The 144,179-nt window shown below is 36.8% G+C and overlaps 2 long non-coding RNA genes and 1 other non-coding gene across 3 annotated transcripts; 2 read left to right on the forward strand and 1 right to left on the reverse strand.

Annotated features, from left to right (window-relative positions):
• The first annotated feature begins 5,513 nt into the window (after positions 1-5,513).
• LOC150060754 (uncharacterized) lies at positions 5,514-63,203 on the forward strand. The gene is made up of 3 exons (XR_016536153.1): positions 5,514-5,707; positions 60,058-60,177; positions 63,138-63,203. It is a non-coding gene; the product is annotated as an uncharacterized LOC150060754 (long non-coding RNA).
• On the reverse strand, positions 20,315-20,480 carry LOC150060755 (U1 spliceosomal RNA). Its single transcript, XR_016536336.1, has one exon. It is a non-coding gene; the product is annotated as a U1 spliceosomal RNA (small nuclear RNA).
• Positions 63,204-63,213: 10 nt separating the features above from the next.
• Positions 63,214-66,177, forward strand: LOC150060756 (uncharacterized). Its single transcript, XR_016536154.1, has 3 exons — positions 63,214-63,371; positions 64,389-64,453; positions 65,497-66,177. It is a non-coding gene; the product is annotated as an uncharacterized LOC150060756 (long non-coding RNA).
• Positions 66,178-144,179: the final 78,002 nt, after the last annotated feature.

The following is a 144,179-nucleotide window of genomic DNA, read 5'->3' on the forward strand; positions in this document are numbered from 1 at the left end:
ATTGGGTGCCAGATGATATGTAGCTGTGAGAGTTTGCATTTTTCAGTTGGTGAAAATGATGACATCTACAAGATAGAATCAATACTCCCATTAAAAGTAGTCAATATTAAAGAATTTGTAATATGATGTTAACATCAAATGCATTGAAAAGCAAGGAAGAAAAATATTTCCAGTAGAACAGTATTTAATTAGCATGTAAGCTTTCCTCCTTGCATGAAAAAACTTATTTATAAGGCAATGCTACAATAATATAATTTTTATTGTCTGATATATAGTTGCAAAGATCTCTATGTTCATAAGCTTTATTAAATTACAAAAGTCTCTGCTCTTTATTAGGTATGCAAATGCACAGTTATTTCTTATCAGATGTGGGTTATGGAACTATAAAATCCACTCTTCGTGTTTTAAAGTGGAGCTTGAACTCTGAGCCTGAGTGCTGTCCCTGAGCTCTTCAGATCAAGGCTAGCACTGTGACACTTTGAGCCACAGTGCCAGTTTTGGTTTTCTGGTGGTTAATTGGAGGTAAAGAGTATCAAAGACTTTTGTGCCTGGGCTGGCTTTGTACCATGATGCTCAACTCTCAGCCTCCTGAGTAGCTAGGATTACAGGTGTGAGACACCATTACCTGCTTCCCGTGTGTGTGTGTACATGTGTATGTGTGCTTGTGTACCAGCACTAGCATTCCTGGTCTTGAATCCAAGGTCAGGGTACCATCCTTAAGCTTTTTCTGCTCAAGCCCAGCATTCTACCACTGAGTCACAGATCCACTTTAAGAATTACCTACTTAAGAATTTTGTCGTAGTTAGTTGGAAACAAAAATCTCACAAACTTTCCTACCTGGCTAACTTTTTACTGAGATCCTCAGATCTTAGTCTCTAGCATAGCTAGGGTTACAGATATAAGCCACCGACACCCTGCTATGTTTATAACTATTTAAAGCTAAGCTCTTATGTTTCTGCTAGGGCTAGCCTCACATGGTGATCCTCCTCCTCCCTCTCCCCCCTCAGCATACCTAGGGTTATAGGCAGGATGCACCTAGTCCAAACTCACACCCACTTTTTGTTAGTAGTGATTCTTCACTTACATATTTCTGAAAGGTGGGGCTCCTGATCATTCATTTTCTCCTTTTTCTCACTTCTCTATGCCCAATCCATCAGTGGTTATGGTTACAACACTTCCTTAAACATCTTTAAACAAGGGGTGTGATGGGTTGCTTAAGAGGAAATGAAAATTCCTCTAAGAGATTTTACCTATTAAAACTCCTATCTTTAAATAACAGTAAATCAATATGTCTTTTAAAGAAGGTCAAGAGAAAATTTGGCAACATTGAGTTAATTTGCTCAGCTATCTTCACTTAGAAAACTAGAAGAGGAGGAGAACCCACAACAGAAATGGCATCAGCTTGTGGATTGTGGTTGGGTTTTGAGATCATAATCTTGTACAGACTCTTTAACCCTTTCACAAGAAATGTGCAGGTCAGTGGAGTGACTTCAAATACATTCTCTTTGTTTCTGAGGACTCTAGGTTTAACAGAAATCTTCGGTTTCTTCACTTTCCCCAGATCTATAAACTTCCTTCTGATTTCTTCTGGTTTCCATGGCTGTGGCTTGTTTTCTACAGTGTCTGCAGCTAACAGGCTCTAGTGTGTGAGTCTGTAGTTTGTCTCAAGCAATTTGCTTTTGCTTAGAGATTTAAAGCTCTCATGCTTTTGCTGTTATCTTTGAGCAGTGCAAATTTAAAGCAATTTCTTTAAAATAGGAACCTTGTATCGTTCTGGTTTTTCATATATTCAGGGTATAATTTTGGATGGCGTCATTGGTTTGATTTTAAGCAATCAAAACATACTTATACTTGTTGGCAAATAGCTTCTGTCTTGCCACTGCCCACTGGTAAACTTCCTACCACAGTCCTAGTAGGATCCTACCAGGCTCTCCTCCTCTCTGCCTACCTGGCCAGAGCTAACTAATAATACATGATCCCTGGTATCAGTGCCCCGACTGGGTGCTGCCTCTCGCCATTCTGGGGATGAACTGTTTTGAGCATGAATCCTGCATGAAAGGAAACTAACTTCAGTTGGAATTGCCTTGGGCTGAGCCAAATCAGTAATGCGTGCAGAAAGACACAGATCTATGAAAGAGCCGACTATCACAGGAGTGATATGACTTAGATATATACTCCGAAGGAATGAAACAATAGCATCAAACTGCATTGCAATCTGCAAAGAGGTCTTTATTATGTGACAACAGACTAGATGGACAAAACAATATACCTCAGCTACAGGGTATTTTCTTTATACATAAATAAGGTATAGTATCTCACTTTGTTATCTGATTTATTGAATTTATTTGTATTTGGATATTTGAAATTTGATAGGGAAGGGGGGAAAACCAAGACGGGTGGGGGGTGTGGGGGGGGAGGGATACGGGTGAAAGGGTATCAATGTATGTGAATTAATGCACCTTCTATCTGGCAAATATCATGTAACCCTTTTACTAATTACAATAAAAAAATAAGCTACAAGTATTACAAGTGGTATTTTTTCTAAAGGTACTCTGATCCAGGCTTCTGGTAAGTGTAGACAACTGCATCGACTCAGTTATACAACCGCCTTTTGCAAACTACTGGTTCTAAGAGGATCTCTGTAGCAGTGCTAACACAGAGGTCAGCATTGCCAGGTGTTCATTAGCCCCTTAATCACAGATGTGGCTGGAACCACACTCCGTGGTCTACATAATGGATATTAGCAACAAGTTCTGTATGCATCGCTGTAGCTGACCTCTTAGAGAAATCTGTCTTTGGGAGGCTCCTCTTTTCATTTTCTCTGGGGTATCGATCACTCTCCAAGATAACAGCTCTGCTAAGCTCTCATTTTTAATGCAATGACTTAAGGTTTAATTATAAGTATTGGAAACCACCACCCCAGTCTTACAAATTATTTAAATGAGACTTGAAAAGGTGATGCAATCTTCAGAATTTACATGGGCTTTGCCCATTTCTACTTACTCTACTCTCAGCTAGCTACCTTTTTCATTGGTCAGGAGATAGCTCATTCCCACACCCCTCTCTCTCATCCCCTTCTTCCCCCTCTCAGTCTGCCCACTACTCCCATCTTTTCCTCCCCGATCCTTTCTCCTTCCCAAATTAAAAACATGTTTGCATATAGTAAGCATGTTGGTAAGGCCACTCAATATATCCTGCTTATTAGTAGAGTTCCAAGTATAAAATACAATATTGTTGCTTATATGTGCAATGCTTCCCAGGTTTCTAGATTTAGCTTGTATAGTTGAACTTTTGTAATTTCTGATGACCAGCTCTTTACTCCCTGCACCCACACAGTCCCCAGCAAACAAGTATTTTATGCTTTGCCTCTGTGAGCTCACTATATTAGTCCCTTTGCATAAGTGCACATGTGCAGTACTTTACTGGCTTATTTTATCTAGGAAAGCCCAAATTTCACAACCATTCAAAGTGGGCTAAGAGCTTGAATAGATATTTCTCCCAATATTAAAATCTCCAGGACAGACTAATCACAAAGAAAATACTAATTAAAGCCACAATGAGATATAACCTGCCAGCCTGCTCAGATGGTTATTATAAAAATGAGAAATGGTGTTTGTGAAGATGTGGAACAAAGAAAATACTTTTATTCTGTTGGTGGGAATGCAGAATGGTTCAACTGCTATGGAAAAGCAGTATAGAGGCTCATCAAAAAGTTAAAATTACCAGGTGATCCAGCAATCCTACTCCCTGGATTATTTATCCAAAAGATTGCAATTAGTATGTAGAGAAGGTGCTAGCCCTCCTGCGCCTTAATAAGTACTATTTACAGTAAAGCAAAATGTGAAGCTAAATGAAATTCTATTGACACCAATGAGGAAAACATAGTACTTAAATACAATGGAATATTATATAGGAAATCATGTAAAAAGCAGTAACAAAGACATGTGCTGAACAATTGGTATACTTTCTCTTTTAAAAGAGTTATACATTCGGTCTGAGAAAGGTCCATGAACTTGTTGTGATGTGAGCTATATCCATACATGCATGAGGGAAGAAAGAAAAGGTCAAGTGGAACTCATTCCTTATTTGAAATACTTCTTTCTCCCTAAAAAATTGAAATTCAGGAGTTTTAACATTTCTACAGAGTATTCTCAGTGATTTTCTGTACCAATAGCATTTATCTATCTATATTTCCTCGAGTTAGCTCTGTGAGTTTCCTTCTGCTTCATTTGTTGAGTATGGAATTGGTGAGAAGAGCTGGAAAGATTTCACAGCTTCAGGGTTAAGGAAAATGGAAAGTCTGTCCTTCTCCAAGGAAGTGTCAGCTACTCCAACACATCTGCTATCTTATTAGTTAAATGTGAAATTGTGGTCAGTAAACTGCATAACCTGAGTTTTGTAGAGATAGCATAGGCCTTGTTAGCAATGTGTAATGAGGTGCAATAGAACTGGCTCAAGGATAAAGGTTATGAGATGCTTTGTCCACAAAAGATATCAGAGTTATTGTTTGGACTCTGCATAAAACAAAACAAAGAAAGCCACTTCTTTATCTCTTCTATGAGTTCTGCTAACAGATTTTTAGTAACTATGTAGGCTGTGAGTTTTGTGCAAGCCTGGAGCTTAAATTTGAAGGCAATGCCTACAAAAAAGGAGTTCTAAAAGTAAGAGGTGAAAGCCCAGCATATTTACTTTTGCATGAAGCAAGTGAACCAACTTTTTTTGCATGCAAAAACCCAGGGAGTAAACACAGAAGCATGTTTTGCTTAGGATTATCTTTGATGATTTAATGAGTCTTCATGAAATTTCAGGTGTATTCCCAATTCTCAGCTTGGCCCATAACTGCATATTTAATTACTCTGGAGCATAGAGGGAGATTTTGTTAATCCTTAGCCATAAAATGCTCCAGCTATTTGCATACTTCAGACTCTGACCAGTAGTTTGGTTATTTTGTATGGAAATTACGTTAACAATGCAAGGGACCAAATGAAGACCTGTGAGAATGGTTTTTAAAATGTGGTCTCAAAAAAATAAAAATAAAATATGGTATCAGCATCAGGATATTATTATTATTAACTCAAAACAACTCCAGAATGCCCATCTAAGATGTAACCTTCTCTAACCTTGAAGTCAATATTTATGGAAAGGTCTCTCATTAAATAGAACTACTAATAAGTTTGTGAGTATAGTTTTTATGAAGTTTATTTTATTAACAAATTAAAGAACTCAACAAACAATTCGCTGTAAGGTAGAAAAGCCCTCCTCTGCAGTATTTTTTTGTGAAAGTTCAGTTTACATCCTGAATCTAAACAAAAGCTCTTTCTTGGGATACCAAATTCTACTATAGAAATTTATTTAAGAATTATGGAGAGTCCTTCCAAACAAAGGGTGGTTCTTAGAACTGGAGGCATCTTTGAATAGTATGCCATCACAATATAGTTCATTCCTCTTTTCTGACTCTCCATTATGGCCGTTAGTCACTTATGAAGACTTGATTATCAATGAGATTTGAGTAACCTGTGGTGATGGGCCACAGAGAAGTCTCTGGCCACAGATATCTTGGAAAAAAAGGACAAACTATGACTAAGAAACTTATTAGCCAGAAACATTTCTCTGATTTGCCATGTGAAAAAGCCTTAGTGAAGTGAACAGTTGAGTCTCATAGAGACATGATTTCTGGGCCTTCTGTCTGCTGTCTATCCTGATCAAGGTACTATGAATTAGTCTTATTATTTATTTTTCAATTGTTTCTTCCCCAAACCAGTGATGTCTTTTATCTTGCTCCCTCCCTTTGAGATCACTCTACTAGTCTTCATTTATTTAAAGTTACAATTTGCTGTGTAGCTTTGCTTATCAATCTCTGTTTTTCACATTATGATAATATTATAATTGAAGTGAAGAGGAGGATTGACTTGGTAAAGATGAAGCATATTTGTACAATCATTTGCTGCTACAGAATTCACCTACTTGGAGAGTTAAGATTTAGCTGAGGCTTTGAGTCTGCAATGACCCTGGAGAAGTTCCTCAAACCAGAAATGCTCTCCTCATTCCTGAAATAATCTTGTAACTGAGGAAGAGAAGCAATTGATTATAGCTTACCTAACAGAAAACCAACTTTCCTACTGCTTTCTAGGACTTACAGAACTTCCTGCTTAATCTCATCACTGTATTTCTCTCTGTGGAATACTGGTAATTCTCATTTGCACTTCCCATGTCTTACTTCTGAGAGAAATTCTTATCTTGTATATTTTTTAACCTTTCAAAATGCTCAGATTTGTTTATAATATACACAAATGTGCTTTATATTTTGTATATAATATATATAAATCAATAAATTGCTTCTAACATGTTGGGCTACATATTGTTTACTATACTCAGCATTCACTTCTAGTCACTTATATCACAACTAATCCACGTGATAGAGACTAGAAGACAATAAGTTATCTTTGTTAAATAAGTGTTTAGCTTGGATGATGACTCAGGGAACTGTGTATCTGTAGGATTGGAAGGAGAGAGTGGATATTTTTCTACTAAAATGTCAGCTGGCAAGCCAAGTCCTAAAAATGAAGTTATCTTCAGTATTCAGGTGGCACATCACACACTCACACACTCTGGCAATTAGTTTGGGAGAGTGGAATTGCAGTCAGTACACAATAGTACTAAGTAGCCTAAGGATGATAGCTTAGGAGGAGTGACTTTGAAGCCAAAAACATCCCCTAGGTAACAACAATACAAAATACTTAATTATTCTGGGCATTGGTGGCTTATGCCTAGAATCCTCACTACTCAGGAGGCTGAGATCTAAGGATCTGGGTCCAAATCCATCCTGAGAATAAAAGTCTAGAGACTCTTATCTCCCATAAACCACTGGAAGACAGGACTCAAAGTGCTAGAGTCTTAACAAAAGATGCCAGGGGCAGTACCCAGGCTCTGGATTCAAGCTCCACTACCAACCAACCACCCAACCAACCAACAAGCAAACAAAAAGCCCTAGTTATTAGTATCGCCTGACTAACTTTTCTAGCTCTTTTAATAATTTCACATGTACTGAATTTTTGTTAAATTACCTTCTCATTGAAACATGGCTGTTACCTAGTTGCTCTGTAATTTGTTGATACAATATAAATATTTGGAAGTGGTAATGTGGCTGTAAGTGCTAGAGCATTAGCAAAAAACTGTTCAGGGACCGTGCCTGGGTTCTGAGTTTAAGCCCCAAGACTGACAGAAAAACATAAAAATAAAAATATTTTTATGTTTATATCAGATTGTGCAAAAAAACCCCCTCTGTTTTGTGTCATAATTCTGCTTTTTTTTCTTTTCTCATCAGTGTGGGTTGTCAAACTCAGGATCTTGCCACATAAGCCACATACTTAGTTCTTGTTTTTAGATTGTTTTTCAGATAGATAGGATCTCAAAGTTTTACTCAGACTCCTGCCTCCACCATTGAAGAAACTGGAATTATAGGTATGGCCTATGACACTCAGCCTTCTGCTTATTTTTATATTTCTAATTTTGACAGGCTCACAAAAGTGTTACTGATGTTAACGAAGTGTTTATACAGTACTCTTTTAATCACTTCAACGGTGCAATGAATTTCTAGACTCTTTAAGCTCCAACTTCTTCAGTTGGTTAGGAACAAAAACTACATAAAGGATCCTACAGATTCTAGAATTTTGAACTAAAATAATCTGAAAAATTTAATGGTAGCTGAATTTTTTCAAGAAGATCTAAAATTATTAACTCATTAACTCATTATCCAATTTAACAGTGAACAATGTGTTTATTTAAATTGGGTCTCCTCTGAATACTTTTGATCTTGTGGCACAAATCCACATTCTGGGTCTGAATATTGTGGACTCTTTGATTTTGTCAATGTAACTTTAGAGAAATGATATCTTTTTTTTAAACAAATAGTTGACTTGTCATAGGAAGAGCTCAAAACAAATGACTAATGAGGCATGAACCATAAATCATTTGGTTTTCCTCAAATAGCTCTCTCAATTATGGAGGTCAGACAGCATCCCAGTTATGTTGATTCTGTTCCACTGTGCTCTCCACTGTGGTCTTGTGCTGTGGTCTTTGAGGTCAGTGATTAACGGAGATTTGTACAATCCTTTCTCATGCACATCTTCCCTGCAGGTCTCTAAATGAGAATTGCATCCATTAGCTTTGAAATCTTGGCTTTCCTGAGTATAATCACTGCTACTAATGTTAACAAGGTACTTTGCTATTTATAATTATCTTTCACAAATTTTAATTATTTGTGCTCCTCACAACCTTGGGAGGTAAGTAAGATGAGCAGTTAACCATTCACAGTCTAGAAAAAGATTCACAAGGCAAAATAATATGGAGATTCCTCAAAAAAAAAAAAGAAAACAGAAATGTATGGTTTAACCACCCAATTTCTAGGTATTTATGCAGACACAAGTGTTTATACATGAAGGAAGGAATCAGCTTATATTTTTCAATCTTTAATAGTTGTACGAAGATATTTTAACAAAGCAGTTTCTGAATATAATGCATTTAGATCACTGTCATTCCTTTCAAAATTCTCACCCACTTCTTTTTTTTCTTTTTTTATTGTAATTAATAAAAGGGTTACATGATATTTGCCAGATAGAAGGTGCATTAATTCACATATATTGATACCCTTTCACATGTCTTGGTCCCCATTACCCTCCCTCCACACTCCCCCCCCCTGTCCAATTTCAAATAACCAACTACAAATAAATCCAATATATCAGATAACAAAGTGAGATACTGTAACAATATGAGATAACCAAGGGATAGCAAAAGAGATGAGAGATAACATAGTACATTAAGGACAACAATCATTCATTGTATCCTTTTGTGTCAATATCCTGGAGGTCTTTTCAATTAGCTTCATACTATATGGCCTTATGTATCAAGGTTTTGCTCTATTGCAGATCTCTGCTAGTAGAGCCCAAGGTTTCTACTGATTATGACAAATGAGGGGAACCATTGAACCTAATTTCCTTTGAGTCTGGCTTACTTCACTTAATATGATTTTTTCTAAGACTTTCCATTTCCTAACAAATGGGGCAATGTCGTTTTTTTCTGACAGCAGCATAGAATTCCATTGTGTACAAATACCACAATTTGTTGATCCACTCATCAACTGAGGGACATCTAGGTTGGTTCCATATTTTTGTTATGGTGAATAATGCTGCAATGAACATTGTTGTGCTAGTGGATTGAGTATGCCCTAGTTTCTGGATGGTTGGGTAAATGCCAAGTAGTGGAATTGCTGGGTCATAAGGGAGCTCTATGTTTAGCCTTTTGAGGCACTGCCATATTGCTTTTCATAGTGGTTGAACGAGTTTGCACTCCCACAACTTTCTTAACAAGGACCAAGAATCACAGCAAATAAAAGAAAGGCTGGATAAGTGGGACTTGCATTAAACTGCAGAGCTTTTGTATGGCAAAGGACATAGCTAGTAAATTAATTAGGGAGCCTACAGAGTGGGAGAAGATCTTCACCAACCAAACAACGGACAAAGGCCTCATATCTAAAATATATCAACAGCTCAAAAAATTGAATCAATCCAAAACTAATCCCCAAAGTAACAACCATCACATTAAAAAATGGGCCAAAGACTTAAAGAGAGTCTTCTCTGAAGAAGAAACAAAAATGGCCTATAGATACATGAAGAAATGCTCAACATCTCTGGTCATAAAAGAAATGCAAGTCAAAACAACTCTAAGATTCCACCTCACTCCAGTTAGAATGGCCAGGATCAGGAAAACGAATAACAGCAGATGCTGGAGGGGATGTGGCCAGGAGGGATTACTACTCATCCACTTCTGACACACCCCTTCCTCTACTTTTCTCATTTTTTGTTCATAGTATATACAATAGTAATGGGTGTCTTAGATTACTTTTGCAATTTGACCTAATGTATAAATGGGAGAAGAGATTCCAAAAGGCATTTTTTTCTAGGAGAATTTGTAAATTTTTGCCAAATATTTGTAATATAGATTTTTACCCTAGGATAAAGGGTTAATCTTAGTTTCTTTTGTTTCCTGGGTTGCTGTGGTTCTTTAAATGTAAATTTTTCAAAGGCAAAGGGATTATATTCTTACTTGTAATTCATGTGTAACATGCCAAGAACATGGTCAAACATCCACTAAGCTATACTAGCGACTCTTGTCTAAAAGTCCCTCTGAATTATCTGTGTCTCCCTGCCTGTCTGCCTGCCAGCGTGTGTGTGTGTGTGTGTGTGTGTGTGTGTGTCTGTCTGTCTGTCTGTCTGTCTGTCTGTCTGTCATCTACCTATCTTTTGTGTGGGGAGGGTGATAAGGATAGAACTCAGACCTTTTGCATGGTACTCTATCACTGAGCTACACCCATAGAATAATTCATTATCTTTTGAGACACTGTGTCGAATGCCTAACCTCAAATGCTAATATGTATCTCCAGCCCTTCATTTGGAATTCTCTCCTAGTATAAAAGCAATCAATTTTTTTCCCATGGCATGATGGCTCTTTCTAAAAGCTTGCTGTTTATTGCATCTGTTCCCATTATTCTCTCTCCTTACACATTTAATTCACCCTTATATTTTATTTTCCTTTTGTTAACTGCTATTGGTAAATCATGAAGTACAGGCAGAATACAAGTAGAACATTTTTGTCTGCTTTCTAGACACATGCTCTTCAAACAAAATACTTTAAATGCAAAATTGAGAGGAATAAATGGAATCCTGAGTCATTTTCCAGGATCCCAATAAAAGTTGGTGATAGTTGGTGATAGGTCATAGGCTTTTCTATATGTAGGTCTTTTCTTGGTTGACATTGGGCTGCTCCATCAAATGCAGAGGTCAAGGGATCTTACCTGGTTTGCTGTGGAATGTAGGAATCAGGGTGCTGGCTCTTCTATTGGAGTGGATTAAAAATCCTGTGAGAATATTTAGGATGGAGGGAATCAGTGCTGGACTCTATCATGCTTCCTCTTATTGTTCACTTTAGTACATCCTCTTATTTTCAAAGATAAAATGTGCCTTGTATTTTGATGAGTTCAATTCAGCACAGATTCCTTTTTGGTGTATAAGTTTCAAATATTTAAAAAGAAATATCTCCTACTTCCCATTCCTTCTAAAGTCTAAGGGGAATATTGACTTGATTGTAAGTATGGCATTATTATTAGCTCATCTCCCTTTTTTAGGATACATTTTCAGAATATCCTTTCCTGAGAAATACAAGTTTACAGGAAGTCCTTGTTGCAGAGTGGCTTGCAGATGTGATTTGCAGGTGTTGAGAATGCAATATTTCAAAATAGAACTGGGTAGAAAAGTCAAAGTCAAATTGGTAAGGGGACTTACTGTACATGGGCTTCATTTAACTTTAGACAGATTTTTGACGACTTGTGTCATATGCAAATGTGTACAACAATGCTTGAAATTGGATTTCCATTTCACTTAATTAGATTAGCACAGGACTTGAATAATAATCAACAGTTAGTAGTCTTGTTACTACTGAGGTACAGGATTTCAAAAATGATTATTGGTTTTGAAATTTGGGCTGTCCCAGAGAAATGAGGTCATTTGGCTAATTGGAGGGTAAAGCTAAGGTTAGTGTTGCTTATATTTGCAAGGTTCAACTAAAGGACTTCAGTTTAGTTTAATTCAGTCAGGTGGACATAAAAATAGGACCGTGTTTAAAATATTCTTAATAAGGAAGATAACAAAGGCTACTAAAATAAAATAAGTGTAAGTACTACTTATTTTTCCCCTCTGAGTTTCAAAGAAAATGGGTAATGAAATCTCACTGCGTGTTTTCTCTCCAACATGAATAATAGGAGTTTGAAATCCATTACAATTACAACTAGGGTGTTTTCTCTCCAGGTTTTGGATATCTACTGTGTGTGGCCTGCAAAGAGAACAGCTTTACATAATTACAAAAGACAAGGAAGATTGGTTTCAGAAAAGCCAATCATGGAACAGACGATTACACAGGAAATTCTGGGCAAAAAGACAATGACAATACCAAGAGAGAGAAAGAGAGCGAGGGAGAGGGGTACAGGCTCAAGAGAGCGATACTAAGAACTCATTCAGAAATTAAGAAGATCCAGACAGCATTTATCCAAGCAGTCAGCAGCTCTGAGAGCTTTGTGAGGCAAAAGGAAGCAGACAGCGTACCTTGCCCTTGTTGGGAAGGTTTACAGTCATAGCTGGGTGTTTTTAAAATAAGTGTTTCCTGAGTACTATTTTGTGAAAGAAAATCAACCATCATGATAGGCTAGAGGTCTTAGATCCCTTTGAACATTTTTCAGATGTGCAGTTTCAACTCTGAGCTAAATGCAACATGTAGGCATGGAAAAAAAAAAGTTCAGTGAAAATAGATGAAGTTTAAGACTTAGACTCAATGCCTGCCTTTGACATTACTTTTTACTTTTTGCCTTGAATTCTTCAGTTGGTAAACAGGATTATAGTAACACAGTGTGTTAACCTCTAAATCTCAAGATTTGTAAAATAAGAGTTTTCAATGGCTTCAGAGGATATCTAAGTAAAGGAACTTCATTTGTATGTGTGTCTCCATGTGTGTAAAATAATCCTTAATTACTTTTGCATTTTCATATTCTGGCCCTACTGTTTGTCTTTCATGGTCTTTGAGTATTTGTGATTGAATAAAGTCATATGCAAGTAATTGCTTTTAAAGGTAGAAAGGGATAGCTGGAAAAGAGGATAGGAGCTTAACTGTTAATTCAAACAGATTCCAACTTTTGATCAAAATATCCATAAATCCTATAGCTACTGTGATGTAGAGTCCTAGGAGAAGATTCTGTTACTCAATGGAGATAGCATTTGGGCTCAGTTCAGTCTGGTTATCCCACTCCTAATGGTCATCTATCAACATACTCTCCCGTGTAAATGGCAAGAATGCCCAGGACTCATGCTGGAAGTTGGCAAGTGATGATACTGTAATGGATTTGGCTTCTTTTCCTCTTACCTTTTGGATTCTTTCTCTTCTCCTTCCTTCTGTGTTACCATAGTATCTTTAACATCAGTGGAGAGGTGGTCTGAGTGAAGTACTGCTCTTACAGAGGTGCCATCTGGGTGATAGCTCTGTGTTTCTCTCTCTACATGATCTATGTATTAGGAATATGGATTACATATCAACAGTATCAAAGTGAAAATGTGTCTGAAAAATTACGCACAACTAAAGCTTCCTTAAATTTTGTAGTCTAACCTATTAGTAACATATCTCATAAAGTTTCTAAAAGACTATAGAAATTAACTTTGTAATTAAAAACAAAATGTTTGAAGCAGACTATGAGTTATGATAGTGATGGTGGTAGCAGAGGTATGTGTGTTTGTGTTGATTGGGAAGAGATAGATGTAATAATGGAGGTATTGTATTGATAACAGCTCTGTGGTGCCATCTTTTCTGGGTCAGACTGACAGCAGAGTGTAACATTCTCTTATGAAAGTGGCAGGCACAATGAGGTTAATGACATTGCTGAGACTTCGTGTGTTACAGGCATGCCCGTGCTGAGGATCTTTCTATGTCCATTAAAAGATGAATATTGTTTTGATGCTCACAGATGGGATAATTCCCGGAATGGGTCAGGATTTTCTTAGAGTAAGGCCTATTCTCTTTTTGTTTCATGTGTCATGACATCAGACATGTGTTGGAAATAGTCAGTTCCACAAGATGAGGTGCAATTATAATGAAGCCAAGGACAGTTAACAGTCATTGTCTCTACTGGCTATGTTAGTTCAGCTGATTTGGGGTGTTTTTTTTTCTGTTTTGGTGGTCACATGAAGTCCCACTGTTGATGCATCAGTGTTGTCACTTTATTTTGTGTCTCTTTTTGCCTGTCCTAGTCTAACTTGCCTACCTCGAAAGGAGCCTTATCTGTATTGCAGGCCTCCAGCAGTGGTGGGTGTAGGAAGAGAATAAAGTTTAAGTCAGAAAGATAGTGTTTCAGTTTGGAGCATATTGTTGGTGAGGTGTCTGTGAACTCTCCAACTACAGATGGCAGTAGACTCTTAGAACTGTAGATGCAGGCATGCCTACACAAGATGAGTATATGTACTTGACTGTGGAAGTAGACTCATTAGCTCAGTGTAGATGGGGACCCTTAGGAGAAGAGATGGATACTGGATATGCAATGAGATTCTTGTTGTTTTCTTGTCTTTTTTTGGTGCCAGTCCTGGGGCATGAACTCGGGGCCTTTCTCAAGGCTAGAGCTCCTTGGACTTTGTCAAGACTAGAGCTCTACTACTTGAGCCACAGCATCACTTTGGGTTTTTTTCTATGTATGTGGTACCCAGGAATTGAACCCAGGTCTTTGTGCATGCTAGGCAAGCACACTCCCAGTTGCAATGAGATTCTTTTAAGGGTTGATTTGATACAGAGACCAATATAGAATGAAGAGGAAAAAAATGGTACAAGAAAATAAACTAAGGTACAGTCCTGGCCAACACAACCTCATGCACCGACTTAAAGGCTTCAGCATAAATCATTCTCTCCAGAGGCATGGTTCTTCTCCCATGACTCTGTGTGACTGGATTATCACATCACATTTTTCTGAGTGGCTGAATGGTCATCTTTCCAATGAAGTCTTTAGTGGCTTCCGATGACCGCTGTAGTCTTTCCCATGTCAGCATTTTCTTTCTCCATACTGTTTTATTTATTTATTTTCTGAAGCATACAGCACCATCTGATTTTCTCTAAGTTTAGCTTCAAGGTTTGTTTAAGGTCTTTTTTCATCTACCAGAATCACAAGCTTCACAGGGCTAGGAATCTTTGCAATTGCCTGGCACACAGTAAGAGAGAAAGAATAGGCTCATGGAGACTGACAGATTTCATTTGATTATTAGCCTAGAAATTGCAGAAAGACCTGCTAAGAATTGATAACAGGGAGCTTGAGGCCATGTTTTTGTGACTAGAAAATGTCTAAAGAATACAAATGGTTTTACCATTTGTCTTCCAGAGAGGATAATTTAGAATATTAATGGAGCTGCTGATAAGTTAGTCAAGAAAATGAAGGATGCGCTTGCAGTATTTGTGCAGGTGGAGACTGATGATGAGGGAGCTGGTTGGAGGGTCAGCAGCTTGTCTGCAAGCCAGGCAGGCTGAGCCTTGGAGCACCTGGGCCTGGTATCCTGCTCTTTCTTATTCTTATATACTCAAGATGGTTCTGAAGAGCAGGTCAAGCCTGGCTTGCGAAAATGCCTTTTTGGGTCAGAGGAATTAAGGATTAGACTTGAGAAACTACCTGAGTTGAGAAAACAAAAAGCATTGAAAAAATTTAGGTTTAGAAAGTTTGAGTTTAGTGTTGGGAGGAAAAAGAAATAATACCATTAAAAATAAAAAAATGGAGTAATATCACTAAAATGAAAAAAAAATCTAAGAGTATGTACAAATGCATGGAAAATCCAGTTTCGCTTAAAAATTGTTTTTGTAGGGTTTGTAGAAACTTTGTGGGAAAGATCCAGCAGTGTCCATCTTGTAATCTTGAAATATCCAGATGGTTTTAGACTTTCTATTGGTGCAATTCAACAACCTAGGACGGCTCCTAGGTTTCTAGAAGCCAACTGAAATGGCATTGTCCAAGAACAAGTGCTTTATTTAATTAAACTGTATTCAAATGGTAAACAGACCAAGATGGCTAAAGTGGTAGAATGCTTGACTAGAAAGTACAAGTTTCTGGGTTCAGGGTCGAGTACTGGTAATAAAAGAGCAGAAAAGCAAGAAGCTTATATTTTAGAATACAAATGGTAGCACACTCTACATATATCTAACAACATCTTTGGGAAATTTGGATAACATTTTTCCAGGGTGGAAATACTTATTTTATCTGTCCCTGGGCTGACTATTCTCAGAGATGTTTCAATTTTAGATTTAGTCAGCAAACACAAATTTAGACACTGAAATGAACACAGGATTGGTCCTTTCTTACCTTTTCTCACCCCTGTTTCATTCTTTTTCTCACCCCTATTTTCTTCTCTTAATACTCTTCTCATATTTCCTTCTGATACCGTTTGGTCTTTGGTTGCCAGCAACAGACAGCAGTTCTAGAAACTTTACAGTGACAAAAAGGTGGGAGGGAAGATACAGGATTACAGGAAAAGACCGGATCATTAGACCAAGAGCAGACCAGAATCTGGAATCACCCAACAAGACAAGGCTGATCTGTGTGATATTGGTGGCAGAAGTGGCTAGTCAGTGTCTGTTTTCTCTGAGGGGAGATTTAGGACCATCTGTTTGGATAAGACTCCTAATTAACATTCATACACAACTGAATCATGTGCGGGGGGGAAAAATTCTTCCAAAAGAAATCAAAGGATAAAATGGATGAGTGGTAGAAAAGCAGTCAATATCTCAAATGACTGTATTAAGAGAGTTCTGCTAGTTAAGCAAACTGCTCTCTGCCCCCTCTGGTGGTTATAGTCATTTAATTTCTGTACATTACACATCTTGGGCACCTACAGCTCTTTGATGCTTTCTTTCATAGTTCAGCTGAGTTCAGGGAAACAATTAAGTGGCTCTTGTATTGGTATGCTCTGCAATGAAATTATGGAGCTTTACAGATTCTATCTGCTAGTCTGCAGGTGAGTGAAAGTAGGATTTAAAGCATAGCATTTTTAAATTGTATTATATTATTGGGATAATGCATAGAGGGGTAACAGTTACATTGCTCAGGTAATGGGTACATTACTTCTCGAACCTTGATACCTCTTCTCATGTTTTTGTGGAGCAGAACATTTTAATTCAAAAGTTCTTAAACGATCACCTAGGGTTTCCACTTACAGTATTTTTTATGTTATTGTTGGAATTAAAACAATAATTTGCCTCTCAAAATCTGGGTTCCACTGACCCACATTCATAGAGGATCTTTCGCCAGGAAGGATTTGCTTTCCTGAGATTTGTTTTCTTTGTGAATGCTTGGTTGAGTTTATCTGGGAGTGGCTGGTGGCAGGTTTGGTTTAAATGTGGTCTGAAAATACCTTTTTTCCTGGAACCAGCATCTCCCTAGGGGGTATCTTTCTCATGGTGTATACCAGAAACACAAGGGGGTTGGGTGGTGATTCAGCATGGGACTGGCATGTGCCATTTCTGCAAGTCAAATGGGGTAACCCAATCCTGTTGTCAAGAGAGCCATGGTAAGGTAACAAGGCCAGGGCACAGCAAGGTACTATTTGTCTATGACAAATACTACTTTGTACAACATCTTCCAGGATCATTCATTTCACTGTCCATCTAAACTTACCAGTTTATCAATTAGTAGATACTTAGGTTATTTCTGTATCTTTGTTTTGGGGAAAAATGCTGCAATGAACATGGGAGGGCAGATATCTCTTCATTATACTATTTTTGTTTTCTGCATATATATACACATATGTAATATATGGACATATAAATGAATATATATATCTGAAGGAATATATACTTATATATCTGAAGAAAGTAGTTCTATTTTAAATTGTTTTGGGGATCTTCTACATTGTTTTCTATTATGGCTGTAACTTCAATTATATAATGAATGAAAAAAGTTGAACTCATAGAAGAAGGGAATAAGAGTTTTAAAAAAAAGTAAGAATAGGCAAAAATAAAACTCAACTGGGTTGATCAGACTATATAATTTTTAAGTTAAAAACTCAGTAAGTCTTGGAGGTCTAATGACCAATTTTCTAAGAGAATAGATCTTAAGTGTCCCTCTACACACACAGACACACGGAGAAAGGTGTGATGACAGTTAATATGATTGTGATTATCATCCCATATACACATTTAAATGCATGCATATATAATTACATAAATGTACACATATATATACATGTATAAATACATCATGTTGTATACTTTGAAATGTACAATTTTTATTTGTTGATTGTGCCTCAGTATAATTGGAAAAAGTAAATTAAGTCCAAACAGCTAAAAAGCAAGCAAGGTTCCTTTCATGGGTGTGAGAAATGTATTTATTCATATTTTAACTATTTCATGTCTGTTTGTGTCAAGTGAACCTATCTTTGTCTGAGTTAAAAATCTCTTAGTGAATAGACTCTCCAGAAATTTCATGAACCCTTTGCTGAAATAAAGATGGCTTCCAAAAATATTATGCCCTGGGATGTCAATTATATTTTGTCATTTTGTTCTGTGATGAAATTCAAATGACTAAATAGGTTGAAAGTAGACTAGCTACTGAAATTCTCTCTTTTTTTGCTAGTCCTGGGCTTAAGCTCAGGACCTGAGCACTGTCCTTGGACTTTCTCAAGGCTAGAAGCTCTACCATTTGAGCCTCAGCACCACTTCTGGCTTTTTTTCTTTGTATGTGGTACCGAGGACTCGAACCTGTGTCTTCGTGCATGCTAGGCAACACTCTAACCACTAGGCCAAACTCCAGGCCCCTGAACTTCTCTTTTAAAGGAAAATAAAATTCTATGTGTGACCTCTAGAATATTGAATTTTGTTCATATTAAAAAAGTAATATTTGCATAAGAATTCAATTTAACTTCTTAAAAGCAGGAGTTCAAAATTTGAAGATAAAATTGAAGAGTGGTTTTGGAAAATGTTTCTAGCTATATTATTCCAAATTGATGGTGCTAACATTCTAAAATAATACTGTCATGGTCTATTATTCTTAAAGTATACTTTGACCACTGGAGATGTGCCACTTATGAGTTAGATAGTGCTGTAAAGGAAAGAATCTGAGGAACAAAGGACAAAAATCTAAAAGCTGCTAGATTTCACTTTTGTTTCCAAGTCTGTGCATAATAGTTTTAATTCTTTACTCTCTTCTTCCCACTTCATTGTTAATGTCTCCTTGGTGCTTTTATGAATTTTATTTCTTCAGAGAAACTCATTTTTCAGAGCACATCCTATTTGTGTTACTCAAATTTCCTTTAAAGCCTTTTTTGGGGGTCTTTATTTCTAGATGCATGATTTCACTTTATTTTTTACTGCCGTATGTCATGGTAAAAATCTTCTATGTGTTTTTCTTTTTTTCGGTTCATTTTTTACCCACCAGCTTACTCTTTTCACAAATACTTAATCCATCCTTGGATTCCTCCATTACCTCAAAGCAAACTTAGCCTCTTCTCTTAGATCGCATTGTACCAGTTGTCTATTGCTAAAATATGTTACCACAAACTTAGTGGCTTAGAACTATTCACATTTTTTTTATCTTGCTGTTTCTACTAGTTAGAAATCTGGGTGCCACCAATCAGGGTTCCTTTCTTCAGGGTTTGTCACAAAGCTTGCAAGGAAACCATCTTCTGGGGAAGGAATCTTCCTAAAGTAGGATTTGCTTTATAGTTCACCTGGTTACTGGCAAGATTCACATCATTTAGACTTCTGAGCAGGAACTTAAGTTCCTTAGCTGTCAGCCGAAGGTCAATTTTAGGTAATTGTCAGTAAGATCTCTTCAGAGTCCACTCAAAAGACATCAGGTTGCTTCAAAGCAAGCAAGAGGGAGCTTCTGATTGTAAGTTCAAGTTTGCTGTGTCTTGTGATGTTATTGTGAACATGTGGCTTTATTCCATTAGGTAGAAAGCAGCCCATACTCAATGGAAAGGGATGGAAATGTACAATCCCAGGAGAAAAAGATCAGTGAGGCCATGACAGAGTTTGTTTCACAAGGATGTCTTGAGTACATTTTATCTGATGACGATACCCTTAAAAAAAAAAAGGAATTCTTGCTTATAACTTGGATGTTTTTGATTTCATCTTTTTCTTTGTCTTGTGTTTTTCATCCATTTTTGTATCTGTGTCAGAGTGAAATGAACAGTCAAAAATCTGACATATAGTGCTATCAATTCAGCGTAATATTCAATGTATATATATGAAAATGGAAGTAGGGAGATTGAAGGGCTGAGTAGGGTTGGGAGAGATGGGGAAAATGATGAAGGGCGTGGGACATGGACTAGGATGCGTTGTATTCATAAACTGACATGTGGAATTGAAAACCCTCTACACAACTTTTTCAAGATAGTATAATAAGTCACTTATATTGTTTGGGATGCAGCGTCCCCATCTGTAAATGGGAAGTTTTCCTACGTGAGTGTCCTTCTTGACTTTATCTCCTCTGATAGTACTACCATTTTCATTTTGTCACTTGTCAATGTAAAAATCCCCTAGTAATTTCCACTTGCTATATGGTAAAAGTTAAATATACCTTAGTTACTAGTGCCTTTAACAGTCCGACCCAAATTCTATCTGTACTATTTTATATTTGTGGTTCTACTACTGTACACCTGTATCGGCCAGAATGAATCTTATCTTGACTTTCTTCTAGGGTCTGTTTATCTGAACTCCTTGCCTGCTTGTCATCCACATGTTCTCTTTTTTCCCCCAGGAGAGAGTGTGAACACAGTCTGCCACTACCACAAATTATGCAGTTGAGTTTCTCACATTTGGGGAAATTGCAGAGGACAGCATATCTGGAGTGCAAAGGATAAGCCTCGCCCTGGGAAAACCTCCTTTGTGGTTTTCTACCATCTCCCCTGCCAGATAAGGGTCTTTCTTTTATTTCTAACAATCTATATCTTCCCTTTTACTGGTTTCAACCATGAGGTTTTTTAAAAATGATTTATCCAACAGTTATTTATCAAAAATCCACAATATGCTAGATGTGATGCACTGCCCTGAGGATACATTGATACAAAACCACTGTATTTTCTGACTTGTAGAGCTTAGTCTAGTAGGGAAAAATCGATATTTCTTAGTCACAGAAACAAAGGTGGTTCCATGAGAGAACAGATGTTATCAATCATACAGTGTGATGTGACATGATGAGCTACTATAATAGAGAAATTGGACAGGGATATTTAATACCCGAAAAAGTGAAAACTGAATAGTTTGGATTTAAACTTCTCCTGTAGGACAGTGCTGAAACTGGCAAGAAGAAACCAACTACCATTGTAATCAGTTTCTTCCCTTTCCCTTAATACTATCATCCTTTTGGGCACATGAAGATGTCCCAGTTTAGTTAATCCAGGTAACTAATTGCTAGAAAGGCGAAGGGGTTTCTGTTCAAGAATTATGATTGACCAAATCTATGCCATTATGAACAGAGGGTTACTGGATCTCTACCATGCAATAACTAGCTAATGCTCACCTAATTCCCATGCATCAATAAATCAATATTTGGTATTATCTTTGAAAGTGCTAGTGTCTGTAGTATCTACTTCTAAATATCTTTAATGTCACTTTGGATCAGATTTAACTATAAGTAACAGATAAATTAAAGTCATCATGTTTTATACAAGTTAGAAGAACACCTGTATCTATCTATCTATCTATCTATCTATCTATCTATCTATCTATCTATCTGTCTATCTTTTTCTATAACTAATCTCTGTCATTTGGTATCTATCAATCATCTAGTATCTTAATCATCTATATCTGTCTATACTCTGTCTCCTTCCCATCTGTCTACCTATCTATTCTAACATGGATGCCTCTGGAAAAGATAATCCAGGATTTATTTGATCATTTCAGAATTTTATCTTGTTGCATAGACATTCTTAACTTGCTATCTTATAAGACAGAAGTTTGAACTGTAGTTATCACTAGAAGTATGTGCTGTTCGTCTTTTTAGGATGTGGTTAGAAGTTGTATATAAACCAGTTTCCTTGATGCCCAATTGACCAGCATTTAGTTACCTGGATGAACTAAACTGGGAGGATGTTGGAAACAGCTTTATTTTGGTGGCTCCTGTGCCCAGACTGGCTGTTATTTTCACCCTCCTTAAAATCACTTATACTTTGTCTTTTGATAAATATCCCTCATGAATTTAAGCTCTTAAATGAAAGTTGTTAAAGAAAGCATTCCTGGGACTTAATCAGAAAGGAGGCTTTTGGGGATGAAAAGTCTGAGGAAATCCTGCTCTGCACTGGCCTTCAGATCTGCACCCTCAGGACCTCACTTGGCCCTGGTGACTCAATTCCCTACCCCAGTTCTCATTAACCACCTTCACAGCCAGTGCCGATCTCCCACCAGGATTTATTATTTTACATGTTGGGGAGGCAATTAGAAGTTTATAGTAAGATTTAAATTGAATAAGAATCCAGGGCTCTCTTGTGCATGTTATCTCAATAATTTGACCAAAGGATTCTACCTCCTTCCCAGTTTAACAAACTTGATCAAATATTATTCTAGAAGAGTAAGTTCTATTACTTAAAAAAAGCTCGTTTTCAGTAACAAACTGGGAAGAGATCAAGGCATGTCTCATTGCATCAGAGAGAAATATTCCTGAGGAATGCAAATGATGAAAGCTCACTAAATTCATTCATCACTCATTCAAAATGCAAACTTAGTATATAGTATGTGGCACACAGCAGTAGTTGTTACAGGTATTATTGTTAAGATCACAACTACAGTTTTGACTATGGTAGGCATTATAGTGACCTACACAAATATCCAAATGTAGATCTATGGAACTTATGAAAGTTTTTACATTGTGTAGTAAAAGGAAGCTAAAGACCTAGAGTTTGGGAGGTTATTCTAGATTATCAGTGAGGGTTCTAACTATAATCACATCTTCTTAAGAGAGAGGCAAAAGGTGGGATGTGAGAAGAAAGGGATTTTATGAGTATAGGAGAAAAGAGACATACACAGAGTCAAGGATAAGCTATGAAAAGACTTCCCAATGAGTCCTTCACTCTGAGTGTGAAGACAGGGCACAAGTGTACCTTGGTTTTGGTTTCAGCCCAGTGGAATGATGGCCAACTTCTGGACTCCCAATCATCTTGTTTTCCCCTCTCCCCTTTCCTATTTCAAATTAAAGTATATACAATATACCAGGTAACAAAGTCAGATACAGTAACAATATGAGATTAACCAAAGGGCAACAAAAGAAAAGAGAAATAACATAGTACATTAAGAACAACAATCACACAAGATAAAGCTCTTGTTTCCATATCCTAGAGACCCTTTCATCTAACACTTCTGGTTTTTTTCTATATATGTGGTACTGAGGAATTGAACCCAGGTCTTTGTGCATGCTAGGCAAGCACTCTACCACTCAGCCTTTTTCCTGGCCCCTTCTTTTATCTTAAAGCTGTTCAGTACCTCAATAAATGACAACTTCTTTTTCAATTAGACATTTTGGAGTTGCCCTCACCCCCTATTTTGGCTTGCACTTAGTATGCAATCCATTTAGAAATATGGAACAGGAAACAAATCCAGAGCGTGTCCACTTACTGCCAGCTAATCTGCAATGCCACTTCGTGCCAGCACCACTTAGCTATATTACTCTCCCCTACTCTCAGTTACTAAATCCGATGATGCAACCTTTCCTTCCTCATGATTATTCTCAACATGACAAATAGAACAACCTGTTAACAGGTAACTCGTGGCCCCTCTTTTGTTTAATCCTTTGGTGGTTTCCCTTTTTGTGTCAACGTCAAGCAGGCTTTCTGTCAGAGTTGAAGATTCAGCCTTATGTACCACTGGCCCATCTCTTGTCCGCTCAGATCAGGCATGCCGCCCTTGTATTTGGTCACAGAAAATCTCAGGCACGCTATTTTCCTAGTGTCCTGAAGTTTCCCTCTGCAGTGATCTCCTCCCAGTTATTCATGTGACTGTTTTCCTTATCTTCTTCAAGTCTTAGCTCAAGTATCAATGGCTTAGTAAGGCCTTTCCTGACCACTGTAGTTAAAATTGAACTCTCAGAAGGATGTTGGTGGCTCTTACTTGTAATCCTAACCACTCAGGAGGCTGAGATCTAAGAGTTGTATTTGAAAGCCAGCCCGGGTAGGAAAGTCCAAGGAACCTTATCTCCAATTAACCAACCCAGAATTGGAGCTGTGGTTCAAGTCACAGAGTGCCAGCCTTGAGCAGGTGGTGTGCATGTCTTGAGTTCCAGCCCCATCATGTGCATAATAAAAGACAAAAATGATCTCTTACAACCATCATCCAGTCCAGCACTCTTTGCCACTCTTTCTGTTTTATTCTTTTCTCCCATAACTCATATTGTACCTTATATATTTTTAATGTTGAAATTTATTTGTATTAGTTTTAGTCTAGTAACAAGTTGCATTTGTTAAGAAGCAAACAAACAATGTTGGTGTGCAGAGTGGAAATCCCCCTAAGGTCATATTGTATCTACTGTCTATGTTTATGTTTCCTGTATGTTATTTACAAGCACAATTGACTATGTAAAATTCATACCACATAACACGCAAAAGAAGACATTTGAATCATCTCTGTAGGTCTTAGTCTACTGAGTATTTTCTCCAATCTTTTTGTAATCTTTACAATAAATAATTTCTTTTAAGTAATATTTGTTGTTTTGGGGACTGAACCAGTATGTTTTTGCATGCTAGACAAGCACTCAAACACAGAGCCATATCCTCAGTCTTCTTAAAATTACTTACAAAGGAAACTTTTCCCAAATTAAATTAATAGGTGTTTTTGAAAGTATGCCTTCAGAGGCCCCAATCTATAGGCTTTAATACTATATGATTTATTTTCATTATTAAAAAAATCTTGGGCCAGGAGTTGTAGAGTGCTTTCCTAGCACACACAAAACCTTGGCTTTGATTCCTTGGTATTACATACATAGAAAAAGCTAGAAATGGTACTGTGGCTTAAGTAGTAGAGTGCTAGCCTTGAGAAAGCTCAAGGTCAGTTCCCAGGCCCTGTGTTCATGCCCTAGGACTGGCAAAAAGAATCTCTTCCTCATGACAAGATAAGCTTCATATAGGAAGACATTTTTTTTTTTGCCAGTCCCAGGCTTGAACTCAGGGCTTAGGCACTGTCCTTGGGCTTCCTCCTCAAAGCTAGTGCTCTGCCACTTGAGCCACAGCACCACTTTTGGCTTTTCTATATATGTGGTACCAAGGATTCAAACCCCAGTCTTCGTGCATTCTAGGCAAAGCATCCTACAACTAGGCCAAACTCCTGGCTCTAGGAAGATATTTTTTATGTATTTTTTTTTGTAATTAATAGAAGGGTTACATTACATTTGCCAGATACATGGTGCATTACTTCACATACATTGATATCCTTTCTCGGGTCTTGGTCCCCATTTCCCTCCCCCCACCCCAACCCCTCATCTTGTTTTCCTCTCTTCTCTACCCGACTTAGGAAGACATTTTTTAAAATCAATTTTGTTCCTTAACATTATTCTTGATACACAAGAAGCGATGCTTGCATGAATGAGTGAGTGAATATTACATTATGATTACTTTACTTGGAGAGCATTCTGTGTTTCTAAGCCAGATTCAGAAGCTCATTTCCCATTCCCAACCTATTCAGAGCCATTAGATCTGAATGCATTTCATACAGGAGAGGCAAGACAGCGATATTTATCTATAAGCACTGATTGTCAGAATATCTGAATATCTCATGGAATGTTAAACTTGTATGCCATACTTATTCATAATGACTAGATATTGATCCTTTGAGCCCTGAAGAGTGGGGTCATGGAACAGCCAGGCCACTGTCCATGTAGGGAGCAGTCTCCCCTGGGGCTTCTCAGAGGGCATCTGGCACCATATTGCCCATGGTGCTAGGGTTTGTAAGAGTTCTAGTGCTATGATAGTTCTACGTCTTCCCCATCTCCTCCAGTGGCGCATTCTGCTTCCTATTGGGCATAGGAAGTCTGGGCAAAGCTGATGATCTCAGGTATTGTGAAAGGATTGGCGAAGGTGTGGGATAAGGAGATGTTAGAGGAATGGGTCCTTCCAGGACACAGAGAAAGTTCCCCAGGACTCAGCCTCCACACAGGAACTAACAAAGTCTTTCTTGATCAGGAATCAAATACTGTCCATTCTCCATATCTTGGCCTTTTAATTATATCAAAAATGTCTGAAAGGTTTTGTGTTACTAATATATATATACATATATAATATGATATGTATATGTTCTGCAAATCAGCCCCATCATTAATTTGTAATACTTTATATGAAAAGTTCAGTTGGATTTAAAATCTCTTCAGGTTATTGTAAGAAATTGCACTGTGACAATTTGTCAATGGAAGAGCTCTCAAATTGCTTAAATACAATTTTAGCTGTTGTAAATTTTTGAATGGTGGCATAAAAGGGTTTTATTTCTTTTCTTTTTGCCTACTAGTAAGAACAAAGCTTTTCACGGATGGTATCTATCAAAAATTTATAGAGGTCATCATTAAAATGTCTTGAGCAAGAACTGAATAACATCATTTTAATTCTAACGAGGCATTTAACTTTTATTTGGCGCTACTGAAGTTTTTCATATCGACTTTTTTAATGGTTAAAGTGGGTTCATTAAAAACGTTAGAATATTTTAATTAGAAATTTTATAAAGACTCTATATTTAATATGTCCGCTAACGTTTGCTTTTTAAAAAAATAATTGTGCTAGGAAATGAAGGAAGCTTTGTAATCAGGTTCCACACAGAGATCCTTCGGTCTTCATGGTGTTGTACAAATGTTAAAAATTTATTTTCTAAAACTAGTGAGGAAGTATTCATAAAAATGTACACATTAGCTATTTTAAAAAGGATAACTTAACCTTGTACACTATGTTTGGTTGCACTATAACTGTGCAACCAATAATCTAGAACTTTTCATTTGATAAAACTTAAATATTATACCAATTGTATAACCATTTTACTCTCTTCTTCCCCCTCCCCCTTGATACCTGCAATACTTCATTTTGTCTCTATGACTTTTTTTCAGTCTAGGTGCCTTATATTGTAGAATAATACAACTTCAGTCTTTTCTGATTGGCTATTTCACTTAGCACAGGACCTTTACAGTTCATTGTTGAATCTAGTTATATCTATATCTATATCTAGATATATAGATACACATACATATATACATACATAATCATGCATATTTCCTCAGTGCTGGAGATTGAACTTAGGACCTTGAACATGCTAAGCAAACTTTCTAGTACTTCTCTTCAGGCACATTCACAGGTATTTTTGTATATAACACAAATTTTTTCTTCTGTGATTTCGATGATTGTTCACTCATTGATTCCTTTTCACTTACAACTATGGAGATTTCAAAACTGAACTCTCACTTCCTTTTTACCGTGCATAATTCTCATTGTATATTGTATTGGCTAGGCATGCTCACTGGTATCAGGGCTTGAAATCAAAATCTTGTGCTGGTCTTTTGCTGACGGCTGATGCTCTACCACTTTAGACATTCTCTTAGTCTAGCATTTTACTGGTTAATTGGAAATGGAATTGCAAAGGCGTTTCTGCCTGGGCTGGATTTGAACTATAACCCTCTGATCTCAGTCCTTTGAGTAGCTAGGATTACAGGTATGAACCATAGGCACCAGCTTATGTAAAATTTTAAACTCAATGCATTTTCCTTCTCCTAGTAAGTCAGTATTTCCTGTTGATTTGTGCTGCTCAAAAGATGTCTCCCATGAGAGAGAGAGAGAGAGAGAGAGAGAGAGAGAGAGAGAGAGAGAGAGAGAGAGAGAGAGAGAGAGACAGAGACAGAGAGACAGACAGAGGGAGAGAGAGGGAGAGAGAGGAAGAGAGAAGGAGAGAGGAAGAGAGAGGGAGAGAGAGGGACAGAGAGACAGAGAGGGAGAGAGAGAGGGAGAGAGAGTGAGAGAGACAGAGAGGAAGGTAGAGAGTGATTTGATTCCTGGAACTGTTCAATATTCTGGTAAATTCATTATTAGTTTTTATTTCAAAATTGTTCCAATTAAAACAAAATCCAAAGTAGTCACTGAATTTTTTTTTTTGGTCAAATCCAAAGACAATCTCAAGTTTTTCCTTTCAAGTCTACCTCTAGACCTCATTCCTCTAGATCAGCCTGACATTCAGTTTCATACAGTTGCCTGCCTGTAATTACACCTAAGTGCTTGAGTAGCTCAGACTGTGTTCTTACTTCTCATTACCCATGCCTGAAAGGAAAATTCATGTTGTGAAAGGTGTAATTTTATTTTTCTTTTCAGGGAGCAAGTGAAGATTCATTGACATGTGAGTAGTGACAACATTATTTTGTTATGTTACCTAGCCAGCATTTACAGCTAAATTATTTTCTGGATAAGTTTTATTCTCAAAGGAAACCATAGCTTACTTTTTCACTTTTCATAACCCAAAACACACAGATTTTTCTCAAGGCATTGCTAAAGGAGTGACTGCAAAATCCAGAATTCCATGCTAAGAAAATTCTTCTCTGAACACTCTGTCTTATGAGAGAGCACAGACCAGACAGAGCAATTCTCATTCCTAATAGTTTGGTTCTTTTGGAACAGGATTGATTGTGGGAAGCGATTTGATGGGAAGTAGTGCTTTTTAATTTTATATTTTGGGAAGTATTTTTCTAACTGTGGCTTTCTGTCCCATTATTGCTGTCACTGAGTATATTCACCATTCACTCACAGTTACAAGGAAACATTATTAACATGTTAAAACATGGATGTGTCGGAATGACTTCGTTTTCTCCTTAGGATTTAGGGAGATGTTGTCTCCTTGTTTCTAGGCTTTTAAAGGCTATCTTGGTTTACAGTCCCTTCCTTCATCATCAAAGCTAGTAGCACAGCATCTTTAAACCCATTCTCTATCTCTAATTCTTGAATGAACTCACTTTGCATAACGTGGGCTTGTTACACCCCTCTTCAACTCCCCTGTGCTAGCCACTTCTAGATACTATAGAATAATCTGGCCATCTCGCAGTTCCCAATTCAGTCCAATTTGTGAGGCCTTTGTTAGGTAAGGAGATGTTTCCTGGCTTGGAGGATTGGTATGTGGATATCTGGAGGTGGTGGGGGATGGAAATGATAATTATTCTGTTTAATGTCCATTGGCTACCAAGATGGTTCATGTCCATCCTATTACCTAAAGTACATTTATCCCATCCCAACATCCCCTCCAATCTCAGCTTCATTCAAATCATCCATCCAAAGCACAGAATGTCTTCTAAACCATATCAGCTCAACAAGTCCCAAACCTCATGGTCTAAGTCATGTTAATCAGATACCAGAGCTAAAAATTTGATCCATTCTGATTTGATTTGATCCAAAATTCCTCTCTCTAAGGACCTGTGAAGTTAGAAAATGTGTTATCTGTTCCCCACACACAAGGATGAGAAATATATATTACATGAATTGCAGAAATTCCTGTTTAAAAATTAAGAAAGTGGAGGTTTCCAGGAAAGGGTAGAAGAGAAAAAGAAGTTGCCAGCCTCAAGCAATCTTGAAATCCACTACCACAAACACTACTGGGTTGTGTGGGCTGGCACACTCCTGTGAGGCTCTCAAATCTCCAGTAGGGACCAATCATCTCTCCATACATTAATGGTCCAGGATTCCATTTTTACTGGTTTCTTTCCTGTTTAGAGAATATTCTTCTGTCATTCTTTCAGATATGTCTGCTACCAAAAAATGTCTGGTTTTTTCCTTCAAGAGCGTTTTGATTTGCTCTTCATTTTTTTTTTTTTGCCAGTGCTCAGGGCTTGAGCACTGTCCTTGAAAGTTTTTCTCAAGGCCAGAGCTCTACCACTTGAGCCATAGCACCACTACCAGCTTTTTTCTATGCATGTGGGACCGAGGAATCAAACCTGGGCCTTCGTGCATGCTAGGCAAGCACTCTATCACTAGGCCAACTCCTGGTCCCTGCTCTTCATTTCTAAAAGAACCTTTCACTGCATGCAACAGAATGAGCTGACATTTCATTTTTTTAAATTTTATTTTATTGTTGGAGTGATGTACCGAGGGGTTACAGTTACATTCATCAGGTAGTGGGTACATAACTTCTTGAACATTGTTATCCCTTCCCATGTTTTTCTCCCACTTTCCTTCCCCCACCCCTCCCACTCATCTTGTTTTTCCCCTTACCTTCCCATTTTCAAATACACAAATAAGCATACAGGCACCAAAATCAGCTACAGTAACAACATGAGATAAATCTTATGAGGAAATAGCTTCACATAGTACATTAAGAACAACAATCACAAAGATAAACCTCTTGTTTCCATATCCTGGAGTTCATTTCATTTAGCCTCATCCTATATGACCATATGTACATAGCTTTTGAGCTATTATGATCCTGTGTTAAGAGAATCCTAAATGTGTACTAATTGTTAGAAATGAGGGAAACCATGGAGCCTGTGTTTCTTTGGGTCTGGCTTACTTCACTCCGTAGATGAATGGATCATGAAGCTATGCTTTATTTACACCACGGAATTCTATGCTTCCATCAGAAAGAATGACATTACCCCGTTTGTAAAGAAATGGAAAGACTTGAACCTGACATTTCTCTTCTCCCCACACTTGAGAATTATTTTTCCTTCTTGTCTCCATAGTTGTGAATATCAAATCCACTGTTAACCAAATTGTTTTCATTACTTTTATGTAAGAATACATTTATTTCCCCTTTTAAGACTTCTTGGTCTTTGATACTCAAAATAAGCAGTATGATGTGTGCTGTGGATTTCTTTCACCTTTATCCTGTTTGAGGTTCAATTTCACCTTTTAGTGGCAGAGATAACTGATTTGAATCGTCATGTCTGGCTTTTTGATAGGTTAAGATAGGTTCTTATCTTTTTGTTCTTGTAGTGCTGGCCTTTAACCACAATCTTCCTCCTCTGAGTATGTGGATAGTAGTGTGGAGCCACTATGTCTGGCCTTCTTACCATTGGTGTCAAGAAAAATTTTAAGATGACAGTAGTTGGACAGAATTCTTCTAATAGAAATTAATTACCATTCAACCCCCAAATTACTTTCACAATAAGTGAACCTTATTTCTTTCTACCTAGCTGTTACAAGGGTTAGTGGATTGGAATGATTTCTTCTTTTAAAACCAAGAACCCTGTAGTTACAAAAAATTAAACACTGGTGAAATAAAAGTGAAAGTATTGAGAACAACCAACACTGGAGATGTACTTTTGCTTACTTCCATTTACAAAGCTTGGTATGCTTTAGAAGGTGGATTCAGAAGCCTTAATTATTTTGACACAACCCTGGTTGTTTAGTGACCTCAGTTTCAGAGTACGTGATAGAAATCATTGAAATACTGTTTGAAAGTATCTCTCCATATTTTTCTAAGAAAAAAAGTAGCCTGCTTTCATTCTGACTCTAAAGCCAAGGCAGTTTAGTTCTAAGAATTCAAAATTTGTACAAGCCTGTTTTTTATAATTGCCTTCTTTTGGTATATTGTTCCCTGGGATTTGGAGAAGATTTCAGCTCACATTTTGGAGATTTAGAAACTGAATTCACTTTAGTTCTTTATGACCTTCAAATACACTGGTTACCAGCCCAGCTTACTTCTGTGTTCCAGTGCTGCAGAAAACTCTGGATCATTTATGATTCTTTTCATGTGCTTTGCTCAGAAGCCTAGACTGTAAGCCTATCTGTCAATTCCCCAGATTCTGCCAACCTGCTGTTTTTCCTTAAATGAGCCTAAAAGGCCAGGCTCACTGTCAACTGCTTGTAGTTTGATAGTGTGGATGGCACTTAGTTGACTTTATTTTGTCTTCTTAAACTAAAAAGATTCAATTCTAATATATTCCTTTTCTTCAACCACCAGTTAGGATCTTTAGGGCTGCCCCCCCAATTCCCAGGAAGATCTCCATGAGTTTAATTTAAATTGAATTTCAGATCTCCATGAATTTAATTCGAATTAAATAGTTCAGTCCCTCTTCTTATGATGTATGGCATTTCTATCCCTTGCATCTGAGTTCCAGTGTACTGTGTCCCATGGGCTCTAGTTGTAATTTTTACCCATATGTTATTTTTTCTCTAGCCACAACATGTCATGATGTACATGTATACATGCATCTCCTTGATGACACCCATCTGCTGCCTTAGCTCCTGATGATATGGGGCCCCAGAGGCTGCATCTGTGTCCTGTATCCTCCTGTTAGGACCTCTGCCTTTGCTTTGAAACATGGTAGACTCTAAAGTATCTCATATGGAAGCTGGGTTCTCTGCCTTTAGTTTGTTCCCATATTCTCAGTGCTTGAGTATTGTCTTGATCTCATGGTTGTTCCACCTAATGTAGTTTTAAATTTCAGGAAATGGAAGAAACCTTGGAATAAAACTTAACCCAGAGACGACTAAGATGACCAAGTACCAACAATATTCCCTAAGCCAAGATTTTCCGTTTTTATATTTTTAGTGGCTTAACCATGTCAGACTTATTGTAGTTCAGAAACTCTGGTGACCTGTGTAGTCCTGCATCTAAGTTTCTATCACAAATTTTTAGTTCGCATTTTGAATTTCAAATATAAGATTATAATTTTCATTGTTGAGTCACTATGCTATTTGCTAAGGAAACTGTAATGTATGAGCCAACAAAACTTTGGCTCTGGAATATAATTTGCTTCTATTCCTTATTGGTAATATGAACTTGGGAAAGTATATTAATCCTTCTAAGCAAGCTTAATGGTTATAGACTGGGAATTACAGCAGAATGGCATTAACAGCTTAGATTTTATTGAACAATAAAGAAGGTATTGTCCAGAAAGGAAACTCCTTAGCATAGAAATCCCTACCTTATCCTATTGATTGATTGATTGATTGTGTGTGTATGTGTGTTTTGTTTGTTTGTGTATACAGTCCTGGGTCTTGAACTTATGGCCTGGGCACTGTCCCTGATTTTTTTGTTCAAGGCTATTGCTCTGCTACTTAAGCCACAGCTCATCTCCAATTCTGGTGTGAGTGTGTGTGTGTGTGTCTGTGTGTGTGTGTGTGTATGTGTGTGTGTGTGTGCTTAATTAGCAATAAGAGTCTCAAGAACTTTACTCTCCAGGCTGACTTTGAACTACAATCCGTAGATCTCAGTCTCCTGAGTAGTTAGGATTATAGCATGAGCCACCAGCACCCAGCAATAAACTGATTTTTAAGTATGTAGATTCATGCACTTATACACACACACACACACACACACACACACACACACACACACACATATGCCCAGATAAAATTCAGCTGTAGAATTCTGAATAAGCTTAACATTTTCATTTAATCTTATTAGCCCTTAAGATATTATTAACTTTATATTTAGCAAGTAAATTTGTCTATTGATGAACTTTTAGTCACATAAATGAGAGATGTAGCTCTCCCCAAAGAGGGGAACATCTGGCTATACAAGGCCCAGAAAAATCCTATACAAGGCCAGAAAAATCCTTTGTTACATGACAGACTGGACACATATGCTTTGTGTATGCTTACACTGGGCAGCTGCCATCCTGAATTGGTAATTTAATATGGCCTATAGATGATGATATACATATGCAAATGTTCCTTGGCACGACAATTGTTTCCCACCCAGTCAGTCTTCTTACTGGCTTTAAGTTGCACTTGGGGCATTGCTTCTGAGTTGTGTTAGTTGGCTGTTCATGGCTAGAACAACATACCTGAGCAAAACTAGCTTAAGATGGAGAGATCTGTGTTAGCTCATAATTTCATTTCAGCTCATAACTTCAGTCCATGGTCATCCAACTCCATTGTTGTTAGGCCTGTGTGAGGAAGAACATTGTGTCTTAGAATGTGTGGGTATGGAAAACCTGTTCACCATCTACTAATATTTCCACCACTCCCCCTAAGCCTGTTCAGTTATGTCTCCATCAATGGATTTTTTCACTCCTATGAGTAAAATCCTCATGATTCCTTTACCTCCCAAAGGTCTTCCCCTCTGAACGCTGCTGCACTGCCTTTAATGCAAAGACTTTTGGGGCATCATTTTATATGTAAGCCATAACAGATGTGGCTTTTGGAGTGCATCCCCAGAAAAAGCAATAGTGATATACAGATTCTTAATGCCCAAATCCAGACCTGTTGAATGAGGAGAAATCTGTGCTTCAGATCCTGTAGGTCTGTGGGGCAGCTTCAGTTGGACACTCGAGCTTGAGAAGCTCAGTTGAAATGGTGTCTGAATCACTTCATGCATTTCTGCCTCATGGCTGTTGGTTTTATGTCCATTGTCATCTGTCATGTTTATTAGATGCTTTTAGATCATGAGAAATTTGAAAGGCTTAATATGGAATTTGTTTTTAGATTTACAGAAGAAACATTTTCAAAGGCTTTCCTTACAAGAAAGGTCTAAAGGGGATGGAGAGGGGACTCTGGGTAACAGCTGAATCAATAAGGCATATCCCCTTTGACTAATCATTAGAATTGTCTTATTTCATTTGATGATTGGCCTTTCTGTTCATTAGCAATAACCAATATACTAGATCCTTATTTTCATTTATGGGAAATAATTCTGTGGGAAATCCCTATTTGTTAGTGCTCATGACTGCTGTGCAGATCGTCATTTTAAGGAGCCTCTTGATTTAATCCCAGCATAATCCTTCTTTATCTCTTAGGGTTCTGATGCTTATTTCAACCCATGAATAAATCTAGAGTGACAGCTTAAAAGCATTTTGGCTTCCTCAAAGCAGTTTGGATATAGTCTGGGCAGTGGTAAACATAATTTCACTTATTCTGAGCAGATAATTTCTGAATAGACAGTAATTCAGTTGCTAAAAGCTATCTTGGCCATGTTTTTATATTTTTATCAGCATGCAAAGTGAAGCAAAAACATGATACAGAATGAAGGAAAGAAATATTGAGCATTATGTAAATTCAGTATATAAATTCACCAGAAATAGCCTGTTTTTTCTATTCACTCACATGGGAATACTTATATATTTAAATACTCAAGAGGACAATTAACTTTTGAGCAGCTGGAAATACATAAGACTAGTTCTGTAACCTCCTCCTGTTTAAAATTAAGACAATTTCAGAGATTGTTGAGGCATTGATAATATAGATAAAGTATCTGGCATACATTAAGAGAGTTTCAAAAATACTGTCACTACATTTGAGATATTTTGATATTACATTTTGATCTACAGTCATCTTTCTAATTGATAAATTTACGTACATATCTGCATGGGTATCAATGATTATTCCACTGAATTTTTAATTTCTCTGTTATATAAGATCGATTTCTGTATAATTTTTAGATAAGAAAAGAATATTAAGATAGATTTATTGCCAGATCTACCAATTATTCATTAAACTTTAGAATCATATTTAGGTGCAACTAATCTTGGAAGATATCTACTTAAACATTCACTTTAACAAATAAATAATCTGGCCCCAGATAGTGGAAATGACATGTCTAAGGCCTCATAGTTGGCATAATGTCACCTGCCAGGGTAATAGCCAAATTATGTAACTTACTAATACTGCAATTGCTAGTCCAGCCTCAACGTGTTTCTTTTTTCTTTATAAAAAGCTGTAAAATAGCCAGTTGCTGGTGGCTCACACCTGTAATCCTAGCTACTCTGCAGGCTGAGACCTGAGGATCTAGATTCAAAGCCAACCCAGGCATGAAAATCCATGAGACTCTTATCTTCAATTAACCACTAGAAAACTGGAAGTGGTGTGGTGGCTCAAAATGATAGAGCACTAGCCTTGAGCTGAAGAGCTCAGGAACATACCCATGCCTAGATTTCAAGCCCCATGAACAAACAAACAAAACAAAACAAAAGAAAAAAGAAAACAGAGAGAGGATAGACTTGGTAAAGTTCATTTAGACCTTCTGTTTTATTACAAAATAGTTTTTCCTGAACCTTTTTCTTCGACAGAAGAGTAGCTGAATAAAGCATTTCAATGATCTATATGCCCCCGTACACCTCGAACAGTAGTTTTCAGGTATGTGCTACTTTGGGGACTGTTTTCCAGCTTTCAGAAGGTTTCTTTGCTTTTATCAAGTAGATATGTCTTCTAGAAAACTCACCTACTTCATCATTCTTGAGAATTAGACTATAGAGCATTTGGTTGGAAATTTGATCTTCTGAGCAAACCAGCTATCAAGCAAGTTATTTAGTATTATGTTCCAGTGGATTTTCTCAGATGCATCCGAAAGATGCATCTAGAATACTATGTTTCATAAGCAACATAGAGATTTTTTAAAAATCTCTTTCCCTTATAGTTACTCAATTAAACTGTAAAGAGCAGAAACTGGGGTTATTCACTTTTGTGTGATCAGTAGACTGCCTGCAGGAATGTTTGTTGAAAAATCAAATTGGCCCGTTTGGAACTAAATCAAAACGAAACACAAAGCATTAGATATGGCAGCACTTCTTTAAAATTGGCATAAACCTCTAACTCTCCTGGAGTGGGTTGTTTTTCAGCAACATGTCATTTTTCTGTACTGGTGGGATGCCTACCACCACTTATAAGTAGTAGAGGGATTGAATGTCTGAGCCCAGGACAGAGCTAAGAACCTGGCCGTCCTGTTTGCCAGTGTGAATTTTCCAGCAGGAAGGTTAAAACTTTCCTAAATGTTATATTGTAAATTTTAGATTAGTGTTCTCAGCTCCTGTGCTTAGGGCATATTTGAGTTCTATAAAGGATGCATTATATGCAGATTTAGAGAACAGCATCTAAAGAGGTGAACATTTCTTCATAAGTCAAACCCTAAGTTTTTCCTTTTTGTCAAACAAGGTTCAAATTTATAAACAAATTCTCCTTTGACTACACAGACATGTTTCATGCTACCTCATTAAAGATGAATATGTCCACCTTTAAATTTTAAAGATGAGCTGCCAGAAACCTGAAATGTGTTACAGAAGTAGACGTCTTTAAATTCACAGTAAAATAGGAAATGCTTTCCCCTCCCAAGGCTATTATTCAAGATACTATTTATAATTAATTTTTTGTCTTTACTAATGGCAAATAAAATATTTCAGAAAGAATTTGTAAAAAGAAGAAGAAAACAGAGTGTAGGAAGACAGTCAAGTCTGGAGAGCTTCCGACTAATGTTATAAGGCAAAGCAGAGTAGTGAACTGTAAATTTAATAAGAAGTGGTTAGAAGTATTACTTCAAAAGCTACAGCTATTTTCTGTCTTTAAAGGCCCTGGTCAATCTTCAGTGGTTCAATTTAACTTGATTGGAATTGGCCAAGGCATGATTTAAAGGAAATATTAAAGTATTAAAATATGTATAAAGGTTTGTTCATTGTACAATTGCTAAAACCCATTAATTCCAGGATCCTAGAGAGTTAACTCTAGTAGGCTTACTATAAGATGAGGCTGTTTCCCAAAGGATGCATGTTGGAATAGTGTTGTGGTTCCTTAAAGAAGTCATTAAATATTAATCAAAGAGGGGGAAAAAAGTCAATTGCAATGTAAATCTCCATTTCTAAATGGCCCATATGCTTGTGTTCTGGTTTCAGCGATCTGTGACCTTCTAGCTCTTCTTCATGAAATATTTTCATTTCCTAAGTTTAAGAAGAAATTTTAAAGAAAAATTCCTCTCCTGTGTTCATTAAAATAATACTTTTGTTTGAAGAGACAAACTTTCTGAGTGGAAAGAAACTTCTTTAATTGGGACTTATGGTTGATAAAACACTTTCCTCTGATTATTTAATCCTAAAGGATCTTTCTTGAAATTTCTTCTTTAATTTTCATTTCCTGAGGTAGACAGGATTGGATTTCACTCTGGGAAAAAACTGGTTTCAAATGAGAGTCTCCTATGGAAATTCTTATTCAAGTGATTTACATAGACAACAGGTATATTTTAGTGCAATCCCATTGTCAAAGAATTACCACCATTTTGGCTTCCCACTAGATTAGGTGGCTACCCAGGTCAGTATGCCACCTGAAGAGCCAAGTAATCGTCAAGGGCAGAGAAACAAGATTTAATTAATGTAGCCATGCTGGGAAGAACAGATAAAGGGCTTCAGTTATTTGAGTCGATCTTTAAGGTGATAAAAGGAATTTAGAGATTTCTTGGGGAAAGATACCAGAGGAGGGCCCGGGGAAGGGCATATGTAGGGGGAAGGTTGTGTTGGTCAGGCCAGTGGTCTGACATGGTTACCTTAGTTCTTCTGGGAGGGGCTCCGAGGAGCCATTATGGCTATTATCACTGGTTCCTGTGAGTTGGCTACTTCTACTCCAGGGCTTCCATTAAGGATAATTGCTGCTATTGGTGGTGGTGGTGGTATGTGTGTGTGTGTGTGTGTGTGTGTGTGTGTGTGTAACTTGGTAATTTTCCTTGGGAGGGGGTCAGTCCTATAATTCTTAGGGTCCAAGGTAACTGCAGAAGGAAAGTGACTAGGAGGAAAAAGAATTAAAGTGACAAAACAGACAGGGACAAAGTAGAGTATAAGGCTGGCTCATAATAAGTGTTCTTTTCATAAGGAGAAGAAATAATATTCTTAAATTGACATTTGAAGTATGCTTTTTGAGGGAAAGATTGGAATGCTCTGTGTTACTCTGTGACAAGGCATATAGCTTCTTGATGATTCAGACAAAACAGCATATAATGGTTAGAGATATTCCTGTGGGATCATAGAGATCGTCAGCAAAAATTAATAAATCCAGCTGACCATAAATATTTCAGTTGAGTCTCACTGGTACTTTCTGAGTGCTTTCCATCCAAGCATTGAATTAGATACTTTAACCCTAAGTAGTCTGGTTATAGAAAATGAGAAACCACAACAAGGCAAAGCTAGAATGAGAAAAGTACCATGTTTCTCATCTTCCACGTGAACTAATACCACTGTGACTAAAGAATAATTTTAATATAGTCATATCTATGAATATCAACCATCAATCACCTACCTATTATCTATGTCTTTGAGTCTGGTAAAAATGTATATCTGTTTATCATTTCTAACGTCTATCTGTCTATCTCCCTTGAAAATTAATAATATAATGTAAATATAAGATATTTTACTTTTTTTCATATATAGTATTTTTACTTATTAATTGCTAGTGACACTCTTTTCCCTACTTTGTAGTGTGTTGAAGAATATATAGGCTAGGTCTCATTTCAATAAACACTTTGTATAATCAAAAATTTCCAATGGGCAGCTAATGTTCTCTATAACATTATTCTGAATAAATACTGTTTTTGACAGTTTGTGCTGCAAAAGCCAAAGCAAATAGCAAGTTTGAGTTTCAGAGCAAGCAAGTTCCCCTTAGTTCTGAGGGGAAGACTGACATGTTTCCTCAGCTTTGTCTAGCCTTGGCTCATCTATTTCAGGACATTATAAATGTGCTCATGATTTCAGCAGCTTCAGCCTCTCATGCCTTATGTCATTCTCTCTGGCTGCCCTTGTTTTATCAAAGCCATTGCTTAAGTCACCTCTGGTCTACAGCAGGATGAGGTGGTAAAAGTTAGGAAGGCTATTATAAGAAAAGGGTAGAAGAGGTAACCCAATGTGCTTTTTTTATAGCCTAAAGCTAGATGAGTTCTTATTGATCTGATATGAAATAGGATCTGTTTTTCTTTGAATTTCCTCAGTTTTATGAATTTAAACAGCATGGAATTATGCAGAAAATTTTTTTGAAACATGAGATGACTTGGAAAAAGAAATGAAAAATAGCACAGCATGCTCAAGAGCTTCTGTAAATATCCTCTTATGAACAAAAACAAGCCCTTTCACACAGAATAACATAGAATCAAAGCATCCATTCTGATACATTATTTCTAACAACCAAAGATAAAAAATTGCAAAGAAGGGGAAATATATCATGGTCTTAGATGAAAGGGAAGTTAATGTTAGTTTTTGTAATAAAGCCTCTTTTAATCATTATGGATTTCTTTTAAATGGAATTCCAAGATGAATGCTTAAAATGAGTATTGTGAATTCTAGATCCAGAGATTTGAGAAAATTAGAAAGGAAGGCGAGAAGGGAGAACTCTGATTGTTGCAGGCTAATTCACACAAGGCTTTGTTATGGGCCTGCCTTTTTAGTCTTTGTTATAGGCCCCATTAGTAATGAATCCCATTATTTGGAATTCATTTTTTGAACTATAATCATATAGACCAAGCACTCTAGGGTCATAGAATAAACGTGGAAAGCAAATGCATAGCAGTAAGATGGAAGACACAAGGACCTTTGGGAAGATCACGTTTTCAGTATAGTTTTTCCATGTAATTTCAGCTTTAAGTTACTTCGTCTATAAAATGGGAATAAAATACATTTCTTTATTCAGAAGCCTGGATTTGGGGATGTTTTTGGGATAACAGTTTTCATGTTTAAAATATATTCTATGACAAAATCTGAATAAGTGACCACTTTTATTATGTTAAATTAAATGAAGTCTATGAAGACCTTTTTCCTTGATCATAGTCAGTGTAGAAATTCAAGTTAGTACTCTTAACTAGCGTGAAACCTGAGGATTTCTTCAAGATCAGTCATCTGACTTCTGTGGGGGCTGCTGCACAACTTGGATTTATTCTGAACTTAATGAAGGTGATTTTTTTCATTGCTGGGATTTGAACCAAGGGCTTTGTTCTTGCTTAGGAAGTAGTTTGCCACTTGAGCCCTACCTCCAGCCCTTGTTGTTGTTGTTGTTGCTGTGGATGCTGCTTGCTACTGCTCCTGCTGCTGGTCCTCTTACTCCTCCTCCTTCTTCCTTCTTCCTTCCTCCTTCCTCCTTCCTCCCTCCTCTCTCCCCCTCCCCCTCTTCTTCTTCTCCCCCTCCTCCTCCTCCTCCTCCTCTTCCTCCTCCTCCTCTTCCTCCTCCTCCTCTTTCCTCCATCCTCCTTTCTCTTTCTCTTTCTCTTCCTCTTCCTCTTTTCTGGACCTAGGGCTTGAATTCAGGCATGGGTGATGACCCTGAGCTTCTTTGTGCTCAAAGTTAGAGCTTTATCACTTGAGTCAGCTCCACTTCATCTTTTCTTCCTTTCTTTCTTCTTTTTCTTTTGGTAATTTATTGGAGAAAAGAGCCTCACAGACTTTTGTTACTGGACTGGCTTCAAACCTCAATTTTCAGATCTCAGCATCCAGAGTATTGTGGATTGCTGCTCTACTTATCTTTCAGATAGGGTTTTATGCTTAACTTGGGGGCTAGCCTTGAACTGTCATCCTCCAATCTCTTTCTCCCAAGAGAAAGAGATTATAGGCCATCCCTGGCCTTAGAATGTAACTGTAATTATGATTATTTTTGTCAGTCCAGGGGCTTGAGCTTGGGGCCTGGGCGTTGTCTATGAGCTCTTTTTGATCAAAGCTAGCACTCTACTACTTTGATCCACAGCATCACTTCCGATAATATAGGGATAATTTGGAGAAAAGAGTCCCACGTTTCTTGCCTTGGCTGGTTTTGAACCACAGTCTTCAGATTCTGTTCTCTTGAGTTGTTAGGATTATAGGGGAGGTCCATCAGCACTTCAGTGGAATGTGAGAATTTATCGCTTGCCAAATATTGTGCAATTACGACATGTCATATGGCATTGTTTTGAAAATTAACCAGATATTCTTCTTGTTTGTTTATAATTCCTTCACATATCTTCAGCTATTTGAAACTTTAGAAGGATCAGAGTAAATTATTGTGATTAGATGAATGCCATAGCTCACTCTACCAAGATAGTTAGCTTATTTTTAGAATAATTCAAAAATCTCCAAAGGTCTTCAAGATCAGTAATAAAAGGAAATGGTACATCTTTTCACTTTAAACATGTGATGGAATTTGTTTTGGGCAGTGTACTTTTAATTGTAGTACTTTTCTTTTTTATCTACTGTTTGAGTATCATTTACTAGTAAGTAGTGTGTGTGTGTGTGTGTGAGAGAGAGAGAGAGAGAGAGAGAGAGAGAGAGAGAGAGAGAGAGAGAGAGAGAGAGAGAGAGAGAGAGAGAGAGAGAGAGGGAGAGAGGGCAAGAGACAGAGTTATTGAGGTTTGAGGTTTGAATATACATACTAGGCAGACACTCATCTGCTGAACTATGCCTTTAGATACATTTTTCTTTTGTTCAGACAACATATCAAAAATATTTCTTGGGGCTGGGAGCATGGCCTAATGGTAGCATGCTTACCTAGTATGCATGAAGCCCTGGGTTTGATTCCCTGCAACCACATACATAGAAAAAGCTGGAAGTGGCACTATGGCTCAAGTGGCATATTGCTAGCCTGAGCAAAATGTGCCCCAGGGCAGTACCCAGGCCCTGAGTTCATGTCCCAGAACTGGCAAAAAATTCATAAGATTAATGCTGGTACTGTTTTGGGTTCCTATAACATGAATTTGATGCATTGAGTGAGACACAAGAATCACATATTCACAAGAATCACAAGAATCATTATTTCTGGCCTTAGACGTTTCCCTCCTTAATCCAATTCTGCTAAGTAGCATGGACTCCCAGAATCTCCTGCCTCTAAAAATGATTACTAGCTATTGCTCATAAATGAAACTCTTTCTTTGTTACTGCTGTCCTATGTTCTTTTTTCTCTAAGATTATCTTTTAGCTCAACACCAATAAAATTAATATTTATTAAATATGTGTATTCCTTAAAAATTTGTAAGATTAATGCATATAAGTGAATGCAACACAACATAGCTAATCATCTATTAAAAAGTTATTTCTAAATTTTACTGTTGCCGAGTGTTCACTGACATGTTTACAGGCATTTTCTGTTACCAGGTGGAATTATATTTTAGAATATCATACTGCATGTAGAAATAAAAACTCCAGGTTGAGAATATTGTGAATTGTGGTACAAAATTTCTGTGGTTCTAAGGAGAGTGCTCAACTCCCCATAACTCTCTATACTGTTGGATATTTTTAATTACTTTAATTTTTGTCAACATGATAGGATAGAAACTACCTCTCACTGCTGTTTTAATTTGCCTTGTAATATGAAGACCTCTCACTTATTATTTCACCTGTGCATTGCCTTTCCATAACCTGTACTCATCTTTTCTATTTAATTACTTCTCCCTCATGTTTTTAATATTAAAAGCATGTTATGGATTATGTCAATTGCAAACCAAATAGTATGATGTTTGGGCTGTTAGAAAAAAAAGTGTAATTAACACTATCCTTTAGTTCTGCAGAAGAATTATTTCCAGTATCAAGAACAAATGGATACTCCTGTTCTCTTTAAAAATACTCCAGTACCTGCTTAAAAAAAGCCCCAAACCTTCCCCATGTTTTAATTTTCTTCATATATAGACCATTAATTTGTTGTATATCCTTTTGTTTTTCTTGGTGTTTGTGACCATCTCTCATTGGATAGCAGTATAGAAAGGAAGGTCAGCAACAAAATTAAAACAAACTGAACTCTGAAATTTTTTCAATTATTTTAATGCTAATCAGTAAGCCTCTGTTGGTAGACAATAAAGAATCAATTTATTATGACACTGAGGGTTTTAGAACTGAAGGTAGATGTGAGCCAGCGTAGTTAAAAGCAGGCCATGATCTGGGGCTCATCTTGGTCTCATCTCAAAGAAGTTTAACTTGCTAGTGGGTGTCTCACCCACAAACACATCATAAAAAACCCCTGAAACCCAAGGTTCTGGTAGAAACCAAGAAGCCCTCCATTCCCATTGAAAGGTGAGTCCCAAATTGGTTGGGGGGGTCTCACAGAGGTGATGTCTTCCCCCTCCATCAAGAAAGAAAAGGCATTGGGAAATGTTATATCCTCCCAGATAGCAGAGAGAAACAATGAGAAGCTGTAAGAAGAAGCAAAATAAAACATTAAATCTCTCAAAGGGCTTGTTATCAATGCAGCAATGTGACTATTATGTGACACAGAATAATGCACAGTAAGACTTCACAAATCAGACAATTGTCACAGTTAGAGTTATTTTAGGATACTGGAGGCTTCCTTAGATTTCTTTCAATGTAGCATGATTTTAAAAAATGATAAGATTACATGCTTAGAATAAGGACAAGTGGTAAGAAAAATGGGAATGCCAGCCTTAAAGCATAAATTTAGCAAAAATTCTCCTCTGAAAAGATGAAATAAACATTCTGGCTGGGCTCAATTGCTCCAATTTTCTCATGGTTTCTTGTTACTAAATCATCTATTAGCTCTTAGTGCCGTCTGGGCAATGGAGACCCTTACTGGTATTCTTACTAAAAGATCATTGGCTCATCTTATTTACACCTTTCTTTTTTTAAAAAAGAAAAAAATCTAAACCCTAATTTCTAAACCCTACATTTCCTTAGAATGTTGAATATGTCTTGCCATATATCCATATTAGAAATCTATACATTTAACTTTGACATTAATGCCTACTAAGAATAATTAGTAGATATGGATTTTTGGATTAATATCTGGGATATAATTCAGCACAAGTGTTATCAAACTCTATTAGGTAAATATGCATGCCATTCTGAGGGCTCATGTACTTGAACAGCAGTCATAAAAATTACATTTTATGAAGCTAGAGTGGTTATCATGCTAGTCTTAGTTTATGAGCTTAAGTCCTTGACAAGCCACCAATAGCTATGTAGCTCAGTCGTTTGAAGTAACACAAATTTAATAATCTAGAGGAGGAGGAGTGGGTAGATTTGATAATGTACTTTGTTTAATATGTAGTTCATTTTAGCACATCCTTTGAATTTAAATACTTGGGGGTGGTTGTGATTGAAGTTACATAGTAGCAGGAATAAAAACACTTTCTTTGAAAAATGAGTGGCTCAGAACATTAAACTAGTTTTTATGAGAAAAATGTATGTTCTCTTACAAAACCACTACCATATCATTTCAAGAGCACCCTGAATAATATCATGACTTGTCAAATTTTTATGAGTTGACATTTATGAATACTTTTGATTTAAAGGTAACACTAGAAAGGCAATTTAATGTCATGTAGGAAAAACAGAACCTCTAACATTATACTGTACAGGTCTATGGTAATGAATAAACACAATGACTAGAAATTATAGGACAAAGTATGTTTACTTTTAAACATCATCTGAAGAAAATAAGCAAGCATTAGAATGATTGGATTAGAGGACCTGAAATCCAGTTTATAGAAATCCAAGTGACCAATCACCACACATTTTTACATCTAGCATCCACACATGGTATTTATCTTTTCAAGAAGATTAAGCTATGTTCAGGCTTAGCACCGTGTCAGAGTTTGTTTAGCTTCAAATAATTAAGTAGTATTGTAGAAATCTAGAATGTTACAATAGATGTTTATAAAAGATGTAGGCTATTACTGATAGATTTTTGAAATATGAAAGTAAACTAGTTTAATTTAACCTCTGGTACAGATAGTTTATGTTGGTTTGACTTAAAAATATATAACTTCATTGTTATTATAAAGGTGTTGTACAGACAGGTTATCATTTCATAAGTCCGGTAATGAAGACATTTATTTTTTGGATGACGTTACCCCTTCCTTTACTTTCCCCCAGTTTCCCTGTCCCATACCTGTTCATATTTTGCATAGTTAATTTTCCACATAGAGTATATAGAATAGCCTAATTGCATTTGTTCACCTTTCCTCTCTCCCTCCCCCACCCCCTGCATCTCCTAAAAACTAAAAAAAATAAAAGCATGAATACCACTGCATAAACACCACCATCACTAACAACAACAACAAAAATGTATGTCTATTTCATGGAGTTTTTTTTTATTTTTGCATTTGATAAAATGTATTTTGTGTGTTTAGACAAGTTACACCTGTGTTTCTCCATTGATGATATTTTCCTTTAGTCTGATTATATATGAATATCCTATATAGGTTAACATGTCCAGTTGTATTTTTAGATTTAGCTTTTATACATGAAAGGAAACAAACTATTTGTCTCTCTGAACTTGACTTACCTCATTTAGCATGATTTGTTCATCCATTTCCCTGTAAACGGCATAATCTTATTCTTTCTAATGGATGAGTACAATTTCATTGTGTATATATATCATATTTTATTGACCCACCTGTCTGTTGTAGGTCATCTGGACTGTGAATAGTGCAGCAATGAACATGGATGTACAAGTGTCTTTATGGTATCCTGACTTGTAATGATCTGAGTAGCTGCCCAAGTGGTGTGGCCCCTTTCCAAAGTGGTTGTAATAGTTTACATTCCCACCAGCAATGCAATATGACCAGTATTTGTTGTTCAATTTCTAGATATTAGCCAAACTAACTTGCTTGACAAGGAATCTCGAAGCTGTGATTTTCATTTCATTTATGCTTAGAGTTGTTTAGCATTTCCTCATGTGTCTATTTGTCATTTTTACTTCTTCTAAAAAGTCTCCCATAAGCTCTTTTTTCCCATTTAGTGATTGGTTTATTAGGTTGGAGGCATTAATTGGTTGAGTTCCTTGTATATTTTGGATATTTGGCCTTCATCAGATGCAATGATGGTAAAGATTTTTCTTTCAGTCTTTTGGCTAGGTTTCTAGTAACTATGCCTTTTGCTGTGAAGAAATTTTTTATTTTGGTATAATCCCAGTTTTCAAGTCTTTCTTGTATTGCTGTACCCTGGGATGCTTTACAGAAAGTTCCTATGCCTATAAATTCTGATGTTTCTGCTACTCCATCATATAGATGTTTCAAAGTACCTAGTCTGATACTGAGGTCTTTGATCTATCTACTTTGGGTTGATATTGGTACATGGTGACCAACATCACCTCAATAGGGATTTAGTTTTAGTTTTCTACATGTGGATGTCCAGTTTTCCATAGACCAATTATTGAAGTGGCTTTTTGCCATATGGTTTTGGTTCCCTTGTCAAATATCAGATAACTGTAAGGCTACAGTTTTATTTCTGGGTCTTCTCGTCTGTTTCATTGAGCTTCAGGACTGTTTCTGTACCAGTACAAGTTGTTTTTATTTTTATAGTTATGCAGTTGAGTTGAGTTTGATGTCGGGGGTTTTGATACTACCAACATTGTTTTTTGTTGTTGTTGTTTATTTTTTTTCCTAAAATTGCTTGGGCTCTTAAAAGTCTTCTGTGAGTCCACATGAATTTTCGGATTGTTTTCTCTTTCTCAGTGAAGAATGACACTGGGATTGTGTGAACTTTGTAGATAACATTTGGCAGTATGTCCATTTTCACAGTGTTGATTCTACTTATCCTGAAAATGGGAGGTTTTTCCATTTCCAGATGTCTTTGATTTCTTTCTTCAGATATTTATAATTTTCACTAAGGCTACTGATATTTGTGGGTTGACTTTTGTCTCCTGTTATTTTGCCAGAGTTATTGATCAGCTCTAGAAGCTTGAGGATTGAGTCTCCTAGATCCTTTAGATATAAGGTCATGTCATCTGCAAATAGGAATGGCTGGAATTCTTTCTTTATGCCGGATCCTTTTGTCTTTCTCATGCCTTATGATCAGGCTCAGCATTCCAGAATTCTATTGAATAAGAGTGGAAAGTGTGGATGTCATGGCTTGTTTCTGACTTTAGAGGAAATGATTTTAGTTTTTGCCATTTACTAGGATGTTGTCTGTCAGTCATATATAATAAATAGGCTTTATTATGTTGAGGTATGTTCCTTCTATTCCTAGCTTTCCATATCTATTAACATGAATGCATGTTAGACTTTGTTGAAGGGTTTTTCTGTGTCTGTTGAGATGATCATGTGGTTCTTGCCTTTGGCTCTGTTAATGTGATATTGTATGTTCATTGATGTATATCTATTGAACTAGCCTTGCATGTCTGGCATAAAACCCATTCTATCATAGTGTATAATTCTTTTGAATAGTTGTTAAATTCTGTTGGCTAGTGTTTTGTATTAAGGAGTTTTGTACCTATGTTTATTAGTTTGACTATTAACACTGACTAATGCATTCATGGTATGGAAGAAAAGTTATATTTTGAGTCCTGATCTTTCCCTTGGCTAGGTCAGAACAATACTCTCACATGCTGCTGGATAGCTGTAGTCATCTCTGCAAACACAAAGAGGAGCAACCTATACTCTAAAGCCTACTGGAGTATTCACTTAGGATGTTTACTGTATTAAACATGTTCTTAACTTGGGCCGGGAGTTTAGCATAGTGATAAGAGTGCTTGCTTAGCATGCATGAAGACCTGGGTCCAATTCCTTGGGACCACATACACAGATAAAAAGCGAGAAGTGGTGTTGCGGCTCAAGAGGTAGAGCTTTAGTCTCGAGAAAGCCCAAGGACAGGGTTCAGGCCCTGAGCTCAAGCCTCAGGACTGACAAAAAAATGCTTTCAAGTCAAAACATTTTCAGTTTACCACAGGAGCAACAGGAAAGGCTCCTATAAATGCACTATTTCAATATGTTAAAAAATAGGCACCCCAAGTGTCTGGATGGTTAAATCTTTGGAGTACAAGAGCTGTTGTTCAGAAACTCTCAGCTTTCCCGGTGGTAGAAAATGGCCTCTGAGTTAAGGGAAGACAACTTTCAGGGTTTCTTCTGAATCTAGCAAAATTTTATGTTATTTTTAAAAATTTTATTGTATTGCCAGGGTGATGTATAGAGGGGTTACAGTTATACTTGTAAGGTAGTGAGTACTTCTTGAGCATTGTTACCCGTTCCCATGTTATTCTTCCACTTTCCCTCCCTCAACACTCTCTCAAGTTGTAAAGTTCATTTACAATATATTGCCTTGTGAATATCACTGTTATAGTTATACTGTGAAAGAGTGGGTCTAGATTGGAAGGCAGAGGGATTCACTCCAAGATGATTAAAAATTGCTTCTATTATGAATGCTACATGGGAGGAGACAGGACATATTAGTCCTCACATCTAGTTTCTTTTGGGAAGGAAAAAAAATAGTTCTAAATATCTTAATTGTGTCAAACACAATTAAGATTAGGAACAAGAAGACCTTCCTTTGCACACCCACATGTGCCAATTTTTTTAGCATCTATTGTTATGGCCTTTTATTCTTAATTATATTTTATATGTCTAGTTGTCTTGTCAGAAGTTTAGTAGTAAGTAACACATCTTAAAATATGATAATTACTTTTTTATTAAAAATTCTTCATTTAAGACTTTATTGACATTGATTTTTACATCATATTTCAAATGTCATGTTTAACAAACAAGTATTCAAGAAGGGAATCTCTATGTATAATCACTGGCACATAGAATTTAGAACATAATTCAAATTAAACTGACGGTTTGTATGTCATAGATACATATTAATCTATATAATAAAACATTATGTCTATAGAGTATACCGACTATCATAGATTTTTAGGTCTGGGTAGTTATGTTTATATCTCCAAGCCCATCTCCATAAACTTGGGTACCCAAATATCCAGTCATCGCTCTTGTACTGTTTGGATTGAATATCCACATATTAAGGATACCATGCATCTTTTGTTCCTTTGGTCTTGACTTATCTAACTCAACATGATTTTCTCTAGTTTCATTCACTTCCCAGCAAATGCCATTATTTTAACTTGTCTGTTGCTTATGTTGAATTCCATTGTGTATAAATATATATATATATATATATATCACATTTTTTTGTATCCATTCATCTGTTGCGGGGCATCTGGGTTCTTTCTATCACTTGGCTATTGTGAATAGTGTAGAGATGAACATAGCTGAGCAGGTGTCCTTATCATATCCTGGGTTATGATGCTCAAGATAGATGCCCAGGAGTGGTATGGCGGGATCATAGGGAAGGTCTATTTTCAGTTTTTAGGAAACCTCCAAACTGCCTTCCAGTGTGGCTGAACTGTTAGTTTACAATCTCACCAGCAATGCAGTAGGGTTCCTCTTTCTCTACAACCCCGCGAGCATTTGTTGTTGTCTGAGTTCAGAATCTTGGCCATTCTAATTGGGGTAAGGTGGTATCTTAGGGTTGTTTTTATTTGTACTTCCTTTATTACCATAGATGATGAACATTTTCTCACATGTTTTTCTGCCATTTTAACCTCTTCTTTTGATAAGTTTCTCTTTAGTTCCCTTGCCCATTTAGTGATTGGTTTATTGGGTTTGGGGGGATTAGTTTCTTGAGTTCCCCATAGAAACTGGATATTAAGCATTTGTCTGATGTATTATTGGTGAATAATATGATAATTACTTTAATGAAATAAATATATGTCCACTAAAGAAAGATAGCTTGCATGGGTAGCTCATTTTATTTTATTTTATTTTATTTTTTTATTTTTTGTACTTCATTTTTTTATTGTAATTAGTAAAAGGGTTACATGATATTTGTCAGATAGAAGGTGCATTAATTCACATACATTGATACCCTTTCACATGTCTTGGTACCCATTACCCTCCCCCCTACACCCCCCTCCCGTCTTGGTTTTCCCCCCTTCCCTATCAAATTTCAAATATCCAAATACAAATAAATTCAATATATCAGATAACAAAGTGAGATACTATACCAATATGAGATAACCAAGGGATAGCAAAGGAGATGAGAGACAACATAGTACATTAAGGACAACAATTATTCATTATATGGCTTTTGTTTCAATATCCTGGAGGTCCTTTCAATTAGCTTCACATTATATGGCCTTATGTATCAAGATTTTGCTCTATTGCAGAGCTCTGCTAGTAGAGCCCAAGGTTTCTACTGATTATGATGAATGAGGGAAACCATTGAGCCTAAGTTCCTTTGAGTCTGGCTTACTTCACTTAATATGATTTTTTCTAAGTCTTTCCATTTCCTAACAAATGGGGCGATGTCATTCTTTTTGACAGCAGCAAAGAATTCCATTGTGTACAAATACCAAAATTTGTTGATCCACTCATCAACTGAGGGACATCTGGGTTGGTTCCATATCTTTGCTATGGTGAATAGTGCTGCAATGAACATTGTTGTGCTAGTGGATTTAGTATGCCCTTGTTTCTGGATGGTTGGGTAAATGCCAAGTAGTGGAATTGCTGGGTCAAAGGGGAGTTCTATGTTTAGCCTTTTGAGGCACTGCCACACTGCTTTCCATAGTGGTTGAATGAGTTTGCACTCCCACCAACAGTGTAGTAGTGATCCCTCCTGGCCACATCCCCTCCAGCATCTGTTGTCATTCGTTTTCCTGATCCTGGCCATTCTAATTGGACTGAGGTGGAATCTTAGAGTTGTTTTGATTTGCATTTCTTTTATGACCAGAGATGTTGAGCATTTCTTCATGTCTCTATAGGCCATTTTTGTTTCTTCTTCAGAGAAGACTCTAAGTCTTTGGCCCATTTTTTAATGGGATGGTTGTTACTTTGGAGGTTAGTTTTGGAGTGATTCAATTTTTTGAGTTGTTGATATATTTTTGATATGAGGCCTTTGTCCGTTGTTTGGTTGGTGAAGATCTTCTCCCACCCTGTAGGCTTCCTGATTAGTTTACTAGCTATGTCCTTTGCCATACAAAAGCTCTGCAGTTTAATGCAGTCCCACTTATCCAGCCTTTCTCTGATTTGTTGTGATTCTTGGTCCTTATTAAGAAAGTTTCAACCTGTGCCAAGGAGGCCTAGTGTATCTCCTATTCCTTCCTGTAAAGTTTTCAGTGTGTCAGCTTTTACCTCCAGGTCTTTGATCCATTTGGAGTTAATTCTAGTGCAAGGTGACAACGAAGGATCCAGCTTTAGTTTTCTGCAGGTGCTTAACCAGTTCTGCCAGCACAACTTGTTGAAGAGGCTGTCTTTCTTCCATTCTATTTTTTTGGCTCCCTTGTCAAAGATTAGGTGGCCATAGGTCTGTGGTTTAATATCTGGGTCCTCAGTTCTATTCCATTGGTCTTCAGGCCTGTTCCTGTGCCAGTACCAAGCTCTTTTGAGAATTATAGCTCTGTAATAGAGTCTAAAGTTTGGAATTGAAATTCCTCCAGTGCTGTTCTTTCTGCTAAGAAGTGTTTTTGCTATACGGGGTCTTTTATTATTCCATATGAAATTTTGGATTGCCTCTTCAATTTCTTTAAAGAATGACATTGGGATATTGATGGGTATTGCATTGAATTTGTAGATAGCTCTTGGCAAGATTGTCATTTTCACAATGTTGATTCTTCCAATCCAGGAGCATGGGAGGTTTTTCCATTTCCTTAGTTCTGCTTTAATTTCCTTTTTTAGGGTTTTAAAGTTTTCGTCAAAAAGGTCCTTTACATTCTTAGTTAAGCTAATTCCTAGGTACTTTATTTTCTTTGAGGCTATTGTGAAAGGAGTTTCTTTCCTGATTATTGCCTTGTTCCTCTCACTGCTGGCATAAAGGAAGGCAGTTGATTTTTGAGGGTTGATTTTATAGCCTGCTACTCTTCCAAAGCTTTGAATCAGCTCAAGGAGCTTGGGAGTAGAGTCTATAGGATTCTTTAAATACAGAATCATGTCATCTGCAAAGAGGGATAGTTTTATTTCCTCTTTCCCTACTTGGATCCCCTTTATGCTTGCTTCTTGCCTTATTGCACTGGCTAGGAATTCTAGTACTATGTTAAAGAGTAGTGGAGAGAGTGGGCATCCTTGTCTCGTTCCTGATTTTAGAGGGAATGGCTTTAGCTTTTCACCATTAAGTATAATACTAGCAGTAGGTTTCTCATACACAGCCTTTATTACATTGAGGAATGTTCCATGGATTCCTAGTTTCTCCAGAGCTTTTAACATAAAGGGGTGTTGGATCTTGTCAAATGCCTTTTCCGCGTCTATTGAGACAATCATGTGATTTTTGTCCTTGCTCCTGTTGATGTGTTGAATTATATTAATTGATTTGTGTATGTTGAACCAGCTTTGCCTCCCTGTGATGAATCCAGTTTGATCATAGTGTATAATTTTTTTGATGAGTTGTTGTAGACGGTTGGCCAGTATTTTGTTGAGAGTTTTTGCATCGATGTTCATCAAAGATATAGGTCTATAGTTCTCTTTCTTTGATGAATCTCTGTCTGGTTTGGGGATGAGGGTTATACTGGCTTCATAGAATGAGTTTGGTAAGGAACCTTCATTTTCAATTTCGTTGAAGAGCTTGAGGAGTATTGGTGTGAGCTCTGCTTTGAAGACCTTATAGAATTCAGCTGTGAATCCATCTGGCCCTGGGCTTTTCTTGGGTGGAAGTTCTCTAATTGCCATTTCTATTTCAGAGCTTGAAATAGGCCTGTTGAGTTGGCTTAGTTCTTCTTGGTTCAGTGTGGGTATGTTAATATTGGCTAGGAATTCATCCATTTCATCTACATTCTCAAATTTGTTGGCGTAAAGGTTTGAGAAGTATTCCCTCATGATATTCTGGATCTTGGTAATTTCTGTCGTGATATTACCATTTTCATCTGCGATTTTGTTTATTTCGATATGCTCTCTTCTTTTTTTGGTAAGATTTGCTAATGGTTTGTCAATTTTGTTAATTCTTTCAAAGAACCAACTCCTTGTTTTGTTGATTCTTTCTATAGTTTTTTTGGATTCCAAATCATTTAATTCTGCTTTGATTTTTATTATTTGCTTTCTTCTACTGGGATTAGGGTTGGTTTGTTGCTCTTTTTCCAGGAGCTTAAGGTGGGACATTAACTTGTTGGTTTGCAATTTTTCCAAATTGTTGTTGTAGGCACTCAGCGCTATAAATTTTCCTCTGAGTACTGCCTTTGCTGTGTCCCAAAGGAGTTGGTATTTTGTGTGCTCCTTACTGTTAAATTTCATAAACTGTTGGATTTCTGTTCTGATCTCTTCCATGACCCATTGGTGATTCAACAATGTGTTGTTCAGTCTCCATGAGTTACAGGGTTTTCGTTGGTGGAGATGTGTGTTCAGTTCCAATTTGATGCCTTTGTGGTCTGAGAGTGTGCATGGAATAATTTCAGTGTTTCTGAATCTGTCCAGGTTTGTTTTATGGCCTAAGATGTGATCTATTTTGGAAAATGTTCCATGTGCTGCTGAGAAAAACGTATATTGTGTTGTTGCTGGGTGGAATATTCTGCAGATGTCTGTTAGATCTAGTTGGTCTATATAGTTGTTCAGTTCTAAGGTTTCTCTGTTGAGTTTTTGCCTTGTTGATCTGTCCATAGGTGAAAGTGGTGTGTTAAAGTCACCGACAATCACTGTATTTCGATATATGTATGGTTTCAGTGTAAGTAAAGTTTGCTTGATGAAGTTCGGAGCTCCGGGATTGGGTGTGTAAATATTTAGGATCATTATGTCTTCCTGGAGGAAAGATCCCTTTAGTAGTATGTAGTAACCTTCTTTGTCTTTTCTTACTAATTTTGGTTTGAAGTCTATTTTATCTGATATGAGGATGGCAACTCCAGCCTGTTTATGGGGGCCGTTAGCTTGATAGAGTTTATTCCAACCTCTCACTTTCAAAAGATGATTGTTTTTTTGGGTAAGATGTGTCTCTTGAAGACAGCAGAACGATGGCTCTTGCTTTTTGATCCAACTAGACAGCCTATGCTGTTTAATTGGAGAGTTAAGTCCATTGATATTGAGAGTTAGGATTGAGAGATATTTATTAGGTCCTACCATTTTTAAAAGGTTTTATTTGGGCCTGTGTCTTGACAGTTCTTGTGGTCCTTAGATGGTATGCTGTTTTGGTGCCATTTCTTTCCCTATATTGCATTTATTTTGGTTTTCTATGTAAAGAACCTCTTTGAGAACTCTCTGTAGTGTTGGTTTTGTTGCAACATATTGTTGCAGCTTTTCCCTGGAATGGAATGTTTTTATTGTTCCCTCAGTTATGAATGAGAGCTTAGCTGGGAACAGTATTCTTGGTTGGTAGTTATTTGACTTAAGGGCATGACATATATGCTTCCAGTCACTTCTTGCTTGCATGGTCTCTGGTGAGAAGTCTGAGGTTATTCTGATTGGTTTTCCCTTATAGGTTACTGAACCCTTTTCCCTGGCTGCCTTTAGGATCCTTTTTTTGGTTTCTATTGATCCAGTTCGGATTACGATGTGGCGGTGGGATGTTCTTTTCTGGTCAGGTCTGTTTGGGGTTCTAAAAGCTTCTTGTATCTGGATGGGTCTGCCCTTCTGGATATTTGGGAAATTCTCTGAGATGATTCCCTGAAGTATATTTCCAATACCATTGACCTCTTTCTCCATGCCCTCCTCAATACCAATTAGCCTTAAATTAGGCTTCCTAATTGTATCTTGGACCTCCTGAAGCGCTCTCTCATTTTTCCTAGATTTGGATTGACTCATTTTCTGTTCTTTCTCTATAATAACTAAATTATCTTCAGCCCCAGAAATTCTCTCCTCTGCATTGTCTAACCTGCTATCAAAGCTATCTACTTTATTTTTCATCTCCCTTGCTTCTAATTGCTCATTTTTGATGCCTTGCATCTCTTCTTTTAGATCATGTATGGATTTCTTTAGCTCCTTGATTTCCATTTGAGTGGTTAGCTCAGTAGCTTTATTTTCTTTGAACGGCTTGGTCCGGAGCCAGCTGCCGCTTTCCACGGCTTTCCGCCGCTTTTGCGGCTTTCCGCGGCTTTCGAGGCTTGGATCCGGAGGCCAGGTAGCTCATTTTAAAAAGTCACTTTTTTTTTAGTTTCTGGCTTGAACTCCTCCTCTTCAATTCTTATTTTTACCAGTTGTAGTTGTGTAACTCCCAGGAACTGCATATTTCCCCCATGATTTGGGGATCACAATGTCTCTCTTATAAGTCATGGGTATGACTACATTTGGTAAAATGTATAGGATTACACAAAAGTATAGTAAGATGCTTTCTCCATTTGACTCTGTTAATGGGAAGAGTCAAAGTAAAAAGGAGAGCTTATATTCTGAAAGGAGAAGGGGAAGAAGACTGGAAATTATAAAAAAATGACAAGACAGCTGAAACCCACAGAAAAACAGAAAGGCAGCAAAGAAAAGTGGAAAATAGGTTGTGGCTCCAACCCTGGAGCTTCAGGAAAGAAAAGCTAAAGAATGATCCCACACATCCTTCAAGCCTACAGCCATACATCCAGTATGGAGATTTATAATAGTGCATCCTCCTGTATAACAGACTTGCTTTGGAGGGGGAAAAAAAGCAAATTTCTTGCTCCTTATTCCAGAATACTACTGCCAGGCAATATTTTGAGAGGAGTCCTATTGTCTGAGACTGAACTATGATGGGTACCCCTTCAAGAAGGAGTTGGCTCAGGGAGCCTGAGGTGACACAGTGTGCATGGAAGAGAGCCAAGGAAATCAAAGAGTAAGACATGGATTTGCCAAGCAATTTAAGCATTTGAGGAACTGGGGGCAGGGACACAATGGGTGCCTTCTCTTGCAATACAGTCTACAATTCAGTCCTCTGTTTTCTCCCCACATACTACAATGCACTGGGGTCTCTTCTAGGTTTGGATGCTTACTACCCTTTGAGACAAACTGAGGGTCTTCTGGAGCAAGGAAGAGCCTACCAGTTAAAGACTTCCAACTTCCCAGTAAATAAAAAAGGAAAGCTTCTAATGTGAGAAACTCTGAAGCACACAACTGACTCTGGACCAAGTCCATGCTTAACCACATGCACCACCAAGATGTAAGATAGGGCCTTCAGCTACATTCCTCTCTTTGAGTGATGCTGGGTATTGGTCTGGGTGCCCAGAGCATACAGGTAAATGTTTAGCCCCAGTTCATAGATGAGAAACGGCAAATCAACTTGGGCCCAATTCAGTACTGCTTGAAATATCAAAAACTATCCTTAGATGTGCAAACCCCAACACAAATACACAGAAATATGAAACACACACACAGCAACTCGATTTCTCCAAAAGTCAGCGACTCCACTCTAAGATCTAGGAGGGTCCCTGTGAGTGACTTTGCACTTCCCCTTCCTGTTTATGTCTCCACCCAGTACCTGCGTTACCTATGTAAACTGGCACACCTGGAGGCAGCAACCTCCCCTTCTCTGAGGTCACATCCTGGATCGCCCTGGTCATGTCTCCCTGGGACCATGGGAGGTTCCTAGGCTCTGAGGTCACATGGCCTGCAGAAACCTCCCTACCTTGCCACATCTTCCCTCCACCCCTTCCCTAGTTAAACCTGGGCCTGGCAGCTTCTCTCTCCTTTGGCCAAATTCATCTTCGACTGAGGCCCAGCAGTTTGAAATAAATTTCTCTTTCTGCCTGAAGAGGATGTAACAGTCTCTTGTTGGTTAACCTAATTAAAATCTAATGTCCACAATAATGGAATCTATGATAGTAATGTTGGTGAAGTCTCAAAGAATGATTATAAAATTATCAAGTGAAATTGAAGAGGTTGTTGTCGCTGCCCGCCACAACAACATGTCACTTTGGAGGCGGACTGGGAATGATCACAGACTCAAATCGCTGCAAGCAGAGGTCATTTATTTCTCTCTCCTTTCTTCTCTGCCTCTCTTTGCCTTTCTCCTTCTCTCTCCTCCCCTCTCCATCTCTTCTCCCCTCTCCGTCTTTTCTCCCTTCGGAAACCCCACACTATTTATAACCTTAATCAGCCAGTCACAGTAAAGGTCCTCTGCAAAGCAGCAAACAAACTTGGAAGAAATATAGTGATCCACTCTATCCACAAGCACGGAAGAAACAAATCAACAAATGCAAAGAAACTTCCTGGTCAGCAAGTACTGACTCATTAGTGAGCTGCCAGGTGCCATCTGATCATCTTACTTCCTCAGGAGGCTGAAAGCAATGGTCTCCAACAGTTACAAATACTTTAACAAATTCCAACAAAAAGCATGCAAACATCTTAATGAACCAAGGAAGACAAAGAAAGGATATGAGAGGAATTCAAAAAGTATATAGAAATCCTGAGAAAAAGTGAAACTCAAATTCTAGACATGAAAATCTCAATGAATTCAAACTTGTTTGAAATCTCCATCAATAGATTGAATTACTTGAAGACAAACTTCAGAGCTTGAAGACAAGATAGATAAATTTGAACATTTAGATAAAGTGCAGGGAAAGATTTTTTTCTTGCCAAGGCTGTTTGTATATTTATAACATCATTTGTAGTCACATAAATCATCAACTTAAAAATCAACCTGCTATATTTTTTCAAACAACTCACACTTACCATGATGGTTTGAACTACTTCTTTTTGGTGAGGTGTACGTTTTCTAGTACTGATGTTATTTGAAAACGTTCCAGGTTGAATTGATCAGCCTATGGTTCAGTCAACAGTTTGCCATGTTAAGACTGAACAGAACTACTCACAGCGGCAAGTTCGTCCAAACACAGATGCATAGTTCAACCTGTGTCACCTCATTGTGGGAAAATGATCCTGGTTTATGTAACATTTATGAGACTCAATCAGTAGAACTTATTCTTTTCAATGGAATGATTTTGTGTTATGTGTTAGTAGGTCCATCTGTTGGTTCCACATCTAATGAGGTGGCAAAGATGTTCAGTTCCACTTGTTTGCTTTTCACATCTCTGAATTTTTCCTATCACAATTAATTTGCACTTTCACCATCATATTCAAGTGTCATAGAAGGATTTTATTTTTCCAGACTGGAGAAATGCACTATGGTAGTCCTTTTAAGTTGAACTTTCCATAGAATTTATTTAGCTTTAAGTAATTACACATTTAAAAGCCGAATGCTGAGAAGCTGGTTGGGGACCTGCACCTGGACATTCCCCCGACTTGGTGATATTCATCATGAACTCCAGATCCCAGAGCCGGTTACTATCATTGAGTTCCCTGACAGGTTTTCCTTTCATCTCTGTGAACTACTAGGCTTTCTCCCATAGTTTACAAAACTCTACAAGTATATTCCTGTGCTTTAGCCACTGTGCTTTATGGTACTAAACAAGATTATTAAATTCAGAGTCAAGGCAGTTTAGTAATTGCTTTAAAAAAAAACTTGCATTAGCCGGGTGTGGTGGCTCATGCCTGTGCCTGTAATCCTAGCTACTCAGGAGGCTGAGATCTGAGGATAATGGTTCAAAGCCAGCCTGGGCACTAGAGACTTTTATCTCCAATTAAACACTAGAAAATGGGAAGTGGGGCTGTGACTCATGGGTAGAGCAGTAGCCTTGAGCTGAAGAGCTCAGGGACAGTGCCCAGGCCCCAGAGTTCAAGCCCCATCACTCTCAAAAAAAAAAAAGCTTCCATGACGTTACTGTTGATATGACATTGTTGATCCACAGTAACTGTGCAGACACTTCCTTGGCTTATGAGATAGTGGCATATAATTAATCATTTGAGTCAAGACTGGCAAATTTAGTTGTTTTTTCAAGGCAAATTAAATTCACTTTGTTAACCATAGCTAGAGTGCCATCTGTAGTAAGGCCATTTGTCAAATGTTAGCTCAAGGTTTTGCTTTGATATAAACAAGTCTTTACCTCTTGTAGTACGATGTATGACTTCCAGTGACAGCAGTTCCTCTCCCAGTTCAAACTTTCAGCAAATTAGGAGGATACATCAGCATACAAAAATCAGTAGTCGTTCAGCATTTCAATAATGACCAGACTAAGAAAGAAATCAGGCTAATAATCCCACATGCAACAACTTCAGAAATGTCTAGCCATTAACTAAAGCACAAAAAAGAATTGAAGACACTGTAACTTGGAAGGAACTCCTATAGCCAAAGATTGGTGGAGTTACTAATATGAAAATGAGCAAATACTATTAAAAGTTATCTATTGATGCTATGTAATGTCCACCAAAATTTCAATGTTATTCTTCACAGATAACAAAATCAATTCTAATATTCAGGATTGCAAATACAATAACCAAAGCAATACTAAGTTAAGAAAGCAATGCTGGAGGCGTCCCAGTATCTGATTTCAAATATGATACAGAGTCACTGTAATAAAAAAAATTAAAACAGACACATGGAACTGAGCAGAAGACCCAGAGATAAACCTTCAAAGCTATAGACTTCTTTATTGTTGACAGAGGTGCCAGAGGTAAACACTGGACAAAAAGATTGCCTTGTCAATATGTGACATTGAGAAAACTGAATATCCATGAGTAGAAAATTGAAATTAAATTCCTATCTCTTACCCTGTACAAAAATAAATTAAAAAATGGAGCAAAGATTTTAAGACTTGAAATTTGAAGACTACAAGGCTAGGAAACAGCTTTCTGAATATGCTTCTAGTACCTCAGAATTGCAAGAATTGATCGTTGGAATGACATCAAATTAGAAAGTAATGATCAGAATAAGGAAATGGCCTACAGAAAGGTAGAAAGTTATTGCTAGCCATTGTTTGGCAGTGGATTACCAACAAGGATATATTAAGAGTTCAACAATGTAGCACAATATATAAGATGATAGTAAAATTAATCAGTTTGTAAAATGAGGGGAAGGATAGACTGGCATACATAAATATTCATATATGTATGTATAGATTCATATATGCATATTTATACACACATATATGATATGATCACATATATTGGAGTATTTCTTGGGCTTTTGTTCCTGAAGTAGCATTGTAGGTCAAGGGGTGTAAATATTCTTGTAGATTTTGCCATATTTTAGTGAATACTTATATGAATGTGGACTTTGAGTATTTAACACTTTTAATCCAAATTATCTGATGCAAAATTGAAATACAAAATTGAAATAGAAATGCAAAAGAGGATATTTGACTTATTCCAAAAGCTAGACTGATTAGGATGAAATCATAGAAGAAACTGAAAAAATACTTGTTTTTCTAGTTTCATCAGCAACTAAGATACGAATACAGAACAGACCCCAAAACAAAGAGGAATTATGCTGATAGATTTTTTAGAAGATATTTAAAGGGTGCTCCTTCTAGTCATGCCATTGTGAACTGGGTGAGTACATCTCTGGAGTTTTCAATTACACGTCTTCATAGTGACGCTGGGCTTTGTTTTCTGGTAGAAACTTGTAAGTGGCAATGTTTCTAGCTTTTGAATCTCCAAAGTTGTATGTTGGCTTAATTTCTGGAATGATAGCAGTAATCTTGTGACCATGATGAGTTAGACTTGCAGATAAGGTTATTGTGCCAGTAAGTTAAACCACTTAGTCTAGATTCTTGTTATAGAACAAGAACATAAATGCTCTATCCTGGAAGATCACTATAATTGTATGTTTTGTTTATCACTAAAAGCATTGACTAGTCAATATCTTGTCTCTGTGCTTTCCATCTAGTTAGGGTAGTAGATTTCCTACATATAATTAGAACATAGCATTTATTTGTAAGTTGTGGTGCTTAAACTTGAGATCTGGGCACTGTCCCTGAATTCGTTTTGCTTAAGTCTAAGGCTTTATCACTTCGAGCCACAGTGCCACTTCTGCTTTCTGTTTTCTGATGGTTAATTGGATATAAGAGTCTCAGGGACTTTCCTGCCTGGGCTGGCTTCGATTGGAGATTCTCAGACCTCAACCTCCTAAGTAGCTAGACTCACAGGCATGAGCCGCCAATGCCTGGCAGCAAAGCTAATGGTCACTGGCTCACATATTTCTTGTGGAATTCATTTCTATCATTTGCAATGAGAGGTTGGTAGCCCTGGCAGTGCTTGAGAATATGACAGATGAATTTCAAACTTTTGGAGGATATGTTCTAATTTGTTCCTGTCCAGGCAACTTTAGTTCAAATACCATTTTCTTCCATGAGATGTATACCACCCTGTGAGAGCTGGAGGCAAAGATGCACTTGGCATTTCAAAATCTTCCTTGCAACACCCACTAGATGTCACTCCAACTCAAGTGAGGTCAAGAGTTTCTCCCACCTAGTCTTCCCATTGGGCTAGCACTTCATTAACCAGAGCAGCTCAGACTGTGTGTGATGGAAGGTCAAAGACAAACTGGTTTTCTTATTTTCTTCATCCCACCTTATTTTTCAAACAAAATTGTATCTAATAATTTTTTAAGGAGTTTAAGATATTTTAATTTAGTTTTTGACACTGCAGACATTATCAGGGTCTCAGGCTTACTGCTCTAAAGTTGCTATCATACTCTATGGTGAATAAAACCAGTCACTCATTCCTAATGGGAATGAAACCTTTAGGTTTATATAATCATGACAAACACATCTTATTTTAGTTTTGTAATATTTATTATCAATGTCTGAAATTCTGTTCAAATGCATATCTAGTTATTCTACTTAAAAATATATATAGTCTTGGAAACAACCCAGATGCCCTACTGCAGATGAATGGATACAGAAAATGTGGTATATATATATATATATACAGTGGAATTCTACATAGCCAACAGACAAGATAAAATAATGGCATTTGCAGGGAAGTGGACGAATCTAGAGTGAATCACGTTGAGTGAGACAAGTCAAGACCAAAGGAACAAAAGGTTCATGGTATTCTTAATATGTGGCTATTAGATCCAAACAGTACAAGAGCGAGGACTCAATATTTGCATACATAATATTTTATGTCATTGATTAATATGTATCTATGACATACAAACCCTCAGCCTAACTTTAATTATGTTCTAAAATCTAAGTGCCAGTGATTGAATATAGAGATTCCCTTCTTGAATACTTGTTTGTTAAATGTGTCATTTGAAATATGATGTAAAAAATCAATGTTAATAAATTCTTTAATAAAATAATAATGTACTCACAAAAATATATATAGTCTTTATTGTGTTGGATTGAATTACATGTAATAGGCAGGAATAGTAGGTATTCCATATTTATCTCTCATTTATCTCTCTCTTTGTTCTCATATCCGTATTTTCTGTTCCTTCCACTGGGTCTGATTTATCATCTACATAGATGGAGAAAAAATAGTTGATGAAATATAACATCCTTTTTTGATAAAACAAACTTCAGTAAGTTAGGCATAGATAGTAAATTTCTCTGTCTGATTAAGGGTGCCTAGAAAAATCCACAATTAGAATCATCACTAATGTTGGAAATCTGAATGTTTTGTTCCTAAGATCAGGTATAAAGTACAGATATTTGGTCTCATTACTTTTTTTCAATACTTTACTGAGGGTTCTCACTAGGTCAATTTGGCAGCAAAGGAAATAAGGACATGACTAAAAAGGAAGGGGTGAAATTATTTCCATTTGCAAATGTATATTTTTGACCCTTGAATATAAAAATTTCCTGAGAACCTCACTAAAAACTGCTTGAATTAATTAACAAGTTCAGTGAAACTGCAGAATATAAGTGCAACATATGCAAACCAACACTATGAACAGCTAAAAAAATTAAATAACTAATTTCAATTATAACCATATCCCAAAGAATTAAGTACCTAGAAAATATTTGAAAAAATAATGGTAAGCCATATATGCTGAATATATATTGCTGGAAAAATTTAGAAAGACCTAAGTAAATGGAAAGATGTCATTATTCATGGATTGTCGGACATAATGCATTTCACATCTCTTAACGTGCTGGTGATATAAATACATATGATATAAGTATGATATATGATATAAGTATATTTATATCACCAATATATAATATTGTAAATATAACATTATTGCATTTATTATATTATACACTATATAGCACATTATATAATATGTATCTTATATAGCATATAACATATGTAATATTGTAAACATAGTGTTAACTGAAAGCAGCCAGTTAGAAGGCTGATCTTGAAGTTTACATGGCATGCAAGCCTCTTGGGAGAGAAAAACCCTGTGGGAGGATTCTCTGGTTCAAAACCCCAATGACAACCCTGTAGAAATTACAACAATGATACTAGAGCAACATAGAGCACAATTTTCCATACAATAGAACTGAAACTAGAATTGAAATAATGTTTTTGCTTATTGTGGAATACTTTTCTACAAGGATATCAGAACAATTCAATTTGGAAAGAATAATCTGTCCAACAAATGCTGCCGGCCAGCTGGAAGTTCTGATGCTGCCGGCCAGCTGGAAGTTCTGATGCAAGAAGACACGGATCCATCCCTACCTCACATCACAGAAAACTCTCTCCAGTGACTTAACGTGCTACATTTGAAAATGGATCGCGAAAGCTCTCCAAGGGAAACACAAGCAGAAGATGCCATTTTCTTTGATTTGGTAATGGTTTCCGAGAGAACGCTGAAAGCACAAAAAAGTGATAAAAACAAGCATTCACATTGCCAGTCTCTAATCAAAAACTGTTGTGAAATAAGTTATGTCATCAAGAAATTGAAGACAACCCAAAGAATGGGGAAAATAATTGCAGATCACATTTGTAAGAGGCTTATCTGTAGAGTATGTAAAAAAAAACAATCCATAACTCTACTGAAAACATTATAGTTAAAACCTCAGTAAATGACATACAAATGTGTCTCCAGCAACTATACAAGTGGCTTTAAGTTAAGTACACGAAGTGACCAATGCCATTAGGGAAAAGAAAAATCAAAACCACAATAGGACACACTTTATACTCATGAGGATAGCTAAAGTAACAATGATAATAACACTAAGTTGTCCAGGGGAATTCTCTATTTGAGATATAAAATGGAAGATGGTCTGTCAGCACCGGAAAATGATATGACCCAACCATTTTATTCCTGGGTCCATTCTCAAGAGAAAAAAAGGAAGTATTACAAACAGATGTACACAGAATGTTCATAGCATTTTTCACTGTAGTTAAAAAGTGGCATCCACCAACTTATCATTAGATAAATGGCTAAATAAAACCTAGTATACCCATACAATGGAAAATTACTCCCCCATAAAAAGGATGGAATACTGATGCTATAAAATGGATGAACCTTGAAACACAGTGTTAACTGAGAGCAGCCAGTTACAAAGGGCTGCATATCATATGGTGCCATGTTGGAAATTCCAAGGGTAAGCAGATTTTTAGAGATATAAAGTAAATTAGGTTGCTTGGGGAAGTGGAGGAAGTATAAGAGTGACTGTTAATGGTTATGGGATTTCCTTTTGAGGTAATAAAAATGTTCTAAATTTAGAGGGTATACAATTCTGAACACATACTATCAAATCAATGACAGATACACTTTAAGTGGGTAATTTTATTTTAGAGTGTGAATTATATCTCAATAAAATTGCTAAAAATAACACATAACTGTCTCTGTGTTCTAGTACTGTTCGAGTTCAGCAATGGCCATCAGGAGACAGCAATTCCATCCTTACTTTTGAGAGTCCTGGTGAGTCCCAGAGCAATGTGTTGAAAATCATTTTAGTGTAGTGTCAGAAGATTTATCCTTTATGCTTCAAAAATTAGTTCCCAGCAGGAGGAATACTGGCCTTTTCAGTGATAAGCTCATCCTTACTCTGTACATTAGTTGGTAATGCTTTTTCATTCAGTCTTAGACTTCAGAAAATACTACCATTCTTTCCCCCAAATCATAAATTACTTGGTATTTTTCATAACACTTCATTGCATTTTCTTGAAAGCAAATAATCCTAATCACAAAAAGTAAGTTTTTCTGTTTCAAGGTTATATTAAAAATGTAAGTGGCATATTGTGCAAAGTAAGATATAAGTATGTAGATTATTATACTGAATTATTCATTATGACCACTCCTGGACAAAAAAAAAGGAATTCAATGATGTCTAAGAATAACCTGTATCTAATATCGAACATAGGCATTTGATGATGAACAACATAAAAGAAGAAAATACAAGCAATCAATGGATGTTGAGTAACAATTTAAAGATTGAAAGACAACATAAGTACTTTGAATATATAATTTTAAAGGTTATTCTTAAATGGTATTTTATAGCACACAAGAAGTAAATTTTAGTATTTGCTTTATGAAACATTCTAAATATTGAGGGCTTCTTCATGTTGTGTTGGTATTTTACAAACTGTTCATTGTATCTAAAACAAATTGAAGTTGTGTGTTACCCCTGCTTTTATACATGCTCATCTTTATTTGTTAGTAATGAAAATATGTGGCCTGGATTTTCATTTTGCTGTTAGAATTGATACTTTCCTTTCTCTCCTTTCTTTGGTTAGTGTATATTGATTTGGTTAGTATGCATTAATTGCCAGAGGGTTTTATTGTGATATTTCCGTATATGCACAAAATGTACTTTGATAAAGTTTATTCCCCCTTTTGAAATGATTTTAATGAGTTTCATTATTCTATTTTCATATCTGTATGTGAAGTATTTCTATGGTAATTGTACTAGTAGTGGCTTTGGGATCTGATCTGCTGTTCTTTCTCTTATTTTTTACTCACAGGGCCGCCTGATTTCTTCCTAGGTTTTTATACATTTTGACTTGGAGCTTAGTAGTATATTTCTGAGAACTTTAGTTTCTGAGGCTTATTTTCTAGATTGGTTTCTACAAAGAAGAGCTGCAACATTTCCCTACTCTTGTGACTTCAAATGTCTGGAACCCAGGCTACAAAATCACAGAAGACCATTTTGAGAAAAAAAAGAGAGGATTGAATTTCTTTTATGATTTTCTTGCATCCTCTAAAGGAATAGACTAAACTCTACTCAGTACAGCAGGTAGTCATCTATCATCTAGGTCTCTGGAAGCTTTTCCTTTATTTTGCCTTAGGTTTTTATTGTTGACCTGCTGTTTTATTTCTTATTTTTATTTTATTTTACTTTTTAGACTGAACACTCAAATATTCCTAAATTCCTTCTCAGGTTGTGATACATGAAAACAAGACTTTAAAGCTATACTTACCTCACTCCTCCCCCCCTCTTTTGAGTGAAGCTCTTTGGCCTGACCTGCTATCTGATTCCCAGTCCCACACATAGCTCCACATAAGCAAGAATCAGGGTTTTGTTTTTCAGTTAAGCAACAGGACCACTAACTTTGAAACTCTAACCAGGAAATTTCTGAGATTGATAGGCATCATTGACGTAATACAGGTGTATCCTAGAACACATACGAGTCATATTACATATGGTAGAGGTCACCTCATAGGATTATGGGTAAATCAGTTTCTTCACCTATTTAACATAAAGCAGAATTTGAGTTAGTCATTGTGAATATAATGGAAGGTATTCCAGCAGAAGTAAAAGAATACAACAAATTGTAGCATTATATTTGATATAATCTTGGTTTTGCTAGTTTTTTAAAAATATTTTTATTGTAATTAATAGAAGGGTTACATTATATTCACCAGATAGAAGATGCATCACTTAACAATCATTGCTGCCTCTTTTCATGTTTTTGTCCCCAGTTCCCTCCCCCACCTCTCCCCTCCTGTAGTTTTCCCCCCTTCCCTATCTGATTTCAAATAACTAAATATGCATATACACAATATATGAGATAACAAGGTGGAATATTGTAACAATATGAGATAACCAAGGAACAAAAAAAGAAATGAGAAATAACATAGTACATTAAGAAAAACAATCATACCTTATATGGTTCTTGTTTCTATATCCTGGAGGTCCTTTCATTTAGCCTCATCCTGTATGGCCTTATGTACCTAGGTTTTACCCTATTGTAAACCTCTGCTAGGAGAGTCCAAAGTTTATACTAATTATGACAAATGAGGGAAACCATTGAGCATATGTTCCTTTGAGTCTGGCTTACTTCATTCAATATGATTTTTTTTCTAAGTCTTTCCATTTCCTTACAAATGGGGCTATGTCGTTCTGACAGCAGCATAGAATTGCATTGTGTATAAATACCATATCATGTTGATCATCAACTGAGGGGTATCTGGATTGGTTCCATATTTTTGCAATGGTAAATAGTGCTGCTATGAACATGGTTGTGCTAGTGGATTTAGTATTTCCTTGCTTCTGGATGATTGGGTAAATGCCAAGTAGTGGAATTGCTGGGTCCTAGGGGAGTTCTATGTTTAGTCTTTTGAGGAACTGCCATACTGCTTTCCATAGTGTTTGAACGAGTTCGCACTTCCACCAGCAGTGTAGTAGTGACCCTTCCTGGCCCCATCCCCTCCTGTTATTATTAGATTTCTGTTGTTATTAGATTTCTTGATCCTGGCCATTATAACTGGAGTGAGGTGGAATCTTAGAGTTGTTTTGATTTGCATTTCTTTTATGACCAGAGATGTTGAGCATTTCTTTGTCTATAGGCCATTTTTGTTTCTTCTTCAGAGAAGACTCTCTTTAAGTCTTTGGCCCACCTTTTAATGGGATGGTTGTTTCTTTGGAGATTAATTTTGGAGTGATTCAATTTTTTGAGCTCTTGATATATTTTAGATATTAGGCCTTTGTCTGTTGTATGGTTAGTGAAGATCTTCTCCCAATCTGTAGGCTTTTTATTTAGCTTGCTAGCTATGTCTTTTGCCATACAGAAGCTCTGCTATTTATTGCAGTCCCACTTGTCCAGACTTGTTCTGATTTGTTGTGTTTCTGGTTCTTTGTTTCGACCTGTGCCAAGGAGACCTAGTGTACCTCCTATTCCTTGTTGTAAAGTTTTCAGTGTATCCTCTTTTACCTCGAGGTCTTTGATCCATTTGGAGTTAATCCTGGTGCAGGGTGACATATAAGAATCCAACTTTTAGTTTTCTGCACGTGCTTGACCAGCACCTCTTGTGGAAGAGGCTGTCTTTCTACCATTCTATATTTTTTGGCTCTCTTATCAAAGATTAGGTGGCCATAGGTCTGTGGGTTGATTTCTAGGCCTTCAGTTGTATTCCATTGGTCCTCAGGCCTTTTCTTGGGGCAGTACCAAGCTGTTTTGGTTACTATAGCTCTGTAATAGAATCCAAAGCTTGGTATTGAAATTCCTCCTGCGCTGTTCTTTCTGCTAAGAATTGTTTTTGCTATACAGGGTCTTTTATTATTCCATATGAAATTTTGGATTGCCTCTTCTATTTCCTTGAAGAATGACATTTTTAACCTCTGCTTTTGTACATAGATAAATGATCAATTTTTCTGAAGGTTAGTGTTTAGGTACCTAATATACATATAATAGATGGGGGTGATAAGCTATTTCATAGTGTGGTGAAAAGTACGTGCCACGTTTGATAGAGTGCATACACAGTTTCAAAAACTAACTATTGTCATGGAAATTATGAATGGTTTATAATAAAATGGCTTAGGGTAGTCCACATTCACAGTTTCAGTTCTTGAAATTAATTCAGGGCAAAAGATGCAGGAATTGTGAGTGAATTTAGAAAGAAAATATAACAGTAAACAAAGAATTTATGATGAGCACTGTGTTTGGATTAGTTAAGCTACATGGATAGGGGAAAGTATAAACCTTCTTGATTTTTTTTATTATTTTTATTGTGATTAATAGAAGGGTTACATTATATTACCAGATAGAAGGTACATAACTTCACAAACATTGATACCCTTTCTCATGACATGGTCCCCATTTCACTCCCACCCTCCCCCTGCTCATTTGATTTCCCCCCTTCCCTATCAAATTTCAAATAACCAATTAAGCACATATAAAATATATTAGATAACAAGGTGAAATACTGTAACAATATGAGATAACCAAGGGATGGTAAAAGAGATGAGAGATAACATAGTACATTAAGGACAACCATCACTCATTATATGGCTTTTGTTTCCTTCTCCTGGAGGTCCTTACATTTAGTGTCATACTATTTGGCCTTATGTCTCTAGATTTTGTTCTATCGTAAATCTCTGTTAGGAGAGCCCAAGGTTTCTACTGATTATGACACGTTCTTGATTTTTTTGTAATGAAAATTACCCATTTATAAGAAGCCATTTCTTGTAGATTTTTTTTATAAGCTATCACTGTACCTCAGAGGAACATCATAGTTTTAAGGCAGCAAACAGCTATAGTTTAAACAAATGGTTCCCTCATAAAAGTGTTGATCAACTGGGCATGGTGACTCACGCCTGTAATCTTATCTACTCAGGAGGCTGAGATCTGAGGATGGGGATTCAAAGATAGCCTGGACGTCTGTGGACCAACTTTTTTTTTTTTGCCAGTCCTGGGCTTGAGCTCAGGGCCTGAGCACTGTCCTTGGGCTTTCTCAAGGCTAGAGCTCTACCACTTGAGCCTCAGCACCACTTCCGGCTTTTTTCTATGTATGTGGTACCAAGGAATCGAACCCGGGTCTTCATGCATGCTAGGCAAGCACTCTACCACTATGCCAAACTCCCGGCCCTGTGGACCAACTTTTATCTCCAGTTAATCACCAGAAAACTAGAAGTGGCACTGTGGCTCAAGGGGAAGGGCTGTAGCCTTGAGCTGAAGAGGATAGGGGTCAATGCCCAGACCAAGGGGTAGGGTGGTAGCCTTGAGCTGAAGAGCTCAAGGACAGTGCCCAGGCCCAGAGTTCAAGTCCCATGACCGACAATAAATAAATTAAATAAATAAATAAATAGAAGTGTTGATCTAATTTGTAAGATTTACTTTTTTTTTTTTTTGCCAGTCCTGGGCTTGAGCTCAGTGCTTGAGCACTGTCCTTGGACTTTCTCAAGGCTAGTACTCTACCACTTGAACCTCAGCAACACTTCCGGCTTTTTGCTATGTATGTGGGGTACCAAGGAATCGAACCCGGGTCTTTGTGAATGCTAGGCAAGCACTCTACCACTAGGCCAAACTCCCGGCCCCAAGATTTACATGTTTATTTACCAAATCCTTACTTTACAAAGCAGGTTCTTTGAGAAACTCATTATAGCACATGCTTGCAACCTCTAGATTTTCATGATTTGTTTCTTCTGTTTACTTGAGGACTAATAAAAATATGTCAATTACAGAAAAACTTTATCACACTCAATTTTTTGGAGGGGGTTAGGTGGTCAGGCTCTTTGCTCTGCTCTGCAGAGCACAATCCACAAGTCACCCATAGCAGCAATTTGATGCATTAACCAAGAGTCTGCCATAGAGTGTATCATTTAAGTGTGTTAGAGGGTTTATACTGCTATTATTACCTGGCTACTTTTTTTGTAAGTATGTATTACACCAATGGTGTCTCAAATAGAGTAATATAAATTTTAACGTGAGTTTTATACTAATAAATTAGTATAAATTAAAAATTTTAGCCTTTGTCTATTGGTACATGTGATCTTTAGATGATGTAAATTATAGAGGTGATAACATTTTGCTATTTTATTTTATTGTGGGGTGATGTGTAGAGGGGTTACAGTTGCATTCATCAGGCAGTGGGTATATTAGTTCTTAAACATTGTTACCCCTTTCCATGTTTTTCTCCCACTTTTCCTTCCTCCACCATGATGAAAACATTTTAAAATGTATTTTTAGTAACTTTAAGTAGTTATACAAAGCAATTACAAAAAGGTTTTACATAAGTTTATAAGTACAAGATATCTGATTACTATTATCCATTTAATTATCTTCCCCCATAAATTTTATATTTGATTTTTCTCTGTGTAAGAGGAAAATGACCAAGACTGTAGGCAGGTTGGGATAGCTCAAGAATAGAGCACTTAACATGTACCAGGCTTTCTTGGCACTGGGCCACAAGGGAGGTTCCATTTGATCAGGGTTCCTTACACACATGGGTGAAGTGTCACACAAACCCCACTCAATGTGTATAAAATTAACACATAATAATAAAAAACAAAATACTTAAAAAAACATTTCATCCTCACCACTAGAAATATATCAATCCAGGGAAAGTCAGATGTGCAACATGTATTGTGCAACGAGCAGACAAATGATTGGAACTAAGGATCCAACTCAGTTTGATAGTCATTGCTTTAAAATGAAAAGCTGATTCATAAGATCTTGATCAAGTAGTCATGTGATTCCAGGTAACACTAAGGGAGGAGAACTAGCTAGCTTTTTCCATGTAATCTTCTATGCCAGCTGGCAGTGTTTAATGCCACAGGTGTCTATGACAGCTGTATAACGTCTTTAGTTCACCCCATCATTCAATCCTATAGAACAGTGGTTGTTAAAAGGCTTATGACAGCAATAAATATAAAGGAGACAGACAGTAATCTCTATGTAAAAGACTAAAGGCCAAGAAATAATACTCTTTGAGTTAGTAACCAGTTGAGAATATTATATGTAGTTTCTATTCACTCATCTACCTCCTACATCAATAGCATTTCATGTTTATTTACCCTCACAAATATATTATTCAGTTTTTGAACTGGAAGACTGTCCAGTATTTAAGGGATTCTTGCTAAGTTGCTTGAATCAGAAGTGCCCAGTGGATGTTTAAAATGCTTGCATTAATTACTATGCCATGTATAGAATCTTTATTGGCTTTACATTTAATGTCACCTCTTATTCTCATCATACACAAATGACCTGAAAAAAAACTGAATACATTTCTTTTCCATCGTTTTACCTATTGATTTAGTTTATGTCACCCATGATTTAGTCTTCACAAATGAACAACCTAATGTAGATTGTTTTTCATGGAAATCATTTACCATTTTATTTTTTGTAAATGATACACTTTTCTAACCAGTATCTCCAACTACCTAGGAAATTACTCAGAGCCTCAAGCAATACTGATTCTGATGACTAAGTTGGGTTGGCTCAGCAAATGATCTTCTCTTTGTTTTCAGCCTGGTTTGACTCATATGTCTGAGTTCAGCTCTGTGGTTGGTTTGAATGGTTAGGATGAGTGACACTCTAGGCACGTGGCACTCCATTCTCCAGCAAGCTAGACCAGCTTTGTTTTCATGGTACCCAATTTGCAAAAGGGACAGTAGAAAGGGGAGAAAAGAAGCTGGACAGCTTTTTGAGGCTGAAAGGACCTGTATCATCTAAAGATGATTTTAAACCGAAAATATTAAAGATACAGCAAATACTGGAAGATGCTGTTTCTCTGATCTCTCATCTGATTAAAGAGAGCTTGTTGAGAACAAGTGGACTCTCAAGGGAGAGTTCCAGCTAGGATGGAGCTGACCATTATCACTGTGATTAGAAAACTGGGCAAGTTAACTTTATCAGAAGTGGCCATCCTTCCCATTAATTTCTTTGAAAGGTCAAAGAAGCCCTGTTTCCTTTTCCTTTCCCTGTTAGGGAAGGTTAGAAGCCTCTGCCTTAGCCACTCCTAGAATCTCTTTTTATTATATGCTTTACATGCATACAAGTTTAAAACTTATCCTCTACTCATCTGTCTGCTGTTCATTTGGTCACAGGCCTGTAAGCACCCAGGCTCGAATTGATAAAAAGAAAAGTCTCCTTTGCAACCAAGCAAAGAAGTGACCTAGCATTTAACCCATTGCTCCTGGTAGGTCAAAACCTAGCTGGGATGCAAAGGGTGAGGAAATAGATTTCACTTCTGACAGGGAAAGATGTGAAATCTTGCTGTCATTACCATCTAGCATTTCCTTCTTAGGGAAGCTTCTTAGTAGAAGCAAAATTGTTTCTAAAAACAAAGCCAAGTAAAGGTAAGGATGACATTGTTCGAAAAAAGAAATGAACTCATTACCTGACTTATGATATAGTAGTCCCTTTGTACAACACCTTAATAACAGTAAAAAAAAATTTAAAGCCAAACAAAAAGCTACTATACTCCTTCTGCTCAGGATTCTTAATGGCCAATGTGATTGTGTGTTCATTAAGAACCTATCACATTTTTACTTACTTGTAAAATGTAGGATCATGCACATACTTTTAAACCTCTATTTCTACTTAATAATATATGGTAAAAAATATTTTCCTATGCTGGGCACTGTGGCTCACATCTATAATTCTAGCTACTCAGGAGGCTGGGATCTGAGGATCAAGGTTCATAGCCAGCCCGGGAACAAAAGGACCTGAGACTCTTATCTCCAATTAACCTCTAGAAAATGGGAAGTGGGGGTTGGCTCAAGAGTAGGGTGGTAGCCTTGAGCTGAAGAGCTTAGGGACAGTGCCCAGGCCAAGTTCAAGCTCCATGACCCACCAAAAAGAAAGAATATTTTCTATGAAGCCTAGCATCATAATTAGTAGTTATATTTAGTAATGCATACCAGAAATATAGTTTGAGTGAGAATTTTCCTTTCCTGAAGGCCTATGTAGAGACTTGGGGGATACACTCATAGTAACTGAATCTTGATATTCAACATATATATATACACACATACACATATACATATATATACATATACACACATATGTATTCTGGTACAGATCAGTTGAATTCAGAGAGCTTTTCTCTTCCTCTATGTTTGAGAACCCAAGAATATTTACAGTGAGAACTTCATTGGAACAAATAAGGAGAAAGAATACAAGAGAAGGTAACATGGAGAAATCACCATGGCAGCTATAGAAGGAAATTGTGAATACAATCAAGAACACTGTCCATTTAACCAACAGGAGTAACTCAGCTTGTTCCGTACATTCCTACTCACAGTATTCTTGAAAAAAGAGTCACTAGACAAGGTTTTTCTTTCTTTCATATTTCTGTTGTCTATTTTGCACTCAATTGTAAACATTATCTTAATCCTAAAGGATCACTGTACTATGAAAAGGTATCAATCATTTACCAAAGGTGAAGTTCACAGTGTACCTTTTTGTAAGTGCTGGCTTTGTAAGAAGAGATAAGATTCCCATTTAAGCAATGGCAGAGGAGCTTTGGCAAGTGTTTCACTGTCAGTGTTATTCTGTTCACTCATGATGAAAAGAGAGTTCCTGTTCACTGAGTGAAAAGCTGGTGTGAGAACATCTTTTGCTGTAGGATATGAGGGTCCATGTTTCTCAAATGGGGCAGTTTATGGCATATGGGGTATTAGGAAAACTTGGTGTAAACTGCTTCAAAAAGGAGAAAATGAAGCTGGACCTTGGTGGCTCACACCTGTATTCCTAGCTGCTCTGAAGCTAAGATTATAGGATCACAGTTTGAAGATATTTGGAACAGGAAATCCAAGAAAACCATTATCTCCAATTAACTATTGCCTAAAATGACCACAAAACCTCAGTGGACAGTGCCAAAGCATTGAGTTCAAGTCCTAGGATCGGTGTGTGAGCTAGTGAATTAGACTGAGTATCTTAATTGATTTGAGAAAGGAAACTTGGTTTATTAATAGTCAGAGTAAATAATATTATAATAACTTGACAGCATCATGTAACTGTAAAGCCCCTTTTCACTCTCTTAGTTATATACAAATGGTCTATTGGACCTATCATGATTACTTAAAAAATTATTTTGTGCCAAGAGGGATCACTACTACACTATTGGTGGGAGTGCAAACTCATTCAACCACTATGGAAAGCAGTATGGCAGTTCCTCAAAAGACTAAACATAGAGCTCCCCGGTGACTCAGCAATTCCACTACTTGGCATTTACCCAATGGTCCAGAAACAAGGACACACTAAATCCACTAGCACAACAATGTTCATTGCAGCACTATTTACCATAGCAAAGATATGGAACCATCCTAGATGCCCCTCAGTTGATGAGTGGATCAACAAGATGTGGTATTTATACACAATGGAATTCTATGCTGCTGTCAGAAAGAATGACATCGCCCCATTTGTAAGGAAATGGAAAGACTTAGAAAAAATCATATTAAGTGAAGTAAGCCAGACTCAAAGGAACATAGGCTCAATGGTTTCCCTCATTTGTCACAATCAGTGGAAACCTTGGGCTCTCCTAGCAGAGATTTACAATAGAACAAAACCTAGATACATAAGGCCATATAGGATGAGGCTAAATGAAAGGACCTCCAGGATATAGAAACAAAAGCCATATAATGAGTGATTGTCGTCCTTAATGTACTATGTTTTCTCTCATATCTTTTGCTATCCCTTGGTTATCTCATATTGTTACAGTATTCCACCTTGTTATCTGAAATATTGTATATATGTGTATTTGGTTATTTGAAATCAGACAGGGAAGGGGGACAAACAAGATGAGGGGTGAGGGGGGGGAGGGAAATGGGAACCAAGACATGAGAAAGGGTATCAATGTATGTGAAGTAATGCACCTTCTATCTGGCAAATATAATGTAACCCTTCTGGACTTAGAAAAATCATATTAAGTACAGTAAGCCAGACTCAAAGGAACGTAGGCTCAATGGTTTCCCTCATTTGTCATAATCAGTAGAAACCTTGGGCTCTCCTAGCTGAGATTTGCAATAGAGCAAAACCTAGATACATAAGACCATACAGTATGATGCTAAATGAAAGGACCTCTAGGATATAGAAACAAAAGCCATATAATGAGTGATTGTTGTCCTTAATGTACTATGTTATCTCTCATCTCTTTTGCTATCCCTTGGTTATCTCATATTGTTACAGTATTTCACTTTGTTATTTAATATTTTGGATACATGCGCATTTGGTTATTTGAAATTGGATAGGGAAGGGGGGAAAACAAGATGAGGGGTGGGGGTAGGGGGAGGGAAATGTGGACCAAGACATGAGAAAGGGTATCAATGTATCTGAAGTAATGCACCTTCTATCTGGCAAATATAATGTAACCCTTCTATTAATTACAATAAAAATATATGGAAAAATAATGTAACCTTTCTATTAATTACAATAAAATATATGGAGAAATTATTTTGTATGCCAGTACTGGGGCATGAACTCAGGGCTTGGGTGCTGTAGTCACATAGCATTTACCTGACTCTCGGGAATATAATCCAACAGGTACAACATAGACTTTTCAACAAAACTTGTTGCTCTCTTTAGTATTCTGTGCTTGCATATTTAACTCATGAGTTTTTTGTTCCAACTCATTTTGCAGAGTGGAGATTACTAACTGAAGTTTAGTTTTACTGATGATGATAATGATGATGATGGCTCTAATAATTTTTATTGTTAATTTCTAGTACCAGGTCTTGAACTAAAACTAAGGGCCTTGTGCTGTCCCTGACCTTTTATGCTCAAGATTTGTACTTTATCACTTGGACCACAGCCCACTTTTGGCTTTTGGTGGTTAATTGAAAAGTGACATGGACTTTTCTGCCTACAGTGGCTTTGAACCACAGTCCTCAAATCTTAGCCTCCTGATGACCTAGGATTACAGTCTTACACCACTGATTTCTAGTCGCTGATACCCAACATGAAGGGATGTTGAATTTTATCAGATGCCTTTTCTGCATGTGTTGAGGCAATTCCTGAATGAATCCCATTTGTGGTGAAAAATCTTTTAGAGGGATTCAGTTTGTAGTTATTGAGGGTTTTCTGCATCTATATTCATGAATGACATTGGCCTGTATTTTTCTTGTGTCTTTGGTCTTGTTACTGGGGTAAACCTGGTCCTGGTACTGGGGTAAAGAGTTTGGAAGAATTTCTTATTCTTCAGTACTTTGGAATAATTTACAAAGACTTTGTATTTGTTCTTTAAAAAATATTTGGTGTAATTCAGCAGTGAAACAATCTGATCCTGAGCTTTGTATTGATACTTTTTTTTTGTCCATCATGAATCTTGAACTCTGGGCCTGGGAGATGTCTCAGCTCTTCAGATCACGGCCAGGGCTCTACTACTTGAGCCACCATGTGACTTCTGGTTTTCTGATGGCTAATTGGAGATAAGAGTCTTATGGACTTTACTACTGGGGCTGGCTTTGAACCTATGATCCTCAGATCTCAGCCTCCTGAGTAGCTACAATTACAGGTGTGAGCCACCAGAGCCTGACTGATAAAACATTTTTATTACTTTTTAATTATCATTATTTGTTACTGATATACTACCTCATGTAAAGTGTATGTGCCAAGGAATTTGGACATTTCTTCTAGGCTATTGAATTTACTGGTGCATAGTTATTAGTACCTATCTCAAATGATAATCAGCCTTTGCATTTCTGTGGTGTAATATCATCCTTTTCCTTTCTGATTATATTGAATCTTCTCTTTTTTTCTTTTTTCCTAAGTCTAGCTAAGAATTAGTTGTCAATTAAACAATTTATTTTTTGTTGGTACAGGGTTTGAAGTCAGAGCCTTATACTTGCTTGGTTTGCTTACTTAGCTATCACTGTGTCACTTGAACCATACCTTCATCCTGGCTTTTTGTTATTACTTTGGAGATGGACTTTCTGGAATCATCTTTGTGATTAGCTTTGAACCTTGAACTTCTGGATCTCACCTTCCTGGGTAACTTGGATTATGGCATAAATCACTGATGCACATGCACATGGATTTTATCTTTTTAAAGACCCAGTTTTTTGCTTTGTTGATCTTTTGTAGTTTTGTCTCTATTTCATTTATTTCTGCTCCTAATTTTATTATTTCTTTCCTTCTCTTAATTTGAGGTTTTGTTTAGTCTTGCGTTTCTAGCTCCCAGAATTGTAATAGTTTTATTTTTCCCCTAGTCCTGGGCTTGAGCTTAGGGCCTGACCACTGTCCTTGGGTTTTCTCAAGGCTAGAGCCCTACCACCTGAGCCATGGCACCACTTCCAGCTTTTTCTATGTATGTGGTACTACTGAGTGTACACTAGGCAAGCACTCTATCTCTAGGCCGAACTCCTGGCCCCAATAGGTTATTTAATATTTTTCTTAAGATTTTTGATGGTTATAAACTTCCATTTTAGTTACTTTTTTGTTATGACCCACAGGATTTTTTAATATGTTAAAACTTTATTATGTTAGTTTAATATGGATTTCTAACACTGTTGTGTAGAAATCCAAAAGTGATTGGCTCAAGAGAGAAATCAGCCTTGACGATTTCAGAAAGTTACTTTTGTATTTATTGATCAAGTAGACTACTAAGACCAGGATGGTTTTAAGGACCAGGGAATTAAACTATTTCTCATTGAGAGGTGTATTGAATATGTTATGAATATCTGAATATATTATTAAACTTATTAAATGAATGTGAATGATGTCATTCTAGGATTTTTGTCTCTGTATTAAATCACACATAGACCCTGTGGGATCATTGGCATTGTTTTAAATAATGGAAAAATAAAATGGAATCAAGAATTTAGCATAAGACAGAGCACATGGTATCATCCAATACCTGTTAACAATAATTATTCATAGTGATAAATACATTTGGGCTTCTGGGTCTCGCTGGTATTGACTATTGCCTTGAGAGAAGTAGATATCTAGAGGGCCAGGTATTGAAAATGTATGAAGCCCTGCTTTTCAATGATTCCTTTATGTTGCTAGTTGGATTGGCTCTTGATTTCTGTAGCAGAAAATTAAAGACTAAGAATTAAGGCTGTAAGGACTTTCAGGTCAATAGAATAGAATGGAGAGATGGAAACAGTGGATCAATATATTAAAAAACAAAAGCCGAAACAGTTTAAATAAGGCAAAGCATACTGTTTTCTTTTGGAAGAAAGAAATGTATATTCTACATATGTGTTTCTCATTATCTTCCAGTTTGAATTTTGCCATGGACTTTGGTGCATGCTGAATGCTTTGTGCATAACATGAATAGTAGAAAAATTTCACATTACAGTCTGCATGCTTTTATTCTAGAGTTCCTTATATTATTATTGTTATGATTACTATTAATTATTATCTTTAAGTAGTTATGCAAAGGAGTTGCCATTTAACAAAGTAGTTTATGAACAAAATGCATCTTAATCAATGTCAACATTTTCCCTTTCAATGTTCTCATCCATCCCTCCTCTAACCACCTCCCCTAAACCCTTCTTAATTTGTAGGATATACATTGAATTCTTGATAGCACTCTCCCTCTCTTCTCCTCTTCATCTACCTCTTTCCTTTTGGCTCCCACCCCCTACTCATTTCAAGTACCTACTTCCAGAAACTTTTCTTTCCCTAATGATTGAATTTTCTGCTGATTAATGAAAGCTTCAGGCAGTCAGACTTTATAATTTTTACTGAGGGCCTAGTTTCCATTGGAATGGCTTTCTAAATGTTGACATTAATCTCACTGTTGTTGGGATTCTGACCATTTAAAAGAGACACATCATTGTTAATTAGTCTAGGCTCCTATGGGTGTTCATATGTCATCTGCTTGTCCTTAAGTCATTTTTGACCTCATTTGGACTCAGTTTTTCAGGCAGTAACAGATTATGAACAATGTTGAAGGTTATATTTACACCCTTGGCATTTCATCGCATGTACATTTGCCTAAACATTTTCCCAAGTGCTCTTATTACATATTATACAATATCTTGCTCTATTTCTGACTAACCAAATCAGGTTAATTAATTAATCAGGTGTTTTTTTTTTGTTTTCTTGTAGTACTGGGATTTGAACCCAGGTCCTAAAGTTCACTAGACAAGCATGAATAATGTTGCCTGTCCTATTTTGCTTTTGTTACTGTATAGATAGGGTCTTACATTTGTATTATGAGTTCTTGAATTATAATTCTTCTATTTATGCTTCCACTGAGGTTGGAATGACAGATGTTTACTTGTGAGCCCAGTTTTTTATTGTTTGAGATGAAGTCTTTGTCTGGACTGGCCTAGAGTCACCATCTTCCCAATCCCAGCTTTCCAGCATGCTAGGATTATAGGGATAGGATATTTTTGGCTATGAATTAATTTCTTTAGGAAAAATTATATTTCTTCCACCTCCAATACATTGTGTTATCTTTGAATTTCACATTTTATAATTATGACCCATTTGTTTACTTCTGACAAACTTGCTTATTTTGTGTGTGTGTGTGTATGTGTGTGTGTGTGTGTGTGTGTGTGTGTGTGTGTGTGTGTGCTAGTACTTGGGCTTATGTACTTTTAGTTTTTATTTTATTTTACCTTATTTATTTGTTTGTTTCTGTGTGCTAATCCAGGGGCTTGAATACAGGACTGGGAGCTATCCTTGAGCTTTGGACACAAGCCTTTATCACTTGAACCACAGCTCTACTTCTGGAGTTTCAGTGGTCAATTGGAAATAAGAGTCTCCTGAACTTTCCGACCTGAGTAGGAAAGTCCTATCTGAGGACTGGAACTCCAGTCTTCAGATCTCAGCCTCTTAAATAGCAAGCAAGGAAGGCAGGATCCATGAGCCTCTTGCTGTTTCATTTCATTTTATTTTAATATTCAATTGTACAAAAGTGTTTCAAGATGTCAGATTATGAGTACATTGCATCTTTCTTAGTGCTAACTCTTCCATTGTTCTCCCCATCTCTCCCATCCCCATTCTTTCTTTCAAGTTACCTGGTTACATTTTTTACATTTGTATATTGAACATATTATAACTACACTTGCCTACTTTCTTTTCTTCATTTGTCTGCTCTTCCTTTCCTTCACCTCTGGCCAAAGGGTAGGGAAGCCTCTAGCATGAATTAAAAAATACTGTGACTATTCAGACCTAATCATGACCTTTGAGCTTCCAACTTTTTACAGGCAAGAAGCTTTCAAGTTTGTGAAGTAATGCACCTTCTGTCTGGTGAATATAACTGTAACCCTTCTATTAATTACAATAAAAAAGAGAGAAAAAAAGCTTTCAAATATTATTTTCAGATGTGGTTCAGGAAAATAATGGAACTGGAAGGAAATTCCAGAGTGTAAAGCTAAAATCCACAGGAAGCAATAGATTGAAGTAGCAAATCTAAGCTCGAATATGGAGACATTTCTTACCACCCCTCTCCCTAGAGTGGAGTTCCTGATGACAATAACTTTCCTATTTCATCTCAGACTTGCTATGAATCAGGAACTAAGTGCCTTTTTTTAAAAAGTTAGAAATGTTTTCAGTGATATTTCTAATGTTTCCTTGTAGGAGATGTACTTTGCCTCCCAATTAATGTAGAATTTGATCATGTGATTTTTTTTAGTTGTCATATGTGTCTACAATAAAATTATGATTTACCAATATTTAGATAGAGGCCATAGAAGTAGTTAAGACATCCAAGGAAGAGATTACAGATGAGTTATGTATCCTTTATGAGAAGGTCCAGTGTTTAGAGACAAGTAAGGAGCTTCCCAAAATAAGAATAAAAAGAATGTTATCCTTAGAGAAACTGACAATCCTAAGATAGGGCAAGAAAACTTGGACGTAAGTCTAGGATCATTTTACTTTGATAAAGGAAAGATGTGCTAAACAAACTTGAATGATGATAAGAACAGGTCACAGGAGCCAATTGGGAGTAACAAAACAAATGAAGTAGTTTTTAATGATAAACAGAAGGAATATACACAAATCCATAATACATAATACATAATTGCTAAAACAAATAAATAAACCAGGGGGAGAAGACAGTTCTACAGAGTTTTTGCACAAATCCGTAAGGGCAATGAACCAAATCGTGGGAAGAGGTCACCCACAAGCTTTTCTTTCCCAAGAGAATGGATTGGAAAGGAGGAAAAGAGGATTAACTTCCTAGCTGAGAAACTTGGGAAACACTGCCCTAGCCAGTCAATAAATCTCCAAGACTTCAGTGGCATGTCATGCTGATACTATGTACACTTGATGGGATGGAGTAACTATGATGTGCTCTCTCATTGTTCCTCATTCCCAAACACATAACCCCAGGCTGATCATGAGAAAAATAGCAATTGTAATAGAGTGACAGTAGATGAAATATTTTCTAGTCCTCCTCAAAACGTTTAAGGACATGGAAAATAAGGAAAGTATTAGGAGTTTAAACTAAAAAAAGTGTGCTGTCATGGCAACTAAAAGCAATGTGGGAACCTGCATTGGAAAGAGATACTGGGTAAAAACCAGGAACTCTGAAACAAGAACAAACTTGGATTAAGAAATAATGTATCAAGGTTGATACATGAAATATAGCAAGTTACTCTGTTAATACTAGGTGAAACTAGGTCTGTAAGTACATAGAAACTATGTAAGCACATAGAAAATATTTGTACTACTTTTGTAACTTTTCTCCAGTTTAAAACTATTCTCACAGATAAAATTTAGTTTTTAAAAATATCCCCCCAAATTAAGTTTGCTTTTAAAGAGTCATCCAAAATATGAACAAACTGAAAGTGAATGGAAAGATTAACACCAATCTATGTAAGCAAAATGAAGAGAGTAGCCCTAAAGATTTCAAAATATAAATGTTCTGTCTCAAGTCTGTCAGTAATCAACTAGTTGGTAGCCATTTGTTCATGGGATGTGAGAATATGAGCCTAGCCATGACATGAATGCCAGTAGCAGCAGCGAGGGGGTGGAAATCAATCCCTTTGGGATAGGATGGAGATAAAATGTGATTTGAAGGCAAAAGGACATTGTGTAGGGACATAGCTAAGCAAGGTAGCAGAAAACTGGAGGGGGAAGATTAGGAGAGCTTTTTGAATTCTGGAACAGCATTTTCATTTCAGGTAAATTCAGTGTTGAAGGTACATCTGGAGATGAATAGTAAGAATCTAATAATGTATAAAGTAGTTGAAGTTTAAAAGCAATGGTAGGATGAAGGGTTGGATGTAGAAGCTACACAATCTTATGTTACTAGGTGACAAGGCTTGGGTTTCATTGAAGGGGAGCTCAGGAAGGATTAAAATGATCCTTGTTTTGTTATAGGCTGGACTGTATTGTCCCAAGAATGTGAAGTTTTAATCCTATATGTGAAGGTGATATTGTTTGGAAAAACAGTCTTTGGCAACGACTAAGTTAAGATGAAGCAATTGGGATGGCATGAATAAATAGGATGGTGTCTTAAAAGGGATTTGGGTATAGTGACAGGAACACAAGAAGCCCATGTGATAGCGAAGACAGAGAGTGTTGCATTTGATTTAAAGAGAGATGGCCAGGGGCCGGGAGTTTGGCCTAGTGGTTAAAGTGCTTGCCCAGCATGCCCGAAGACCTGGGTTCGATTCCTTGGTACCACATACACAGAAAAAAGCCAGAAGTGGTGCTGAGGCTCAAGTGGTAGAGCTCTAACCTTGAGAAAGTCCAAGGGCAGTGCTCAGGCCCTGAGCTGAAGCCCAGGACTGGCAAAAAAAAAAAAAAAGAGAGATGGCCAGCTGTCACTCCATCAGCATAGAGAGGGGCTGAGACAGGTCTTCCTCACAGGCCTCTGAACCAATTAACCCTTTTGATCCTTTGATCTCAGATATCTAGCCTCTAGTGTTGACCCAAATTTGAAAGAGGCTTTTCAGTAACTTAAATTGCCATTTTTCCTAAGGATTGGAAGGTCATGCTAAAATTTAAATCAATATTCTGAGATTGATATAGTATTGGAATAATACAGTGTTTGAATGAATGCTGCTTTTGGGTCTGTTCCTAAATGACGTCTAGCTATTAAATATTGTTTTGGATTGTTTGTATGATTTTTTTTGTGTGATCAATAGGACAGTTAATTTTGATTGTCAATGAGACTTGATGGTGGGTTACCTGCGACTAGTGAGGCATCACTTCTGGATCTGTCTGTGAGAAAGTTTCCAGGAATGTGGGATAACTGAGGAAGAAAGACCCACCCTAAATTTTTCTTGCCCTATCCAATAGGCTGGATACACAATGGAAAAGAAGTAGAAAGAAAGGAGGAAGCCAGTGTGTGAAAGATCCATTCTACCTTTGTGATTACACCTGGGGCTGATACCACTGACTGTGGACATCAGACTCTGACTTCTTTAGTATTTCAGTGTGTACTCACAAGAATGCCCTAGTGACTCTGGAAGACACTGGAAATTCTGTGAGTTTCTAGGCTTTTAGCCTTATATTGGGTTTACATTACCTGTTCCCCTCATTCTGAGTCTTCCTGTATATATACTAGCAGCTTCCAGGTTTCTCTGCCTTTCCAGCATCAAGACAGCTATTGTCAGACTATCCAGCTTCCAGTCATACCAGTCAATCCAATAAATCCTCTTTCATAATTATATATAAATTCTATTTGTTCTGTTCCTCTAGAGGACCCTAATATAATTAACATTTAAATTTATGGGCTTTGAGTAAGCAGATTACTCTCAGTAATGTGACCTCATCCAAACAATTGAAGGCCATAATAGAACAAAGATTGACCACTATTAATTAAGAAGGAATTGAGCCTTTCAAGGAATTGAGCCTTTCAGCTTTTGGATTTGACTCAGAATTTTTCACTGACTTTCTGTAGTTTTTGAGCTTAGTAAGCCTTCCTCTTTTTTTCTTTTTATCTATCTATCTATCTATCTATCTATCTATCTATCTATCTATCTATCTATCATCTATATCTATGCATAGTGGACATATATTATATATGTATTTGTTATATACATATATAGTACAGTCACAGAAAGAAGCCCATTATATATCTCATATGAGATATATATTATATATAATATTATATTATATATATCCCACATGGAATATATATAATGGGCTTCTTTCTGTGATTAAATATATTGTCATTTTTAATTAAATAATTTCATTAATATAAGTTCTTTCCACTTTTAATGGTTCATATATATGGGGCTATTATGATTCCTACATCCTAAAATTAAAGTTTGCTCTTATATGGCTACTATTTATGTTACAGTCTCTGAAATGAGATTGCTGGATAAGGTTCTTTCTGAAATGGGAAAACTCAGGGTCAGTAAGGTTTTATTTTTTCAGAAGTCAAAAAATTAAGTGTGATTAGAACTCACAGACAGGTCTCTCAAAATTTTTGAGGGGTTTGGACTATTAAGTATTTTTTTTCTTAGAGCATATCTCACTAGAAAAGTTCCATTCATAGAAACAAATTCATAGAGTCTATAGAAAACATAACTTTGACAGAACCTCAAGTTTTCTAACTGTAACTGTCCACTAGAAGAGAGAAATAAATATGTTGGTAGAGTGGTTTCCTCTCATCTGTTATCTTTTTGATTATTTATTTTTCATCTGTTATCTTTATAATTTGAAAGCTGATAGAAATCCAGAAGGTTGCTGAAGAGCTTCTTTTGAACTGAATTGATGTGGAATTATTATGTATCTGCTCTTTGATCATTTTGATGACAACCCATAAGCAGAAACAGATCTTATCACAAACCTTGTTGTTGGCAGAAGTAAAATTGGTGAATTCAATAACATCCATATGGAGGAAGGCCATATTCTATAAAAAGATCAACAACTAGGATACGTGGAACTAATGGACAAGTTTTTTATTGTTATTTTTTATTTTTATTTTTTTTGTGCTGGGTTTAGGACTTGAACTCCCTGGGTGCTATAAGGCTAGTGTTCTATTCACATGAGCCACTCTTTTACTTCTGGCTCTTTGGTGGTTCACTGGAGATACGAATCTTATACCTAAGCTGGCTTTGAACAGCCGTCTTCTGATCTCCACTTTCTGAGTGAGTGGCATAAACCATGGGTGCAAGGATAATTTTTTTTTCTCTTTGCTAGTCCTGGGGCTTGATCTTAGCACCTGAGCACTGTCCTTGGGCTTTCTGAGGGCTAGCACTCTACCACTCAAGCCACAGCACCACTTCTAGCTTTTTCTGTGTATGTGGTTCAAAGGAATGGAACCCCGATCTTCATGCATGCTAGGCAAGCACTCTACCACTAGTCCAAATTCCCAGCCCCATAATTTAGCTTTTGCAAAATCAGGATTCTGAAGGTATTGGATAGAATACCTTGTATTTCAGTTGGTCAGCTAGTCAACATATTTTTAACACTGAATTTTCTGGTTGCTTTTAATACTTTAAAAATGATCTAGGTATATAATCATTGATTTAGATGTTACCTGTCCAATGATACTAAAGAATGGAAAGAAGAGGTGAATCTGGTAAAAGAGTTATTGGTACTCATCTATAAGACTATCACAAAGGTAGTGATCTTTCTTATAATTGAAGATGGATCTAAGTAACTTCATAGGACAGGCAGGATTGGGAGAGAGGGAGGATTAGCATAGACTGAGGATGTAGGAAGCGAATAAAGGTAAGTATAGTCATGAGCATAGGTTTATCTTTACTATGAGAAATAAATTAGCTTACAGACTAGCAATGTTTACTACAGTAGCCACTAGCAGCGACACATGGCTAGCCACTCAGTTTAAATTTAAGTTCATTAATATTTAAATTCCATTCCCTAGATACTAGAGCTATATTTCAAGGTCTTAATTGCCTCAGGGACCAGTGACTATCACATAATATAAGTATCAGTCACATCTACGACTGCAGGAAATACTGTTTGATAACATTATTCTAAGCCATGCTCAATTCTAAAAACTTTCTATAAAAGCAAATAAAATAATCTTATGATGAAACTTCAACATATTTACTCATTGCTCACTAGTAATGAGCTGTTTATTTTAGGGGGTATATATGAATATGTATGTTGAAAGTCTCAGCTTTAGGAATTTGTAAATGTTATCACAGGATATTTTTTGGTTGTCGTTAATTTTGTTTAATTTCCCCAGTGTAAACCATCTGTACCCATGCTTCTACTCTTCTTTTACTTTTCTAGCCATTCTTTTCCCTTAAGTGGTCTGTCTACAAGGAATACTTTAAATTCTGCTCCTACCCATAGCCCTCCAGAGTTTTAGCATAATCACAAGCTGGAACTACTTAACTATTACTGGAAGCCAGAATCTCAGTTTATGGGGCTCCCTGAATCCTTTATGAAGGAGCTCTTTTTATTTGATCTTTGATATTTTTTCTGATCTTTCATGTGTGATTTACTTATACATGCAGGAAAAATAAATGTGTCTTTCAGCCTGACGAAGTGGCTCAGGCCTGCAATCTTAGCTACTCAGGAGGCAGTGATCTAGGGCTGGCAATCTGAAGCCAGTTTAGGCAGGCAATTAACCACCAGAAAAATGAAAATGTACTGTGGCTCAAAGTGGTAGCGAAAAAGCTTAGGGACAGCACCCAGGTCCAGAGTTCAAGTCCTGTGATGGACCTTCCCCTTCTGGCCCCCCCCCCTTATGTCTTTTATTCACCTTGGAGTCTGCATTTTAAATTGGAGATTTAGGCATGATTAGCATAGTAAAAAAGAAGACTGAAGAACATAAGTTTGTATGGCAAAGGCTTTCTTCCTACAATCAGATGCCCACTTTCTCCCTCCATTTAAATATATAGCTCCCATCTCTGTCCAACCTTGCATTTCTCTTATTTTTCTTCCACATACCAATGAAAAGATACAGTTGTATTAAAGCCAATTCATTATTCAATTCTCTACTCATGAAACAAAATTCAAGTCTTTCTGAATTCATTTGTAGAAAGGTTCATGTTCTGTATTTGATGTGTTTTCTCCTTGTTCCTCCCAAATTTTTTAGAACAATAAGGTTATTTAAACTTTTAAATGTATGAAGAGAAACAATTTTAATTTATTTGAATACATTATATTTGCTCTTGCCTGAATAAATCATACACCATTTGTCAAGGGATTTAAAAAAAAGAGTGAAGTTACAATTAGCTTGCTCTGTAAACAAGTAGTAATTAAAACAATCTCTTTGTTTGAATTATTTATGCTGTTTTTAACATTGAAATTATCCTTCATCTAGTCACACTCTCTTGTAGTGTTTTGCAGAAAGCAACAGAAAGAGAAGTTTAAATGAGGTACAAATTCTTTACCTGTAAGTGGGAGGCAATAAATTGTATGGCCAGGTTTTATTTTAAATGAAAGATGACTTCAGTGAGTATTGACAAGGTCACTGATTTTGCCTGATTATTTGTTAGAATTACTTTCCTTCTGAGAAAAGGGCCACTCTTACATATAGAGTCCAAGTGAAAATAGGGAAAAGAGTTAATATGTTATTTTTAAAAATTCTCTGCTTATTTCATTGCTTGTACACAGGAGTTGAGTATGTATACATGCACACTGATTTCCCAGAACATCCTTTGCAAAATCCATTTGCAGCGTGTGGCTTCTGCTATCAGAGATCTTTGTTTTGCTTTTCTCTGGCTTTTCAATATTAGATAAATTACTTGATTTTTTTTCTTTTTTTTTCAGTGGGTCATGGGGCTTGAACTCTGCCTGGGCACTGTCCCTGAGCTCTTCAGCTCAAGGCTACCACCCTACCCTTGAGCCAAGCCCCACTTCCCACTTTCTAAGAGTCTCAGGTCCCTTTGCGCTGTGCCTGGGCTGGCTTTGCACCTCAGACCTCAGCCTCCTGAGTAACTAGGGTTACAGATATGAGCCACTACACCCTGGTAAATTACTTGATTTCTTGAGAGCTTAGTTCCCCTCCTTTCCCAAATGACAATGCTATTATTTACCTCATATGACTGGTGAGAAATTCTACATGATAAATATAAACTGTTGGGATAACATTTGCTTAAAAGTATGTAATAAGCCGGTACAGTGGCTCATGCCTATAATCCTAGCTACTCAGGAGGCTGAGATTTGAAGATCTCAGTTCAAAGCCAGCCCAGGCCCTAAAGACCATGAGACTCTTATCTCCAATTAACCACTAGAAAACAGTTAGTGGGGCTGTGGCTCCAGGTATAGGGCAGTAGCCTTGAGCTGAAGAGCTCTGGGACAGTGCCCAGGCCCAGAACTCCAGCCCCATGAATGACAGGAAAAAAAAACTGCAAAAGTAAAAGAAATGAGTACATACACAGTGACATTGAATCTATAGTTGTGACAATATTTTTTTCCAGATATTTGCATTTTTTTCTAATTTCAAGATTTTGTTATATTAACAGAAAAAATGCTTGAGGAATATGAAATATCACATTTCCTGAACCCTTTCCAATGATCTAGTTATTTTAAGTTGGAAAAATATAATAGCTTTATTGTGGCAGGGTGTTATTTACACATTGAAACGCCAATTTTTAAATAGGATTCTGTGTGGTGATGATAGTCATTCTGATATGAAAATATCAATTAAGTACTGGCTATCAATTAAAATTGGGGTACTTAATGTAAACTGATAAACATGAAAACTGAGTCAGAAGGTATTGTCTTGGTCTTTTCTTGCTTTGTAGATGAGTCCCACAAATGATGACCCATCTCTCCTTGTAGTCATGAGCACACTCAAGTGCCCAGAACTTGATAGCTAACACCATTTTCTAGTAGGGGTCCTTGGAGAAATAGCTGGTTCTAGCTAAAGCAGGAAAATGAGTATGTAAAACGAGTCTGGGATAACCTGTAGTGACAGAATGCAAGTAATACTCAGAAAACAAACTTAAAATTAAATAAGCATAAACTCTGATGATACTGATGGAAGATGCTAAGGGGTCATGTAAGAGCCTACTAAAAGAGTTCTCCATGTCCAGAGCTGGAGAAATCGAGCAATAAAATAGAGTATAATTATATTCCATTTCAAAACATGCAATAAATATGTATGGGATAAACTGATACAAATAAGTTGTTGAGTAAAATAATAAATAGAGCCAGACTGACACATGTCTGGGTTAAAGCATTCTAAGTAATTGGTGTTATCAGCTCTCTCTTTAAGGATGGGAACACATAATCCTTTACACCATGAACAGGGCTTATGCATACTGACTTTCTTTGCAAGTGTAAAGAGGAAGAGGAGGAAGAATAGCCTTATGGTGAAGAAATTTGAGACAAATATTAACCTAGACAGGTAATCCAAGTCAACACAAACACTCCTACAACATGTTCATATACTCTTGACCTAATATGATATTAATGGCATTGCACTTTTGTGGCTTTCCTTTTTGAATCCATAGCCCCAATCTAGTCAGGACAGAAACACCCAATAAGATAAAACAGAAACATTCTACAGCACCCCAGTATTTCTCAAAACTCAAAATCACCAGAAACAAGAGATGTAAGAAGACAAAATGCAGTATCTCTGTTCATTTCTCAGGAAATATGAGTGAAGTTTGGGCTTTAGTTTTTAATACTATGTAGGTTTAATAATGATATATCAGGGCAGGTGAGGGGAGGGAAATGGGGACCAAACTATGAGAAAGGGTATCAATGTTTGTGAAGTAATGCACCTTCTATCTGGTGAATATAATGTAACCCTTCTATTAATTACAATAAAAAATCAAACAACAACAAACAACAACAAAAATAATGATATAGCAGAGCCAGATGACCACCATATACAGGTGACATATATGTCACATAACTGGAGGCCACTTGCACACTTTGTCACTTTCAGCTTATGTAAGGCAGTTACATTCTCTTCTTAAAATATCATCTCAATTTTGTAAAAATCAAACTTGCTTTTGTAAAATCAAGTTTTAAAAGGTCTTAAGCTTTTTTTCTAAAATGATTTAAAATAAACTATAATTATTGCTTTGATTGACTATGTTTTCTTGAGTTAAAAAATTTTTTTGCAAAAGATATGGAAACAAATCTTCTGAAAAGCCTGTGACTATTTTACTAACTTGTTTATCCTATATTTTCTTTATAGTTATCTACCTTTTTTTGCTGGTTAGTAGCCATCTAAATGTTCTATTTCATCCTTTTCCTATCTTGTTTTGCCCTGATTTGACATTATTTCAAGTATTTATTTATTTTAATTAAATAGTCCAGATTTGGCTTAAAGAAAACAAGGGTTGTAACTGTACCACTGAAGTAACAAATTAGAATTTAATTAATACAAGAAAACTTATCAAACACAGGCACTGACTATGAACAAGCGAACAAGACAGTCAATCCTTTTCCTCATGAGACCACCATTCTAATTTGAAATAAGACTCTTAAAAATCCATATAATTCACTTAAGTATTGTGGATGAGACAGGCTGGGCATCTGGGGAACTGAACCCAGAGCATAGTGGGGTTGGGTGAAATTTAAGCCAGTCTCCAGAAGCCATCCTTAAGGAAATAAGTAATTACATTGACTTGGAGGAAGGTGGGTATTAACTGGGTCAGTAGTTCTCACCAGGAGTGTTTGGGAAGTTGGTAGGAGTATTTTCAGAATAGCAGGGTTTGATGGCAGATGTACTGTGGTGTTGAGGATGGCTCCACAGGACAATTAGCACCTATTCTGCAGAACTCTCTCATGTCCCACCAGATGTTTATTATGTAGATTGTACAGTTTGTCTGCAAGAATACTATACTACTCTCATTTTCTACTTTGACAGCCTCTAATTTGTTATGGCCTCTTGTCCCCACGTTAATTAAAATAATTTTGCTCTTTCATCGAATGTAAATAAGCACTGTCTGTTCTGACTTCCCCTAGTGTAAGTTTGCCTTTGCATATACGCCTGTACCTTTGTTCTTTCAGTAGTCTGTACTTCCCCTTTAAATGACCCCGTAAATCCTAAGGGGGTAGACATCAGCTAAGGCATGATGGCTTAGAGCATAGCCATGGTCAAGAATCTAACTACAGAAATATGTAAGACTTTATTATAAATTACTTTCCTGCTTTTTCTTCTTATACTAGACCTTGGGCATAGGTACAATATTGAATTTTAAAAATTTATAGGTGTCAGAGACAGTGTATGATCTATGACTTTCGTTCCTTGCGAGTAATGGGAGCATGACAAAATACTGATAAAATGTCAAGACTAGATTTGATACTAGTTTGAGATTATTACTATGGTCAGGGTGCTCTAGCCCTTCAAACATACAGCTAAGGATGCTGAGCTATTTGCTATTGCTAGTTGCTATTATGTTATTTATATACTAACATTTTATTCTACACAGATTCCTATGTGTGTGCTGGTTGGTTCTGGGGCTTGAACTCAAAGCCTGGGTGCTTGCACTTATTGAACACTTTTTTTTTTTTAACTCAAGGCTGGTACTCCTCCATTGACCCACACAGGACTCTATGTTTGGCATTTTTGGTGGTTTATTGGAGATGAAGTCTCACAGATTTTCCTGCCTGGACTGACTTTAAACCTTAATCCTCAGACCTTAGCCTCCTGAGTAGCTAGGGTTATAGACATGAGCCACTGGTGTTTGGATCCATACAGATTTTTTTTAAATCCCATGAACATTCATGTAGGCTGTTTATTTATTTGTTTTTTTTCCTGGAAGATTATCCTATTCCGATCTTTTCTCTTCTATAATTTGCTAGAATCTTTCTATCTTCATTATGAAACAAATCTAGTTTATTAGGACTTGCTATATCACTAGATTTTATTCACATTCCTATTAACAGCCTGTGTTTCCATTTTCCTGCTTTTAAAGTACAGGATGACTTTTGTTTTTCTTCTTTTAAGGTCTTTTACTAATATACCGAAAGATCTGAACGCATACTTTATATATCTTCTAGAAGATATGCATAGGTACTTTTGTATAATGAGGTATCTTTCTTTTTTCTTTTTATTTTTTTGCCATTCCTAGGTCTTGAACTTTGGGCTTGACCACTGTCCCTAGGCGCCTTTGCTCAAGGATAACAATCTGCCACTTGAGCCACAGTGCCGCTTCTGGCTTTCAAGGTCACAGTGCCACTTCTGGCTTTTAAGTATCTATGATTTTAAGCTAATTTCATTTAATTATACTTTATCTTTATAACTGTTTAACTTAATATATAAAAATGTGATAGTTTAAAAATATGTAAACATCTGGGGCTAGGAGTTTAGCCTAGTGGTAGTGTGCTTGCCTAGCATGCATGAAGACCCGGGTTCGATTCCTCGGTACCACATACATAGCTAAAAGCCGGAAGTGGTGCTGAGGCTCAAGTGATAGAGTGCTAGCCTTGAGAAAGTCCAAAGACAGTGCTCAGGCCCTGAGCCCAAGCCCAGGACTGGCAAACAAAAATATGTAAACATCTTTAAAAAAAATCCAAACATGGACCAGAGTTCTCCAGGAACTTCACGGAAGAATTCTCTGGATCCTCAAGTTATGGAAATAAATTTAGTGCTTTAAAAATTCAACAAAAGCTCACATTTACAAAAGATTCAGGAAGTTGTAAAAAAAATTGTGTGCTTGGGTTCAGGGCTTCCTCTTGTCTCTTTTTGATTAACTGAGGCCTGGTGTACCTGTCTTGTTGAGAGTAAAGGGTTATATTTGTGTCACACTGCACTTAAAGTAGCTCCTGTCACTTATGATGCTGCTCTTTGCACCATCAGATCACCTTGTTAAGATGAAAGCAGAAGTTTTCCTCATTTCTCATTTTTCACCACTAGACTGAAATTCTTTATGCTTTTACCTCAATTTCCAGACTTCAGAGATTACACGCCTGTACTGACACACTGAGCAAACCTTTTATTTTTATTTTTTCAACTCAAACTACTTTATGTTGGTATTACTCTGGAGAAGTAGTACATAGCTAGAAAATGTTGGTTTTTTTTTAATATAAAAATATCTCTTAAGTGACTTTGAAAGTATTTAATTTTCCTTGCAACACATAGATAGCAACATATTACATAATCCCTCTCATCAAATTATCAACATTTTGGAATATTTCTCTTATCAAGTTATTCATATGTTGGAATATATTTCCAGGTTTTCATATATATATACCAATATTTAAAAGAATATATGCATTAACTTATTTGTTTATTCATTCTCATGATAGTATGGGTACTATTCAAGTGTTGGGAAAATGAGTGGTGCAAGAGAATTTAGGGTACTGCTCTCATAAGCTTAATGAGTTAAAAAATTCTCAACACAAAGCCAGAGTCAGTGGTTCATACCTGTGATCCTAAGCTACTTGTGAGACTGAGATCTGAGGAACATGGCTTAAAGTCAGCTCCTTCAGGAAAGCCCATGAGGCTCTTACCTCCAATTAACAACCAGAAAACCAAACTGGAAGTGGTGCTGTGGTTTAATTGAGAAGAAAAGATCAGGGATAGTACCCAGGCCCTGACTTCAAGACCCATGACCAACAAACAAACAAAAATTGTCAACGCTATTCAAGTAGGGATTTGTATTATAAAAACACACACACACACACACACACACACACACAAATGGAGGTGACAACTATTGGTAGCAGGCTGAAAGGGAGAGAGGCAGGACAAGTTAAAGAAGGAAAACAGGACTGTTGGAGGGGTTATATTCGACCAGAATGTTGAATGGGAAATAGCTGGTATAGAAGTCCTGACATGGGGACAAGCTGGTTTGGCATGTTTAAAGGCCAGATTACAGTGAACACAAAGAGAGGGACATGAATCAATGTTGAAGGTGTGGCAGGGTTGAGAGTTTTAGGGTCTTACAGACTTAGAAATTCAATTTTATATCATCATATTAATATGTATGTGTATATATGTATATATGTGTATACATATATACATATATATGTATATATAATTTATATATAATGTATATATACTGTTTTTATTTTTTTGCCAGTTAGGCTTGAACTCAGGGCTTGGGCACTATTCTTTCACACTTTTTGCTCAAGGCTAGTGCTCTGACACATGAGCCATGGTGCTACTTCCAGCTTTTTCAGTTTATATTGTACCAAGGAATCGAACCCAGGGCTTTGTGCATGTGAGGTGAGCACTCTACCATGAGGCTATGTTCCCAGCCCCTATTTATTGTATTTTATGTAGATAGCTTATTTAAGTAGTTATAAAATTATGGGTTGACCATGTTCTCAAAATTCAACAAAAAGCCAGATACATATTTGGAATTATGAAGTACAATTATGTGGAAGATAACAGTCTTACCTGTTTACATAGCATCTGCTGAGTAAATAGTACTAGGTGGAGATTTTCCTAAGATATGTTTTTTTTAACTACTTGTTGATTTTCAGTTTGGTATCAGAAAGAAGAGAAAGTGAGAAATATTTTTTGATTCTGTCCCAGGCCCCTTAGTAAACTCTTTACACATCCTCCTCCACCCCCCTCATGTCCTGTCATTCTCCTCAGGCATCTTGATTGATTACACCCAGAGGTCTTCCCCAGCCATTGTGCTATGGGATGCTCACTGGTGCACAGAGAGTCAAACATGGTGGAGAGAGCTGCCTTCTTCATTTTCCATTTCCTCTATCCTTCCTTTTCTATTCATGGAGCACAAGTAAGTCAGCGTCAGTGAACAATATTCGACCCTGTAAAGATCTTTGCATTTTAAAAGAGAAAGTATTTTATAACCAAAATGTATTTCAGCCTTTTACTTTTTCCTTTGGCTTATACTAACTTGTGCATGGTGAGCTGTATCACCAAGACTTTTTTTTTTGTGGGTCATGGGGCTTGAATTCAGCCTGGATGCTGTCCCCGAGCTCTTCAGCTCAAGGTTACCACCCTACCCATTTCTAGTTTTCCACAGGTTAACTGGAGATAAGAGTCTCAGGTCCTTTTGTACCCAAGGTGGCTTTGGACCTTGATCCTCAGATCTCAGCCTCCTGAGTAGCTAGGATTACAGGTGTGAACCACCACGGTGGCTCACCATGACATTTTTGTGCACGCATATAATGCACTTTGATTATCTCTATCCATTTAATCAAAATATAGAACAATGAAACAAAATAATAATGTTACATAAAAAGCACTGGGCACAGTGCCAGGAAATTCATAAATGTTAATTATCATGCTATTCTAATATTGCAAAGTGAACATTTAAAAACAATTGTATAAGGAGAGTGATACTGTGATGTACAGAATCAGTGGGAATATGACGGTGAGTGTTTGGAAGAAGATGGGGCTCAGGTAACTTCAGCCGTCTATTGGCAGATTCCTCCCTCCTTCCCTCTCTCCCTCCCTTTCTCTCCGTTCCCTCCCCCATCTATCCCTCTTTCCTTTTTATTTTTTGTCAGTCCTGTGGCTAGAACTCAGGATCTGGACACTGTCTCTGAACCTCTTAAAGAGGCTAGTCATCTAGCAGCAGAGCCACAGTGCCACTTTATCTTTTTCTGAGTAGTTTATTGGAGAGGAGTCTCATGGACTTTTCTGCCCAGGCTGTCTTTCTGAATCAGGATCCTCAGCTCTCAGCCTTCTGAGTAGCTAGGATCATAGGTGTGAATCACCAGCACTCTGCTGGCAGATTTCTTAAAACAGCGTCACAATCTTTGTTCTTATTTTCCTTCAAGAAAGATAACCTTGGATTCACTCCACAGCTATCTTTCTGTTTCTGATAAATGTTTATGTTTCTACAACATTTGTATATTATGTTGCAGAACTTCAGTATTCCTTAATGTTTCATTTTTACCTTGTTTTTATACTTCTTTTATTATTGGAATTCATACAAATTTAAACCCCATAATCTGGCTCCTTTGCCTGGCTGAAGTGGAGATGGAAAAGACATTTGTGAGGGTTAGATGTAAGTTGGAAATATTTTGTTTATTTGAAGATTTTACTTTTCTTATACATATTTTAAAATCTCTGAATACCGAGGAAGATTGTACCATGTCAAGTTAGATCCAATATATGAAAAAATTGGGGGAAACAATGATACATGATATACTGTGTTACACACACTTTCAAATTCTGTGTTGTGGAAGGGTTTTCTTATAAACATTAGTCAAAGGTGGACACTTGTAATCTTAGCTACTCAGGAGGATAACTGACAAAAAAAGTCAAAATTCTGCCTCTCCTCCACCCTCTTCCTTCCATCCTTCCCTCCTTCCTTCTTCCCTCCTTTCCACCTTTCCTCCCTCCCTCCTTCCCTTCTTCTCTTCCTCCCTCCCTCCCTCCCTCCCTCCCTCCCTCCCTCCCTCCCTCCCTCCCTCCCTCCCTCCCTCCCTTCCTTCCTTCCTTCCTTCCTTCCTTCCTTCCTTCCTTCCTTCCTTCCTTCCTTCTCTCTCTTTGTGCCAGTTCTCAGGCTTGAATGGAATGTGTGCTCTCTCTTAGCTTTTCATTGAAGGCTGGAGCTCCACTACTTGAGCCACTTCTCCAGTTCTGTCTTTTTGATGGTTAATTAGAGATAAAAGTCTCTCGTTTGGCTTCTGAGGCTGGCCTTGAACTACACTTGTGAGATCACAACCTCTTGAGTAGCTAGAATTACAGACATGAACCACCAGTGCCCAAACATTTGATTCTTCAGAAGATGTTCCGATGTCTCTGGATAAGTTGTTTCTTCTGTTTAAGTTTCTTTTATAGATCTTAAGATGCTTTAAATGTATTATTAATAAGTAGCATAATTCAATATTTATATGTTCTTCTCATTATAGTAGTCAGGGTGTATATTCTTTGTATTTTCCATTTTATGGGCAACAGTTTTAGTTTTTCCACTTCACTTATCTCTTCTCAATTGCTCATTGCAAGTTTGGCTTTTCTGCTTAGCCTCATTCAAGTTTCTATTATGAATTTCACATTTATTCAAAAACCTTTCCTCTAAAGTCCATCATTTCTCATGTTAATGGCCTTTCCATGGACACTCGGCAATACTTGAAAGCTGTAATACTGTGAATTTGGCTGCATCCTCCAACTTAGACATTAGATTGGTCCATTTTCTATGATAATTGTGCTTGATATTTCTGACTTTTGAACATTTTGGTTAAGGTTTTCATTTATGATTATGTGGTTATTGAACAGAGGAGTTACAATTCAGGTTATGAGTACATACTTCTTGGTCCATGTTAACTCTTCCTTCATATTCCCCTATTTTGTTCCTCCTGACCCTACCCTCAAGTTATGGTAGTCCTTTTTAAATATAATGTAAATTAAATATGATGACTGCATTTGGTAATCCTTCTCCTTCCGTCCTAATACTTCCCCCAATATTTTCACTTCCTGGTATTTCTTTTTGTTAAACAATATGTTAATTGATCAGAGGAGCTATGCCTTTGTGTTCTTCTCCTAAATATACCTACCATTAGTTTGTTTGTATGTAAATGTATTGAGCCCTGTACATGTTATCATGCATAGTGTCTTTTTGATCTAGCTTCTGTATGCGACAGAAAATATGCTGTTTGTTTTCCTAAGCCTGGGATACTCACTTAACATGATTTGTTCTAGATCCATTCATGCCCCTGTATATGACATTAATATTATTTCTCATGGATGAGTAAAATTCCACGGGTATATGCATTACTAATTGTTGGGCATCTAGGGTGTTTCCATAAGTTGCCTGTTGAGAATAGTGCAACAATTAACATGGATTTGCAAGTCTTTATGGAATTCTGACTTGTGATGCTCTGATTAAATGCCCAAGAGTGATATGGCTGGATTGTAGGGAAGTGATATGTTTACTGTTTTGAGTAGTGTCCAGACTGCCTTCCAAAGTGGTTTACATTCTCATCAACAGGGTAATAAGGTTCCTTTCTCACCACATCTGTGCCAGCATTTGAATTCTCGATGCTGTACAATCTTACTGAGGAGAGATAGAAACTCAATGGTGTTTTCTTCGTTCTAACTTCTTGAAAGTGTTTTACTTTGCATTCATTAACAAAGAAATGCTTCTGAATTATGTAATTATTTTGTGTAGACATTTAAAACGGAGAATACTTTCTAGAATATTCTTTTTATTTTGGTGGGTAATGGGGCTTGAACTCAGCGTGGGCGTTGTCCCTGAACATTTCAGTTTAAGGCTACCACCCTACCCTTGAGCCAAGCCCCACTCCCCATTTTCTAGAGGTTAATTGGAGAGAAGAGTCTCTGGTCTTTTTGTGTCTAGGCTGGCTTTGAAACTTGATCCTCAGATGTCAGCCTCCTGAGTAGCTATGATTACAGGTGTGAGCCACCACTCCCAGCTTCTAGAATATTCTTGATCTTGTGTAATGTTTAAAAAGAACATCTGGAAATAACATAAGTCTAAAATATCACTTAGCATTTGATGTTTTAATCATCTTGATGATAATGACACATAAACTCTTATTTTGGCATTTTATGAAAGACACACACATGCACACACACATACACATATATTTGATATTATATAAGTGACCTTAATTTTTGAACAGCAATTTTATTTTTTCATAAAGGATTAAAAAGTTACTTATGTATTATAGTAAAAGTAGAGGTAGACAAAAAACAAAAATAAGGAAAATATCCATTTTCTTTTCAAGTAAGTAATGATGAAGATTTTGGGATGCAATTTCTAACATTTTATAGCATATACAAATAATTACATTTTAAAAATGAGATCATAGCTAGGTGCTGGTGGTGCATTCATGCCTGCAATCCTAGCTAGTCAAGAGGCTGAGATACAAGGATTGGGGTTTGAAGCAAGTCTGGACCGAAAAGTCAATGAGACTAGAAACAAACGAATAAACTAGAAAGAAAAAGCTGGAAGTGGCACTGCGACTCAAGTGATAGAATAGTAGCTTTGAGCAAAAGAAGCTCTCAGAGACAGTGCTCAGGCCCCAGAACAGACACAAAAGACGGGGGGGGGGGGGGTGATTGTATTGGAAAACTCAGTCTTTGTTAATTCAGAAGTCTCTATCCATTGAAGTTTGTAGCATCAAAGCTTTTCTACAATGTCAGTGATACCAAATAAATCAATTAGTAACTCATTTAGAAACCACATAGATGGTATTAATGTGAAATTAACACCTATGACTAATCCATTTTACTTCAAGGTGTCATAAGAGAAGGCCCAACTTAAGACAGTGGGGTCTTTACTTTTGATGTAGTCTGAAGTGCAAATTAGTCTCTTAGTAGAGAATGTGGGAAAGGTGGGCTTGAACAGAATTCTTTGAGGTGGTGGGCCTAAAAGCCAATCTTGGTAATACAATCCCTGAAGAAATATTGAATTAATGTATAGAGGTAAAATTTTTTTGTTTATTTTGAGAATGGTGTTAACCCAGACTGGCCTTAGTTTTGAGACTTTCCTGTTTCCGTTTTCTGCACACTTAGATTACAAGTCTATGCTACCATGCCTAGACAGATTTTCTTTGGCTTCACTTCATTTAAAAGAATATTTTCACTGATGTCTTCTATTACGTGTGAACAGTTATATGCATTCTTGTTATTAATACTGGAATTCCTTAGTTCTGTAAAACATGTTCTGTATTGTAGTCCAGATTGACTTTTATCATTTGCTTGGATTCTACTGATTAAGGAAATTGTGCAACTTAGAAAAAGATGAACATGCCCATTAAATATAGATTTATATGGAGAGCAGAGGAAATGAACATAATCAAGCATAGCTCCTGACTACAATGACTATTTTTGGAGAGTGATAAATGACTGTATGTAGCTATATGAATTTTCTAATAGTTGTCAAGTTTGACACTAATTTTATAATTTTTGCAATGGCACTTATTGATTTTTAAGTGCTGTGTAAGGGGAAAAATGCTGTGTGAGCAGATTAGCCAGTAGTTTTACTGAGCAGGAATAGGACGAATGATGCCAAATCTAGTTCTTAAGATTCCAACTGTACATGATTCTACATATCATATTTAAGTTCCTCATGACTTCGTAGAAACTTCCCTAGCATGGTGACTGACTAAAATAAATGGTATTTACCTTCCAGTTATCTAATAGTTCATTAGTAATATTCTTTACGAAACAGGAAGTTTCTTAGAATAGCTAAAATACTGTAGATTAGCTAGTGAAATCTTTTAGTAAAATGTTCCTGAAATACTTGGAAATTGAGATAATACTATGATTGGAAGAAGTACATTAAATTAATAGTGAAATTAGAAATTGGTTAAAACAAAATGATTCTGCTGAAATATACAATTAACCATTTGTTTTACTGTTTTAATACTATAGAGTGAGGCCACATTGCCTACTTTGTGGTAATAATCTTTGTCATCAGCATAGTTGGGCTACCCTAATGATGAACAGAGCTTCAAGTTTTCAGAGCCCACCAACTTCTGAAATCTGTACAGCTCTCAGATAGATTTATCTGTCTGTCTGTCCTTTAAGGTTGCTGAATTTACATTCTGACAGAACCTCAGAGGTACTTTATGATTGTGAAACTCAGATGATCCTTTCCCTCAATGTTGCCTTGTATTGTTCTGGTTAGTTGATTATTTATTGTAATCTGAAATGATGTCTGAAAAGCAGATAACTTACCAAGGTCAGGGCTGTGCAGGGCTGTGTTCCCTGTGCTCTGTCCTCTAAACTTATAGGAAGTTAGGTAAGATCTTTTTGAGAATATATCATTGAATAGATTTCATTTAGTAGGCATGCTGTCTGTTCAACTGTGCAGATACCACTGTGAGATAAATACTTTATGGAAGAGGTGACTTATGCTCAGAATAGTGAGTGTACTGTTCATAGTTTCACAGCTAGATAGCCACAGAATTGGAATGGAATCCAGGATGAATTGAGTCTAAATCCTTTCAGTATTTCTTTGCTGCTTCCCTTGTATGAACATGCAAAAGGGGAATAGTAGATACCCAGAAAGCAATAGTGTACATATTATTAAAGCAGAACAGATTTTTTTTTTGTGGGTCATGAGGCTTGAACTCGGCCTGGGTGCTGTCCCTGTGCTCTTCAGCTCAAAGCTACCACCCTACCCCTGGGCCTGGGCAGTATCCCTGAGCTCTTCGGCTGAAGGCTACCACCTTACCTTTGAGCCAAGCTCCACTTCCCATTTTCTAGAGGTTAATTGGAAATAAGAGTCTCAGGTCCTTTTGTGCCCGGGCTGGCTTTGAACCTTGATCCTCAGATCTCAGCCTCATGAGTAGCTAGGATTACAGGCGTGAGCCACCGCCAGCCAGAATAGACTTTTTCTTGGAGGCCTGGTAGATTGTAAATGTACTTGCCCTGTTAAAGACATTGCTAAGTAAAAACCAGTTAGTAGAGGATCCTTAGATGCCAGCCTATCTGCTAGCTTGAATTTGGTTCATTAGTTTTCCTGAGGAGGGACAGACACCCTAATGTGACCAGCTGGCACCTAGGTTTACATTACATTATAGAAAATAGAAAATTGGCCCTAAATATGGCCTTATTTGTTGCGTGTGAAAATATATCCTACCTTGTTTTTGTGCAGTGACTTGAGACTTGATGGGTAACATAGACACCGATGCTTTGACAATGTCACTGCAAAGAACTGTTCGTTTCAGACTTTCGTCCAGCCAAGGATTTATTATTCTAAGCATGCAATTGCACAATAGAAAAATCCACTACAGAGATGGATAGAGCTGTTTAGAAAAAGACAAGCTATTTTTAAAAAATGCAAAATGCAGACCGAGACAGTTGAAAAAAGAAGTTGACTCACTGGTTTACCTTCTGGAAAAATTGCACAGTCAGCATCCAGCTCTGCCATGTAGACTTGAAAGCACAATTCATCTTGCGGATGCTACTCCTGCCTTTAAACTTGTGCTTGTGCTTTGACGTGGACTTTATTGGTCAGATAGCAATTCGGTTAAATGAATTCAATTTGTTTCTCACTCTACAGGCCTTATCTAATTTCATTCTCCACAGGGAGGATTGTCTTGTAGGGGCACTTTTGTAGCTTTTTCACCGAGGTATGTGGTAGAAACTTCCATCTACAGACTGAGAAAGAAGGTTAAGAGGACAATAGTCAGTTGTGTTCAGAAGAAGTTAACAGCTATATGCTTACTTTCATGGGGAAGAATGCCACCATGGAGTGAATAGCAAGATTATAGGGTTAGCAGAGCCTTTCATCTTTCTAGTATATATCTGATGTAACAATTTATGTATTATATCTTTTTCTGAAAATGAAGTCCTGTTCAAAGAACCCATTCAAATTCCAAGTGCTGACCTAGTGCTCACCTACAACTTCTTGCTCAGAATAGTTATTGTTTTATTTTAAATGACATGATTGGAACCAAAATAATTACTTCGGTTAATACAACAGAATTTTTAGTGTCACAGGGAATTTCCTATAACATGTACTTGATTAGAAATTATCACTAATAAAAAATAAGTATATTGGAAACTTTAGATTTTTAATTTCTTTGCTTTACCTGTTTGAGGGTCTTAATGTATAAGCAGTCAGTTTGCTCTTAGTTGAGCTTTTACCTTAGTAGTAGTAGTAAATAGAAAATGGCTATGTGGATTTTGGTTGCATATTTTTCTTTTATCTCAATATTTGGTTACATCTCTGCTTAGATTTTTTAACTACTGTTTGCATGCCTGTAGGTGCATAAGTTATTTCACAAAGGTACTTGGGGACATTTAAAAGTCTTTGAAAGATGACATGAGAAGGGATATCAATGTGTGTGAAGTAAAGCACCTTTTATCTGACGAATATAACTGTAACCCCACTATATGAATATATGAAAAAAAGTCTTTGAAGGAGATCACAACAGTCAACATCTATCAGCTGCCATATAGACTATTGGATCAAGGTAGTTCGGTTTCAACTTCAGATTTTTACTTATGTCATTATTTGCAATCAGTGTTTGTGATGGCAAAAACAAGAACTTTGAGACTGCCAAATGAGGGTGGCAGGTATTCAACTGATTCAAGTAGCTTTTAAGATCATTAAATATTTTTATTGTTTTTGTGAAGGTGATGGGCAGAGGGGTTACCATTTCATAAGGCAGGTAAGGAATACTGTGACTCTGTCACCGTTTCCTTTGTTTTCTCCTAGTCCAAGTAGTTTAAAAATGTTAAAATTATCTTTAAGTAGTGTACAAATGAGATACCATTTAACAAAGAAGTTTATGAATACAGTAAATGGTGGTTAGTGTCACCCCCCTTTAGCATTCTCACCCCTGCTTTTGACCCACCCCTCCCCTTAGTTTTCTTAATTTTGTAGTAGATACAATGGATTCTTTTTTTATATTTTATTTTTTTGTCAGTCCTGGGCCTTGAATTCAAGGTCCTGTCAGCTCAAGGCTAGAGCTCTACTACTTGAGCCATAGCAGCACTTCTAGGTTTTTTCTATGTATGTGGTACTGAGGAATGGTACCCTGAGTGTTCATGCATGCTAGGCAAGCATTCTGCTACTAGGCCAAACTCCTGGCCCTACAATGAATTCTTGACTGTGTTCTTCCTCTCCTCATTTGTCTACTCCTCTCCCCTTGACCCTACTCTTTTGTTTGCAAGTAACCATTTCTTTATTTTATGCTATTTGAGCTCTCCATAGAGTTTATTATACTTTAGTTAATTTATTTGTAACTACTTTCAAACCACCCAATATGTTTGCTTACAGATTTATAGATAAATTTTTAGTTGCCACAAATGGGGGAAACCATGCAACGTTTGTTTCCCTGGGTCTGACTTACTTCACATAATTAGAAAGGCAGCTCCTTCAACTAATGGTGCTGGCAAAACTGGCTATCCACACACAGAAAACTGAAACTAGAGGCCTGTGTAATTTATCATGTTCTAGTCTGACTTACTTTGTTTAATATAATTTTTCCAAGTTCTTTCATATCTTTAGGGACAGTCCAATATAATTCTTTCAGAGGGATGAGTATAACTCCACTGTGTATCTATATTTCACATTTTTCTTGAACCATTCCCCCAATGAAGACCATCTGGGCTGATTCTGTATCTTGCCTATGGTAAATAATGCTTGAAAGAACATGATCTGGTAGCTTCAATGTGGCCTTGTTTGTGCTCTACTGAAACCAAGGAGGATATTCTTAGGAAAGGAACATAAAGGGGCAACATCTGTGTGCATCTGGTCATATAAAATAGTATTTACCAAACTGAGCTGCAGGAAATGTAACCAAGAGATTTTTTTTAGTTGGTTGCTTTTTCATGTTCTTTTCCTTTTGTCTTCTTGTTCATTCATTTATCTGTGTTTGGGAGGAAAGGGAGGACATGAATAGTGGGACAAATGCAGTGGTGATACTTACTAGGTTCTATGTTAAAAATAAACAGTACAACTTGTGGGTAAATACAGGAGGGAAAAAACTGGAGGAGAGTGAGGGAAGGGGTGGCATTGTTAAAAATGTACTTATTACCTGACTTCTGTGACTGTAACTTCTCTGTACATCACTTTTAAAATAACAATAAAAATTTATGGCATCAGCCATCAATTCAAAATAGATTAAAGACCTTATATAGGACCTGAAACCATGAAACTACCACAGGAAGGAATAGGCCAACCCTCGGGCTTATGGGTACAGGTCAAACTTTCTAAGTAAAGGTCCAGAGGCAAGAAGACTTTAAGACTTGCTAAATGGGATTACTCAAACTTAAAATTTCTTCACAGCAAAGGACGTAGCTAACAAACTGAGTAGAAAGCCTACAGAATGAGAGTTTTTTTTATCAGTTATATAACAGAAAAGGCCTATCTGTATACTTAGCTAAAAAAATTAAACCTTCAAAAATTAAACCCTCAAAGAAAGAACAACCTAATTAGTAATGATCTAATGGCTTGGACTTTACAGAAGTAAAAATGGCCAATAAACATTTGGAGAAATCGATTTGCTTAACATTTCTGGCCAAAGAGGGAAAGCAAATTGAAACAACACAGATTGTACCTAAGCCCATTTAGAATAGCCATTATCAGGAAAACAATAACAAATGCTGGCAAGGATGTGGCCAAAAGAGCTTGGTGAACCACACTGGAAGGCAATATGGAAGTTTCTCAGAAAACTAAACATAGAAGCCAGCCTGGGCAGAAAAGTATGAATTTCTTATCTAATTAATCATCAGAAAACTAGATGTGGCCTTGCAGTTCCAAGTGATAGAGCACTAGAGTAAAAGCTCAGGCACAGCATCTAGGCTCAGAGTTTAAGCCTTATGATTGACAGAAAACACACACACACACACACACACACACTCCCCCCAAAACAAAGAAAACCGCCCAACTCCCTAAATATAGAATTATCCTATGATCCAGCAATTTTGCTCCTGGGCATTTATTCAATAGATCACAAAGAAGATTACAAGAAGGCCTCCAGTACAACCATGCAGCACTGATGCACTGTGCAGCCCAGATGTCCTTCAATGGATGGATGTGTCAAGAACACATGGTATACATAAACAGAGGAATTTTATTCAGTCATCAGAAAGAATAATACTGTATCATTTGTAAGGAAATGGAAAGACTTGGAAAAAGTGATATTAATTAAAGTAAGTCAGACTCAAGAGAAATCAAACGGTTTAAAAAATAATGCAACTGTAGATACCTTTCTTTTTCTAACTGAATTCTTAAAATTAATTGTACAAAATAGCTGACTTGGCTGTGATATTTTTATTCAAGCGTACTATGCACTTTGACTGTATTCACCCCGATCAAAGGTTGAGCACAGCAAGAGGTACACTTTGTCCTGAACATGGAAATCTTCAAATGTCTTCTAAGTTGTTAGAACATATTTATTTAGGTTTATGTTTTGGACATGAATGTAGTAAGTAGGAGGATTAATTGCTTTTGATCTAGGGGGCTATGAAACAAAATAAGATATGAAGGATATAGAACCAATAAAGTCTGGATTCTTCAATCTGTGCACTATTTACTAGAGATAGGCTAGCAGACCAGAACATCCTATGGAAGAAAAATAATTGACTTTGATGTCCTATATTTCTTTCAGTACCAGGTTTTCCTTATAAGATTATAGAACTTATTTTGATGCTATGGCTAAAGATCTAAATGAGAACTTATATTAGACAAAGGATTTTCTCTGTCCAGTTCATTATGAAGTGTTACAAGTTGAAAATGTAAGCATCCAAAATATGTGTGGCATAAATTCACAAAAAGATTTGATTTACAGTTAACAAAAATTGATTGCTTTTTTATTGATTGTTTTTAATTCTCAAAAACTTCATCTATTTTCTGAAATGCTTCTAATGTCACGAGCTTTGTATTTTCTGGAATTTCTCTGTATAATAAAAAGAAACTTAAAACAAAACAAAATAAAAAAAAAACACTTTCCAGCTGGGCATGTAATCCTAGCTACTCAGGAGGGTGAGACTTGAGGATAGTGGTTCAAAGCCAGCCCTGGCACAAAAGTCCATAGACTCTTATCTCCAATTAACTACCAGAAAACCAGAAGTGGGGCCATGACTCCATGGGTAGGAAGGTAGCTTTGAGCTGAAGAGCTCAGGAACAGCAACCCGGCCCAGAGTTCAAGTCCCACGACTGACAAAAAAACCCAAAACAACAGCAAAATCTTTCCAATTCTTACTTGAATGGCTTGTGAAATCAGGATATGTCAAAGAGTTTAGCTATTATCTAAACAGCTTAGTTAAAACAAAGGAACACATGAGTTCTTTTTCTTACATGTCATTAGCATTAACTTTCTATTATTATTTCATTTTACTTATATATTTTTTGAAAAAGAGTTGCCCAACATAGACCAGGTTGGCCTGGAACTCACAATCTTCTTACCTGAGACTTCCATGTGGTGGGACTGCAATTATGAGTCACATGCCCACTAGCATGCTGTTTTGATGGAGGAGTAACGGGTATCTTATGTACATCACTCTTTTATGTCGAGACATAATATTTCCTTCTCTATAGAAATTGCTAATTTTGTCTGTTTCTATTAAAAGAGAAGCAGTGTGCAAATGTTTATTAAAAATGAAACAAATAGGGCTGGGAGTTTGTCCTAGTGGTAGAGTGCTTGCCTAGCATGCACGAAAACCCAGATTTGAATCTTTGGTACCACATACATAGAAAAAATTAAGTCAGAACTGGTGCTGGGGCCCAAGTGGTAGAGCTCTGGCCTTGAGAAAGCCCAAGGACAGTGCTCTGGCCCTGAGTTCAAGGTCCACAACTAGCAAGAAAAAAAAAGAAACAAGTAATGGATGTGTAAGTGATCAAAGTGTCAGTCACTTCAAAGGTATAAAATCAAAGCTAAAACCTTTGTTCCACAAATGATAGCTCTCTGCCCCAAAGTGTGTCCTATTAATAATGCTTTTTTAATTGCTGTGTGATATTTAGTGATAAGAGTATACAGTATAAACCTGCTAAAATAGTGGACCCAGCCTGTATGTGTGGCTATCATCAGCTCCAACTGGCCTTTTGCACCCATTTCACTTTCAGGGGCAGAAGGAAGTCCTGGACTTTCTATAAGTTATGGAAAATGCAGAAATAATGGCCCCTCTCTGATAACAATTTTTATTTTATCATCATAGTAAAACATACATCCCATATGGAGATCTAAAATGCTAATAATAATTGGGACCAGAAGTTTAGCCTAGTGGTAGAGTGCTTGCCTAGCATGCACGAAGACCAGGTTCAATTCCTCTGTACTACATATATAGCAAAAAAATCCAGAAATGGTGCTGTGGCTCAAGTGGTAGAGCTCTAGCCTTGAGAAAGCCCAAGGACAGTGCCCAGGCCCTGAGTTCAAGACCCAGGACTGGCAAAAAATAAAATAAAATGCTAATAATACATAGAATATATGTAGAAATAATGATCTATGACTATACATGTCTGGTCCTTTATCTGCATATGAAAATATCAGGAAGGGAAAATCTAAAAAGGGGATATAAAACTAAGACTATGAACCCTATGGTTGCTATTCTCTCTTGATATTTAACTTTGATTTCTCGGTCTATGGCCTAACCTACTGTATATGTCCTCTGTGTAATAATCTTTCAATTTTCTTTTGCTTAAAAAAATAAGCCCATGTTTGATTTTTAGCTTACACGAGGCAAAGGACCATGACCACTATCTCAACAACATAATGTATCACGAATCGATGTATCTGTCCACATTTTAGAATTTAAAACACCTTATACGAGTATAGGTATATAATGCTCTTTGTATGAACATTTGCCATTACTGTTACAATTTTATTGATTCTTTAGCTTGTGGAATTACTAACACTGGCCTTTTATTTTTCAGAGGTTTCTTTTGATCATTAAACCGAAGATGGGAGTACTTTAAGAAATCCAAAGGCTAGAAATATCTGTCAAGTAATTTTCCAATATTTAATTTTTTTTCTGCTATGTCATAACAGATGTTTAAAAGAGTGGGGATATTAGTTTGTGGCGGTGACTCCCAAACTTTACTGTTTGTAATAACCCCCGGGGCAGTTGGTTAGAAATGTAGGTTTTCAGGCTATCTGATGAGTATGGGCCATGTGACGACTGGCACAGGTGAGCTAAATAAAGCAATCGCTTTCTAGATCACGCACACCAGCTTCTCTGCTTCCCTCCTCTCCTTGTTCTATTTTACCAGAGGAAAAACCAAAATGATCTGACATATGGAAATTATTTATTTCTGTATCAGAGTTCTTAGTAGAAAATGATAAAAATTAACTGTGCCTGTTTGAAGCAAAAAAGGAACATATTAGAGGGAATTAGGTAGCTCAAAGTACCTCTAGGAAGACTGGAGGATTAGGCATAAAGCCTGAACAACTAGAACAATGTTTTTAAAATCAACTTTAGAACTTCCTGTACACCTCTGCCAAGGTGCTGTGGCGACATAGATGATATCCTTAATTCTAGGCACCGATGCTGCCTTGGGTTTTACTTCTGCTGCTCTATCCATGTCCAGAAACTGTACTGTGTCACTGACAGTGTAACTTTCTCATGAAGAAAGTTACATGTGTGGTCTGTTAACTGGATTGATTCCCAAACCTACCCATCTCATCTGATTGGCAGAGCTTGGTCAGAGCATCTTGCAAGGTGATAAGAAACAAATATATACGTTCTGTAGTGGAGAAGGTCCTTGTCTCCCACAAAAGCTACAAGACAATAAGTCTACTATACATAAGGAAAATGTGTTAAGGTCTTGTATTGTCAAAAGTAATAACAGAAGTTCTATTTCCCCTTTCTTATATTTGAATTTGAGAAAAGATGCAAATTTCTTCTCTCATGTGTGTGTTACTTTGTAGTATTGAATTAATAGTAGTATAATTGAAAGTCAACCTGTCTTGCCTGTAAGCCTTAGTATGTAATTTATAACTGACTACTTTGGAAAATTATTTTGGAATTTTGTGTCTCTATGACATGGAATATTGCACTTAAAATGAAGTCTAAGCAATATGTTCTTTTTTTCATGCATTTGTTTTACTTGAGATCCTAACAATGTTTTTTTTTTGCCAGTCCTGGGCTTGAGCTCAGGGCTTGAGCACTGTCCTTGAACTACCACTTGAGCCTCAGCACCACTTCTGGCTTTTTGCTATGTATGTGGTACCGAAGAATCGAACCTGGATCTTCGTGCATGCTAGGCAAGCACTCTACCACTAGACCAAACTCCCGGCCCTAACAATGTTTTAAATATTAGTTCTTAAACTACATGTTCTTGTGAGACATTTCCACAATTGTATAATTGTACAATTGTCTACAAGTTATTTTTCAAAGCATTATATGTTTCAGAACACTTGTACAGATGATCTTGTAAAACTATATACATATTTGAGCAAGTTTTAGTAACAAAAAATCTTATTATTAGGACTGATAATATCAATCTGGCCAATGAGTGTAATGAATACAAAAACTATTCTTGTGTTTATTTAGGAATATTAAAATGCTCTAAGCGTGCACAAGAGTTTCCAAGTAGGTATGCTATATAATTATCCAGTAGATATAAATTCTCAAGCCAGACAAACTCAACATAAGCAAAAATTATAGACAATATATTTCTACATATAATCCTGAGCATATCAGTATTAATAATTTACAAATTTCAGAGTTCACATAATGTATATGCCTTAAATCAGCAAGATTTTGGTCATGAAATATAAAACTAATTATTTTTTATTTTGAATTACAAAATAAACTATTCAAACTTGCACTTTTTGGGGCCTCATACTTGATAAGCAAGAATGCTGTCATTTGAGCCAACAAATGCAAGTGTTAATGTGGATGAAGACTTGCTGCATGAGGTTGAAATATTTACAATATCCAGTTTCCATTATGATTTGCTTCTTCTGAAAAACACATACTATTATTTACGAATTGCCTTTTGTGTTTAACTCCCCTCAGTCAAGCAACATGTTTGTTGCAAAAACAGTCTTATTTTTTTTCCCAGGAAACACTAGTGTCTCTAGGAAACCTTTTCTTAGGCATTTTTGGGAGTAATTAGTATAAAACAGGAAGAAAAAAAATGTATCTTTTTCCAGAGGAGAAATACTGTTGAGCTACAGAGTTTTTCTGTTGTAAGAGACAACCTTGAATAACTCAAGGTTTGTATATTTTATCTTAGAAAGAGTCCCTATAGAAGAACAAATAAGAATGCTCTTCATTCATTAGGATGAGCTATGCCTTGAAAACTGGATTTAACTTTTGGTCCTTGAGTTTCATTGTTAGAGGGTACTGCAATACAAAGTTTTCTTGGGAAAGAAACCCTAAACTTGATCCCCTTAACACAGAAAAAAAAATAGAGCAATCAGTAAAAAAAAAAAATGGAGCAATCAGCAAGAGAGTATTTCATTTGTTCACTTGGCAAACATTTATTGAGTGCCCACTCTACAAAATGCTGTCATACGATTATCCTTAAGAAGCTCAAAGAGAAGTGAAAACCAAGAATAACTGAATTATTAAAGTATCTGAAGGAGGAAAACATAGAACAAACCGACCATAAATTTTACATTCAATATTTCCATTCGATATTTTAAAGACTGAAAAATAGGTAGAGTAATGGTGGTGAGGAGAGGTTTTTAGGAATATTATAGGCCAGAGGTAGGTGCCAGGAGTACTTACAGAAGATGTAGAAAGAACAGACCATGAGCCTGGACTAGCTGAGCTAACACTGGAGGGGCAGGTCAAGTGACAATATGCATATTGCTCAGCACATACTGGAAAACCACTGAAGAAATTAAACAAGGTAATGATCACATTATACATGTCTTATTTATTTGTTTAAATGTAGAGAAATATCACAGGTAGTAATGAAGGCAGGATTTAAGATTTGACTCACTTCCGTTGGGAAATGTTGAGGCTGTAAACTAAGGACAAAGAACATAAAATGGATTCTGATGTGAGAAAACTGATCAGACACGAATAGTTTGGTGTGAGGGATCTAGGAAAGGGTGTTAATAAAGAGTATTCAATGTGAACAACTGAGTGGAGGGGAACTACCACTCTAATACAGGTAATATTTTTCCTAGGGTGGTAGTAAATTCAGGCTAGGATGTGTATTGAGAAGGTCCTCCAAGGAGAGATATATTATTGATAATTTCCTCTAGAGGACTGGATCTCCAAAGGAAGGTAGATTTGGCTATGGATTTAGGAATAAGGAATTAGGATACAGCTCAGATACTGGGGAGTGTGAAATGGCCCAATGGGACTGTTAGAAGACAAAGAAAGGAGCACCAAGAGTGAGCAAAATGTGAGTAGCATGTGCTACTCGCAAATGGGGTTCATGAAGGAACTGTTAGTAGAAGTGTTTGCATGGCCTTGTCATCTCCTTTCACCCTGTCTCTTACCCCTTTCACCAACAATTAACCTCTGCCTCTCTGCAGTGTTTCTCTCTGCTCTGTGCCTTGTGCCTTCTCTCTGTGGGGTGCTCTGAGGCTATCCATCTGTGTTGGAGCCTTATGAACTAAATTAATTAATTTCCATGTATGGAATTAATTAGAACTTCCTGACTCTGTATCTCCTAATAAATAATTTATAGTCAGGAGACATTTTATGCCCACCTCTTTTTTTCTCAGGGGTATTTATTTGGTCATGTCCAGAGATATTTTTGGTTGTTAAGAACGGGTATACAAGAAGTTGTTATCAGCCTCTAGTGAGATGTTACTACATATCCCAGAGAGCCCAGTATAGTCCCTGCTCTTCTAACAAAGAGTTTAACTGCTCAATGTGTTAATAGTTCTGACTTGGAGAAACTTGATGAGAATCATGTTCTTCTATAGTTCATAGTAATAAAAAGGTAGTATTTCTTTTTCCTTCTTTTCTTTCTTGGCAGTACTTGAACCATGCCAACATTCTTTTTGCTTTGATTATTTTTATGAATAGAGTCTAGCCTTTTGCCTGGTGTTCCTACAGCCAAGTCTAGTTTGTAATCTCAATGCAAAGAGGCCAGTGGAATGGGATAATATAGTCCCAGCTTCCTGCATCTTTCTTCTATAATTTCTGGAAGCGTCATCTGGAGAGTGACTTTTCTTTTTGTACAAACGTAGCATCTCATATAAGATATGCATATATCTTGTAGTCTTCCTAAGTCTGATGAGATTTCTGATGCTTTAGAAGACCTAGGTTCCTTGTGTCTAGGGTTTGACCACTGGCAACACCTTATCTTACTTCAATGATTCAGAAAGTAGAATTACTAAATATGATATTTCTATACTATGGTGTGTTGGACTTTCTCTGACTACTTCAATAACTCCTGAAGTCAACAGGATGGACCATTTCAAATAGGAACCACCCTGGGAAAGAAAAGAACCCCCCTGCTCAGAAAAAGGCATCCTGAGAAAGTAACCACCAGCTTCACCTCTTTTTGCAAGCATAACTTTAGGATACTTTGCTCCACTAATCTCTGCTTTGGAAATGTTCGTGGTAATCACCTCTATTCACAAGCCTAGGACAAGGCAATTTTTCATTTGTCTTTCTAAACTCTTGTGAAGGTGATAAAGTTATTTTATCCACTGATAAATGTAATAAATAGTGATTCAGATAGTACACATTTAAGCTTGCCTTTCCTCTTTACATAAAAGTGCAACTTAATTGCCACTGGATAATTCAAATTAAGCTACATTCAATAGATAAACAAATTAAAGCAGAGCAAAATGTGTGCATGCCTCCCTAAACAGCACACATATTATCCAAGAGGGCAACTCTAATTATTCAAGGATATAGCAAGAGCTATTGAAGGAGCTATTGATTGTTTTTAAGATAAGAAAGTGTCTGCAGTATTAATGGGTAACATTTCTTTACAAGCCACAATCTTTGTAATTGTAGAAATACAAAAGGAAATTGCAACAAAAATATGGGTTGCACATCTAATAAGGACTTACAAATCAACATTCATCATTTATTTACATTTAATTTTAATTACAAGATGATAGATAAATTAGTTTCCTCTGTGCAATGTTACAACAATTTTGAACAATTCAGGAAACTGTCAATGCCACACTCATGGTTTCATGTTGACACTTTCAGATGGTTTAAGTACATTTTAAGTATATTCACCTATACATGATTTACAATATTATAGTGTTTTTATATTAGTTTGTTTTTAGATTTCAATATGAATGTGATCATTTTACAAGCTGCTTGCTTCAATGTGCATTTATCATTCACTACTATGCCTTAGAGATTTTGGATAGTGGCACATGCAAATCTACCTCAATGTGTTTGCCATTTAATTTCCTCTTCCTCTTGATATATTTGTGCCAAAGCAATAAATTCCTTTGATTTATTAATTTAAAAAGACAAGGAGGTCATAATAAAATGCAATCAATTCCTGCTTTAGGACCATAGTTTCCAGTTCCACGTTTCACAGGCAACCATTCTGAGAAGTTGCCAGTTATTATGTTGTGACAAACATTTCTTTTGGACAAAATGAGTAAAATGTTGCTCAACTGTTTAGCTTTTGTTGAATGCTATGTCTTTCCCCCTTTATTTTGGTGTATGAGGATATGTGCTAAGAGTTTGTACTTGTTAGACAGGCAGGCCCTCTACTGAAGGGTACTTGCAAGGTGTGCCTTCTACCACTTGAGCCACAATGATGCCACTTTTTATTTATTTATTTTCCAGATAGGATCTTGCATTTTGATCAGGTCTAATCTTCCTACTCCCAGTACCTGGCAAAGTTGAGATGACAGAGAATGCTGCCATGCCCAGCTTATCTAGCTGAGTTAGTTTCTTACTACCTTTTTGCCCTGGTTGTCCATTAACCGTGATTCCTCTAATCTCTTAAAGAGCTGGGATTACAGAGATGGTTCATTATGCCTGGATTTCACTAGTAACATATTATACCCTAACACCATCTCCTCTTGCTTTCCTTTAGGAGCTTTGGCTACTTAATTTTAGTTTGGATATTGAGTTTTTGCCCTTTATTTTAATTTTTTATTATTATGCATAATAATGGGTGAATTGTATTAATTCAGTATACACATTTAAAGTACAGGAAAAATCACACAAATACATATTTTCCAGGCGATAGTTGTTAGCTTTTCCATCTCCTTAAACATTTAAAAGTTTTTGACCTATAATGGCTACATAGTTATTAGGTATAGTATGATAGTTTAATACATGTATACAATGTGTACTACTGATCATATCAGAGCTATATCCTGAGTTAATACAATCTGTAGAAAAAAATCAAAACGAAGGCATCACATATTTTATTATGGCATAGGACCAGAAGTCTAGTGACCCAAACTGGAACCTCCAAAACAATGATCAAGGTAAGTCTTTCCTCTTTTTGTTTTGTTCTTTTTTTCAGAGGGCTTGAACTCAGGGTCTGTGTGCTATCTTTGAACTATTTTGCTTAGACTAGCACTATTCCACTTTGAGCCACACTGCCACTTCTGGTTTTCTGGTGGTTAGTTGTAGGTAAGAGTCTCACAGACTCACAGCATCTTTCTTCCTTTTAAATTGTTCATTTCAAGCATTTTGACAGAGCAATGAAAAGTTAACAGAATACCCATCATTAGCTATGACTTAATTGGTAGTGATTTTTTTTAACTCAAAAGATAACTCATGGGGAGGGGTTTAAGGAGGGGGAGAAGTGAGATTTGTCCCATCTCCATGTTACCAATCAAGCAGCTGGGGTCTTTTGACTCTATCCAGATAGGAATCATGGGTAGGTGAAGAAAGACTTTTATAGGGCTGGTAATCCTAGGCCTTTGAATACCCAGGACCCAGGACCTCGACAGTATAACAGGCTAACAGCTCTAAGCCAGAGGCTTACGTTTCTGGGTACTCTGAGCCTTATTGCTTTGAGCTTTAACCTCCAGAGGAGGTAGCTATTGTGTCTACAAGTAATTATAATTCCATAAAAGCTACAGGCTATTGTAATTCTCGGCTCCCAAGAGCAGCAGCAAGTATCAACAGATAGTGCCTTTTTGCCTGGGCCCCTCACTATAAAGGCAAGCATTACAATTTTCAGGCAGCCAGTGCTGCAGTTCTTGTGTCTAGACGGTCTGAGACTTCTGCTTTTAAAGCTTGACAGCTCCCTGGAAATTCTTCCAGAGTTTGGGTCCACAGTTTCTCATCTTCAGTGATTTCGAGCCCTCATTGTCTCCATTGCCTCTGCTCACCAGTGCTTTTTGCCCTGGCCTCCCTGTAGAGCTCTGTCTGCTCTCTTGTCATACTGCTAATAGACTTGTTGCTGTCACTGGTACAGCATCATTCAGCTGTGTTAGCACTACTGCCATCTTTACCATGTCCTACTGCTGTTTCTGCCATCTTTTCTTCATGTTATCCATCTCAGTCTGTTCTAAGGAGAAAAGAAAGAGTTTTGCAGCCAGCTTACATAGTAGGAAGGTGGCATGGTAAAGGTGTTTGCACCAATTGTGGCAGATCTTTATGCAAATGCAGGACTGTGTTTGGACCAATCATATCATAGACCCTCATGCAAATGTAGCACTTGGTTTGTACCAGTCACTGATTTCCTGCTAAGCCTTTAGGAGAAGAAGCTTACCTGATCTGATCTGGATAAAAGTAGCTAGAGTTTATTAAGGTGTGTGCTGGCAAAATAAGGAGCAAGATGTCTGGAACAGTTGTGGCTGGAACAATGCCTTTTGGAGCCGGAGCTGCACTTGGACGACGAATAGCTATGGTTGCAGGGTAGCTTCCTCAAGGCACCTTGGAGGGTTCAGAGCATCCAGGATAGATGCTTGGCTGACAGTCTTTTGATCAAGGCATCAGGACACTCTGGGAGGATCTACAGACTGTGTGTAGGGTGAGGTGGGGTGGAATTAAACTTCCTTAGGCCCCTGGAACCTTAGCTTATTTAGAAAAATAATAATATTGAAAGTGGCATTTGTAATATTTATTCATCTTTTACATGAATAGTGGTTTAACAGTACTTAGGATGTAGGTTCCTCTACATATACCTACAATATTTCTGATGAAGACAGTCATTTGAATAGCAATACATCCTAGTCACTGAAATATTATTACAACGCTATTCTTTGTTTATAAAACCGCTAAATGTATACTATGGAAATGTTTTATATTTACCTCATAGTTAAGCTTTTAAAGAAAGGGAGAGCCCTTGTTCTTAGAGGGATAGGGTTCCTTATTAAGTTCAGGTTCCAAGTGTGGACTTGAGGAATTCTTTTTGGGCTGAGATGGGTTGCTTCTTGTTTACAGAAAAGCCAGGTGCAAGCCTGCTCAGGGGAGGTGTGTCTTTTCTTCCGAGAAAAGCATTAAGTGTGTTGCCCTTTCCTTGACATCACTTCAAATTACCCTAAGATGGTTTGATTTTCTGTTCTTTGCCTGCTTTTCCTAGGCAAACAGCCTCATACTGTGCAGGGAATGGCAGAATGGCAGAGAGAAAATGTTCTCTGAAAGGGAAGTACTTTTAAAGAAATTGAGTCTGGTCTTTCTCATTGCACTACATGCTTGGTGAATTTAAATCAGAAACTGGAAAAGACTGACTAGCTCAGTCAATGCCGGCTCTCAGATTTCACAAGCAAAGGGAATGAATATATTTACCTTATGAATAAAATAACAAAATGGGTTGACACGGGTTGCCTTTTGCCTAGCCTCTCTCAACTTGAGACTTAGCTGTAACATTTTTAGGTTAGTCAGTTGTGGCCTCATATTGGTTAGATGCTGGTGATCATCTCAAAGATATCACTTACGGTTTCATGCCCTGGTTGTCATATTCTCATGTGTCTTATTCTCTCTATATAATGGATGAGGCTAGTCTGTGGTAACTCATTTCTGAGATGGAAGTACAATTGATTTCAGATTTTCTTTCGGGTACTAGCATACAACTCTGGCTTGGAGTTCTTCCTTCGGGGTAAAGTGACTACGGTGCTGAGAACAGGCCTGTCCAGAGGCTCTGATGGATCAAAAGGATCTGAAACCTCTGGTAGTGAGGAAATAAGGCCTACCAATGATCCCACAGATTATCTCGAGTGCAAATTGTTTATCCCTACTTGACTCTTGAAATGAGTGTACCCTGGATCATCTCCTGGGTCATACTTGAGTATGATCTAGTGAAATATCTGAGCTAGAAGCACCCAAAGAAACTCCCTGTGACTTTCAACTCTCAGAAACTGCTCCTGATAATAAATGGATGTTGTTTTGGTCCACTGACTTTTGGGAATAATTTGTTTGGTAGCAATTGATAACTAATACAGATGAGCTAGATTGGACATAAATCTTTCCTGCTACTTCTGAGAAAATAAATAATTGGGTTTTCTTGAACATTCAGAGACACCTGACTTTTCTTTCAACTTCAATTGCTTTCCTCCTTTCTACCTTAATGAATATACTTATCATCTGGTACAGCAAAGGAAATGAGATTCTCGACTAATGTTGAAACTCATTTGACAGGATCTGGGAGTGGTGACTGAAAAGATGAGATTGCTTCAGTGCTTTGGGAAAAATAGAATTCCCTCCAAGAAACCTTACAGGAATGGTCATTGTTCATTATCATCTAGGCAGCATCTCTGGGGAGTCTTCACTATTGTGAAGTAAGATGTGGGTGAAGAATGGGCGTCTAGATATGCTAGTCTGGAGTCAGGGTTTCATAACTACCCTCTGTATTTTCTCCAGTTAGTTTTATAATAGACAAAGAACAACTTTCATGAAGCTGATATTGTCTTGTATTTTGACATAAGATGCTGCTCAGGAGAGAGAATGACTTTAACTTCCTTGCATTCTAACTTAAGACAGCTGAATGGAAAATTCCCTGGAGGCAATCAGAGCCCAATGTACATTTCTAATGTTCCCTGAAACAAAACATATCTAATATTTTAATAATATGCTGATATACATCTTATGCTTTTTTATACAGTATGGTCAACATGTTTTTATTTAGGTTAGCTCAGAGACTCAGTTGTTAAAAGTACTGTAGAAAGGAGGAAGCTAGAGACTATGACTTATTCAAATCTCTCCAGCTGGGTGGAAGCAATCATGTCTTCAATCCTCATTTCCCATCTTAACTCCAGGCCTTCTCTTGAAACACAAGACTAGGCAGCTATTAGTTCAATTCAATTCGACTTCTTATGTATGCAGAGAATTATATTCATACCTTTAGTATGGCCCAAGTTAGAGTGATTTCTGGAAGGGTTTTTTTTTTTTTTTAAAATGGGGTACTCTCTGAGATAGTAAGTATAATTTTTAATTGGCACAGAATAGTGTAGCTAAGTCCATGCAGGTGAACTGTTACTTAGTAAAATCGATTACATTTAACGCTTGTGTTAAAACCCGATGACATTTCTTTACTGTAGGCTACTCTCTAGTTCTACATAATATGACAAACATTTTCAAAATATGTTTGGAATCTAGCCTCCTGTGGAAATAAAATAGACCCTAAAAAATATCACTTCCATTTGAATCTTCCTGAAAATGTGCTCCTGTACCTTTGTAGCACTTTGGCTGGAGGATGTATACAGGAGTGTACACTTACTCACAGGGTTTCAGTTTATAAGCAGACTTTCCTTCCTATCTTGAGCATGGCTAAAAGTGGAATTAATCATCCAGAGAGTGCCTTGTTTCTGTTCTGTTTGTTCAAGGAGGACATTAATCAGTGCTTCCTTGGAAACAATGTTCTCATATATGTGTTAAAATTGTAATGAATCTAAAGAGAAGCAAATGAATAGACCTAAGAATAGATTCCTAGTCAGCAAAAATTTTTACCCTTTCCCCTGAGATACAGTTTTCTTGGTTGACGATGATTAAAAGGACACCAGGTCTCTTGACCCTTGCCTTGGTGCATTCTGGGTACACTCAAGACCAGACAGGAGGGGCCGGGAGTTTGGCCTAGTGGTTAAAGTGCTTTTCCAGCATGCACGAAGAACCGGGTTTGATTCCTTGGTACCACATACATACCAAAAAAAAAAAAAAAAAAGCTGAAAGTGGTGCTGAGACTCAAGTGGTAGAGCTCTAGCCTTGAGAAAGTCCAAGGACAGTGCTCAGGCCCTGAGCTCAAGCCCAGGACTGGCAAAAAAAAAAAAAAAAAAAGACCAGACAGGATCCTTCCTCCCTGGTGTTGAGTTCTGCTGTACCTATCAGATCTTCCTGACACTAATTTCAATGTAAGCCAAGGCAAATGAACAACTGGGAAACCCAATCACTCTTCTCAAGGTTTCCTCTGTGGACCTTTATCTTTTTTCCCAAATGAAGGGACTGTTTTACATTTCTGTGGTATCCACAGTAAAACAGTAAACAGTCACTCATGCTAAAAAGGGAATATTCCTAAGTAACATAATTCTCAGAGCATTTTAATTGTCATATAAACTTTAGGACTCCATTTATATTATTACTACTACTATTATTATTTGTGTGGTATGTATTTGCTAGTCCTAGGGCTTGAATTTGGAGCCTGGGCACTGTCCCTGAGAATTTTTTTTTTTGCTCAAGGTTAGTGAAATTTATGCCACAACTCTACTTCCGGCTTTTGGAGATAAGAGTCTCATGGACATTCCTGCCCAGGCTGGCTTTGAATAGCAATCCTCAGATCTCAGTCTCCTAACTAGGAGTATAAGTAAGAGCTACCTAGGCCCAGCCTGTCTTTATTTCTGTTATTCCCCAACTTGGATTTTCTTTGAACAACATTTAAAGAAGTAGTCTAATTTCAACCTATCTGAAACAGTGTAGAAAAGATTTTCATATATATGTTGACCAGATATGTTTTAAATGACCCCAGAGATTCCAGCATTCACATATAAATGCAATTTGGAACTATATGTAATATAGGACATCAAGACCTGGAGGCTCAGAGCAGGAGCTCAGTTCATATTTGTTGAGGGAAGAGCTGAGTCTTGAAGAAGAGCATTCAAGAGACAATTGAATCTTATTCCATGGATACCCTTTTCACTAAAATTTGTATCACTTAGTGACATGAACCCATGTCTATTGACACTGAATACCTGTCTTCCTGTGTGGTTTCTTCATAAGACAAGAACTGATGGAGAAAGAAGTCTAGCTTCTTTTTTGCCCCAGACGCACAGACATTCAAGGAGGAAAGGCCTTGGAAATATGTGGTCTCATGGTTGGTTTTAGGGTGTCCACATCATCTCCACAGAGGCAAATTTCAAATATTTATCAGTGTATGTGTATATTTTTCTGATCTGCAGCTTTTATCAGATACTCAGAGGAGTATCTGACAGGAATCATTGTCATCGGGGTAACTGGCCATAATTACAGATAACTTTCATTTCATAACTAAAGTACTATTTCTATTGGTATCAGGGTTTTAATGATACAATTACAAATGCAGCTAATTAGAAATAGTTTGTTATTAGACACAGAGATGCTATCCGAGTTTAAAAAATCCTACTGTTCAAATACCCAAATCTTTGCTGAATGCCTCATGGGCAGAAACTTTTATTTGAATGCAGAGTTGACTGAGTTCCCTTCAGATATGGAAGTTCTTTATTTATTATATCCTCATGGATTCTGGGACAGAAGTTCATGATAATGGATAATATGCAAATTATGTCTTTCATTACAGTTGAAAGAAAGGTTCCATTTTTCATTTTTTAAGGTTAGCATAGTTTTCGTCTCTCATGCTTGAAATATATTTTCTTTTGGAATCTCTTTTATACTGGCTAAGTATTCATAAAAAAGGAATTTCCTAGAACACAGAATAAGTGAAACACTTATTATGTGTTTAATCTTTATGATGAAAAGTAAATTTCCCACTGAAAGCAAAATTCTTCCTTAAAAACTCTGAATATAAAAGCACTTGAAAAAAGAGTCATGGATTGAACCTGGAAGACTAAGACAGCCTGGTAAGATTTATATGATTGGGAATCAGATGAATTTGTGTGTGTGTGTGTGTGTGTGTGTGTGTGTGTATGTGTGGATATATATATATATATATATATATATATATATATATATATATATATAGAGAGAGAGAGAGAGAGAGAGAGAGAGTTGGTTATGGACCTTAAACTCATTGTCTCTAAGCCTCTCTGTGACCAAGGCTAGTGCTCTACCACTTGAGTTTTCTGGTGATCAGTTGGAGGTAAGAGTATTTTCTTGCCTGGTTTCAAACCATGATCCTCAGATCTTAGCCTACTGAGTAGTTAGGATACAGTCATGAGTCACCAGCACCTGACTTCACATTTATTTTTATTAATCTTTCATATATGAATAGCCATGCATTATCTGATAGGCCTGTTATGAGAAATGTATCCAGCTGTTTTTCATGTAAACACAATAGTGTATATTTATATAAAATGGAGGCTATCATGTCATTAAGCATTGCATATATGTTCCATGGTTGGTGGATCTATTGTTATGTAGTATAAGGCTATTTATGTAAACATACACAAATTATTTGTACATACACATAGGCAGAGAAAACACATAAAAAGAAGAAAACAGAATGCTTGTCTACCATTTTTACTCTGATAGTTTATTCATTAAATGGTTAAGCTAGACTTTATTTAGTAGTTTATTAATTTGTGTAGCAGACATTTGAACCTTTACAATGTGCTAAGGAATTTATTCTCTGATATAAAAATATTATGAGTAAAAGGTAATTTTTCTACAAGCCTGTGTATAATTATAGGATAAAGACTCAGTGAGGTCCAACTTGCTCCATATTTTCAATGAAAGCAGGAGTTAGAGCTTCGGGGTGTGAACTTTTTACCGAGTGTGTATTAGTCTTGCAAATTCAGCCAAGTTGCTGCATCACTGTAGTTCTCCAATATTGTTTTTAAACTAGAGGATTTTTTTGTTTATTAGTTTTTTTTCTTTTTTGTGGGTCATGGGGCTTGAATTTGCTGTTCCTTAATGCTTTAGCTCAAGGCTACTGCCCTTACCCTTGAGCCAAGCCCCACTTCCTGTTTTCTAGAGGTTAATTGGAGGTGAGTCTCTGGACAAAAACATGGGTATTAATGTGTGAGAAGTAATGCACCTACTAACTGGCAAATATATCTGTAACCCCTCTATATATTACAATAAAAAATTGCTGAGCACGGTGGCTCATGCCTGTAATCCTTGCTACTTAGGAGGCTGAGATCTGAGGATCAAGGTTCAAAGCCAGACTGGGCACAAAGGACCTGAGACTCCAATTAACCTAAAGAAAATGGGAAGTGGAGCTTAGCTCCAGGGTAGGGTAGTAGCCTTGGGTTAAAGAGCTTAGGGGCAACACCTAAGCCCAGGGGTAGGGTGGTAGCCTAGAGCTGAAGAGCTTAGGGACAGTTCCCAGGCAGTCCCACAAACTACTACTACTAATAATAATTAAAACTTAAAGAAGTTTCAGTATGGGCAGATCTGGTGGTATAATGAGAAAAAAACACCTCTGTAATTTTAAAATCTAAACCTTATTAAATAGCATTTTAGTGCTATGGATATTTGCTGAAGATCAAGGATAGTGTCTTCAATCAATATAATATGTATTTTAAGAACATTTAACATTTGTTAAACATGACATTTGAAATATGTTAAAATCAGTGTTATTAAAATCTTTCAATTAAAAAAAAAGAGTGTCAGATTCTTTTATGCCTGGGCTGGCTTTGAACTCAGCCTCCTGAGTATCTAAGATTATAGGTATGAGCCACCATGCTTGGCTTGAGTTTTGATGAGTTTTTAAAGGACTCATGATGCCAGTAAGTGCTATGTAAATGTAAATTGTTGAGATGAAGTTATTATTGTCAAAATCACATTTTGAACAAAATACATGGAGCACAAAGAAGGGAGCTATGAAAAATGGCAAGAAAGTTTCTGGGCAGATAATTCAGGATATGTACTCTGTGCTCAGAGGCAATGGGTATGAGACTCTTCAGAGCAACACATGCAGAATAAAGGCAGACATGCTAGGGAGCTGGCTACAGCAAAAACATTCAAATTTACTCTGCCCCCAACATATTCATGTTTAAGGTCACATATTGAGCAGAAGGCTTTTACTTTTCTTTACAAAATTATTTTATAGCATTCCCAAACTAGTAATACTTTGTTATTACCTTTTATTGAACACATTAGAAAGAATGTGTATATAAAATAGTTTTTTTTATTTGTAATTTGTTACCAAATTGTGTTTTTGTTTGCTATTTTCATTGAATTATGCCTATTTCTACCATACCACTTTGAAGCAATAAGCATTTATATATCAGCACATGCAATTTGTATGTACATTTATATATTTTAACACTTTGTAAAATGTGAGACAGTTTTGAGACTGTCCCCTAAAAACCTTTTGCTGATTTCCTAGGCATTTTTGTGTGGAAGTATAATAGTAGAGTAGGGAAAGAGGAACAAAAACCTGACAAGGGGTATCAGTGTTCAAGAAGTAATGTATCCACTACCTGATGAATGTAACTGTCATCCCTCTATACATTATCCAGACAATAAAATACTATTTATAAAAAAGGAAAAGAAGAAAATGGATAATATTGCTTATAACAAAAATACTATTTATTTAATCTGCAAGTGTAAAATATCACCTACCTTTAAGTTTATTTACCTCTAGTTCTCTTTCTCTTAAGCTTATCCTAGACTATCTAAGATCTTGCACTTACGAAAACAAGTTTGAACAAAGTTATGAACAAAGGCCATCTATCTACCATCCCAGGCTTGACTCTGCTTAGCTTCCGAGATCAGATGAGACTGGGCGCATTTGGGGTAGTATGGCTGTGGGAAGGGATATCAATGTTGGAGAAGTAATGTATCCACTACCTGTAACCCCTCTACACATCACCCCCACTATAAAATACAATTACATAAAAAAGTCAAGCTATCACTTAGGGTAATAGATGAGAGATTTTGTCACTTTAAGGGGAAATACATTTTGAATAGATTAAATTTATAGTAAAAATCCTCGTTCATTAATGTCCCCCAAGTCAACTCATATTGTCAATGCATTAAGGACCTTAAAAAATAGTCTCTGAACCTAGGAAATCTTAGAAGCCTTATCCTTTAATTTCAAGTATATTAGAAATCGTATATTAGAAATTGTACTATTAGTACAATTTTTATTTTCATGTTTAATAGTATTTTTATTTGTGAAAATATCTGCAAAGATTTGATTCTTATTAATCTAATTGAAACAATTTGATTACACAGAGATGAATGTAAAAATGACTAATATTTTTGTAGACAAATTAAATTTGCTCTTAAGCACTATAGCAAATGACATTCACCTAGATCTCTAAATGGTATTGATGTTTATGTGTTCAGGTGTTACACAAATTAAGGAACTAAATCACTTTCATAGGTAGGAGTTAAATGTGGTAGAAAAGTCATTAAAGTAATTTACAGCTGATGATATGTCAAAGCAGTTTCCTATGAAATCCTACAGAGATGGGAGGGAGTATGAATCATGAAGAATTAAAGATATTTTACCTCTAATTACTCAGCTCTCTAAGAAACTGCACATACAATTTTAATGTAAAAAAAGACAACAAAGACCAGAGAGAAATATTACACTAATGCTGACTTTTTCTTTCTCAGGATAAGAATTCTCGGGTCAAGTCAAATTTTTACATATTTTTTCTTGTGAAGCCAGTACTAAGGCTTGAACTCAGTCCCTTAGCTTTTGTTCAAAAGGTTGAGAATCTAATACTTGAGCCAGAGCTCCGTTTTCAGCTTTTTGGTGGTTAACAGGAGATAGAAGTCTCATGGACTTTCCTGCTAAGGCTGACTTTGAACTATGATCCTCAGATCTCAACCTCTTATGTAGCTAAGATTACAGTGAGTCACCAGTGGCTGGATTTACAACTAACTTTATTGTTTTCATTAAGCTTTTGTACTGAGGAATTATAGTTTCACAGTTCAGGTAATGTATACATTTTTCCTTCAGTGTCACCCCTTCCTTCTCTTTCCTCCAGTTATCCCACCTGTCCTTGCCACAAGTTGTACAATTCCTTTCGCACATAAAGTATGCTGAATACTGTGATTACATTTATTCACCCTTCCTCCCTCCTTTTCTGAACCTCCCTTTTACCCTCTTAAGAAGCAGAAAAAGAAAAAGAACACACACACACCATCACCACCACCACCACCACCACCAACAACAACATAAATAACCCATGTTTCCCTTTCCTGGAACTTGTTTTGATAAATAGTATTTTGCATATCCAGGAGTTATGCATTTGGGTTCCTCTCCTACTGGTATCATCTTCCGGTGTGAGGGTGGGTGTGAGTGCCTGGAATCCTGTTTAGGTTATCTCACCCAGTTATAGTTTAGATTTGGCTTCCACATATGAGAGAAAACATATGCTGTTTGTCTCTCTGAATTCAATTTACCTCACTTAGCATTATTGTTTTCTTCCTTCATCCACTTCTCTAAAAGGGCCAAAATCTTACTCTTCCTAATGGATGAGTAAAATTCCATTGAGTCTATCTGCCACATTGTATTGATTTGCTTATTAGTTGTAGGGCTTCTAGCCTGTTTCATACCTCCCCCTACCCCATATCCTAATTGTAATGAGCTGGAGGTCGATTCTCAAGAATGGTATGGCTGGGTTGTAGGTAAGATCTAGGTTTAGTTTTTTTCTAGTTTTTTTATAATCTTTTTTATTGTGATTAATAGAAGGGTTACATTATATTCACCAGATAGAAGGTGCATTACTTCACAAACATTGATACCCCTTCTCATGTTTTTGTACCCATTTCCCTCCCCTGACCCCTCCCCTCATCTTGTTTTCACCCCTTCTCTATCCTATATCAAATTATAATTTTTTCTGTTTTTTTGAGGAACCTTCAAACCACCTTCCAGAGTTCTTGTTTGGGTTTACATTCCATCACCAACATTGTACAGCTCATCAGCATTTGCTTCAAATTCTTGATGCTGGTTGATCTAACTGGGGTGAGATAGAATCTCAAAATTGGTTTGATTTACATGTCTGTTATACTCAGGGCTCCTTCTTTTATCCATTTTCACTCAAACCATGACAACAAATTGTACAAAAGACCTTGGAGGTTTCATTTGTTTACCTTGTTTGTTTTACAGAATTGCTTGGATAATGAAAATCTCCCGTCAATAAGAGTTGGAAAATAAAAAAATTAATGCTGATTAAATAAGCATAAACTAATAATGACTTGAGGTACTTTTGAATTTATGTATACGACTCAGCTATTTTAATTACCATTATTATTGAATTTCATGTTCTGGTAGACATCTCATAGCTTGTTGTTACAGCAACTAGTTAGTATTTTTTGGTTTAAATAATTATCTCATTTTTTCCTTTGTTCTTCCGTCTTCATTGGTGAGAGTTTGACTCATTTGATAAATCAGAATATTATATTCCCAAGCCACAGTGGCTAGTTCAGGAATCACTGTAGGTGTTTTGTTACAATTGGGGGCCATAAGAATGAAGCAAAAAAAAATGGAAGAAAGTAAGAGTCAGGAGAGACACCAAAGAATTTTTGAACCTTTGGGGTGTGTGTATGTGTATGGTTGAGGGAGGGTATCTAAATTGTTCAGTTAGTTCTCCCAAGAAATTGTCTGTTTCTTGATGCCAGTTTGCATTGGGCTTTCTGCCATTTGTAGCTAAAACATGCACAGAATTCTTGAGTTAGAAACCAATGAGTTGCAAAAGTAGCAGGGCTTAAAATGAAGTACAACTTCATTCCTACAGCAATTTCAAAGGCAGGGGCTTATTTGTTTTCCCCCCTTTCTAAATATCATTCCTTTCTAAATAAGATCACGCAAACTCATGCCTAGATGGAGGCATGTTTGTAGAACCAATCTGTCAGTTTTGAAATACAAATCCTGACAAAGTAATCCAAATTCTTTTATGTTTTCTGAGATAAATGATCTTTTGCCATATTGTGCCTGAGAGATGAAGATAAACCTAAGATGCAGTTTTTTCACTAGTCTCAGGGCTGGGTTGTGGGGGACGGTGTATAGGAGGAATGGATGTTGTAAGTATCCTCAACTACTCTGCCCGGTGCCTAGGGCAGCAAAGAGTTAGTCCCTCAGCCCCCAGCCTGCTCAAGGCCAGCTGTTCTTATTTTGAATTCAACACTGGCACGTCTAGCCAGAGCTGATGTTCAAGACTGTAGTGACCTGGAGGGTTCAGACATGTATTATACGGATTGTCTTCAGGAAAGGAGGCATTTGGCTTACCTGTCCATGAAGAATCAGTTTTCTTAGCAGAGACCTCTTATCTATGGCTCACTGTGTTCCATCTTCTTTGAAAGAAGGAGGGCCTCTTTTTGTGGTTATTTCTTTAGGTTGTGCATTTAAATGATTATCATGTCTCAGTTATCATTGGTTAGTGGTTTGAGTCAGATTATGGTGCCATTTGTCTCAGACAGCCTACCCCGTTGATGTTAAGTAGAAGTCTACAACAGTTTTAGAGTCCCCAAAGTGGCTGTTAGTGGAACTCAGATTATTTGAGCACAGCTTGTGTATGAAGTGAGCTCGATGTTTGGCACCAGAGGAGAGTTGGATGTGTGGAGAGAGGGAAGGATGGAGTTCAGTGCAACCCTACTAATGGCCATCTGGTTGAAAATAGGAAAACTTTAGGAAGGAAAAGGATTCAGGGCTCCTTGTGTGACATCATTCTATGTCTTCCCCTCATTCCCTTCTTTACTATTTAGTGACATCTATTCTATTCTCTTCTATAAATTGTCTTGGGGTAATTTTTTTAAAGTGACATCCTCCAGTTTGATTCATGATGCTGCAAATGACAGGATTCTATTCTTCTTAATGGCGGATTAACATTCTTTTGCATATAAATACACATTTCTTATATCTACTTATCTGTTGAAGGGAAATTAGGTTATTCAACAATACTGTATTGTGAATTATGCCACAAAACATGCTAGTACAGGTAGCTCTTTGATATGCCTTTTGATATACCTTTTATATAGATACCTAGTAAGTTATTACTAGATCATGTAAATGCTCTGTTTTTTTCTAAGGAATCCCATCCTATTTTCCATGGTAGCTGTATTACTCATGTGTCTAACAACAACAAAGAAGAGAATATCCTTAACTACATCCTCCCCAACATTTTCTTTTTGTCTTTTTGAAAAAAGTCATTTTTAGGTAGAGTGACCTGATGTTTCACTGTGGTCTTGTTCTGCATTTCTTGTGTGAAATTCACTTTCAGATGGGCACTCACTAGTGGCACAAGCCTGTAATCATAGCCTCCTCAGGAGCCTCTGAGGATCACGGTTCCAAGCTAGCCCAGACAGGAAGGTCTGTCAGGCTCAGATATACAATTAACTTCCAGAAAACTAAAAGAGGTGGCCTGAGCAAAAGAGTTCAGCAACAGTGCTCAGGCTCTGAGTTTAAGCCCTATAACAGAGCAAAAAAATGCTTTTTCATGAAAATATTGGCCATTAGTATGCCGTTTTGAAAAATATCTATGTAGAATACTTGTGCATTTTTAATTGGATTACTTTTTCTATTGAGTTGAGTTCCTTGCATATTCTGTGCATTAATCCATCATCAGATGATTATTCTGCTGATTGTGTCTGAAATAAATGTTAAAAGGAGCCAAATTTAATTAAAATGTGTTGATGTTTTATTTGAAATTACATGGATTCTATTGCTGTGGATTTTGGGGACCATTCATACCTTTATGATATTGAGTCTTGCTTATAAAACATTATTCCTCTCTGTTTTAAATTGTATTTTTCAATGCCTTTTAGTAATATTTAACTGTCTCTGTGGGAAAGAGTGTATTTTTGGTATCCTGGATACCTGATATATTTGTTGCCTGTCTATTATCTCAAGTTTTCATAGTTATTTCTGCCAATTGAATTAAATGAACATTTGGTTCCTTTTTAAGTGTAACATGTCCTTGTTTCCTTTTTTAAAAATAGATGCAAGGAATTTTGTCTTCTAACTTTTCCCTATTATTAATTAAGTTGTGGGTAAGTGTAAGACCATTCATCCATGCCATGTTCTGCCATGAATGCTGGTTGGAAATTAAGAGAAAATTAATTGTGCAAAATACAATTCTATGGAAAAGATGTCAGAAGCCATGATTTAATACATTGTCTAGACTGTTTCAGACAACGGTTGGCAGGGCATCTGGGGTTATGACAGATGCGGCTGACTGATCACCACCGAAAGGCAGCGTTAATAACTTACTTTCAGAGAATGCAAACGTACTTAAGTGGAAATTTGCCTTTTCAAGTAGAAAGAGCTGGCGATTTTCCTCTTGATCTTGCTCAAAATAGCTTACATAGAGGCCATTCTAGTGTGTTATGATTCAGAATCAGCCAGATTCCAGGAGTATTTTTGCATTACTGTCTGAAATTACCCCCACCCAGCAGTAACAGCCTCTATTCAGAAAAACAAATCCCAAAGAGCAGAGATTTATCACACATAGCAGCATGGCTTCTTGCCATTATCTCCCAGTCTGTTTATAGGCTCCAAGTCAAGTAGCTAAAAATAGCAGCTACTGCTGGGCTCCAGTAGAGGTGGAGACATGCTGTCTTTAGGACTTAGCATAGTCTAGACAGTTAGCTGATGAGGCAAAATAAGCAGATATTAAGTTCTAAACCTACAGTATTAGTTCTAAACCTACTCTTTGTTTATCACCTAAACTGTGAGAAAAGTAAGCAAATTTTAATTAATATGTTAAGTTAGTAAGGCTTCAAATCTGGATCCATTGCTTACTGTGTACCCCGAGGGATATTTCCAACAGTGTCTGTTTCTGTTATGTTTCTAGCTAGAATCTATGGGGAGTTTCAGGACTGATAAAATAATTCTTGATGTATAAGTAAGTCCTAAACTATCCTGCCTTGTTGCTACATTTTATTCCCCATAGTACTAAGTTGGAGAGCTTTCAACTTCTGATTCTTAATAAATTCTAAAGCAAATCTTGGTACTTACTGATTGTCTAGGTAAAGAAACACATTGTCTTTTGCCTTTTCTCCTTGGAGAATTACAACACACAAGGGATAAACAAATCAGAACTGTTAAGTAGTCACCTGCCTGATATGAATTTATTTAATTATTATATTTATACATTGGCTTAAGCTTTCTTTTGTATTCAGTGAGTACATTCTGAGATTTTTTTCCCCCCTCAGGACTGGCAAAACAACAACAAAAAAAACCCAAAGCCAAAACAACAACAACAACAAAACAACCTGGCTAATACCCTATACTAACGTTATATGACAGGTTATTTTCTCTATATTGTATAGATGAATTTGAATCTTTATTGGTGAAAACCCTACAAATGAACATACAGACATTGTCTGTGTTCAAATCAGTAGTATGTAGCAAAAAAAAAAAAAGCATAGGGGAAACAAGAACATTAGTACTGCTTTTCTCAATAGAGCTTCAATTGCTCAGAAAAATGATAAGAATTAGGAAATGAACTTGTACCAACTTAAATCCAGATGAGTTTTAAAAAAGAATTCAATGTCCAGAATCAAAAGTAAACTTACAGAATGGGAGAAAAGATTTGCATATTATTCATCAGAAAACAAGTATTAATATCCAGAATACATAAAGAGCTCCAAAAAATTAAATGCTCAAGAATTAACACTCGAATTAACAATTGAGGAGATAAACTGATCAGCCTTTCCAAAGAGACCAGGAAATACATGAAAAAATGTTCACCATTCTTATCCATAAAGGAAATACAAATCAAAACATCACTAATGGTCGGGCCGGGAGTTTAGCCTAGTGGTTAAAGTGCTTGCCTAGCATGCATGAAGACCTGGGTTCGATTCCTCGGTACCACATACATAGAAAAAAGCCGGAAGTGGTGCTGAGGCTCAAGTGGTAGAGCTCTAGCCTTGAGAAAGTCCAAGGACAGTGCTCAGGCCCTGAGCTCAAGCCCAGGACGGGCAAAAAAAAAACAAACAACAAAAAAAACAACCCCCCCCAAAAAAAACCATCACTAATGGAAGTGAAAGCCTGTTTCAAGTGGTAGAGCACCAATACACAAACAAAGTCAATCAACACCCTTCTCCCCAAAAGATCATTTCACCCTAATCAGAATGGCTAAATCATCAAAGAAACAAGAAACAGCAACCAACAGTGAGGCTGTAGAAAAAATACTATATACTACTAGTGCATTTGTAAGTTAGAGCAATCAGAATCAAAATCATAATGGATGTTTTAGTACTTGATGTTTTATTTTACTAAAACTAGAACGGCCATATAACACTTTTCAAATCATTTTTGGGTATATTCAAAGGAATGAATGCAAACAGTTGAGATATATGCATACCAATATTTTTTTTTTGCCAGTCCTGGGCTTGAGCTCAGAGTATGAGCCCTGTCCTTGGATTTCTTAAGGCTAGATTACCACTTGAGTCTCAGCACCACTTCCGGCTTTTTTCTATGTATATGGTACCGAGTAATTGAACCTGGGTCTTTGTGCATGATAGGCAAGCACTCTACCACTAGGCCAAAATCCTGGCCCCCAACATTTGTTTTTTGAGTGACTATTTCTCTTATTATTTTTTATTGTAATTAATAGAAGGGTTATAGTTATGTTCGTCAGATAGAAGGTGTATTACTTCACACATATTGATGCCCTTTATCATGTTTTTATCCCCATTTCCCTTCTCTCACCTCCTCCCCTCATCTTGTTTTCCCCTTTCATTTTATTTCAAATAAACAAATAAACATATATAAAATATACAGGATAACAAGGTAAGATACTGTAACAATATGAGAATAGCCAAGGGACAACAAAAGAGATGAGAAATAACATAGTACATTAAGAACAACAATCACACATTATATAGCTCTTGTTTCCAATATTCCAGAGGTCCTTTCATTTAGCTTCATCCTATCTGATCTTATATATCTAGGTTTTGAGCTCTTGTAATCCTCTGCTAGGAGAGTCCAAGGTGTGTACTAATTATTACAAAGGAGGGAAACGATTGAGCCTATGTTCCTTTGGGTCTGGCTTACTTCGCTTAATATGATTTTCTCCAAGTCTTTTCATTTCCTTACAAATGGCATACCAATATTTGTAGCAGAATTATTCATAATAATTCAAAACATGGAAACAGCTTAGGTGACCATCAATCAATTAATAGATAAAGAAAACTATAGGTGTGTGTGTGTGTGTGTGTGTGTGTGTGTGTGTGTGTGATGTATGAAATGTATGGAACTGGAGAACATCATGTTAAATGAAATAATGCAGACTGACAAATTCAAAAATTACATGTTCCTCTCACACCAAAATTCAACAATAAAAAGAATGAAGGTTAGGGCCTGGAGTGTGGCCTAGTGCTAGAGTGCTTGCCTTGCATCCATGAAGCCTTAGTTTTGATTCCTCAGGTTCTACAGACACTGAAAAAGCTGGAAGTGGTGCTGTGGCTCAAGTGGTAGAGCCCTAGCCTTGAGAAAGCCCAAGGATAGTGCCTAGGCCCTGAGTTCAAGCCCCAGGACTGGCAAAAGAAACAAAAAGAAAGAAAAATGAAGGTTACATGTAAAGTAGGTTCTGTTTTAGAAATAGTTCCCAGCAGTGAAAGGAAAGACAGAAGAAGAGGACATGGAGTGGGGTGCATATGATCTAAACAGAACCGAGAAATCGGTTCACATTGTCTTACATGGAGAGGGAGAGTGAGATGGGGATGGTAGAGGGATGGATTTGACCAGAGTACACTGTACACATATGTGGAAGCATCATATATGCATTACACACATATATAGGTATATAATATGCAAAAAACTATATGCATATATGGAATTTGTGGAGCATACACACCTAAAAGTAAAACACAGTGACCACATATATTCAACATCACAACAAACTGACAAACACATTGTAATTTTATCATAGTCTGAGGGTTAGGGTGGTATCTTAGTAGGCTTAATTTTACATAATCATAATTTAAGCACATAAGCTGTGACAAGTATTTTAGGGGTTAAAATGTATACAACAGAGGATGAATAGCTTGTGCCAGATTTTAATAAGTCATCCTTACAAGACTGATTTATTTCTTATTATCTGCCTTTTTATTTCAAAGGCTATAGGGTTGTATTGTAGAGATTATTTTGATTAAAATGTTAGATAGTTGCTTTCTATTTATAGTTTTAATCCAGTTTTCAAGTGATTCATGTCTGATATTAAATGCAGTATCACAATGAATATTGAATACTACTGTCAAAGTTAGCAGCATGACTTTTCATGTTTTTTTTTTGCTTTCACAGAAATATTTATAAGGATAATTAAGATTTTGTATAAATAAGCACACTGTAAATATTGGGGTCACTTTTATGTTTCAAATCAAGGGTTACTTTTCTTATTGATGAAAACTGGCATTAATTCCTCAACAGCAGCATTTGAATAAATAACCTTTAACAAATAGACTATTTCCCTGAATTAAAGTTATATGAATTATCATGCTATTTGTTACATGATAGTTTCAGGTTGACATAAATGGAAAATTATAATGCTCATATAGTCTCTGGATTACATTCCTTCACTTATTGAACGAAGCTTCGAGACTTTAGGTTCCCATTGCTGAGTGGTGTGGCTGGAATAATTTCTGACACTAGGTCAGCATATATTATCACTTGAATCTGGCTGAAGCACATGTAGCTGGGTGGAAATGTTTGTGCCTTCCCAAAGTTCAGTTGTTCAATTCTTAATCTCAAATGTGATTGTGTTTGGAAGTGAGCCCTTTGGAATGTGATTAGATCAAGAGAATGCTAATGCAGGGGATTAGTTTCCATTGAGAAGAGACTTCTGAGAGTTCTTCTACCCCTTCTACCATGTGGGAAGAGAACCCACAGGAAGATTTCAAGCTATGAGCCAGGAAGTGGGCACTTTCTCAGACATTAAATCTGCCAGAATATTGATTGTGGACTTCCCAAACCCCTGAATTGTGAGAAATTAATTTCTCTTGTTTATAAGCCACCAAGTCTGTGGTATTCCATTATAGCCACTGGAATGAACTAAGACAAATCTGTACCATGGACATGGGTTTGGGATATGACATGGAAGAGGGGAGAACTGACAATGCAAAATCTGAGGAAAAAGAAATGGGTCACAGATCATATTTAGAAGAACTAGGGTTCCAAAACAGTCTACTTATTAAAGATTATTTATTCAAATGCTCCTGTTGAGGAATTAATGACAGTTTTCATCAATAAGATTTGAAAGAGAAAAGCAACACTTGATTTGAAACAGAAAAGTGACACAAATATTTACAGTATGTCATCTTACAGAGACAACTCAATTGAAAATAATAGATGACTTTGGACCAGACATCTGAAAGTACGAGAGGTAGAGGTGATGGGGGAATAGCTTTGCCACCTTGTAGTGTTACTAGGGAGAAACTCATTAAGGTTCCTGGAGCTTTTCAGGAAAGATGCATCATTTCTGTACTCCTATGTTACTGAGAGCTTTCCATGGTATAGGTTAGGTCTAGGTGTAGTTAGTGGAACAAAACTGACACAGTCCCACTCATGGTGAAATATGCATCCTAGGAAAGCCTGACAGATGATAAATAAATACATTTTCCCCTATAGTGGAATAAACATATGGAGAAAAATAAAGCAGGTTAGATGAACCAGAGTGTGACCATGAGACAGACATTCTGTTGATATTTATAAATACAGGTGGAGATATAAGATTAAGAAACTCTCTTCTTGAATATGAGATACTATAGCATGTGAATATTGATAGTGGCGGTCTAAAAGAATGTGAAGGATGTAGGGAATAGAGAGAACCATGATGAAAAGAGATTTCTATTATGTTTATACTCAATGACTCCTGCTTTCTAGGCAGGTACTTCTCCACTTAAGACATATTCCTAGTCCATTTTCATTTTGAGGTCTTCTCACATTTCCTCAGAGTCAACTTTGAGCCAAGGTTTCCATCCTTTTCCATGGCCTCCTGCCTCACAAGGGCCATGCATAGTAAATACCCATGCCTGACTCACCTTACTCCCCAGCTCTACCTCCCGCATAGCTGGAGCTACAGACTCGAACTACAATGCCTGGTGAGGAATCTTTGATTAGGTGTAGCTGTGAAAAATAGTATACAGTGGAAACTTGGACAGGAATGTGAATAGGTGAGCCATTTATAATTGAAATTACTGTAGACTTACTTTTATTAAATGTGTTGCCAAGTCTTAGCCATGGGAGTAGAAGCTGAGTTTAAGTCAAGGACAAGGAACCGAGCATTCATGCATAGTTACCTAGTGGAAAATAAAACCATTGTAAACTATAAGAGAATTCTAGAGAAGGAAGTACTAAATTCTGGACAAAAAAGGGGCAGAGTCTTAGGGGTTTTGTAGATGATTTCAATGAGTTAAATGCATAAATATAAGCCCTTTACCACTTAGTTGTCGACGAGTGCTCCTTCCTTGATTGAAATCCCAGGAGAAAAGTCCTGGAAGGATTACCTCTTATCTGGAACTCAGGGACATTGGATCTCAGAAGGAAGACAAACTGGGAGTTGCATAAGATCAGCTGAGTCAATAAAATGCAGAAGTAGGCCATTACTACGAAGCAGTGCTGCTGTACACGTCCCTTGCATCTGAGGACCTGAGGACAGTAGTAAGGAATCAGTTAGTTTAAGGCTGCTTTGAAAGATGTGAAGCTAGTGTTGGGATAACAAGAGTATGTGATCTCTGTGGCGGACAAAGGTTATACAGTTGTATTCACTTAAAGGGCCAAGATGTAACATAGACAATGCCCCCATACCCAAGAAGAATATTATCCTTTCTATATAATGACTTTATACAATTATAAGTACCCAACCCATCCAGAATTCCATTTTTTTCATCCTGGCCATTGCTGAAAATACTTGTGTATATCATTCAATAAGCCTGTTTTATTTGGGCATATTGGCACATGAACCATTCTTGGATGTTAAAATCAGTTTTACTGGAAAGACTAAGAGTTCTCATCTGAGATTGGCCCCTGGAGGGCACTGGAATAATCAGGCAACATCTGCTTCCTGCTTCTGGGAGAATCAACATTAATTAACTGGAATGGGAGGTGTGTGTAGGGAGAGGTCCTGTCTACCCCACAGATGCTCTTGGAACCCTAAAGGCTTCCGTCATTCACGTTGACATTTGAAATGTCTGATTTTCCATTGTGTGGTCTGCTTTTTTCACTGAGTCTCTTTACATTTGCAGCCTGTGTAATATTTTCTCCTGTGTAGAGAAGTTGCTTAAAAATGCACAGCCTTGCTTTCCATCGCCTCCTTTAGTTCCTTCTGCTGTTCTTGAAAATAATTTCTGTGTATAGAGTCAACCCAGCAAGGCATGAAAACAGGCAGAACTTTGGCAGATTCTATATTGTAAATTAAAGATCACAATCTCTTCATTTACATAAATGCCAACTCTGAGGGTTCCTGCTTTCATTTCTTCTCCTGTCAAAAGGACTAAATAGAGTGGGTTGATATATACTTTTAAAAAAATCATTCAAACATTAATTTTGCAAAACAAAGACACTTTTTTTTTCCTAGAGGGACTTTAAAAAAAGGATAATATATCTAATCCTAAAGCCCCAAATCAAAGATAACACATTTAGGGACTTGTTTGAGGAATGAGGATTTTCCTTTATTTTCTTCCCTATCATTTATTAGATTTCCTTTCTACATGCAAAAATGAGGTGTGAGAGTCTGCATTTGTATGTGTTTTTTTTATTAAAATAAAACTGGTGAATATCTTCTTTTGATGTTCTGCCATGTGATGTAGATTTTAAATGAACTGTTAGGATTTGGACTTCTAGTTTTGACATTAGGATATTATAAATTTATTTTGCTTAATGTTCACTGTTTTTTGGTGAGCCAAAGGCATATATTACAAGTGAAGACTTTTTGAAGGTTGCATGTATAAGACTAATAAAAACGATTCTGAACTGGTATATTACAAAGCTTTTGTCTCTCATTTCCTTAATCCCTAATAAATTTCCTGAAGTCTCTGCTTCAAATTTTTCCTATACATATCCAGCCTGTTTTTATTTTGCCAGTCCTTGGGCTTGAACTCAGGGCCTGGACACTGTCCTTGAGCTTTCTCAAGGCTCTACCGCTTGAGCCACAACACCACATCCAGCCTTTTCTGTGTATGTGGTATTGAGGAAACGAACTCAGGGTGTCATGCATGCTAGGCAAGTACTCTACCACCAGGTCACTCTCCTGACCCACAGATCCAGCATTTATCCCTCCATCATTCATTAAGTCATTCAAAAGTCATTACTTTTTTGCCTGAGTAGAGTTTAAAACCATTACACATAATTTCTTGCACCGAAAATTTTTCCATCTTTCAAGGTAAAATCAAAGTCTTATGGTTATCACCTGGTAATTAATGATAATTTATTGGCTATTATGCATACTTTTTTTGGCTGTTCAACTATAGTGTATGCTAGTGAAAGAGTAAGAGGAAATATCTGAAATTCAGCAATATACTTGTTTGCACTGCAGTGATTATTCTTTCTGCATTATGCAGCTCTAGGATGTTTTTCTCTACAAAAGATAATTGTAGGTGAATGAAGGGATATACATGTACGTAAGTAAGACCTTATTCAAGCACAGTTCCTCCTGAAGGCTGTTTTACTGAATGTAGAACATCCTTATAAGCTTTCTATTTAGTGATTTGAATTTTTTGTCATTTGTACATGTAACTTCATGCTACCAGAGATACTGGGATTAGAATTTGTAGCATTTTTCTTTGGAGAGAAAGTTAATTATACAAAGTAAGCATTTGTTAATATAACAAGCTATTTCATCTTTCTTCTATACATACTGCATTATAGTGAAAGTTTGCGTAATAAGTAATTGGAGAGAATATCTTTGGAGATTATTTTCTGCCAGTCTTACTGAAAAATTCTCAGGATGCTTACAAAATCATAATCATGGAAATTAGAAAAGCAGTATATTCTGTGAGTCATTGAAAACATATTACCCTATGTACAAGGAGTGATATTTTGTGTGTGTGCACGTGTTTGTATACTGTTTAAGCAATGTGTAATTGTTTTCTCTTCATATTTCCCATTCTTTGTAGAACTTTCGAAGTCCCCATCACTACACTAGTGCTTATTGTTATAGATGTAAAAATACTTGAAGAAATTAAAAAACTGTGAAGAAATATTGATTTTTGAGACTAATAGATTTATTTTAGCTATTTGAGATATTTTGAACCTGTATAGTTCCTAGGAAAGAATGTTCTTATATTTGATCATTTTAAAGTATGAGTTATGAGTCTTTAGGGAACTGATAGGAAATTAGGCAGCAGTAAAGACCTATAAAAGCTGTACTGAGGGCCGGGAGTTTGGCCTAGTGGTTAAAGTGCTTGCCTAGCATGCATGAAAACCTGGGTTCGATTCCTCGGTACCACATACATAGAAAAAAGCCGGAAGTGGTGCTGAGGCTCAAGTGGTAGAGCTCTAGCCTTGAGAAAGTCCAAGGACAGTGCTCAGGCCCTGAGCTCAAGCCCAGGACTGGCAAAAAAAAAAGCCGTACTGACATAGCAAATAAATAAGTATGTATTGTTGATCATAGATACTGTCTGTATCTTTGCATTCTCTTTACCATTTAATTGTCAAAGTATGAATTCATATAAAATTATGAACCCATTATGCTTTAGATTCTGGTGAGAGAATACAATGAGGAGCAAGAAACTTCATCTTCTTCAAAGAAATTACAAGATGGGAACATTCTAAGTTCATTTAATTATCTAAATAATTAATGAAAGATCCCATCCTCAGTAAACTCACAGACCAATTATAGAGTAAGACCTACACACATAATTACATATGTCACAATGTAATGCTTTATAGATGAACAGTTGAATTCTGCTCACCTTGTCCATTTCTCTGTGTTCTAGACAAATGAATGCCATCCTTTTACATTCTATTCATGAATTCCTAGTTCTCCTAATGACTTAGATTTCCATATTCAGAAGTCTTTCCTACCTTACTTTTATCTTTTACCTTTCATTTTCGAAACTTCTTTTTTTGTAGTTTGTCATATTTTCAAAGGGGAAAAAAAAACATCTAGCCACTCTGTTCTCACAGACTCCTGTCTTGGAAGAATAATCATTTGATATAAGGACAGGAGGTTTTAGTCCCCCGCCAGGTATTATCTCCATTGAACCATTTAATCTCCTTTTTGCTCTCCATTAAAAAGTTCATCTCAGACTGCATCTGAAGAAGACCCCATTATTGCCATCAACTCTTCAATCAGCTCAGTGACCTTCATCCCACGACAGGCAAAGATCAGCAGAGGTAATTCTAGCCAAAGTGAACCCTTCATATTTGATTTGATGAAAGGATAAAAGTCTCTGTATTCAACCTAAGTGACCCTATTTGGACTTTATATTTAACAAAATCCTGGATTAGTTTCAATTTGACAGTGAGTAGCCTTGCATAAGATCAAATATAATTATAGGGCAATGTTAACCTCTTGAAATTAGTTGTAGAGGAGAAAGAGACACAATTAACTGAAATAAGTGAGGAAGGAAGGGAAAAATGGAAGATTTAGAATATATTGTGTTTTTAGTTTGAGGATGCTAAATTCTGCTTTCCAAATATTTATAAATGTCAAACTTCTTGAGAAAATTCAGAAAGTATCATTTATTCTACAGATGATTGACTAGGTAATTAAGATAATCAAGGGTCTCAGATTTTATGATGAAATTAGAAATAATTTCCTTCATTGTTCTATCTTTCAGGCACAGGTACCTAATAATCCTTCTCAATACAATTTCCTTTTCTTTTTCTTTCTTTTGTTTGTTGCTAGTCCTCAGGCTTGAACCCAAGACCGAGGTACCATCCTTGGGCTTTCTCAAGGCTAGCGCTCTATTGCTTGAGCCACAGCACCACTTCTGGCTTTTTCTGTGTATATGGTTCTGAGGAATTGGACCCAGGGCTGCTTTGTGCATATTAGGCAAGCCCTCTACCACTAGGCCATGCTCCTGATCCATTAATACAGTTTCCTATGAGACTTTAGAATTATGGACATGCAAGAGTAGAAGGCCTGTCAAGAGAACATTTTTCTTTGGAAGAACATGTTCTTGTATCTCATGTGGAAATTATCAAGTGGGCATGTGATAATTATGAGTCACAACATTTGGCAAGGAAATAGAGAGGTCAAAACAGGATTTGCTGAGTCTACTGGCAAATCTGAAAAATGAAGGCGTTCCTTTGAAGATTACATTGTATCTCTATCTTCTTTCTACTGCCTGTCTTTGCTTCCAATTGCTGCCATGGGCGAGCAGTCCCCCACAGCACACGCTCTTACTACCAGGATGTTCTCTCTCATCTTGTATCTAAAGCAAGAGGGTCAATCAGCAATGGACTACAATCTGTGAAACCATGAGCCCAAAGAAATCTTGCCCCATAAGGCTGCTTTTGGTGCAGTTTGTCACAGTGATGTGAAGCTGACTAATGCCTTCTGGTTTACAGAGTAAGAACCTGCGGTAGATACCAGTATGTGGTCTGGTATCAGTCAGGAAGGACAGTGAGTTCAGAAACCATAGAGCATAGCCCATTCTGACATCTAGAGAAATGATTTGCTCCAGAGCAGAGACTTACCTTTCATGTTTCCTATTGTGATGGAAGAGTTACGCAGGCGTAATTTAATCCTCTACAGTCTATCTCAAAAGTTATTCAAAGTTTAACTTATAATTGTGTTTTGTATCTAGGTCCCTGTACAAGAAAGATAGATTCCTATTCTACTGATCTACTCCTCTGCCAGCCCCAAACTGTGCAAATCACCACTATAATTTACGTTCTAATTAGGAGATATTTCTTCTATGTCTGAGTATGTGGGGGGAAATAAACATAAGAGCCTACAACCAAGCTGAGTTAGGAGGGGTGTGCGAGGAATGAAATATGAGGATTAGAATTGATGGGAGAACACAGAGATTATAGAATTAAGCTCAGAAGACGGCAGTGATATCTTGAGTAGAACTACTAAGAACACATGCAGGATGCTGGGAATCAGGACAGTGGTTACTGAAGAGTCCATAGAAAAGTATTTGGAAGGACCAGCACTAGAACCAGAAATGTAATGAAGATAACACTTCTGAAGAACAGATGATATATTGAAAGCTAGAGGCTCTCCTTGGAGACTTAGTGGATGAGAGAAAGAAGAAAGGAGTGAAGGTTATGAATATTGATAATATAGAAGGGGAGAATTTGAAAAAAGAGAAAAATGTCATATCTATTTTAAAATCCTGCCCATTATTATATCAATGAAGAGGGACATATTGAGACTCCCCAAACACTTATATCCTAGGATCTCTTCTTATTTCTGGGTCCAAATATAACACAAATAAATATATAAAAAGGAATCCCAACACCTGAGAGATGAAAGGAAAATAAGAGAAAACTCTTAGAAACAATAAACATGTGAAGACTTACAGCTACAAGACAAAAGAAAACTGAAATAGCACTTCAAAATGAATTAAAAGTAATTTAAAAAGCAATTGAAGTTACAAAAGAGTCTCATGAATTAGAAATTTAAAACTGAGAACACAAACAGAAAAGCAATAGAAAACCATGCAATAAAAAACGTCAGAATGCAGAAGAAAACAAAATCATCATAGAAATTAAAAATACATTACATAGCAATTATTTTAGCAGCGTAACTACCCTAATAAAATATCACAATTTTTGTGGCTTAAACAACAGAAATTTAATGTTGGAGGTGTTGCTCAGTCTAGCAACACCTAGCCTAGCAAGCATGATTCCTTGATTTCAAATTCCAATGTGACTGGGGTGGGGGGAGAATATTACTAACTAGCAAAATTGCTTTACAAAAATGAACTAGAACTGAAGAAACACAGAAGAAAAGTATTTATTTTCTCACTGTCCTAGGAGCTTGAAAGTCTGGAATCAAAGTCCAGCATGGTGTGTTTTTTTGGTAAGGTCTATCTCCCTGATTTGTAGGCATTTGTGTTTACAAGGTCTTTCTTTTTCATGAGCATATGAAAGGATGTCTGTTTTTCACTTTCTCCCCTGTTTTCCTCTATTGCCCATACAGCAGTTCTATCTGAGTAGGACTTGTGACTTCACTGAACCTCAAGTACCTTGCAAAAACCTAACCTTCAAACATATTCAATTTGTTTGGCTTCAAGAAAATAATTTGATTTATTGGGAGAGGGGAGGTCATAGTTCAGTACTTGGCACAACCAAAGAAAAATGGGTTTGTTTGTGAGGCATTGCAGGAAATATGGTGGAAAGTAATAGAGAAAAGTCAAGAGAAATCAAAGAGAAAACTACAACTATAGAAGATACTCAAGGAGATGCAAATATGCATTTTTGCTATTTCAGCAAAAGTAAATCAAAGCTGGGATACAACTGATATTTTAAAGTATTTTCAAGAAGTACTGAAGTAAAGATATGAATAGTTATATGATAAAGTTGATGCAGAAAAATTGTCTCTTAAACATAACAAAGAAAGAAGAGATATGTCATTTACAAAAAACAGTGGGTTGACCTCAGCTGTCTTAAGAGATCAAATTTTATTCAACATAAAAGAAAGAACATAAGTTAATCCCATTCAAGTTGTCTTTCAAGCCTGAAGCCTAGGAAGGGAGGGGAGGCATGGTGCCTCAAGAACAACAGTGATAATGCAAGGAATATTGTACCACAAGAATCTCTTAGAAAATCTACAGAGGATGAGTTTTATTAAAACAGCAACAACAAGAAGACAGTGGTAATACTGACAAAGCCCTTAGTTCTGAGCATATTCAATTCTAGACTAAAGTTCTAAAGTTTTGGGCAAGGGAGAGTGTTTGTTGATGGCACAAACTATACCAAGGTAAACATACAACTGAAAATATGTGGAAATGATAGAGAGAAGGGATTTAATTATAGTCATTAGCTATCACTTAAAGCTGATAAATAATGGGACCATAACTTTCTAATATATTTGAGAGTAAGACAAAGTAAACACAAAGATATTGAAGTACAGGACAGAAAAGAATAAAGAATGGAAACTCTACATAGAACACAACATAGGATATGTGTGAGTGTGTGTGTGTTGTGTGTCTGAATGTTCCATTGCCATGACAACCTATGAAATAAAGTATTTAAAAGGAAGAAGGATGATTTTGACCCATGGTTTCAGTCAGTGCTTTCTTGGCTCTTATTTTGTTCTCTGTGTGGAGGTAGGATTGCATGATGGGGTGCAGGTGTTCACATCATGGTTGCTGTGATGCAGAGGAGAGAAAGGGGAGGGATGAGTTCTGAGATCTTCTTTATAGTCATGCTCGCTTTTTCCTAGCCTCCTCCTAATGGACCCCGTCTCTTAAGGCTCCACTGGCTTCTAATAGTGGAGGTCACCTATTTGAAACAATATGTGTACACAATCTATATAACATTTCCTATTATAGGAAATAGATATTCATAGGAAATAGAGGTATAGTAAATTTGCCAAAGTATACATAGGGAATATATGACAATTATCAGGAATAAATGTCTGAATAAATATCACATACATTTCCTATATAATGTATTATTATCATACGGTTTTCCTATATGTTGTATTTTTTCTAAGTCTGATGACTGGTTTCTAGGGCAACATACTAAGGGAAAGTTACATACAAATGTGCATGTGTGCACATACATGTGCATGCACACACACACACACACACACACACACACACCAAATTTATTTAGTTTTTCCTATGCCAGTTCTGGGGCTTGAAATCGGGGCTTGAGCACTGTCCTTGAGCTTTTGTGCTTACAACTGATATTTTACCACTTGTACCACAACTCCGCTTCTGGCTTTGGTAGTTAATTGGAGATGCCAGGATGCCTTCGAACTGTGATCCTCAGATCACAGCCTCCCTAGTAGCTAGGATTACCTAATAGTACCAGTGCCTGGTACACGCACACACACGCACACACACACACACACACACGCACACG

This window comes from Megascapheus bottae, chromosome 7, assembly GCF_031878675.1.
Source record: "Megascapheus bottae isolate mThoBot1 chromosome 7, mThoBot2.hap1, whole genome shotgun sequence".
NCBI lineage: Eukaryota > Metazoa > Chordata > Mammalia > Rodentia > Geomyidae > Megascapheus > Megascapheus bottae.